The following is a 144,179-nucleotide window of genomic DNA, read 5'->3' on the forward strand; positions in this document are numbered from 1 at the left end:
CAGACCATCACTCAATGGCATCGCGGAGTAGAAGGGATTCCGGACCTCTCAACGGAATCCAAGTGGATATGATTCCAGACCATCACTCAACGAAATCGCGGAGTGGAAGGGATTCCGGACCTCTCAACAGAATCCAACTAAAATATAGCACCTACTAAATGTACTAGGTATAACTAATCCTCATCACCCTTAGAATGTGTATGGTCCCTCATTCGTGGATATACTAAGTAGGACCATCCATGTACCACTGCTACATCGTGCAGTAAATCCATCGCACTACCTACCACTACCTCAACCCTTATAAATTACAATGTAGTCACCTACACTATCAACTTCTTATAGCCACCAACTAATATGTCACACAAGCATATAAGTTCCACATAATCTTCTAATAGGGTTCTTGGATCTCATTGTCATAACCTTTATCATACATATCATTCACGTTATCAAGAAAATAAATAAACACATATATATCACAATATGACGTCTCATACACGTAAACTGATGTATATAATATATGGGATAACATACTAACCAATATAGGGCCACTAAGCCCTACATAGTCTCTAGAAATACTGATTTTACTATTCAAGATCAATTTGTAGCATATTTACAAAAAGTCAAGTCTCTGTCAAATGTGGGATCCACAACCCTATACAAGTCAATTTGGAGCATCTGTCCATAGATTTTCGATCCTTAACTTCCCAAGAGTCTCATTAATCTTATAGATCAATATCTTAAAATTTTGGAACGATCCAACGATCAGATCTCCACCAATTGCTAATTCAAGTGGTGGTCAACGTTTAGTTTTACAAACTTAGAAATCCAATTTGGGAAGATTCATGTGTCAGATTCCTGATCTGTTAGTTCCTAATGTCATCAAATATTACATAATATTTTGTATTAAGATTTGGAGCTGATCCAACGGTCAAATCGTCAATTCATATAATAACCAAATGGCGGCCGAGCAGGCGATCAACTACGAAACTATACTCAAACATCATACTTTAACTAAATGGATGTCAAATATGGAATTAGGGCATCATAATTTAGCCTAGAAAGGCTAGGTGGGGTCTCAGCCTACGCGCTGCCGCACACGGCGGCTGGCTATCCCGACTCGCCGGAAAATTCAACTAATTCTAAAAATTACCAAATTACACCAAAATGAAGAACTCGATGAGTGAAGTAAGTTTCATACTTGGGCCGAAGTCCAATTCGGCCAGAAAATGCCTGAAATTTCCCACGAACCGCCAAAACCCTGGAAAATGGTGTGCTTTGATTCGGTTTCTATACGAGCTCCGACACCTCTACCACAGCTTAGGCTTTGTTCCTAGGGTTGAGGGGAGTCTATTGGTGGTGGTCTTTGGTGGTGAGGGTTGCCAAAGTGGCAGATTGCCGCCGTGGTGTCTCCGAAACCCATGGTTCCGTTCTTCATGATACGGGGCCAAAACCCCGTCAATCTAAGGTGCAAAATGGAGAGTGAAGGCCGGTGAAGAGTTTCCAAGTGGTATCTCAGTGATACTTACTGGAAAAACTACTAAAAATCACTAGAAAACGTTGCCCAAAACCGGGTCAAAAAGGTGTTCGGGTTGGGTAGATCCCCCTCTCCCTCATTTCCCCTCCTTTCTTTATTTCCTCATTGGGCAGCCCTATCTCCTTTTCATCTTATCTATCCATCTCTTTTCTTTCTCCATCACAGCCATCCACGCGGCGCTTCTAGATTTTTTGGAGCCTTCCAAATTATGGTCAAATGACCATTTTACCCATATCTTGGTTTGTTTATATCTTTTTCGTTATAACTCCAGTTTACATTCCGTTTGCACTCACGTATTCGTATCAACGAGTACTATCCAAATATGTAAAGAAAAGTGGAAAAACATATACACATCAAAGATGTCCTCGAAAATTCCGTTTAGTCCATTAGGGGCGTTTTCGCCTTTTACTAAAAAAAATTAAGTGCCGCAAATATGAACGCTTCGAAATTAATAATATGAAATACATAATTTTAAATAGTGAAATCTGGGGATGGGATTTCACATAAACAACTATGGAACTGTAGAGTCAGGTGATCAAGGAGCATCTTTTAGTTTGTATAAACAGCTCTACTCCGAGTTCGGTTGACTACCTATTCAAGTCTCTATTAACAAGGGATATTTGAGTCCTTGTTGGAAGAGGTCACTTCATTCGCTTTCTTGGCAAAGTGAGGTGTTACCATGTTACATTGTTTGGCAATTGAAAGACGAACCTATTTTTCTCTCATGTTTCTAAATAATTACCACCACTTACTAATCAAAACTCTCTCGAGTTCTATTTTTCTCTACTCTTATTTTTACTTAAGCATTGGAAGCCCTTTGGCGGACAGCCCCATCTCTTTTTCAGGGTGTTCGTCAATTAGGCTAATGGTGTTTGTTCTCTCTTTTAGGTGGAATTTCGTCAAATTAGCCATGTAAAAAATTTGCATCCACATTTATGAAACAAACTTCTTTCTAGTTAGTCCCAACTAGCTTAATTATAACTTAGTTAGGAAAGAAGCATCCTCCATCTTCTTAATTACTTATTAGTAGTCTAAATGTTGACATAGACATCACGTGAGAGAAGAAATCCTTTATTACCTAGGTCTAATTGAAGTAATACTTAAAAGACTAATATGATACAACCATTTTATTTTTAGTTTTTATTTCTTGTTAAGGTCGAAGTGTGTGGGTGAAAGGAAAGGTGTGAGATGATGGTGGGAGGGAAAAATGTTAGGTTTAGTACACTGCATTTGTATGAGTTTCCTTGAAACAAATTGTATATTCCATTGTCTCTCTCTTTTCTCACACAAGCTAATTAGCTTTATCATAAGTTGTGAGCAATTTGTGAGTATGAGTGAGCATGGTTTGAAAGACACCTATACTTTGATAATGATGATGCTACAAGTCCATTTTGCCTTTTGCACATTCTGGTTATTCACTGCCATGTGCATGCATTATTTCACAATTTGGAATTTTTGCTGCTTATGGCTATGTTGTTTGTCTAGTCATTCTTGAATAGTTTGTGGGTTTTATTACGTGTGTTTCTTGTTGTATTTTTTTTTCTTCTAATATTCAAGTTGTCAAGATTAAGAGTTGGATGAATGACCGACTATTAATCACATTAATATTGTCTCAAATTGACCGTATATACAACCGGACTTTGAGTTTCATCGTAAAAGGCTTTGTGCATTATGATTGGAATCACTCATATATATTGTAATTTCAACAATGCTCCTCACGTGGAATGGCATTTTTATCCTTTCTTCCCTCAATGCCACGTTGAAAAATTCTTGTCACCACTTGAGTAATTGTTTATCAACAAATGGATCTCAAACAAACAACCAGTAATGCATAATGCATGGTTTTCTCTATTGAATTCGAATCAGTCTAATTGATTTGACTGACTCCAATCATGAGGATATATGTCTTCTCTCTGGATTTTATTATTGACCAGTATTGATTGAAGGGTAGTATTGCCAAAAGATTAGTTGTGCTGCTATGGCAAAACAGTTAGTAATGTTGTTAGCTAGCTGATGTGGTAGTTAGTTAGAATTGTTGCAGCTATTAGTTAGAGTTGTTGGTGCTAATAGCTTAGAGCGCAAGGCAACTAATGAGCTATATAGGTGTGTAAACTGTCATTGTAATTCACTAGGTGAAATATACTGAAATTCATAGCTTTCTTTCTCTCTCTACAACTGCATTCATTTCTTTTATTTTTATGCAATTCCTGAGTTCTTACAGTATTGTTATCATGGTATCACTTACCCGTTGATCTTTGGTGCCGATTTTGCTATGCAATTTTTCTTGATCAATCAAAGTTTTTTGCTGATTGAAGGTTCTTTGTTGATTGATCGAAGTTCTTGATTGTCGAGGTTCAAGATTGCAGTGTATATCAGGTTATTTGTTTCTGATTTTACTATGCACACCGACTGTTTGTTTTGATGCTTTAGTGAGAAAATGTCTGGATTTTTTGTTCAAGATTGAAAAGATGATAGCCATTTTATGAAAGATTGCAAGGCCAATAGCCAACTTGTTAAAATTTTGAGGATTGTTACTTTTCACTCGAAAAAGGTCGATAGCCAAAGAGTGGTTTATTGAGAAATTTGTCATTTTGTTCTTGATATTCAAGAACATAGTTTTCTATGATGAAAGAAGATCACATTAGTAAGGTTGTGTTCAAATGGCAGAATCTATTATAAGGATTGAAGGGTTACTTGGTATGCTCACAGTAAAGTTACAAGATGACAATTTTGTCAAGTGGAGTTTTCAGTTTCAGTCAGTTCTTAGAGGCTATGATCTTTTTTATTACTTCACTAGAGAAGCTTCATGCCCTCTAAGATTTGTGATCAATACAGAGACATGAGCTACAACAAAGGTCACTTCAGCTTACAAAGATTGGGTAAAGAAAGATTTGGCTTTGCTTAGTTTACTCATAACTACATTGTCTAATGATGTTATGGAGTATATTATTGATTTCAAGACTTCACATTAGGCTTGAACTTGTCTACAAGAAACATTTGCGTTTGTTTCCATGGTGAGAATCAATCAGTTGAAGAGCGAATTTCACACCATTCAGAAAGGTAGGGAATCAGTGGATAAATTTCTTCTAAGAGTTAAAGCTATTAAAGATCAACTTGTATCTGTTGGAGAAAATATTATTGAGAATGACTTTCTTATAGCTATTTTGTTTGGATTACCACCTGAGTTTAAGATGATAAAAATTGTAGTACTTGCTAAGGATTCAACTATATTATATAAAGATTTGAAGGCTCAACTTCTTGGAGGAAAAGCAAGTATTGAGTCAAGGATGAAATCTTTGAGCACATCTATGGCAGCAATGTATGTTTAAGGTGAATGATCTAGCTCCAATGGATTTCAAGGTGGTTACAATGGTTTTGAAACTGGAGAGAGCTCTAATTCACAAAGGTATCAAGGTGGTTATGAAGGGGAACAATCACATGGTTATCAATTTGGGTTTCAAGGATGATCTGGTTTCATAGAATCGAAACAAGTCTTTTCAAAAGAATAACTTCTCTGGAGGAAATATGAAGCATAATGAGAACAAGAACAACACTTCAAGACCTTTTTTGAACAACTTTGGTAACAAGAATTGTAATGGAACACAAGTGGCAATTTATCTGGAAATGGGAGGAGTCTTCAGTCACAGAATGTTAATTTCTCTAGAAGTGGTTTCAGAAGAGTAACAATTGGAATGACAATACAAATTACGAGTCTGTTATCTCACTTAAGTGTCAAATATGTTCTAGAAGAGGACACACTGCTGCCAATTGTTATCATAGGTCTGATACTGGTAACACAGGGTTCATTGTATGTCAAATTTGTGAAAAAATGAGGCATATTGCTCTTGAATGTTATCATCAAAATAAGTTCACTTACCAAGGTAGTCCACCACCATAATCTTTTACTGTAATGATTGCCCATCTCACATTGGACAAGGTGCACCACCGAATAATGGACATGGTTTTTCAAATGGTGATACATAGATCCTGAACACTAGTGTTGCACACCATAAGAGGACAAATGTCAATGCTCTATTTTAAGTCAATATCAGTGCTCTATCTCAAGTCAATCCTTAAAATGGAGATAAGAAAATAACTATTGAAAATGGTGAAGGTTTGGCAGTTAAGCATATTGATTCCTCATCCATTATTACTCCTTCAAATACTTTAATATTGCATAATGTCTTGCATGTGCCTCAAATAACTATGAATCTTCTTTATGTTAAGAAATTATGCAAAGATAATGGATGTTGGTTTATTTGTGATGATGCGGATTTCTTTATACAGGACAATGCAACAAGGGTGATTTTGTACCAACGAATGAGTGATGGTGGGGAACTCTTCAAGATTCCAGTGAATGTGTTAGCTAATTCTTTTGCTGCAAGTCTAAGTAAATGTGCTACCTTCTTGGGATAGAAAGTGAGAGCTACAATTTAGCATCAAAGGCTAGGACATCCATATGAGAAAGTCTTGGTTTCAATATTGACGAGTGATGATATTACAGTTAGCAAAGATTCATGTCAAACTATGTGTTCCTCTTGTATTAAAGGGAAAATGTGTAGGCAAGTGTTTCCTGTTAGACATGATAATGCTAGTTTTCTTTTTGAGAAAGTCCACTCTAATGTAAAGGGGCCATCTCCAACATAGTCTGTAGAAGGGTATAAATACTACATAACATTTGCAGATGAGTTTTCAATATTCATGTGGATATTTCATATGATAAATAAATCATATGTTTTTCCAATCTTTGTCAACTTCACTGCATTTGTCCTTAATCAGTTTAATGCTTCCATTAAATGTTTTCAATATGATGGTTGAGGTGAGTATATGAGTAAAGTGTTTAAGGAATTTTTAGCAAGAAAGGGTATTACACACGTGGTCTCATGCCCATATACTCCTCAGTAAAATGGAATTGCTAAAAGAAGACATCGACAGGTCATAGAAACTGCTATTACTTTATTGACAAAAACAAGCTTGGCACAGGTGTTTTGGTATCATGCTTGTTCTTATGCAGTGTTATTAATAAATAGAATGCCATCTAAATGCTTGGATTCAAAATCTCCTTATTAGCTTTTATTTGGTAAAATTCCAGAGATTCAAAATTTCAAAGTTTTTGGGACTCCAATTTATCCTTTTCTGAGGCCATACACTGTGAATAAGTTTCAAGCTACATCTTCAAAATGTGTTTTCCTTGGATATTCTTTGGGGGTATAAAGGAGCCATCTGTTATGATTTGCATAACAAAAGGTTGGTTATATCAAGACACGTAATTCACAATGAAGATGAATTTCCATATAGAAATGCGCCAATTCAAGATTCTAATGTCTCTGTGCAGTCACAAAATGCAAGAATTAATACTGTTGTGATTCAAATGCTAGTTCCTGCAATTCATGATTAGGTACCACCATCAAATAGTCTTTCAATTTAGGAGTTACAAACAAAATCCTTGTCAGGGAATTCTTCTCAACAACAATCTTCAAATATGCAACAAAGGTTTGATATTGGGGATCTGCCAGTTTCTAGTTCACCTCTCAGTGCTTTAAATATGCAACAATTATCTTCAGAATCAACTTCTCATCACCATCACTCTACTCCTACAACAAACAAATTACCTTTAATGCATGTCCATCACAGTTCTCAACTTGAGGTAATTCTTCCTTTCTTATCTCAGTTGAATGTAAATTCTGAAAATTATGTATCAGCTACAAATTCACTTCCTCATCATTCCATAGTTACAAGATTGAAATGTGGGACTATTGAGAGGCAAAATTATGCTGCATATCTGGCAACTTTTGTAGAATTGAAATCCTTACAAATCACTGAAGATGAGCCATTCTCTGGTGGTTATTCATTTGTCACTAAGATTACTGAAAACACAAAACCATCCAATTTTCGAAAAGCTGCAAGTGTATCACATTGGCAAAATGCTATGCAAGAAAAATATGACCCTCTCAGGGAACAAGGTACTTGGATATTGGTTCCACCTCCAACTGATAGGTTAATTGTTGGTAGTAAATGGGTGTATAAGGTGAAAAAGAATCCCGATGACAGTGTTTCCAGATACAAAGCTAGGTTGGTTACTTAAGGTTTTTCTCATGAGTATGGAATTGATTACTCTAATACTTTTAGTCATGTTGTTCGACATACAATAGTGAAGATTATTCTTGCAGTGGTTGCAATGAACCATTGGGAATTGAAACAATTAGACATTAAAAATGCATTCTTACATGAAGATTTGCAGGATGAGGTTTATATGAAACAACCTCAGGGTTTTATTGATTCTACATGTCCTGATCATGTTTGAAAACTCATCAAATCCTTATATAATCTCAAACGAGCACCAACGCCCTGGAACTCTAAATTTACAAGCTATTTGTGTGCTATGGGATTCTGTGCTTCTATGTATGATACAAGCTTGTTTATGAAGAAAAATGGGGTTGATATCATCATACTCCTTTTCTATGTTGATGATATCATTTTGACAGGTTCCAATTCTATAAAAGTACATCAAGTTATTCATGAATTATCTGAAATGTTTGACCTAGAGGATCTAGGTAAACTTACTTATTTTTTGGGTCTTCAAATTACATATCATCCAAGTGGTGACATCTTTGTTAAGCAGTCAAAGTATTTTAAAGACTTAATCCATAAAGCTGGTATGGATTCTTGCAAGCCTGCTTCAACACCATGTAAGCCACACAACTCATTGTTAGCGACAGAAGGAATTCCTTTCAGTGATTCTACATTTTATAGGAGTATAGTTGGATCCTTGCACTATTTGACCTTCACTAGGCTAGATATTGCATTTGCAATAAATTCAGCATGTCAATTTATGAAAACACGAACTGATATTCACCTTGGGGCTGTGAAACAAATATTGAGATATCTTTAAGAAACATTGAAGTATGGTATTGTGTATTCATCATATGCAAAACCAACTATTAATGATTTCTCATACTCAGATTGGGCCGCAGACTTAAATACTTGAAGATCTGTGACTGGACATATCGTTTTCCTTGGCAACAATCTTATATCTTGGCAATCAAAGAAACAAAGTTCGGTTTCCAGGAGTTTTACTGAAGCAAAATATGAAGCCTTAGCTCACACTATTGCTTATATAGCCTGGATTAGGTATATTTTGAAGGATTTGGAACTATTTTTGCCTACATCTCTAGTCATTCATTGTGACAATATATCTGCGATTGCATTAAGTGCAAATCCGGTGTTTCATTCTCTGATAAAGCACTTGGACACCGATTACCACTTTGTTTGAGAGAGAGTGCGGCAAGGTGACTTGGAAGTTAGTTACATTCCTGCTGAAGATCAATCTGCTGACATACTAACCAAGGGGTTACATGGTCCTTCATTTGTCAAGCATTGTTACAATCTTAAACTTGGCAACCCAAGTTAAGATTGAGGGGGGATATTGACCAGTATTGACTGAAAGGTAGTATTGTCAAAAGATTAGTAAGGTTGTTAGCTAGCTGATGTGGCTGTTAGTTAGAATTGTTGCAGCTATTAGTTAGAGTTGTTGGTGCTAATAGCTTAGAGCGCAAGGCAGCTATTGAGCTATGTAAGTGTGTAAACTGTCATTGTAATTCACTTGGTGAAATATATTGAAATTCATAGCTTTCTTTCTTTCTCTACAACTGTATTTCTTTCTTTCATTTTTCTACAATTGATGAGTTCTTACGATACTGTTATCAATAGTCACTACGATAATCCAATAGTAATATTTAGAAAAAATATTAAAACCAAACGGCATCAATTAAACGAGCTGATGATGCAAAATCAGGTTCGAACATTGCCCGTTAGTATCCTTGAGTTTAATGCCGAATGGTTAAGGAATTTAATCATTTATCTGTAGCTAGTGACCGAACTCAATAGCTTTATCCTCTTTCATTTACTCAAACATGATGAGCTCCGGTGAAGTCGAAAATTCTTGAGATTGAATGCGGTCGAGGCACCGTTTATTCTGCAGCATGAAGCCATTTTTGCTTCAGCCCACTGTCTATTCGAAGTGAAATCACCACCGAGTTATATGATCCTGTTAAAGTTCGGACACCTGACAACTTGTCACCTACGTACTAACCACCCCCCCCCCCCCCTTTTTTTTCTTCCTTTTCCTTTTTTTTTTTTTTTTTCCTCTCTCTTTCTTTTTTTTTTCTCTCTTTCTTTTTCCTTTTATATCTATGCATGCCATATAACTAATCCTCCCCCCCCTTTTCCTTTTTTTTTTTTTTTTTTTTTTTCTCTTTCTTTTTCCTTTTATATCTATGCATGCCATATAACTAATCTTTTGCATGCCATACCCTTTGGCCGAGAAAAAAGATCCCAATTCGGCGGGATTCATCTTGTTGCATACCATCTTCCAACTTTATTTGTTTTGTCTCACCAAACTTTATCAAATGCGTGGCCCTCCTTGTTCCGATCTCCAAGCTCATAAAAGTAATTTCACAAGATAATCACTACAATAATAGTTTTTAGAAAAAAATTTTAAAATCCAACCGTCTCAATTAAACAAATCTATAGTGCAAAACCGAGTTCAAACAACACTTGTAGAATAATCATTAAAAATATATAGATATTGACTTAATCCTATTAACTGACGTACAATTAATTAAGTGAAAGATCTATTATTTGAATCTAAGAAAAAAATCATCATTAGCGTCGAAAGTCGGTTATATAAGTGAAAGACATCGGTTTTTAGCATAATACTCTCTCAAACAAATCACAGCAAGCAAGCAAGCTAGTGAAACAAATTTAGAGAAAAACAACAATGGCGCCAGAATTGCCAAGGTATGTGGTGTTACAATCAAGGTACAACGCCAAATACTTGAGCTACGTAAAAGAAGATGAGCAGATCCATGGCTTTCTCAAATTCTCCGGAGAAGAGGTGGTGAGTCCGTACTCAAAGTTCCATGTGGAGATGGCAAAGAGTAGTGGAGCTACCAAGGGACTGGTACACATAAGATGCTGCTACAACAAGAAATACTGGGTCAGGAGGTCGCAAACCCATAATTGGATCGTCGCTGGCGCTGACGAACCCCTGGAGGATGAATCCAAATGGTCATGCACCTTGTTCGAGCCAGTCTATGTGGACGAACACGATCCTGCTCAAGGCGTCCGTTTTCGTCATGTCCAGCTCCGGAACTGTGCTTGCTTATGGCGCAATAGCCCGCCCTATGATTCCTGCTTAGTTGCAGCAAGTGGGACGTCCAACAGCGACTTATGCGATGCGTGCTTGATCGTTCTTTGGGACTCGCTGTTGGTATTGCCCAAACATATAGCCCTCAAGAGCAACAACGGGAGGTACCTCAGCGCACAGTGTATCGAGCGGCACCCTTACTTGCAGTTCAAATTCGATGACATTGGAGATCCCACGGTGGGGAATGAGGTCTTCCACATTGGGGATGGAATCGTTCCCATAAAATCCAATCACCATGGAAAATTCTGGAGGCGAAGCCCTAACTGGATATGGGCAGACTCAGAGCTTCATGATAATGAGAACAACAAGGACATGTTGTTTTGGCCTGTCAAGCTTGACGGTAAGTTCTTGGCTCTCCGCAACTTGGGTAACAACTTTTTTCTGCAAGAGTCTCACCACGGAAGGGAAATCTAACTGTCTCAACGCTGCCGTCCCCACCATTACCCAAGATGCACGCTTGGAACTGGAAGAAGTGGTTGTGTCGAGAAGCATCTACAATGTCAACTTTCACGTCTTGGATGCGAGGGTCTATAACTCAAGAGTCGTCACCATGGCCACCGGAGATGCCATTAACCGAACAAACGAACAAAACACCGTAGACATGAAGCTCTCGTACAAGGAGATTAGGAGCAGTACTTGGAACACAAGCGTGTCATTCAAGTCAGGCATCAAGACCACCGTGGAAACCGGGGTTCCTTTAATTGCACATGGACAAATCGAAGTGTCGGCCGAGTTTGGGCCAGAATTACAGGGGGGAATAACCAAGACATCGGAAAGTGAGGTGGAGACTGTGTGCGTGGTCATTGTGCCACCAATGACTACGGTGGAGGTGAATCTGGTAGCAACCATGGGTACGTGCAATGTCCCATTCTCCTACACTCAGCGCGACACATTTACTAATGGCGAACAGATTACCTACAGCATGGACGATGGGTTTTACACCGGTGTCAACCCCTACAACTTCAAATATGAGACCATATACAAGAAAGCCTGTGATGATCGATCTATATTATAAACAAATAAACACATACACACACACACACACACACACGCACACACACACACACATATATATATATATATATATATCAAGAATTACGTAGAACTCCAGTATATTTACCTAATTAAATAAAGAGGAGTTGATGAAATAAATAAATTTTATGGATCTTGTTGATTCATAACATGCACGTAGGTTTTGTAATTTGGCACGAAAATAAAGTGGTACTTTTGATGTATTATATTTTACTGTACATATTTTCTAATTTGTTTGAATGAAATAACGAGGTGAGTGCAATGTAAATATCATATGTATGACACTGCATTTGAAAGGATTTAAAAGAAATTAACTTGTGATTATGTGTCCATATATTGATGAAGTTGGGCGGGGGTGACAGAGAATTCAAACTTAATTTTGCAACTAATGGAGTTTATACATTATAAACCATGCATTTACAACAAAGGATCCATGGTTTCTCAGCTGATCTTGGGGTTGGGGAAGTTCTTCAAGCATCAGTTTTTGGTCGATTCCACGTTAAGCACCGTGGAAACATTGACAATACTCTGCCAAAATAAGGTAGATACGTAATTAAGGTTGGTTTGGAATTATTTCTCTAGGAGGGACTCGGGTTGGAATTATTTTTATTATGTATACATACAAATTTTTATTGAAATTCAAGATTTCTTTGAAAAAGTATTTGGAGATGTTTTTAAAGAAGGATCTGGTGTGTGTATATATATTTAGAAAAATTACAAACGTTTTTAAATTTTTTGTCACACTTGCACTCTTAATCACTTTTGGTTATCCAATAACACTGACAACACTTTCTTAAACAATCTCAACATGGGTTGGAATTATTTTTATTATGTATACATACAAATTTTTATTGAAATTCAAGGGTTTTTGAAAAAGTATTTGGAAATGTTTTTAAAGAAGCATCTAGTGTGTGTATATATATTTAGAAGACGCTTAAAAAAAATTGAAACGCTTTCATTTTTTGTCTAACATGCACTCATAATCGCTTTTGTTATCCAATAACACTTACAACACTCTCTATACCATCTCGACAAGATATTCCAAAGAGAGATACAATTATACAAACGTGTCTATCATGTATGTAATTATACAGTACTTTAGTATGAAATGGTTTTTGATGGGCTAAAATCAAAAGAAAACATGAATAAAATTGGTTGACCGAACAAAAACTGGAATACACTTAAAATTATGTACTAGTAAATATGACAACAATGTATTTCATAATTGACAATCTTTACAACCTTACTATTTCATATGAATTATATTTGTTTCTTATTAACAAATACAATGGTGTAAGATTATTTGTTCATATTTGAATCTAGTGCTCAATAATCACAACAAAAATTCTATGGTGCTCTACATTATAAGGCTTGAGCTTTTTATTTGTTAAATTTTGACTTTTATGCTTTTTATCAATGTTCTAACAGTTAAAAAATTCAGAATATCCAATACTTTGAAGCACTATAGAAATCCTGTGACCACAGTACCTTGGCATCACGACTTCATATATTGTGTTTCTCACATGCTTAGGCAATTCAATGTCAAGCCCAAAGAGGCATACATAAATAAAGTGGTACTTTGCACACCCAAATTTCGTCTTTCGGCATCCTTGTTTCTCTAGACACTTGATTTACTCTCACACATTTCTTTGGATATTCAAAATAATTTACTAAATTTCCAAAGATACCCTTCTTTTACCTTTTATGAATCTATCTCTATCTCTCCATATCGACACTACGTTTGTGTGAGTTTCCTTGAAACAAATTGAATATTCCATTGTATCTCTCTTTTCTCACACAAGCTTATTCCTTTTATCATAAGTTGTGAGCAGTTTGTGAGAGACATGAGTGAGCATAGTTTGAAGGACACCTGTAATTGGATGATGATGATGATGCTACTAGTCCATATTTTGCTTTCTGCACATTCTAGGTATTGACTGCAATGTGCATGCATTGTTTCACAATTTGGACTTTTTACTGCTTCTGGCTATCTTGGATAGTTTGTGGCTTTTATTTTGTGTGTCATTTCTTGTACATTTCTTTTATATTCAAGCTGTCAAGATTAAGGGATGGATCAATGACCAACTACTAATTACATTAATATTGTTTCAACTTGATTGCATAAAAACCGAACTTTGAATTTTATCATAAAAGGCCTCTGAGTATGCGTTGTAATTTCAACATTGCTCCTCACGTGGGACCACGCCTTTAGTTTGCCACATGTGCAACCGATTCCCCATCGATAACTTCTTTTTTAAGTAGCGGAAGATTAATTCGTCATCGAGCTAGGTCTTGTTCACAATTAGAATGGCTTGGGTTTGGAACGAGCGTTAGGTCTAGGTCAAAAGAAACTGCTACCATATGATGTCAAGATTTCAGAGTCAAGTCGGTGGTCCATTACTAATCACATTAATATTGTCGATTTAACCATTGGCATGGTCTAACAATATTATTGAGTTTTATTACAAAAAAGAGTGGAATCATTTAATAAATTGTAACATATTACGTCAAGTTTCTAGTGTGAAGTTATTCTTCAACACATCCTTCATACACTCTTCTTCACCCTTCCTTTTTCTGTGTATTTCCCCTCTATCACTAAAACAAAAAGTAAAAACCAAAAATGAAACCAAAATATAGTTATCAGCTCTAAAATTTTTCCCTTTAATACAATTCCTCATCCCAGTGTGACACATGATTGACATTCCATTTTTATAAGCTTGGTGATGACTGATGAGTATTTGAAAATTACGCATGCACTCATGTGCGGTGACTAAACAGTACACTACTCCCCTCCCTCTACCTCCCCCCCCCCCCCCCCTTCCCCCCAACCAAAAGAATAATAGTGGTTCGTGGTTGAACTAACGAGCTTTTTAGGGTTTTGAACGTCGCAACTTATCAAGCATGGAGAGTTAGAGACGACAGGGGCGGTTGTTTTTTGAAGGTGAAGTAGGTTGGTCAAGAAAACCACTTTATTAGACTCGCTTACCAATTGACCAACCAACCTTATAACTACGGAATATGATTCTCTCCCCTTCTATACCCATCCCCTTCCCTTCTCTTCTCTCACATATTATTTTTTGTCTTATTGTTTCTATAAAAAAAATCAATTAAAGATGTTGACGTAGTTTAACCGTAACCATTTAAATAGGAAGGGAGGGAAGGAAAGAGAGATTAGAAAATAAGGGAATCCTCCTCCTGTAACTACAGTAGGCACTGCCATGCCCCATGCCCTATTATGTTTAAAATTTAAATACGAATAAGGTTGACAAGTTATGAATGATTTGAGAGGTATACCACATAATTTGACCTTATTAAAAATTACCAAAGAGTGATCTTACTGGTTTTGGTTTAGAAGACTGGCCTTATTTTCACCCTAAGCATGTCCACCATTTTAAACTTTTAATTATAATGTTAGCATCGGTCTCAAAATTAATTAGCAATCACTAGTTGGGTCTAAGATCTTTTAAAGCCGATCATTCCAACTAATTTCGTATATTTAAAGTATACATTTTTAAATAAAAAAAATGTATAAAAATAGATCACCTATATAAAATAAGAAAAATTAATGAAAAAAACTTGAAAACTTTAAGTTTTAACGATAAGGACAAAATAAAGGGTAAAGTGAATAGTACCATTATTAACTTTTTAGAATAAAAATGTGATTTTTCGTTATGCGAAGTTTTTCGTTAAAGTTCCTTATAAAATAAAAAGAAAAGGCTTATATCATAACATTTTTTAATAGAGTATGATTCTCTCTCTCCTATTCTCATCTCTTTCCCTCCTCTCCTCTCACATATTATTTTTTATCTTATTGTTTTTATAAAAAAATCAATATAAAATGTTGATATGACTAATAAGAAAAAAAGGAAAGGGAAGAGAGATTAAAAGATGAGAGAATTCTCTTCATGAATGAATTCCCTGCATGGAGGGCAGGAAAGAACACGGATAAAGACTAAATTAGTCATAATTGGATAATGATTAAAAGTGTAAGGAGATTATCAAAGTAGCACGTGGAAGATTCCCTTGCTAATTTGCGTTCACACCACTTCAATAGGGAAAGATCCCATCCTAAACCCTTTCACACTAGACTTTCTTATTTAGTTTGGTGGCAGTTCAAGGTCATAATAGTTGGTTTCAGATCACGATCCGAAGTTATTAGTAACATAAAATGTTAAATTATACGTGATATGGTAATACTTTTTTATAACATTAACAAACATATTATATATGTCGTTTACATCAAGCTTTGATAGTTAATCCTAACCTTTACAATTTACTTTTTATAATCTAATTAATTGATGTCTTTTTAATTAAAGTTTATATTAATACTTATCATCTATCAGACAGATGATTGAAAAACCAAAGATTAGAAGCTCATTCCTATTAGCCATGTTGCCACAGTTAAAATTGACTTGAAACATAAGTATTAATGAGGACTACACATATCATAATGCGCATGAAATAAGATTAATTTTATTTTTATTATTTAAGAAAAAAATAAAACAAAGTTAGAATCAAACTTTTATTGTAGATGCCGTAAATAAATGACAAATAAACAAGTGTTTTACAAATTGTACTAAAATATCTCCCATTCTTATAACTAATAATGCTAAATGCATTGGCATCATAATTTGACCTACTTTTGTAAATAAATGGCATGCTATTATTTGTTATTAGTTGGAACCAACCCCAAAAGAGGAACAAAGTCCCAAAGATGATGATGGTAAAGAGGTCAAACTCCCACTACCAGCCACGTAGGACAACATGTCATCCAACGTGGCAACAAATTAGGTTTGACTCTCCTCTCTTAAAAGATTGATCTTTTTCCATTACCTTACTCTCTTCCCCCTCACCACCTTTTTAATAATTAATTTCCCTCAATCCTCATCCCTTCATGGTGTATATATAACACAAACAACAACTCTCCATTTGCTCTCTAATATTATTCTGTTCATACAAAAGAAAAACAAGACCAGATGGGAAATTGCATAAGGCATGAATCGTCTATGTGGGCAGGAGAGGACTGGGGGTGTCTAGCAAATGGAATGAACGGTGACAGTTATTGCGATGGTGATCAAGCGAACATAAAGATCATGAAGAGGAAGAAGAACCAGATTGAAGAAGCAAGCCAGAGGGATTCATGTTGTTCTACAACAACAACAACTAGTAACAGTAGTAAAATTAGAGCAGCAACAGAGGTGAAGATCAAGATCACAAAGAAGCAGTGGGAAGAGTTGTTGGGAAAGGTGGAGTTTAAGCAAACGTCAGTTGAGCAGGTTTTGGCTCAGTTGATTAGGGTTAGTGATGGCTATGAGACCCAGTTGCAAAGGTCTTGGAGGCCTGCTCTTCAAAGCATTCCTGAGGTCAATTAATTTTGCCTTTTGTATATGTTAATTATGTGGTTTTTGTTAATATACATGTTCCAAAGGGAATATCAAAGGTGGGATGTGGGGAAGAGTAATTAGTTTTCTTAACATATTTTGTTCAATATTAACGTACATACTCTAGAATTCAGAAAGAAAAGAAAAGCCCCAAATTTTTGTTTTGCCCCTCTCTCTATCTTGGTGATACAAGGAGGAGGGCAGCCCTAATCCCCTCATGGCTAGCTCTGCCTCAATTATGGAAAAATAACTTACATGCAACGAGTTCACTATTATTAAGATGTCTCGATCTAATAATGCAATGTTAAATGGAATAAAATTTACACATTGAACTATTGGATCGAAATGCCACAAACGACATTGAGCCCGTTCAATGCACTTCATTCTCCTCCATAGATATAGCTAGGATGCATTTCTAACCATTTCATTATAAGAAAGAGCCTCCTCTTAATTATAAAAGGGACCCAACAACTATCTTTGCTACAAGAGCAGGTGGCTGTGAGTAATTGTGACCATTTTAATATGGTAAAGTTCCTCAACAGATTGTTAGAGCAACTTCAACGTTGTAAAGGTCTCCTAGGGCAACTCACTATTGAATAGCCTCCAGTGAATAGTAACTGCCTTTTGCATCTCCATCCCTTAAACTAAATAGTCATGGCAATAAGCAATAAAATATTAGTATTTTTTATTTTGTAAAATAATACAAAGTAATTTTATTTGTAATTTCGGATAAGATTTTTAATCGTTCTTATTACGCCACGTGTCATTATCCGAAAAGACAATTTTTTGTGATAGATTTTGATAAGATATTTATCTAATGCCGTCGTGCCACGTGTCGTTACCTTTTCAAAACCGTGGAGGATAGATTTCCGATAAGATTTTTAACCAATCACGTCGTGCCACATGTCACAATTTGTTTACAATTTTTTAGGATAGATTTCGATCAGATTTTTAACGAATGACGACATGCCACGTGACATTATCTACGACTTAACACTACTACAAAATTATCTATTGTTGGCGGTCCAAAAACCGACAAGAAACATATATTACTGTCGAATATTATGCAAAATTCGACAGAAAATGGATGCAGTGGCGGATATAATAAGCGACAGATTTGCTAGCGTTAGGAAATGAATTTTCCGACAGAAAATACTCTAAAATCGACAGAACTTGTGTCGCATGCAAATAGAAACATCCTTCTTATAAAAAGGCTTGCTCTGAACCCAAATCTAAAGTCAAGAACCCACATTGGACTCTTCTATGCCAACAAAGGTACTTAGTGTCTAATCAAATTAATTTAAGGGAAAAACACCGAATAACCTCACTTATTGTGGTAAACAAATTCGCTCATCGATCTCAAATTTTATTTAGAGATCTTTTGATATAGGTGTCTCAGTTTTAAGATCAAACATCTATAGCTTTTAGTGATTTTATTAAACTTTTTTTTTGTCATAATTTTGATGCTATATGCACATTATATTGTAATAGATTTCCTATAATCTAGCCTTTTGATTACACTCTCATCTGTTAGAGATAATTGTAAAAAAAAAAAAAAGTTGGTTAGATTCAATTTATTTTCACAATAATGCTACAATTTAGCAATAATTATCTACGATTTAAGATATTTTCTTTCCAAAATAGTTTAAAATATTTTTAAATCCCCCAAAATCAAACATACCAAAATAAGTTTTTCTTTTGGTATGTTAAGAGAATAATATAAACATACCAATACACAATGTGTACAAAATAAAATGTACCAAAATAAAAATAATATACCAATATTAACAATATATATCAAATCAAATGTACCAAAATTGCAAGTACACGTACTAATTAATGATTTTTGTAAATTCAAACTTACCCGCAGATAATATATACGTAATGTATTATACCTAATAATAATTCGTTAACAACTATACTTAAAAAAACAGCGAAAAAAATATAATTTCATAAAAAAAATTGAAAAAATTACACAGAGCTTTTATTTAACATAAGATTTTTTTGGATCATTTTATGACCAAAATGCTCCTGAAGTTTGATGTATTTTCAACTTGGATCCACTATAAAACCAACCTTATGAATCCACAAAAATCCCATTTTATCCACTACCTCCATGCCTACTTCAATGGCATTGAGCCAACAACCAACAATGGCAAAAATGGCATTCTCAGATTCTTGTTTTTTAGTGAAAATTCCATATCCGGATTGGGATGATCAGTTCGTAAAGGTCAGTTTCAAAGATCAACTCTCATCTCCTCCAAAATGCCCCATGTTTTCGACTCTAAAACCGACATTTGTGCGTCACGCAATCATAAGTTTATTTAAAAATAAAACAAATTTTTGTTTCGTTTTTACTGTCACATCGCTTTGAGCCAAATGCACATCGTTTTATTTTTGGACTCAAAAACACATCTTATTTAGGGAGATGTCATCCGCACAACACTTTACCTTTCCTCGTCGAAGAGATATTGGATTTGGTACGACTCTAGATCACCCCTCACCGCATCTACTTTGATCAATGTGAGGAAGAAATTCCGTAAGACTTGTATGTTATCCGAACATTTAAGTTGGTTGTAAGAGTAAACATGCAAACACAATTGCAGTAGATTCAAAACTTCATAATGCATGCAATATAAGAAATTTGAAATCTCGCGACCCATTTTATTGTCTCACTCGACATATTTAGAGCCCAAAGTGACCAAAAAATAAAAAAATATATAGATACAGTTAACCCAAATATATATATATATATATATTCAAACGACTCGGTGAGAGCCCAAAGTGATGAAAGAGCACATCTTCGGATTCTTCCCCATCACGCCGCTCTCAGCCCGCCAAAAATAAAACATAAAACCCCAAAAAAGGAAATTTTATTTTGGAATCCCTCCAATTTTTCCAATTTCAAAACGCGCCCTATAAGTCACGGTCTTCCAGTCTCACCCATTTTCCATCTCCCTCCAATTTTCAATACCCAAAATCCATCTTCTCGATTTCTCTCCATGGCCGACTACGAGCCTCCGTCGTTCTCTCTCGGACTCGACCTAGGTTTTGATTCGCAGCTCCAACCAGCTGCCGCGAACCACTCCACACCCGCCGCAGCTCCAAACTCTTCGCGGGGTTCCAATGCCCATACACCCGTTGAGGTAGATGAGGAGTTCAAGCCTCAAATCACGGGCCCGGATCCAGATCCTGGGTCCCGACCCGGCCGACCGCTCAAGCGGCTCAAGAGAGGGGTGGCTGAGAAGCGGGAACCTACGCCGGCGACGCCGTGTCGTAATGTTGACGACGATATCGAAGATTTCTCGCCTGGGGAAGATTTTGTTCAAGGTAATGATAAAGATTTATCATTTTTGTTTGTTTAGGTTAGCTGGAAATGGGAAGAGAATAAATGTGTGATCTTTTATGCAGTATTTGATAAAATTGGGAAAGAAAATTGGGGAAATAATGTTAATTGTTTGCAGATGCTTAGGAGAATGAAGTAATTGTAAAGGAAATATTTTTTGTTTCATTTCACTATCAATTTCGAAGGAACAAACATGGAATGTAATTAGGAAGTTGTTAACTGGAAGAAAGTAGTATTTTTTGTTAGATTTGCAGATGTAATGTAACGGGTTTTTTTGATGTGGTGAGGGGCCTTTTTGCAAAACTTATGATTTTTGGTGATTTGGGAATTAGGGTTGTGCGCAGTATGAACTTTGAGATGGGAAAATGGTTAATTATGGTTGAAATTGAAATGCATTTTAGGGGTAGCGTCATAAATAGGGATTTTATTTGGTAAATTTGTAGTTTCTAGAAGTGGGTTTAGTTAAACCTGTGGGTTGGTAAATAGTGTTCATTGTAAGTTGTTTGTAAGCAGCACAAGCAAACACATTGAACAATCCCTTGCATAGTTGGTTAAGTTCTGTGTTTGGCAATGTAAGCTTGGGCTTTTTCTTTGGTTGTTTTATTGTTGTTGCTGCTGCTAGGCTGCTATAGGATTTGCTTCAGAAGATATAGGGTGCTTTGATTTTCATGTGGTGCTATTAGGAGTGTTTGTTTAGTAGCATAATAAGATATTTTGCCAGGAAGGTCCAACTTTGTGCATAATCTTTAATCCGATTCATATTGAGGTTTTGAGCTTTCTCTCTCATGTGTGTGTGTGTGTGGTGTATCTGCTTCATAAAAAATGTATTAAGGTTAACAATTGCTAAATTTATAGCAGATGTGCATCCGTCAACACAATACCATACTGTATCTAGTAGTTCAAAGGTCCCATTGCGTGGAAGTGGGGTTTTAACCTCTCAATCATCCTGCCATAGCATGGGAAGGAAAAGGAAACCAGTTTCAGATGTCTCAGCTTCTGTGAGTTTGGAGGAAAGCCACAAAGGATTCATGTTTCCGAAGTTAACTGCCAGTCCTCTTCGAAGGTTCCAATTAATTGATTCCGATTCTGATGACCCTTCACCCAGTGAAAGTGTGAGCAGGGTTAATTGTGATGTTGATGCATCCTCAAAGAAGCAAAAGTATAGTTCTGCCCATGCTGCAACTACTAGTGAAACAAAGAAGAAATCTTCTATGAGTATGCCTGTAGATGTGGATTTATGGAAAGATTTCTGTCCGATCAAGAAGTTTAGCATTCCAACACCTGCTTTAGATGAGGTATGTATGGAGTACCTGCGATCTGGAAAGGATAAGTCTGCTCAGAACTTTGAGAGGGTTTCATGTTTACATACCAATGAAAATTTTCATGAAACAATGCCTGGTGGCCAAGATTTTGAACAACTCTGGAATATGGCTGATCCCCTTCCACCCGCTCATCGTTACTTTTTTCATGATGATCCAAAGATTCGGAAATTAGTCTGCAATCGCTTGCCGAATTTTTTCCCACTCGTTAACATCAGAGGAAATCAGCAGAGTGGTGCATCAGTAATTGATTACATGTGAGCACTTCTTTTTCAGTTGTTTCTAGTTTTTTTTAACTTTCTTTTTAGTTATGTCATGATATGTTTGTCTTTGTCACTTCAGGGGTCAGTTTAGCAATGGAGATGCTTCAAAACAGAGAGTGAGTCAGAAGATTGACCTTGAAAAAAGCTCTAATAGGCAAAGAAATAAATCAAACGTACCAAGTGTTGAAGATGCTTCTGGAAGCTGGGTGAACCCAAAAGATGGTAAACTAGCACAGAAAGTTAGTGTCAATAAAAGCTCAAAAAAGGGGAGAATTAAGTCAGGAAAATCAAATGTTGGAACAGTCGAGCATGCTTCTGGAAACTGGGTGGAACCCAGAAGCTGCGTCAGTACAAAGCGGGTTCAAGCAAATGCTCAACCTTCTAGTCAATGGGATGCGTTTGGTGGAAGTGGGCAAGCTGCTGGTTATTGGTATACCGGCCCTGGTGGAAGGAAGGTATGTTAAACTGCATATTGCTGATTTGATTTTTATGGATCTTATGTTAATTTCAATTCACAGGTCATTGAGGTTCTAAAATTTGACGCTGGATTGTTAAAACATATGCAATTATGCATACAATCTTCCGAAGTAACACTGCTAAAGTCATACATTTTCTTAATGTTGCTTTACTGAAGAAGGTGAATGATATCAGTGGATGCTTTGGTTATCACATTTCCAGATTTGACGGGTATCATTAATTGCAAGTGTCAACGCATAATTTGGGTTTCCGCTTGAAGCTTTCTCATAGAACTAGGAAACCAGAATTTGATATTGCTGGTGAAATTTCATATGACCCTTATGTAGGCATTCTTATCCGCAGTCACGTGGATATAACTGGCTTGGCATTTTAGTTACAAACTGTCTGTTGCGTCTCTGACATTATTGATGTGTGCATCTCTCTTCCTTTATATATTGCTCTTGTTTATGTCGCCAGGTTTATCGTTGCAAAACTGGGCAGGAATTGAGTGGTTCGGCAGCCTACAGACAGTATAAGAAGGTACATATAAATCCGTCCATGCTTCTCCACGTTTCATTCTTCTCTTAATGCAGCTCACACATTTGTACATTTCATCGACAGGAAAGTGGACGTTCTGTGCAAGCCAAAAAACCAAAACCGAAACCAAGAAAGAAAAATGTTCCCAAGAAGAGGTGAGGCTGACAGTTAATGGCCATGCACCAAAAGTATTTCTGTACCATTTCTTGTCGATAATTTTACTATCCGGAATCTTCATAAACTCTTTGTGTGAACGTTTATTTCTTGAAATAAAAAAGAGATATTTGTGTTTTCATAACTTGGGATCTACATGTAGATTACATTCCTTTTTGCTATTAAGATAATACTTTTGAATCATTGCTCTTGCTCGAGAAATAATTAATTACAACAAATTAGTTTTATGATGGAACTCCAATTGTTAAGATTTTGCACTTAAGCCATTGAGATTAGTCTAGGTCGTGATAATGAATTGGAAAATCTTTAGGATTACACTAGGTCATGAGTATAATTCCCTCCATTTTGGTAAAAAATAAAATAAAATAAAATAAAATAAAATAAATAATAATAATTCTATTGCCGTAATTCCCTCCATTTTGAATCATTGCTCTTCGATCACCAGGTCCGCGGTTACATGTTCACTACGTACGAACCATTTCGGTGACTTAATCGATTGCCATGGGCTGCTGCAACTCAATATGACAAGCTGTCAAACACGGCAATAATTTACCTATCACATGTTGTATACCCCTCCCTCTCGCTTTCGTCACAAGATTAGTGATGTGATGGGAGGGAGAGGGGAACACAACACAGGATACATAAGTTCCTCATCTCAAACACAGTAACAATAGGTTTATATTCAAGCATCCTAAATCTTCCAATCATGAAGGTACAAGAAGTCTATTTGCTGCATGACAAATGCACATAACAAAGCAATTCATCGGGTACAAGGGAGACAATATTTCTGCTCTTGCTTTCGGAATACTTGCTTTCCCTAAAAAATAAAACCCACAAAAGTAAAAGGAAAACAGTCCCTGAAGAAAACCTCTTATACAACATTTGATGCTCTAAAACAAAAAGCACTCGCAAACACGGTCAGGACTCAGGACTAGCAAAAACCATGGATTATGTTACCAACAAAGTGTTCAAATGACTGCTTCAAGCGCTTGGGCAATATATGCTCCGTATTACCAACTTCATGAGACCTCATCAGTTTGCTCAAATGATAGAAGCCCTGGATCTGAATAAATGGTTGCATCTCCTGAAATGATTAGAGCAGCATGATTAGTTTCTAGAGATTGAAAACCAAATGGAACAGCAACAACACGGTAGGAATTAAGTGAATCGAGGAACCAGCAGCAAACTAGGGAAATGCGTAGAAGTTGCTGTAGTGCAAATGAAGGAACAAGTTACCCCAATCAAACAATCATAAATACTCCCCATATCATTTGTTTCTTATTTAACCCATCAAGCTGAGGATATATTAGATGCTACCACCAGGTTAGATACATTTTCAGAAAGGATTGATTTGGCCAAACAACTTATTGATCTTGCAGTCCTACATTTATAAGCTCTTCACATACCATGTTGACAAAATTAAGAACATTAAAATGAACATGGAGCATTATAATTGAAGTCAAGTCGGAAACTAGGAAGTGCAAGAGTATTACGAGTTCAATTCCTCATTCCTCCTCTTAATTTCTTTTGACGATAAGATTGGGTCAACATTCTTTGGCAACGAGTCTTGTTGTTGGTTTTTCTCCCTAAGCCACTGCTCCACTTTATTGCACTCATTAACAATCTGAAACATGAAAAGTCAATCGCAGAAGAAAATATAATAGTCACATTTATATGAGGCATAAGTAACTAACTGATTTCACTGCCATCCGGTAATCCCCAATGCACTTTAATAGATCTCTTGTAGCTTGCAATCTTGCTCCCTCTTGTTTATATCGGTTCTCAATTGGATCTACCAGCTAGAATTATCAAATAGACATCAACAATGGAGAAAGATAACCGGAATTAAATTCTCAAATTTCAAGAAGTGGAGAAAACCTTCTGAAGATCTTCCAGCTTTGAAGTATAAGCATTTTCTGTTTCATCTTCTCCATCATCATAAAGCCATTCCTCTGTCTGCTGCAGGCTCCTGGAGATGCCCTCCCTCTCTTGATCACTTGCAAAGCTTTGATATGTGTTGAGAAGCTATTCACATGCATGTCCTTATGTTAAAAAGCCAGCCTCTGGCAAAAAGTGGCAGCATGAACTAAAAGATCTACGAGAGTCTGACTAAGCTATGGTCAAACATGCTCAGGTATGGATAATGACACAAACAGAGATACGACAATAAGGGACTGATTTTTTGCCCAAAGATATATAGAACTGATTATCATCCCATGCTATAGAACAGTTCAAAATTGTTTGCTTAAAGAAAATATAGAGTAGTCACAAAGCTTAAAATCCTAATATTACTAGATGCAGTGTTCCTCATTGTGCATTTCATCACACCCACACCATGAAAACCAAATCTTTGAGTTAGTAATATTTACTCCCAGGCCACATGGGGATTAAAACTATTCCGGTATTAGAAGTAGAATGTCAGTGCTATGTCCTTATACTGCTTCAAAAAGGCATAAGTCAAACCACGGCAAAGTGTTTGAGCAGGCAAAGCCAAAGCAAACATGATGGAAAGATAATACAGGCTATACCTTATTTTGCATCTCATAGACGTAAGACTCCAACGCATTCTTTTTGTCTTTGGTTTGTTCCATAATTCTGTCCTGTTGAGCTAACTGGTGTTCTTTTTCTTGAGCTTCTGAAAGTTCAGCCTTGGTCATTCCACAATATATACTTTCACTAACAGGTATCTCTAGCCTCCTGGTGGCTTTTTTGTTTCTTTTAGCCTCACCCTGAAAATGTGGATATCTTTCAATAAGTTTACATCTGCTCCACAAACTTTAAACAACTGAATTTGACAGGAACTTTGCAAAACCAAAATAGTATGCATTGCATATTAAGTATAAACGACAAGATTACTGTAGATTAACTATAAGGGAATTATCGCATTTATTCAAAATTTGGATTTATCTCTAGTTTTTCCAGCATGAAATAAAGGAAATAAATAAGAACTAAATTATGAGGGAGTGCATTTCTGTAACTTATGAAGTTGGAAACAAACTTACACCAGTATGTGAAGAGTTGTGCTGCGTACTGCTTTCTTCAAATCCATCTGCAACTGCCCCAGTATAACCAGAAGCAGTTACACAATCAATGTCCATTGGTTCCATTTTTGAACCAGCAAGACCCCTTGTAGAAGAGTCATCTCTGTGATCTTCCATCACCTAAAGCCATTATAAGATTTATGCCACAAAACTTTCGACCAAAAAAAAAGTACCACAAAACTATGATCCTAGGAAACCAGTAAATGACAAAGTAGATATTGTCAGGAAATAAACAAGTTTTACTTACCATAGCTGATCCAACAGAGACAACACCGTGGAGATCTAACATAAATTTAACTTTAACCATTGTTCTTTCGCCATGGGAGCATTGGAAAGGGCCAATCTACATAAACAGCAGCCCTTATTGAGGAAGTAACATTAATCCAATTAAATAAAAGGTATTTTCATTGCAAGGTAAGCCAAAACAAAAGGATCTAAATGACATTTTCATTGAGCAGATAGTAAATCTTTTTAATTGGGTTTTGTTGACATCTCTCTCCCTTTAATGCCCACACATAAACATTTAATTGTTTGACATGTCAAATACTGGAGTCATCTCCCCCAAGTGTTCTATAAATTGTCTTACTAAAAAAATCATAGAAGATTTTACATCATCCTAAATTCTTATAGAGGCTTCAAAGATTAGACATTGAACTTAGTGCTCAGTGGTAACATGATTGCCCTTGATTTACCTTCACTTCTCTATGTGGTCATCCTTTCTACACATTTTTATCATGCATCCCCACCAATAAAATTCTTAGTGTCACATATTCCCCTCTCCCACCCCACTGGAAAAAATGGAATGAAGAGCATAGAATATTACCGTAAAACAACAAATGTCAGGAGAAGCGCCAGCAGGCACTTCACTGGGATTAGCATAGAATGCTTTCAAATGAAATAAACTGCTTCGTTGAAATGTCAATACTTCAACACTTGGAATGGGTTGGCCTTTTGGAAACAGGATGACACTTGTCCCTGTGCAAATTGGAGCTTCATCTATTAAAAGTGCTATCGAGAAAGGAATTGAGTCTGGAACCTGCATATAGATCCGGGAAAATCATTACTTTCATTGTGGGCAACTATCCAGATAGCAAAGACGTCTCACATATGTGTCTACATTTTACAATTAAAGCCACTAGTTTGTGCTTTGTCGGTAGGGGTTTTTGGAATGCACATCAATTCCAGAATGAGTAAGCAGTCGTTACCTTCAACCAATAAAAATCAATTATAAAGGAAACATTAATCCTTTTTTAAGGTGGTCCCTAAGCCTAGCATTGTCATACTCTCAAATTTCAGAAGAAAAAAAAAAAAGAACCGAAAGAAGGGAGGGAGGGGGAAGAAACTCATCTCTTGTTCTATACATGCATTGCATAGAACAGCATAGTATTACTGATGCATTGCATATGAACAAATATATCATGGTATTCTTAACTGAAAGTAAGCACTGTATTTGTGACCATGAATTGAAAGTTTCAAAATACAAACCTCATATTCTCCGCCTCGAAAAACAGGACTGAGCATTGCACATTGAAGAGCGCATCCACGTGCTACACACTCACTCGCATTCAGCGTCCGGCCGGGTTCTTTCCCGAACACAGAAGCTAATATTCTAGCAACCGCTGGAATCCTAGACCCTGACCCGACAAGCTCCACAGAATGAATCTTATCAGCAGTCAAATCTGCATCAGCTAGAGCTTTGCTACAAGGAACACCAATCCTCTCCAACAAATCTGAAGCCAGCATCTCAAAGTCCTCCCTTTGAATAAATCCCCTGACATCTTTTTCATCCATTAAGCACTCAATATTAAGAGGTGCCTCTGCATTCGCACTCAACACTTTCTTCAGCTTCTCACATGCTACCCGTAGCCTGATACTTGCCTTGACATTAGAGTACACATCAATTCTGTACTGCTCCTTGAACTGTGCAGCAAAATGATTAAACAAGACCTCATCGAAGTCTCTCCCTCCCAAGCTTCTGTCAAAAGTATGAGATAGTATCTTCATTTGCCCAGCCTCAAATGACGCAATAGAGACCTGTGTATCACAGTGACCAATGTCAATAAATGCCACATAAGTTGGACCGGAAGTTGAGAAATCTGTTTTGTAAATCCCATAACCAAGAGCAGTTGCAGTACAGTCATGCATCAATCTCAAAGGCTTCAACCCAGCAACTGTGGCAGCATCCAAATATGCACGTCTTTGCAAGTCTGTAAAGTACGATGGAATACCAATCACACAATCTGAAATGGGCATTTCCTGATTCTTCTCTATTAGATCTTTCAAATGTGCAAAAAGCATTGCTGTAACTTGAACCGGCGTAAATGTATGAGTCGCACCCAAGTACTTCAAATGAATCAAAATGCCACCATCTGGAGCTTCAGAAGTTTCAAAGGGCAAAATTCGAAGGTCACGTTGAACATCAGGCTCAGTAAATTTTCTACCAATCAGTCTCTTCACCTGAGACACCGTAGATTTCGGGTTCATCATTGCAGAGGCAGCACCAGCAGACCCCAGAAACCTCTGCTTCTCACCAAAACAAACCACAGCTGGGGTTTCACGTTTCGATTCATCATTCAACAAAACATCAACTTCCCGTTGCTTCACGACCGCAATTACACAATTCTCATTTCCAACATCAAACCCCACCACACTCATGTTTAACTAAATTTCGAAACGAAACTACCGACACCAATTAAGTTCCACAAAACCTGCAATTCAATCCCAACACTGCAAAGAAGAAAAAAGATCACAGAAATGTGAATTCAATTTACTTCAAACAAGCTTTCACTAACAAATGCTTAAACATTTTTATTAATAACTGCTGTTATAAGTTTATCAAATTCCTAAACCCAGCTAAATTTAGCCATCAGTACATTTCAAATTTCGAAATCTGAGGATCCAGGGACTCAAAATTCCATCAGGATATTTAATTTTCCTTCAATTTTCCCAGAAACCAAACAAAATTCAAACGTCAAATATTTCAAAAGCAAATTCGCAAAGTATTACCAAAATCTGCACAGAAATGATGAATTGAGCAGGCTGAGGAAGGTGATTGCAGTACCTGTTTGAGAAACGACGTTCCGGAAAGAAACAGAAGAAGATCACATGAAATTGGGTAATTTCAGAGAGAAGAAGAAACTATTAACAAAACTGCAGAAACTTAAGAACTAAGGAAAATGAAGCACGAAGAATTTGAGAGAGAGAAAGAATGTGAGCTGATTTCATATCAGTAAAGTTGTTACAACTGTTGATCTTCTAGCTATATATAAAAGCGAGGTAAACTTAATGACTAAGCAACCTTCTAACTAGCTCATGCTACAAGATTGTGACACATGTACACTCAAGATCATTACACCTGTTCATTTAGAGACTTACACCCAATACCCCCCTCAATCTCAACTGTGGTATCCCAGCTTGAGATTGGAACAATGCTGCAGAAATAAGGGACGATGAAGACCTTTGGTCAATACATCTGCCACTTGATCATTTGTAGAAATATACTCAACCAACAAATCTCCCTTTTGAACTCGTTCACGAACAAAGTGAAAATCTGTATCAAGATGTTTTATCCGAGTGTGAAAAACCGGATTAGAACACAAAGCAAGTGTCGAAACATTATCATAGTAGAGAAGTGGAGGAGATGGCAAGAAAACATGCAGATCCTTAGGAATCAAATGTATCCATGCTACATCAGCAGCAGCATTAGCCAATGCCTTATATTCTGCTTGTGTTGAACTTCTGGAAACACTCCTTTGTTTCTTTGATTGCCAAGAAATGGGATTGGGACCTAAGAATACCACAAAGCCAGTTGTTGATCTTTTAGTGTTTATATCTTATGCCCAATCAGCATCACTATAAGCAGTTAACTCCATAGAAGCAGCAGCAGAAAATGTGAGACCACAGTGCATAGTGCCTTGTAAATAACGCAAAATCCTTTTCACCAAGGAAAAATGCAAATCTGTTGGAGTGGACATGAACTAACAAGCATAATTAACTACAAAAGCTCTGTCAGGACATGTAAATGTAAGATATTGTAAGGCACCAACCAGACTACGAAATAAAGTAGGGTTAGAAAGGAGTGTTCCTTCATCTTTAAACAACTGAGTATGTGGCTTGCAAGGAGTGGAACATGGTTTGCATGAGTCTATGGATGCCTTGTGAAGTAGATCATTTACATACTTAGACTGAAGACCCAAGAAGTATGTCAATAATCCCATATCCTTCATATCAAATACCTCTCCTAGCTTATCAATCACTTCTTGCACTAACCCAGGTTGTGAACCAGTGATAATTATGTCGTCGACATAGAAGAGAAGAATCACAACTTCATTGTCTAGAGCTTTAACAAAAAAACTGGGATCGGATTCAGAAACAACAAATCCCAAATTAGGTAGATAGGTGGTAAATTTCGAGTTCCAGGCTGTAGGAGCTTGTTTAAGTCCATAGAGAGACTTAACAAGCTTACAAGCATACTGAGGATGATTAGGGTCCTGAAGCCCTTGTGGTTGCTTCATGAACACCTCTTCTTGAAGATCACCACGCAGAAACGCATTTTTGACATCTACTTGGCATAACTTCCACCTTTGTGACGCTGCAAGAGCAAGGACAAGTCTTATAGTTGTGTGTCTTACTACAGGGCTAAATGTATCAGCATAATCTAACCCATGTTCTTGACTGTAGCCTTGGGCCACTAAGCGAGCTTTATTTCTGGAAACCTTGCCATATTGATCCTTCTTAATCTTATAAACCCACTTACTTCCTATCACATTCCTATCAATTGGTGGTGGAACCAATTCTCATGTTCCCTGTTTTTGCAAAGCAGTGAACTCTTCTACCATAGCATTCCTCCAGTGATCATGAACAACTGCTGTTCTAAAAGCAGTAGGCTCAACAGAATCATGAATAGACAAAACAGCCGTGTAACCCTTGAACACAACATCAACAGATTCACTAGCATTTGTCTCAGAGAAATCAGCAGTAGATGCTCTATAGGAACTATAATCTTTCCTAGAGATGGCACCAGATTTAAGTCTAGTTGTCATAGGATGACTTGAAGATACAACAGGTATATCAGAATTAGCAGCAGCATTTGAATCATTATTTGGATCAAGTGAGAGAGTTAACTCTAATTGTGCAGGACTATGGACAGGCAACAAAGCATTTGATGTATGAGAGGAAGAAGAATTCCCCCCCGGGGGGGGGGGGGGGGGGGGGGGGGGGTGGTGGTGGTGGTGGTGAAGCTTGTACAAAGAACCACCACTTTGAAGATGCTGAATACTATTCCCTGATATTGAGTTGCCCGGAGAACTAATATGCGGGCAGCATATTACTTACAGAACCACCACTGTGATGAACACTGCCAGATGGTGTATCTGCCAATTAATCGAAGAATCATACAGCCACTTGAATGATCAGACCTATTAACTGAAGGTATTATAATTGGAACTAGTATAGGATGCTTGTCTAAAGGAGTATATAACTGCTGTGAAGAAGAATGTACAGAATTCTCCATAAATGGAAACACAGTTTCATCATGCACCACGTGTCAACAACTTCTTTTTCACTCTGTGATAACACACACTACCTTTGTTTCCCAAAGCATAACCCAAGAACGTACATTGATCAGTTCTAGCATCCAACTTACTACAAGTGTAGGGTCTAAAAAAGGGGTAAACTGCTGTGCCAAAAACTCTGAGACCTTTCAACTCTGGATGTACTCCAAACAACTTAAAAAATGGAGATTGCAATTGTAATCCCTCCAATTTTTCCAAATTCAAATCCCGCCCTATAAATCCCAGTCTTCCAGTCTCACCCATTTTTCATCTCCCTCCAATTTTCAATACCCAAAATCCATTTTCTCGATTTCTCTCCATGGCCGACTACGAGCCTCCGTCGTTCTCTCTCGGACTCCACCTTGGTTTCGATTCGCAGCTCCAACCAGCTGCCGCGAACCACTCCACACCCGCCGCAGCTCCAAACTCTTCGCGGGGTTCCAATGCCCATACACCCGTTGAGGTAGATGAGGAGTTCGAGCCTCAAATCACGGGCCCGGATCCAGATCCTGGGTCCCGACCCGGTCGACCGCTCAAGCGGCTCAAGAGAGGGGTGGCTGAGAAGCGGGAACCTACGCCGGCGTCGCCGTGTCGTAATGTTGACGACGATATCGAAGATTTCTCGTCTGGGGAAGATTTTGTTCAAGTTAATAACAAAGATTTATCATTTTTGTTTGTTCAGGGTTAGCTGGAAATGGGAAGAGAATAAATGTGTGATCTTTTATGCAGTATTTGATAAAATTGGGAAAGAAAATTGGGGAAATAATGTTAATTGTTTGCAGATGCTTAGGAAAATGAAGTTATTGTAAAGGAAATATTTTTTGTTTCATTTCGCTATCGATTTCGAAGGAACAAACATGGAATGTAATTAGGAAGTTGTAAACTCGAAGAAAGTAGTATTTTTTGTCAGATTTGCAGATGCATTGTAATGGGTTTTTTGATGTCGCGAGGGGCCTTTTTGCAGAACTTATGGTTTTTGGTGATTTGGGAATTAGGGTTCTGTGCAGTATGAAATTGAGATGGCAAAACGGTTAATTATGGTTGAAATTGAAATGCATTTTAAGGGTAGCGGCATAAATAGGGATTTTATTTGGTAAATTTGTAGTTTGGAGAAGTGGGTTTAGTTAAAGCTGTGGGTTGGTAAATAGTGTTCGTTGTAAGTTGTTTGTAAGCAGCACAAGCAAACACATTGAACAATCTTTGGCATGGCATGGTTGTAAAAGCTCAAAAAAGGGAAGAATGAAGTCAGGAAAATCAAATGTTGGAACAGTCGAGCATGCTTCTGGAAACTGGGTGGAACCCAGAAGCTGCGTCAGTACAAAGCGGGTTCAAGCAAATGCACAGCCTTCTAGTCAATGGGATGCGTTTGGTGGAAATGGGCAAGCTGCTGGTTAAAACATATGCAATTATGCTTACAATCTTCCAAAGTAGCACTGCTAAAGTCCTACGTTTTCTCATTGTTGCTTTACCGAAGAAGGTGAATGATATCGGTGGATGCTTTGGTTATCACATTTCCAGATTTGAAGGATATCATTAAATGCAAGTGTCAATGCAGAGATTTGGGTTTCCGCTTGAAGCTTCCTCATAGAACTAGGAAAACAGAATTTGATATTGCTGGTGAAATTTCATATGACACTTATGCAGGCATTCTTATCCGCAGTCACGTGGATATAACTGACTTGGCATGTTAGTTACAAACTGTCTGTTGCGTCTCTGACGTTATTGATGTGTGCATATCTGTTCCTTCATGTAATGCTCTTGTTTTTGTCGCCAGGTTTATCGTTGCAAAACTGGGCAGGAATTGAGTGGTTCGGCAGCCTACAGACAGTATAAGAAGGTACATATAAATCCGTCCATGCTTCTCCACGTTTCATTCTTCTCTTAATGCAGCTCACACATTTGTACATTTCATCGACAGGAAAGTGGACGTTCTGTGCAAGCCAAAAAACCAAAACCAAAAAAGAAAAATGTTCCCAAGAAGAGGTGAGGCTGACAGTTAATGGCCATGTACCAAAATTATTTCTGTACCATTTCTTGTCCATAATTTTACTATCCGAAATTTTTATAAACTCTGTGTGAACGCTTATTTCCTGAAATAAAAAAGAGATATTTGTGTTTTCATAACCTGGGATCTACATGTAGATTATGTCGGATATGTTTCGTTGAATTGCATTTAAGATTGTGACATAAGTACATATGATGATTTAGTATTTCAAACCAAAATAAGTCATCCATTGATACTTTGCAACATGATTATTAAATGTGGTAACATAACACTACGTTTCTTTCTGCAATTAAGATAATACATTTTGAATCATTGCTCTCCCTCAAGTAATGATTAATTACAACTAATTGGTTCTATGACGGAACTCCAATTGTTAAGATTTCGCAGTTAAGCCATTGAGATTAGTCTAGGTCGTGAGAATGAATTGGAAAATTGTTAGGATGACACTAGGTCACGAGTATGATTCCCTCCATTTTGGTATAATAATAAATAAAATTAAAATTAAAACAAAAAAAATAATTCTATTGCCCTAATGTTTAGGGAAATGTTTTTATATTAATTAACATAGATGTGTAGAAGAAGAAAAAGAATGAACCATTTCTGCTCATGGATTAGGCGCTTCCTAACCTACCGTTTCAGCTCAAAATGTGACAATTAGCATCTCCGATCACCAATTCCGCGGTTACATGCTCACTACGTACGAAACCGATTGCCATGGGCTGCTGCAACTCAATATGACAAGCTGTCAAACACGGCAATAACTTACCTATCACATGTTGTATACCCCTCCCTCTCACTTTCGTCACATGATTAGCGATGTGATGAGAGGGAGAGGGGAACACAACACGGGATACGTAAGTTCCTCTTCACAGACACAGTAACAATAGGTTTATATTCAAGCATCCTAAATCTTCCAATCATGAAGGTACAAGAAGTCTATTCGCTGCATAACAAATGCACATAACAAAGCAATTCATCGGGCACGAGAGAGACAATATTTCTGCTCTTGCCTTCGGAATACCTGCTTTCCCTAAAAAATAAAACCCACAAAACAAACAGGAAAACAGTCCCTGAAGAAAACCTCTTATACAACATTTGATGCTCTAAAACAAAAAGCACTCGCAAACACGGTCAGGACTCGGGACTCAGGACTAGTAAAAACCATGGATTATGTTAGCAACGAAGTGTTCAAATGACTGCTTCAAGCGCTTGGGCAATATATGCTCCGTATTACTAACTTCATGAGATCTCATTAGTTTGCTCAAGACAATATCATCGACATAGGTCTTCGGCAGAAGAACAAGCAAAAATCAGAGTCCGATATTGACTGTTATGTTCTTTTATACTGCTGCCCATCCATTCAAAGGCAAAACCGTGAATGCAACAGAAACAGTTGTCAGAACAAACAAGAAAGTAAGGCTTTAAATTTTTTTGTACGCATCCTGCATTGTTCCACTCATTAGTGATCAGAAAGTGTCATGTTGGTTAGAGCCCTTGTGGTCCTCGCGATTAGGAGCCCTGGATCTGAATACATGGTTGCATCTCCTGAAATGATTAGAGCAGCATGATTAGTTTCTAGAGATTGAAAACCAAATGTAACAGCAACAACACGGTAGGAATAAAGTGAATCGAGAAACCAGCAGCAAACTAGGGAAATGCGTAAAAGTTGCTGTAGTGCAAATGAAGGAACAAGTTACCCCAATCAAACAATCATAAATACTCCCCACATCATTTGTTTCTTATTTAATCCATCAAGGTGGGATATATTAGATGCTACCACCGGGTTAGATACATTTCAGAAAGGATTGCCTTGGCAAAACAACTTAATGATCTCGCAGTCCTACATTTAAAAGGTCTTTGCATACCATGTTGACAAAATTAAGAACATTAAAACGAACATGGAGCATCATAATTAAAGTCAAATTGGAAACTAGGAAGTGCAAGAGTATTACGAGTTCAATTCCTCATTCCTGCTCTTAATATCATTTGACCATAAGATTGGGTCAACATTCTTTGGCAACGAGTCTTGTTGTTGGTTTTTCTCCCTAAGCCACTGCTCCACTTTAGAGCACTCATTAACAACCTGAAACATGAAAAGTCAATTGCAGAAGAAAATATAATAGTCACATTTATATGAGGCATAAGTAACTAACTAATTGTCATACTGATTCTCTATCCATGGGTGGAAGTGAATTCACAGCCATCCGGTAATCCCCAATGCACTTTAATAGATCTCTTGTAGCTTGCAATCTTGCTTCCTCGTCTTTATATCGGTTCTCAATTGGATCTACCAGCTAGAGTTATCAAATAGACATCAAGAATGGAGAAAGATAACCGGAATTTAAATTCTCAAATTTCAAGAAGTGGAGAAAACCTTCTGAAGATCTTCCAGCTTTGAAGTATAAGCATTTTCTGTTTCATCTTCTCCATCATCATAAAGCCATTCCTCTGTCTGCTGCAGGCTCCTGGAGATGCCCTCCCTCTCTTGATCACTTGCAAAGCTTCGATATGTGTTGAGAAGCTATTCACATGCATCCTTATGTTAAAAAGCCAGCCTCTGGCAAAAAGTGGCAGCATGAACTAAAAGATCTACGAGAGTCTGACTCAGCTACAGTCAAACATGCTCAGGTATGGATAATGACACAAACAGAGATGCAACAATATGGGACTGATTTTTTACCCAAAGATATATAGAACAGATTATCATCCCATACTATAGAACAGTTCAAAATTGTTTGCTTAAAGAAAATATAGAGTAGTCACAAAGCTTAAATCCTAATATTACTAGATGCAGTGTTCCCCATTGTGCATTTCAGTCTTTATCACACCCACACCATGAAAACCAAATCTTTGAGTTGATAATATTTACTCCCAGGCCACATGGGGATTAAAACTATTCTGGTATTAGAAGTAGAATGTCAGTGCTATGTCCTTATACTGCTTCAAAAAGGCGTAAGTCAAACCATGGCAAAGCGTTTGAGCAGGCAAAGCCGAAGCAAATGTGATGGAAAGATAATACAGGCTATACCTTATTTCGCATCTCATAGACGTAAGACTCCAACGCATTCTTTTTGTCTTTGGTTTGTTCCATAATTCTGTCCTGTTGAGCTAACTGGAGTTCTTTTTCTTGAGCTTCTGAAAGTTCAGCATTTGTCATTCCACCATATATACTTTCACTAACAGGTATCTCTAGCCTCCTGGTGGCTTTATTGTTTCTTTTAGCCTCACCCTGAAAATGTGGATATCTTTCAATAAGTTTACATCTGCTCCACAAACTTTAAACATCTGAATTTGACAGGAACTTTGCAAAACCAAAATAGTATGCATTGCAGATTAAGTATAAACGACAAGATTACTGTAGATTAACTATAAGGGAATTATCGCATCTATTCAAAATTTGGATTTATCTCTAGTTTTTCTTTTTCCAGCATGAAATAAAGGAAATAAATAAGAACTAAATTATGAGGGAGTGCATTTCTGTAACTTATGAAGTTGGATACAAACTTACACCAGTATGTGAAGAGTTGTGCTGCATACTTCTTTCTTCAAATCCATCTGCAACTGCCTCAGTAGAACCAGAAGCAGTTACATAATCAGTGTCCATTGGTTCCATTTTTGAACCGGCAAGACCCCTTGTAGAAGAGTCATATCTGTGATCTTCCATCACCTAAAGCCAGTATAAGATTTATACCACCACAAAACTTTCGACCAAAACAAAAAGTACCACAAAACTATGATCCTAGGAAACCAGTAAATGACAAAGTCGATATTGTCAGGTAAAAAACAAGTTTTACTTACCATAGCTGATTCAACAGAGACAACACCGTGGAGATCTAACATAACTTTAACTTTAACCCTTGTTTTTTCGCCATGGGAGCATTGGAAAGGGCCAATCTACATAAACAGCAGCCCTTATTGAGGAAGTAACAGTAATCCAATTAAATAAAAGGTATTTTCATTGCAAGGTAAGCCAAAACAAAAGGATCTAAATGACATTTGCATGGAGCAGATAGTAAATCTTTTTAATTGGGTTTTGGTGACATCTCTCTCCCTCTAATTGCCCACACATAAACATTTAATTGTTTGACATGTCAAATACTGGAGTCGTCTCCCCCAACTGTTCTATAAATTGACTAACTACAAACAACAGAGAAGATTTTACATCATCCTAGATTCTTCTAGAGGCTTCAAAGATTAGACATTGAACTTAGTGCTCAGTGGTAACATGATTGCCCTTGATTTATCTTCACTTCTCTATATGGTCATCCTTTCTACACATTTTATCATGCATCCCCACCAATAAAGTTCTTAGTGTCACATAATTCCCTCTCCCACCCCACTGGAAAAAAGGGAATGAAGAGCATAGTATATTACCATAAAACAACAAATGTCAGGAGAAGCGCCAGCAGGCACTTCACTGGGATTAGCATAGAATGCTTTCAAATGAAACAAACTGCTTCGTCGAAATGTCAGTACTTTAGCACTTGGAATGGGTTGGCCTTTTGGAAACAGGATGCCACTTGTCCCTGTGCAAATTGGAGCTTCATCTATTAAGAGTGCTATTGAGAAAGGAATTGAGTCTTGAACCTGCATATAGATCCGGGAAAACCATTACATACATTGTGGGCAACTATCCAGATAGCAAAGACGTCTCACATATGTGTCTACATTTTACAATTAAAGCCACAAGTTTGTGCTTTGTTGTCGGTAGGGGTTTTTGGAATGCACATCAATTCCAGAATGAGTAAGCAGTTGATACCTTCAACCAATAAAAATCAATTATAATGCAAACATTAATCCTTTTTTAAGGCAGTCCCTAAGCCTAAGTTTTGTGAGAGGCATTGTCATACTCTCAAATTTCAAAAGAAAAAAAAAAAAGAACCGAAAGAAGGGAGGGAGGGGGAAGAAACTCATCTCTTGTTCTACACATGCATTGCATAGAACAGCATAGTATTACTGATGCATTGCATATGAACAAATATATCATGTTATTCTTAACTGAAAGTAAAGCACTGAATTTGTGACCATGAATTGAAAGTTTCAAAATACAAACCTCATATTCTCTGACTCGAAAAACAGGACTGAGCATTGCACATTGAAGAGCACATCCACGTGCTACACACTCACTCGCATTCAGCGTCCGGCCGGGTTCTTTCCCGAACACAGAAGCTAATATTCTAGCAACCGCTGGAATCCTAGACCCTGACCCGACAAGCTCCACAGAATGAATCTTATCAGCAGTCAAACCTGCATCAGCTAGAGCCTTGCTACAAGGAACACCAATCCTCTCCAACAAACCTGAAGCCAGCATCTCAAAGTCTTCCCTTTGAATAAATCCCCTGACATCTTTTTCATCCATTAAGCACTCAATATTAAGAGGTGCCTCCGCATTCGCACTCAACACTTTCTTCAGCTTCTCACATGCTGCCCGTAGCCTGATACTTGCCTTGACATTAGAGTACACATCAATTCTGTACTGCTCCTTGAACTGTGCAGCAAAATGATTAAACAAGACCTCATCGAAGTCTCTCCCTCCCAAGCTTCTGTCAAAAGTATGAGATAGTATCTTCATTTGCCCAGCCTCAAATGACGCAATAGAGACCTGTGTATCACAGTGACCAATGTCAATAAATGCCACATAAGTTGGACCGGAAGTTGAGAAATCTGTTTTGTAAATCCCATAACTAAGAGCAGTTGCAGTACAGTCATGCATCAATCTCAAAGGCTTCAACCCAGCAACTGTGGCAGCATCCAAATATGCACGTCTTTGCAAGTCTGTAAAGTACGATGGAATACCAATCACACAATCTGAAATGGGCATTTCCTGATTCTTCTCTATTAGATCTTTCAAATGTGCAAAAAGCATTGCTGTAACTTGAACCGGCGTAAATGTATGAGTCGCGCCCAAGTACTTCAAATGAATCAAAATGCTACCATCTGGAGCTTCAGAAGTTTCAAAGGGCAAAATTCGAAGGTCATGTTGAACATCAGGCTCAGTAAATTTTCTACCAATCAGTCTCTTCACCTGAGACACCGTAGATTTCGGGTTCATCATTGCAGAGGCAGCACCAGCAGACCCCAGAAACCTCTGCTTCTCACCAAAACAAACCACAGCTGGGGTTTCACGTTTCGATTCATCATTCAACAAAACATCAACTCCCCGTTGCTTCACCACGGCAATTACACAATTCTCATTTCCAACATCAAACCCCACCACACTCATGTTTAACGAAATTTCAAAACGAAACTACCGACACCAATTTAGTTCCACAAAACCTACAATTCAATCCCAACACTGCAAAGAAGAAAAAAAATACACAGAAATGTGAATTCAATTTACTTCAAACAAGCTTTCACTAACAAATGCTTAAACATTTTTATTAATAACTGCTGTTATACGTTTTCAAATTCCTAAACCCAGCTAAATTTAGCCATCAGTACATTTCAATTTCCGAAATCTGAGGATCCAGGGACTCAAAATTCCATCAGGATATTTAATTTTCCTTCAATTTTCCCAGAAACCAAACAAAATTCAAATGTCAAATATTTCAAAAGCAAATCCGCAAAGTAATACCAAAATCTGCACGGAAATGATGAATTGAGCAGGCTGAGGAAGGTGATTGCAGTACCTGTTTGAGAAACGACGTTCCGGAAAGAAACCGAAGAAGAACACCATGAAATTGGGTAATTTCAGAGAGAAGAAGAAACTTGGTAGAGAGAAAAACTCTGCCCTTTGCTCGCATTGCAGAATATACAACATCATATTTCTCCTTAATAAAATTATGCCATTTTACGGGGATCTGTTGGCAAATAATTATATTTTCAGAAATGTCTTTCTTTTTCTCGTATTTAAAAATTCCCTCTGTTAGATTTCGATTTTTTGGTTCTAGTCCTTGTTGTCACTACAAAAAGGTGTGTGCTATCATTTAATCTTCTTTAATTCATCCGATCCGATGAACGAAAATTAAAAAAGTGTGTGAGAAGTAAAAACATACCCCCAACAAAAAATCACATACATGCAATTACATGATAAGATCTTCTACAGTAATTTAAGTAAGTTTGATTTTAATATATAGGAATCAGACGTTTAGAATTTATTTGTATAACATTACTGTTACAATGTTAACTTTAAATTTTTTAACTAACATAAAATTGAAATTAAACTTAATTTTCAGCCAATTATGTAAAGCCAAAGAGCTCAAAGAACAGTAAACTAAGAGAGTAATGCCTTATAAATTTTCTTTTTGGTGCAACGTAGATACGATTCTTTTAACCGATCACGTCTTTAGGGACGCCCCAATTGTTTGTTTATACATTTATGAACAAGAATATATTTTTATTTGTTGAGAATTCAATGGTACCATAGCCATTTAATTTAATAAAAGTTGAGTATTATCTTAGAGCATTGATTAAGTTCAACGAATTATTTTGATCGTCACATACAATTTGTTTTAATAAAAGTCAAGGATTATCTTAGACAATTAATTAAATCTAATGAATTATGTTGACCGCTAGTTTACTTTATTTCTTTGATTAATATTTTTTTAGTAATGTTATTCATACCATGTTTTTATATTACATTTTTATACCATCTTAGATGACATCTAATGTTGGCAGCCACATTATTTGAAAAATTTGCAAAACCCAAGGAAAGCAAAGAGAAAGACTCCTCGTGTACCACAATGATCATTTAATTAACTAGTTTTTCTTAATTATTAGTTTATTAAATAATTAACTAAATTTAAAAAATATGATTAATTCAAATGATGTGGCTGTCCATATCAAATGCCACTATAAAAATATGATAGCGTCTCAGTCTTCTCCGTCTTCACCGTTAATCTACTTTAATACGTCATGCATGAAACGATCCGTACGTATTTTCTGTTACTCGAACCATGCATAAAGGTCGAGCGTGTTCCCCTTAACAAGTGTTTTGTATTCTCATGATGTACTTTTCCTCGATGCAGCATTGCAGATTACTAATTTTCTACTTAATCGCAGATGTGGATTCTTTGAAACCATGTAACAATTGAAGGTGCCGAGTTCTTGAATAAGAGGGCAATTTATACCTGTAGTCATGACTTGTATGTCCAAAACCTTCCAAAGTCACAAAGGCCTCGTGTTAGAAAAATTCACGAATGGTACACAGTCGTAGTTGTGAAGATTGTGGTACTAAGAAGTACAAATTCTTAGTAATCATCCATTCTTTAAATTACAATCTCCTCTTAATTATAACTAAATTAGATCAAAATGACGAGGGACTGTAGTTCAATTGATTAAGAGTAATAACTCTACACCTAAAGTCCTAGGTTCGACTCCCATGCCCCAACATTGATTGTATAAAATTAGTATTGAAATGTAAAAGTGATCCGAGCATACACAAGCATTTGGGCTAGGGCTAAATTTTGGGGTAGGAGAAAGTTCAAACTCTTAACATTTGGGGTATGAGGACATATGTTTTCTACAACTCTTTAATTACAAACCTCCCAACTTGAACATGAGCATTCATGATGCACAATATGTCAACCACTCTTTGATTCCTAAATTTGAATTTAACTCAAAGAGGCAAACAAAATTCCTTTTAAGTAGCAACTATAAGTTAAGTTGGATGCTAAAGTACATCAAAGTTTATATAGGTTCAAAGATTTTTGCCTATTTTTCTGGTCATCTATCTGAGAAAAATGGCTCGTGCGGACATGATAACTTTTGAGTGGTTGATGTTTGACCATTTAAAGTATAACATTTAACTTTCTCGTCCATCTTTGAAATGTTGATATGTGCGCCATTCTCTTGGTAAATGTCTTTTTTTATCTTTTTGACCTTGGCGTACGACTATATATACTTTTATTAATGTTTTAACGACATTTAGAAGGTGAACGTCACACTCCTCGTAACCTAGATGTTTTGTGCATGAACGGCCATATGGGTCTTTCCAAACTTTACAATAGGCGAGTCAATTGTCAAACTTTGTCTAGTTCTAAGATAAGTCATTTAAGTTGCTGCTTGTACATATACAGTCGTATGACACGATCGGACGCTCGATCAACTTCTAACCTGTTCTTGTGACGAGTTTTTTCGTTCTAGCTTTTCAACCTTTCATTTATATAGCTATCTTGTGGATTTTCTTACTTATAGCATCACATTAATCGGTACTGAGATGCATGATAATAGTCATTTTTTGTCTTATCCTTAATGTAACATTTATCGATTCAATATTGATTCGTGTGGCCACACCTAGTCACTAGCCTCTCTATGTGTATTCGAATAGACATTTTTTACCAAAATATATTTTAATTATGATTCACTAAATCCGTTTTGGGCCCTTACCACATTCTTACGATTTTGTTTCTGAGAACTCATGAGAACTTCTCAATGGGTCACCCATCTTAGAATTGCTCTCTCATGAACTCGCTTAACTTCTGAGTTCCGATGGAACTCGAAACCAATGAGCTCTCAAAAAGCCTCGTGCGCTAGGTAGAGATGAGAATATACAGTACGAGTGATAAGTGAACAAACTACATATTTGTGAAATGTGAAATAGTCCATTTATTTTTTCTTTGCATATTTATCTTAATTTATTTTCTTGATCAAATTCAAATTCAAATTCAAAACTTTATAAGAAAATGTGAGAATTAGAGAGGGATAAGAACATGCAACAACCCGCTTTTATCTTATGTGTCACCGCACCGTTTACATCTTACAATGTAACATATTGCCAAACCACACATTAATTAATTAATTAATTAATTAATTATATTAACTTCAGCATCGAAAGTGACATTTTCTCCGAACTCATACTTCTGTTCTCTGGTAAGCATCTTTTTTACCGTCCCCACCTCGTCCCTTCCGCCTGGCCCAAAACCCAAAACCTCAAAATTCCCAGATATCAACGACCAGTGAAGCTTTTGTTCTCAGTTCGACGACGTCGTTGCAACACTTGGAGAAGGTACTGCCACTTTCTTCCCCAATCTCTCTCAGTCCCTAGCTCAGCTTTGATTTTTTTGACTTGGGTTTTCAAAGCTCAAAACTTTTCCTTGGGTTTAATTGCAAATTAATTTTTAATCTCCATGTTTTATTTGGTATCAATAAAAATTTAAACTTTTAATTTGGTTTATCTATCTTCTGAGTTGCTGTTGTGTTGGAATTCAACAACACAAAAAAAAAAAAAAAAAAAACGGAGAAAAATGAATAAATACGAAAGTGTGGTTGTTTAGGTGAGTGGAGTGATTTGCTTTTATTGACTCCATTTATGAATAAGTTAACTATTAGCCTTTTGTTAAATAAAAAAATTAAATATAATTTTTATGAAATTTTTTGGGTTTTACAATATTATTGTGAAATTACATATTCCATATTACAATTCTATGGCCTGCTGTATTCAGCTTTGTGCTTGTATGCTGGAAGCTTGAAATTTGGAGGTGAAAAATAAGGATGGAAAAGCTTGTGTTGCCTGGATTTTAATTTGTTTGGTGCTTCAGGTGTGTATATTTTTTGTGTCTCAGTTTTGAGTTGAGTCACTTGTATAAATCAATGTCGATATAATTATGCATTTTGGTTACTAGCATATATTGTGGCTTATATTTGCGTTGGCCTATTTATTTTGTTGTCTTTCTGATGACATTTTGCGATTATGCTTGTTCATTGTAGTTGTTTGTTGATTCTAAAACAGTCGATTTCAGTAATTAGGAATCGGGTTTGTCTGAAAATCGTAATTGGTGAATGGTTTTGTTTGTTGCTTGACTTGGCGCACCGGAGGCTAGTTGCGGCTAGCCTGTTCTGTATAAGGGTATTACACACATAACTTATGAGGGACATTTGAATTTAAACCAAGCTATGAGAATTTTGAGAACTAGAGAAGTTGTTTATGACGGAATGTTGAGTTATACGATTAAACCCCAACTGTCTCTTATGCTGGTGAATGTAGAGTCCAGTCCAAAGCACTTGCTCGTAACATTTTCTTTCTCGTTCATGTAATTATTTCTGGTATGAATTGCAAAGTGGTGATTCTTTTGAATCTCAGTTTTCAGTTGTACGTCCTAACAAGTGGTCTCAGAGTCGGTTTCCTAGAGTTTCAGATTACTTCTTATTCACCATTTGGTGGAGAAGTATAAAGATAGACAAAACCAAAGGCAGACTGAAAACTAAGTGGTGAGTCAAACACACATTTGTATTGAGTGTCCTACCTCTGCTTGTCCAAAAAGCTGCAAAACTTAACTAGGAAAATAAATCAAATACGCATTCGTGAAAAAGGAGAGAAAGGGGTGGAGCTTCTCTTTGTTTTGGAAGAGTGGACCCAGCGGGAGTCCCACAAGCAGCTATTAGCGCCCTGTCGTAGAGCACGGCTCTAATAATTGTGTAGTCAAAAGAAGAAATCAACCCATGAAATTCAACTCATTATCCATGGTTTCCTTATAAAAGTTCCCTTACTCTTCGGTTTCCCATTCAGTTAGAATTTCTTATTGGGCTTAGTGTTACTTGCAAGTAATGCACAAGTACATACTATGTGGATTTTTCATTTATTATCCAGTATCTTTTGTAAACAGTTGTTTCCTTTTTGCTGAAGTTTACTATATCTTCAGAATCACGATCATGAAATTATGTGAATTTACAGATTGTGGTTAAGTTTTAGCTTCTATAGCTCAAGACTAATTATAGGTTGTGGTTAACGTTTTTGTTTCCGTTAATATTGTTTGATATGGTGAAATTTTAAGCTATTAGCAGCTGGCTTGTAGCTTGTGGAGGTTAGCTTAATTACTTCCTAAAGTTAACCATCCAGCTTAATAATTTTGAGGAGTCTGGAAGTATTGGTGCATATGAATATGATTTCAGTTTGAATCCAATATATCATTGACATGTAAATTTAAATATCATGTTTCATATCAATTTTCTCATTTAAACTCACTTTAAAGCCTTCCTCTTGCTGTAGGGTGGGGAACATTTCGGGGAAGAGGACGAGAGTTTGGTAAAAGTGCCTGAAGATGAGCCAATCGGATCAAGGGAACACCCCTGATGGCTCGTCAAGTATCCCTATGAAGCGAAAACGCGGCCGTCCACGGAAATATCCCAAACCAGATCTGGAAGAGAATGCTCATGTGAGAAACACTCCAAATCTGAACACGGGGGAAAATGCTGGTAATGGTGTTCCTTCTGCTCCTCCTGGGTTTTTAGGGAGGAATGGATACCAGCCCCATCGTCGAGCTCCCACTAATGGTGCAGCTGATGTCATGGTCGGAACAGTAGTTTCTGGTGTCATTGATGCAACATTTGATGGAGGATATCTACTTAGTGTTAGGGTTGGCAACTCTCCCACCACTTTGAGGGGTGTCATCTTCAAGCCTGGACGTTACGTTCCTGTTTCAGCAGAGAATGATGTGGCCCCAGATGTTCAAATGATTAGGCGAAATGTGATTCCAAATCCAGCTGAGATCTCTTATTTCCATGGTTCGAGCCCTCGTTCTAGAGATGCCATTCGATCTGTTAATCATGTAGCATCAAAACGCAAACATGTGGTTCCAGTGGCACCCCAAACTGCTAACCCACTACTGTCCAGAGGCAACTTGTTGCCTGTTATACTGCAACCTCGAAATTTATCTGAAGGGGTACCACTCACTGGTTTACCAAATTCTGTTGCACCGGGTGCTTCTCCGACTAATGGGTCCATACGCACCAACTGGGTGCCACTCACCAATGAAGTCGCAAACCAATCTTCAGATCTGGCAACTTCAAAAGTTAAGCAGGTTCCTTCAGTTCCTCCATCAAATGGGTCGATATCTACCAACCAGATTCCGACAGTTGGAAATCAATCGTTGGTCTTCGAAGGTGGACAAAATGAGAATGGTACTTGTAATCAACCATCGACAGAGATGCTGAAGGCAGAAGCCAAATCAACGAGACTCCCAAATATACCTTTTGAAAAATTGGTTACCGAGGTAGTTAAGAGGATTGATACACCCTCACAAGCCCCCGCACATTCAACTGAGGTAAACATTGAGTGTAGCAAGTCAACTGGCAGTGAGCTGGAGGACGATATGGATCAGCCTCTAGTAATCGAGCCTCTGCAAGCCATACAGCCTAAAGAACACTCTATGCCACTTTCAAAACCGCCGGAGGACGATGGAAATGGAAAAATGTCTGAGCTGTTGCAGGTAAAAGGACTCGTCTATGACACATATCCTTATGCAATAGTAGTTAACTTATTATCCGAACATATACACTGATTCTAAACATCTCAACAAGTTTCTTTCTTTTTTGTCTTCTTTTGGCTGTAAAATCAACAAGGTTTTGCAGGAAAGCATGAGGGAAAGCGAGTCAACCACAGATTCGAGAGTGAAGTCGGATGAACCAAGCCAAACTGCGCTCGGAGATGAAGAATCCGATCATTCAAGAAAACCTTCCGAGGCATGAAGTGTTTGCTTTTATGGTTGCCACCTTGTATGGATACTGTGTACATGCTATGGTCATGGACACCATTGCACGATGTGGTAATCAGACCAGTGTGTGGAAAGATTGTGTTTTTAAACGAAGGATGTTGGATAATAAGTACATAGAAGGGTTGTTTTCTTAAATTAGGAGCTGTGGAAGATATGTTTTTACCCATTTTATAGTTTATTTAAGAGTGATAATTTGTTTTGTGGTGTTCCGTATGAGATATTCTCGGGTTCTTTAACTGTTAGATCTTTGTTTTTGTGTTCCTAAATGAAGATTTAACGGTTAAAAAACTTGACGTGTCTCAATACTTTGAAGGCTAGAGAAAATTCCAGCTTCGAAAACACAAGGTAAAAATCCAGGCCAACCCGGCACGACCAATAATCCAGGACATGGTTGAAAGCTAAACAACTAAACAAGGGGACAAGTAAACCTGGGATTTCTGAATAGGAGTTTTAACGAAAAGCTTGCGGTGCTGTTCACTTTAATGAAAAACTACATTTTTACACTAAAAAGTCAAACTTGGTACTATTCACCTTACCCTTTATTTTGTCCTTAACATTCATTTTAACGAAAAACTTGGTATTGTTCACTTTAACGAAAAATCATATTCTGTTGTTCCTCTGTTTCCAATTGAAAGAATTCAGAACATTTGTTATGGAGGTTGGTCAAGTTTATATTATCCTTTGTCTGCTCTTACAATTTACATACTATGGAAAAGGATAGCTACTTAGTAGTATTTAGTTTTCTTTTCCTTTTAACAAACAATACGATATTTACAGATGTACTTTTTCAATCAGTTGTTGATCCACATAACAATACACAATGAGTCATAATTTTGTATTGACTCACTTTTCTTTGTATCCATGTGAGTCAAAAATGAAACCTCTAATTAGGTAAAGACCGATTGTTGTTAGACCAATTGACCATGTGCAATTATATGGTGGTACTGTACAGAAGTGAGCAATTATGAGACAAAGAATTAGATTCGTTAAATTGTGGAACTCGTATTTTCAACTGGTTTACAATTTCCATTACCAGGACCAATTAGATATGCAACAAAGTCCAACATGCTTACCAGTTTTTTGGCCGATCAACATGATATATAACGCAATTGAACTTGATTGTCCAACTTTTTTTACCATTTTTTGAAACTTTTTTGGGTATACCGATTAACTCTGTGACTAGTGACCGATTTCTCCATCCTGCTTGGCAATCCAACTCAGACAAACAAATTCACCTTCAAAATTTGGTGCCCTTTTGTTCCATGAGCCTAACCTAATTCTAACCAATAAACTAACCCTCAGATTATGGTACCCTGGTTTATATAACATATATATACACATCTAAAAAATGGGAAAAAATGAAGCAGATTTGACAAAAACAACATTGCATGCATGTATATATAAAAAACGGAAAAAAAATTCCAAGAGAGCTATGGATTACTTACAAATTAAATGTTGTATATGAAGTATGACATCAGGAATCGTAGTGTAAATCGATAATACTGTTCAAATGTAAATCTACAAATTACAACAACATAATTAAAGAACTGCAGCAGGTTGATCCATATTGTTCCAAAGGTCGTCCAAGTCTATCATGATGTCATCACCATCACAATCATAAAATTGGGTGTAGTCAAAGTTAAGAAGTGGATTTGGATCCTTATCGTTGGTTTGATGATTCTGATCAAGATTGGATGGACTAGCTGGAAGAAGCCTCGGTGGGATCGGCTACAAACTAGTCTGGCTGGTGGTCTTCTGTAACAAAATAGTGTGCCTGATCAGCGAAACCAGTCGTACCAGTCTGCGGCGGATCATATTGAGAGGAATCAGTACCACTACTCGGGTCTTGTGGGCTGGACTAGTAATATTGTGGCATGTCCGTCGAAGCATTATTCACAAAACCATTGTGCTGAAGGTGGTCTTCTTGTCTAGCCATGCCTAGTGAAGATGCCATAGTTGGGTCCGCAATAGAATTTGGTTGGGTAAGAGTCGAAAGACATGCTGCTTCTGCAATGAAATCAAATGGCCTCGCCATAGCCGTCATTGGTGTCATTGGTTCTTGTGTATCATGGTAGTGTTGCGGCAAGTGCATTTGTTGCTCTTGATTGTCTGGCATAGCTAGTGATGAAGAAGCCACAGTTCGTTCTTGTGTAACAAAGTAGCGTTGCTGCTCAGTGAGCCCAGTCGGCAAGTTTGTAACGTTCGCATGATCGATAGTAGTAGTTGTCTGCTCCTGCTGCAGTGGAATATCATATTGATTAATAACCTCATAGTACTGTGCTGGCTCATGATAGGAGTACTTTGGCTGATCCACATTAGTCACAGCAATACTACTACTAGTACTGGTTGCATTAATATTAGTCTGCTGCTGCTGCTGATTGTAGTGATCAATATTAACCTCAGAAGACATGGGAGCCACATAAGATTCATCAATATTCTCTGATAGCCTTTGAATCTTGTTTCTCTTGGATTGAACCACTCGAGTAGCCTCCTCGCGATTATGATCCCGATCATCCGCCTTTCTCTTTCTGTCATAATTCTTTCGAATCCGGCAGATTACATATTCATCATTATTCTGACGACTAGTTGAACTTGATTTAATGTGCCTGACCAGTTTAGGGTCAAGGCTAAACTCGTGCATAATCCAGCAACCGCTTTCTTGACGAAATTTAGTATTCCTGTATAATTGAAACCTTTTCAAGGAACCTATCGTCTTCCCAGTCTTAGGATCTTCGACTTTGGTCCCTGAGTTCTCGCCTTTCCATGTCCCAGACCCTATCGTGCGAGCTATGCAGGAGCCCGTACCCTTGGCGCTGGCCGGCTTCAGCTTGGTGAAGAAATAAAGGTCTTCATCCTTTTCTAAATTTTGTCCGCCATTGTTATTCCATATATCTCTCGCCTCCATGCTACCGTAAAGATCGATCTCAGGAATAGCATGCTCATCCCTAAACGGTGCACCACGAACCTGGCTATACAGATAATATTCCACCAACTCTTCGTCTCTTGGATGAAACTTGTAACCCACGGGAAAGTTATTAGAAGGTGCCATGCATAAGGTAGGTATATATAACTAGGTTTTCCTTGGACGTTCTTGACAAGATGAAATATATTTCTCGGGAGGGCTGCTGAGAGAGATGGCACGTACATAGTAGGGTTTAATATATTATGGAGGAGAAGAAAGTTTGGAAAAAGTTAATTTTCTTTTTTTTGAATTCATAAACACATAAATTGAAATAAAAATTTGAAATTTGGACAAAATTAATTTTCTTTTTTAGATTTATAAACACATAAATTTAAAATTACTGTGTGGAGCAAAAACTTTAAGACCTGTTTGGTAGTCTACTTAAATCCAACTTTTTAAACTCAAAAACAATTTTTAAGTTTTAGGTCTTAAAAATTTGTTTGGTATTATTATTTTAAAAAACTGAACTAAAAAAAATATAGTATATTCTCTAAAAAAACAAAAAGTGAGCTTTTAGAGTTTTTAAACTGAAACTCATTCATTTCTTTTCTTTCCCTCCTCCCTTCTCACTCCAAATCTCTCTCTCTCTTTTCTTCTTTTTCTCTCCTCCTTCTCTTTTTTTTTTTTTTTTTTTACCTTTTTCGTCTCTCCTCCAAGCCGCTCTCTTCATTCTCTTGGTTCTTCCTCACTCCTCTTCCTATCTATATCCTCCAATCCTCTCTCCTCTTTCTCCCTCTCTTGCAACTCTCTTTTTGGATCTCTTTGTCCAGTTCAAGTCATAAGATTTAAAACTTTTAAATCGCATACCAATCAAGTTTTTAAGTATTAAAGAAAATTGTTTTCACGAAATGTTCTTAAAAAATGTTTGTGAAATGATAAAAATTTTCGAGTAGGATACCAAATGAGTTTTTAGAAATTTAGGACGATGAGGGTTTTTGGGCGAATACGCAAGCTTCCGGGCCTTGTTGAGGCCCTCCCGGTCAAATGAAGCAGGATTCTTTGACATGTGTGATCGCATTCCCTCGACCACTTCCTTCCTCCTCACCCCCGTCTCCCTCCCTGCCTTCTCTAACAAACCCTCCGCGACCCCCACTTCAACTCCACGTACGTACACACCACACCAACGTCGCGCAGTCCATATTTTTTTGATCATCGTAAAAGATATAGAATAAAAACATGCATCAGCAGAGGGATGTGAAATTTCAAAATCAAACGAACAAATACATACATTCGTTGTTTGAATAATTTACAAATCACTCTATTGTCCAACATTGTTCAAATGGAAGCAAAAACCACGAACCCCCCTCCCTTTTCGTGCAAGAAAAGTTCACTAAATTTCGAAAAAAAAAAAAAACCAATGTAAGCTTCACTCCCTTTAGCAAACCCTTTTGCAAAAGTTCTCTCAACTTTAAGGTATAGAAAATAACACAATGAATGAATGCAGGTTGAAAGAATTTAAGGCCAAAATTTTCAAAATCTATAATATAAATATGGGAAAAAGGACCCCTGGCGGAGGTGATCAGTCGAAGAAACATTTTCACCAAAATATGGGGTTGAGGCAAACGAGATCATTAGATCCTGGGACTTCAATGGGACGATTAGAAGGGAAGGGAGGTCGCAAAAATGGGGTGCGACTTGGCATTGGGGAAAGGCTGCTGTCCTGTAGCCATGAACGGTGGAGGAACACAGAGCTGAAAAGCTTGGTTTGGTGCAGTTCCTGCATTAAAACCGAGAAACGAATCCATGATCATGACAGTTAAAGAATTCGCAAAACAAAATACTATAATTTTATTACTCAGTTTTCCTATTCTAAGAATTTAGATACTTGGGTTTTCCTTTCATTACATTTGGAGCATAAGGAAAACAACCAATAATTTAGTCAAATGGTCATCACGATGATTCTTTACTTCATCAAATTTTTGTTTCCTTCCTAGTTCAATGAAGGTTCATTGTGAACGTAATAACTAGCTCATACCTTGGTGCTTGGGAAACTGGACCTGATGTGGAGTCAACATAGGACGAGCAGACAGCGGTGAGATAGCCGTTGCACCCTGCACCAAATCCTTCAATAAAAAAGGAAGGCAGATTAAACAATTGTAAATAAAAGATACAAAACCATCATTAATTGTTACTAGTCATATTTTGTTGTCTTTCACTATCATTGTTATTTCATTTCAAAGAATGTTGGGACTCATGCCACTAGAATGTATCAACAACCAACAGGTATGTCTTAGTCAAATACAACTCAATGCCAGTCCTAAAAAGCATGGAGTTACCACTTCAAACTTGATTAACTAAAGAAATCATATCAAAAGACAGCTTTAATCATAGGAGTTTTCGTATGCCATAGTATCTTACTTGAGAAACTGGATGCACATATACAAGCTGCCCGAATCGTCCAACCATAACCTGAGGGTTAGTGAATCAGAAAAAGGGAGTAAAAAAATGTAACTGCTCAAAAGAAGTTGACATATAGATGGTAATAATATCCTTCAATTACTTACAGCTTGAGAATTGGGATGAACATAGGGGGGTGCAGCCTGAACAGGATACTGACCAGCATACCTAAGCGTCTGTGCCCTGCTCCCCACGTGTCCAACAATCTATAATCAGAAAAACAACCTAAGATTAATCCACACTAGTGCCACAACACATCTGTCCTATATTATGTATTCTATATTTCTATACTATTTATTTTAACAAGACATGTACCGTGCTTTAAACCTTTGTTATTTTAACAAAACACAAACATACATCTATGCATAGACTCATCAATCTCCTACTCACCAACAAGCATCAAATCCAAGCTCACCAACCGCTGGATCAAACAACTGCTGATATTCAAAACAATATTGTGTACTTATCTTTTCAAAATAAATATCAACTTGATCAAACAATTGGTGAGCGGATTTTCGTTTCCACTACTCAGTAAACTGGAGAACACACACAATTATATTGGTGGTAAGCTTCAAGTGAGTGAAGCTGAGCCTTTATATATGTATGCACATATGAACACAAGGTAACTTTGCCAATTGCAACTACTTACAAGGAAAGCTTACATTAGTATCATATAATAACCATATGAATTCGATAATGACTACAATACATACAGGTTGTGAAAACTGAGAGCCACTGCCACCATTTCCATTTGTGAAATTATTAATGGGGACCACCTTAACAGGTAGAGAGGTACGAGATGCAAAAGGATTTGATCCAACTCCTGGCTGAGCAGCAGCAACAGGTACCATGGGGGAGTTGTTTGGTACATAACCCATGCTTCCCACCGTTGGCAATGGGGGAGGGGTTGATGTCGTGGCCTTCGTAAACGATGGTGAGAATGTTTTTGCTCCTGGGTTGAGCTTAAATTCCTAAGAAAGAATGCCAAATAATATTAAACTTCTCGACTTGGTTATGTAAATAGCATACACATCATGAATTTCTAAAAACTTATTTACGTCACCCCATATATTAACTAGAGTAGTTGGACTTAGGATCGCCAGGCATTAAGGTTTCCATAGTATTAGGCCACAAAAACCATTATCTATGATAACACAACTACCAACAGAATTAACACAAGGTTCTTAGTGGCCCAACGTGTGGTGCATAAATTAGAAGCAAAACAGATGGTCAACCATTCTAAGTTAAGAATATGAAACAATTTCGTCCCAAAACATATAAACTGAACCAATATGAAATCAATTGATAATTCAAGATGAATTGAACATGGTTCACCCAGTGGTAGTTTTACCTTGGTACTTCTAGTAAATTCTGAACCCTGAGGAGGGACCATTTCAGTTGATGTTGCCACCAGATGGCGATATGAAACATCCACGGCCGGATTCAACGAAGTTGAGACACTTGAAGAAACAACACCAGATGAAATGTCTGCTGAAGTTGTCCTTTCACAACATTGATTTTCTGTATTAACAATTATGGTAGCAGGATCATGAGATACTCCGTGAGGTAATAACTTGGATGGGATCTTTGTATCATGAACTTTATCAGCCTGCATAAAAAATTTGCACTATTATCATATAACATGATTACAATGTGAGAACAATCTTGGCAGAGGTTATCTTTACATACACTTTCTTCCCTATAAAACTCTAGTTTCTGTTTGAAATCATCCTGTTTCACTGAGGACCCATCATCTTCAACCTGTCTGCCAAAAAATTGACCGGAGCCTGATGATTAAAAGAAAATAATAGCAGACAGTACGCAAAAGTAATTATTGTATGAGAATATGGTAGTGTTGAGCACATATAGCAATTAATGTATAATAGTATGATGGTGTTGGACACAGAGAGCAACCATGCCGGCAACCATGTTTCTGTGTCACAGATATAGAAGATTATCCAAATGGGATATGTATAGCTAAACTCCATGCCATAACAGCTGGTAGAGTTTTATCAGCACGTGAGCACTCCTGATACCAGTGTCAAGGCAGAGAGGTTTAGCACCCAAAGTGTCACTCCCCAAGTATGAAATAATATTAACAGAAATAAGAATAGAACCCATACCTCCCATTAACTGGGGCGCTAGGGGCTTCTTTAATCTGCATTGGAAAAAAAATAAAGTTGTAATAAAAACCTGAAAATGCTTTATACAACTTGCGTCCATAAAAAACACATACTCAGCATCATGGACCTATATAAGATATTCTAATGCCATTTCAACTCATGTACTTAGAGATTCTTTTTAAATGTGATACATTTTAACTCATGTTAGAATAGAAAAATATTTGTTGGTCCATCCTAACAATTTAAGTGTTTGAAAATAGTGGTAAAGCAAGCACACTGTTCATTATATACAGTCGTTGGTATGATTTGGTTGGTCTAATCAGCACAATGCCCATCATTGTGGAATTTTAAGTCACCTTACACAGTGCACAGAGAGCAAGCACCGCATGCAACTTAAGGTGAATTTGGGAGTAGCTCAAAGAGTACATGGATTATTATTTGGAAAACTTTTTCTAGTAGTCTCCAACATTAAGAATATCTTTAAGTTGCAATGAGAAAGTGTGTGAAGTTAGGAACATTATACTTGCAAACGACAAGGGCCCCCAACAGAAAAAAGTGTTAAGAAGGCGTGATCAGGGTTCAAATCCCTGCAATCACAACCTTCCAATCTGTGTTGAATTCTACCAGTGTGTTAAGAACCAAGGATTCTCTAGTGGTGAAGAAAAATTCAAACATGATTGGGAGCGCTAAAATATTAAAATAAAAAATTGGTCAATTGCCCACCATTTTTAACTTTTTACACAGAAATTGATTATATCCACTAACTATCACATCCCAACCCGGGCCCCGACCACGCCCTCACGGTTTTGTTTCTGGGAACTCACACAAGAACTTCCCAGTGGGTCACCCATCATGGGAGTTCCTAAGGAACCTAAAGCCAATGAGCTCCCAAAAGGCCTTGTGCTAAGTAGAGATGGGAATATACATATAAGGCTTACAGGATCTTCACCCCTAGCCCCTAGGCGATGTGAGATCTTACAATCCACCCCCCTCAGGGGCCCGACGTCCTTATCGGCACACTTTTGGCCAGGGATTGGCTTTGATACCAAATTGTCACATCCCGGGCTCGACTCCACCGTAGCATGATATTGTCCGCTTTGGGCCCCAACCACGCCCTCATGGTTTTGTTTCTGGGAACTCACACAAGAACTTCCCAGTGGGTCACCCATCATAGGATTGCTCTCGTGCGAACTCGCTTAACTTTGGAGTTCCTACGGAACCCGAAGCCAGTGAGCTCCCAAAAGGCCTCGTGCTAGGTAGAGATGGGAATATACATATAAGGCTTCCAGGATCCTCACCCTTGGGCGATGTGGGATCTTACACTAACTATTTATTATATTGATTGCTTCTTCAAATAAGTTTCTAAAAACAAAGAATCTGGTGCAATGATAGCCATAAGGGGGTGCTAAAATTCTTATGAGGGAAGCAGAAAGTAAATCATTTAATTTTATGCCAACCAGTTTTTAAACTCTACAGTTTAGCTTTTCTTTTTATCCTCATTGATGTTTACAAGATTTTGCCATTTTTATTAAAGCTATAAATCACTAGGAGAAAAAGAAAAGGGCTTTTGCAGGAAGGCTCACTGAAATGGTGAATAAGCATTCTGCTTTCATTTTTATGACGTGTCAACTGCCACAGATCAATTGAATTCATTTTATGCAATGTTGTTGCATATTTAGGTGTTCTTGATTGAATTTCATATCCAATTTCCATTTTAGTTTTTCCTTTCAAAGTGCTTTTTCTGCATATAATTAGAGTGCTAAAGTTGGCCACGTTTTTGCTCCCTTCAATAGATTATAGGATTTTTCCTTATTTTCTATAAAATGAAAAACAAGCTCGTAAAAGATATGGAATGGTAATATATGACTTAAGAAATAAACTAAGCTTATAAAGTATATAGATAGAACTATGCATATAGAAAATATTTACCTCTGATAAGTTTATCCCGTCAATTTTTCCATTTTTAACTTCCAGGGCATTTACCGCATGTTTCAGTGGAAATTTCCTCCCTTCATGCTCCTTTACAGCTCTCTTTGGGGCAACACCATGAGCAAGGCCATTTCCATTTTGCATTAGGCCCCTGCTTACATAGGTAATTATGAATACATAACTTTACACAAAATTGAATTTACAATAATAACTGAGGTACATATTTATATAACGGTATCCGTTCCAGCAGGTAAAACAAGCAATAGCACAAGCTATCTGCCAGTACAATCAGTTGCTATGCTGAAAAACTCTTGATATTTTCAGTTGAAACGAACTAACAAAAAACTTCTTTGATCCCCAAAACTTAGTGTCACAACTTAGTGCAGATAATTGTACATACAAGTTCAACACTCAGAAAATACCTAAAACTGTCCATTTTCTTCTTATTTGTGGCAGAATCAATTGGCTTCTTTACATCATTCTTTGAGCACACATCAGAAGAAACAGTATCCATAACAGCTTCAGTTTCGTCACCAGCTATATTTCCAGTAACACCATCAGCTGGAAGCAAAACTCCCTGAACGATGTACAAAGAGCCACATTTAACTAAGACAGATTGCTTAAGTTGATTCTGAAAAAAGAAAAAAAAAGAAAAAAGAAAAAAAAAGAGGAATGAAATGAATTACTTACCATAGCAACAACTTGGACAAGGTCACTGGAGCGAATCACAAGAGTCTCGATCAGTGCCCCATTTCCTACATTAGCATCACTCTTCCCCTTTTTGGTCATCCTTGCTTTCTTCAAAACAATACCTAAACAAGACAAAAACTGACTCAATAAATCTCGCTCAGAATCATGCGCCTTGAGTGCTTGTGTGTGAGAGAGAAGGATCATTGTAAGTTTATAACACACCAACCGTGTGTATTCAGAATTAAACTGCCGGATAGTCTAATTAAAGAGCACGAACGCGACATACTCAGCGGTTAGACAAAAGGATCCAGTCTTTCCAAATCCAATATAACAACTAAATCTCACAGCCAAAATTCCAATTTTTCTATCCGCCTGCGCATTCTCTATAATTCACCCTTGCTCCATGAAAATCAGAAGCGATCATGAACAAAACCCGCTATAAACCCGAGAAACCCAATAAAACAACCCAGATCAAATACCATCTTATCCTTTCCATCCCAAACACAACAGGATCACAATAACCACTCAAGAAAACGAAAACCCAGATACAATTCCTCACAATAACAAAAACCCAGAAACAGTTGAGCTTAATATTGAAAATCCCGAAACAGTTATAAAAAATTCACCATTTTCAAAAACGCATTGAAAGGAAAACAAAAACTCAATAGAAAAGAAACGCACCGTACTCAGTCTCCACAGAGGCAGTGTAGAAGATTCCAGAATACACAGAACCGTCCTTGACGTGGACATCAACTGGGAGGCCAATGATGCACATGGTGGCAAAGAGCAAGGCCTCACTCAGCGAAGAAGAAGAGGACGAAGAGACAGTCTCGTCGTCTGTGAAGTCTCTGTTTCTGCAACCCATTTTTCTATTTTCTCTGTCTTTTTCCGATCCAACCCAGGAAGTTCTGGCCTTCTCCGTGTCTGGTTGCAGTCAGATTTTGGAGGTTCGATAAAGAGGGGAAGGGGAAGAGATCTGATGAAGCTGCCGCCAGGGAATTCGAAATAGGAAAATCGCTTTCTTGTGCGCTAGTGTCTCTGTTTTGTAATGATACCAAATATTTAAGAAAGGGAATTATTAGTCACACATACAAAATTTCATTTTACATTCTAAATTTTCTATATTTGGAAAGAAAAATATATTTATGAATAATGTAGAATGAGATTTTTGAAGTGTCAATAACACTTCTCTTTAAGAAATTCCCTTCTTTTTCTTTTTTATCCCTCACTATCTATGCTCCCAACTTTTATGTTTTTTTTTTCAAATGTTTAATTTTTTTTAATTCTTTTTGGTGTTTCTCTTAATCTTTAATTTAAATTATATATTAATGAAACTCTCTTTATCAATTAAGAGAAGGTGAAAATATATTTTTATCTTCTATTATAAAAAAATAATTAAGGACAGTAACATAATTTCACAAAATAAAATTGTGTTTTATTTTTTATTTTAAATCATCACTTATAAGTGATTTTATTATCTCTAATTTAAAAAAATAAAAATAAAAAACAAACCTATCCACCTCTCTCCCCACTCTTAGACCTTCTTCAACCGAAGAATCCAGAGAGCTAGATGGTCGAAAATAGTTCAAAAACCATCTTCAACCAAGGATTAGGCCAGATGGCTCGTGACCTCTACGGAATCTGAAAGGGCCAAAGGGCAATCGACTTTAGTGATGAATTCCAACATAATCTTTGTAACGAAAAGCTGAGATGGTTGTTTACCAAAAAAAAAAAAAAAAAAAAAAAACTGAGATGGCTTGGAAAGAATCACACCCAACCAAAATTAGATAAAAACCTAAGATTCGGTCGCTAAAATCATACATCTTTTTATTTTTTATTGCTAAAATCACAGATCTAAATTCACGTAATATGTAAAACTCATATCCTCAGACGTCACAGAGTCATCGTCATCCAAGAGTCGAGTCCAACCACATAATAAACCAGTCTAATTTAATGTAAGGGTGATGGTGGAAATGGTGGCTGGGAATGATAACGACGAAGATGGTGGTGGCAGCCAAGGTTGGTAGGGGTGATGGTGGAAATGAGGATGGGTAGGTGTGCGATGATGGTGGTACAAATGGTGGAGCCAAAGGTGGTGATGCTGACGGGTAATTACGTCAATACAGATAATGCTATGGTGGAGTTTGGCTGGGCTTCCACATTAGTTTGCGAGAGTTTGACACTTGTATATAAAAATGACGCTGCATAAATTTAATACTTATACTACTACCGCTACACAAATGAGTTTATAACTGTAAGAGTCAAATTTTGTACGCATCAATTTATAAGTATCACATTCGAATTTCGCAGTCCAGTGTAACGCACGTGATTCTTATATGAGCTAAATATATTAATCACTCACTTTTTCCGGGCTGTAGAAGGCTGCGATGGCGTTTATAGAGGTGGCAGCAGTAAGGGTGTGAAAGTATGGAAATAGTGAAGGAAATAACATAGCAAATAAGCCTGACCATAAACAAACACGAATATCCGCTGCTCAATATATAAAACTGCAAATAACACACATAAAGTGCATCGTCTCCCGAGTCTCACTCGGGGCAATCAAGGGTGGGAAGGAGGAACACAAAAGAGAAAAAGAAAATAAACATTGAAACTTGACATGCACTCCACAACATCATACAACAGCCAACACTAAATCCGCAACCTAAGATGCACCGGAGCTCGATGATACCCCCACAGCTTTCAACATATGAGGCAGGCAGCTGCAAATCACTGCAACGGTGGAAGCAAATTCGCATCATGAACAAGCCTAATTCGATATCAAGTAACAGAACTGCATTTAAACGAGTGATGATAGTTACCTGCTGTTGCTGTTGATATGCACCGGGCTGCTGGTAGTTTCCATATCCAGCAGCATAGCCTCCGTAATACAGGGCAGGGTCTTGGGCAGGAGGAGGTGCATATGAATACGCATCGTATCCTTGCGGATATCCATAAAATCCAGCACCACCAGCGCCATTCCACTGTGCTTGATCTGGCTGGTTCTGAACCAATCCAATCAATCAACAGATGGTTAATACAAAGTATGTAGAACAGTAAAATGTCGAAAAACAATAAGGTCGCAAATAAAAACCTGTTTGCTTGTAGGACTGCGGCCCCATGAAAGCCGAATACTTTGTCCTCCTAATTGTGTTCCATTCAACGATCCCAATGCTTGCTCCGCACAAGACCTGAAGCAGTGTACATGCAGACGACAAACATGCATATGATAAGTATTTTACAAGGAAAGAAAGAGCAAGAGCATCAAGGAAACTTATATCAAGACTACCAATAGTGCTGAGCTGTTACCTGTTAGCAAATTGAACAAAACCACAACGCTTGCCTACTGGTATCTTCACATGAACAAGCTCACCAAACTGGCTAAAAACTTGCCTCAACATGTCATCATTCACACTGGGATCCAGACCCCCAACAAATATCTGCACTCGAAAGTTTCAGGAGTTACTATCATGTAGCAAGAAATGTACAATGCCAACATTAGAACAAACTACGCACTGTTGTATTATTTGGATCAGCTTCGCCTGGATTTCCTTGAGTACTTGGATATGAAGCTGCAAATAACAAACACATGAGCACTAATTTATGCGAGCTAGTATTAGTAGCACGGATAAAGTTTTCCACACATTCAAAGAACTGATGGTTCAGTTTACACCATGCTATTATGGTTCTAAAACTCAAAATCTAAAATTGAATCAGTTTGTCAAGTTGACATGTCAAACAGAACTGTGTGCAAACTTCCATGCAAATTTTCTATACATTAATAATACGCTCATTTGTCTAAAGGTCTATGTCCTCCTACTTCAAACAGGCAATGTTTAACGAAGCATTCCATTTAACTGTTATGGTTAGCATATTACATAATGCACCGACCAACTGACATTCACCTCCCAACACTACCAATTTGATTTTCTAACAAAAAAGGATTTTTATTTTCACAAGAAACAATGAACATCATAATTATCAAGAGGTCAAAGCAGAAAGGCAATTGGAATATCAAACATAATAAATTACATAAGTAGATACTAAAAAAATGAAGAAACAAAAAAACAATCTAAACACTCAATTGAACAGATTTCTCAAAATCTATTCAAAGAGTTAGACAGATCAAGTAGACTCCATCCCATAGAAGTCTAAATAAAAGAGTGCTTCATAAATCTATTCCTGATACAATATTGGAATCCCACTTTACCACAAATTACAAAGTGGCACTTCTACCTAAAACACAGCAAAGAGAGGCAGACGATAAGATGCAACCATATAAGCAGCTCACAAAAAATTAAAAGGGAGCTTCTATTGACACTCTGAAATAAAAGTCATTATGGACTCCTCCCTAGTGAAAAGAAATAAGTAGTGCAGTGTCTTTTCTGGAGTGCTAATAACTATTCCCAAATTTAATGGTGTTTTCATTAGACATGTGCACTAGTGCATCAGCTTCAACTAATAGTTTAAGCATTTCATGCAGATTTATAATCTGACTTAAGATGAGGGCTGAAATTTGGGAACACATTCTATCCTATCAAACATAGAGAACATTGTGGAACTGATCCACAAAGAAAAAACACACTGGTTCTTCAACACAAGCGAAGTATTATAAGAAGGATATATAAACTTCGGAAATGGAGTAAATGTAAACCCGACTGCCAAATGGAATAAATGTAAACCCGACTGCCAAATGGAATAAATGTAAAGCTGACTGGCAAATGGAATAAAAGTAAAGCTGACTGGTAAATGGAATAAATGTAAAGCTGACTGGTAATGGAATAAATGTAAAGCTGACTGGAAAGGTAATTCTTGAGTAGCATTAAATGCCACGAGAAAAGAAGTAAGAAGCTTCTGACATAAACAAAATAACTGACCTAAAATGAGGCCACGCAATAATGTGGAATCATTTCATCTGAAATCAGTTCCAGGCCCTCCAAAATGAGAGCCTCTCGGTGTCCTGCTTTAAGACAACATGAGTTTTACATAAGTTTTTGCATGTTTTAACATAATTAAATGTGCCCAAGTTTACAAAGGAAAGTACTCGAAGGAAATGACTAAGTCCCGCCAATCTTCAACTGACTAATTAAAACGACGGCAAATTTAGAACACTTGTGAGAATGTCACCTCAAGAATAGAAATTAAAAGCCCTAGTGCAACTTACCAAACCATAGTTAACATAAGGTGCAAGATATTCATAAAGTACAAGAACAAAACAAACATCTAAGAAAAGTATCAACTGCAATGAAGTTGCAAATTCAGCTGCAGAAATATTCATATGGCTATTACAAACCATTATGCAATACTAACTAGAATACATACCTTTCTGATATTGCTGTCCACCACTGGCTGGTTTCTTAGTAGCCGCAGGCCCAATCCGCATGGGCCTAGTAGAACAAAATTGGCCGTTCATCTCAGTCATGGCTCGCAATTGCTCACCTTCATCAGCAAACCTAACAAAACCATATCCCTTAGATCGCCCTGTGGTCCTATCAGTTACAACCTTCGCACCCTTGACAGAGTGGTAATTTTGTCTAAATGTTTCTTGAAGCATGTAATCAGTCACATCAGCAGCCAAATCCCCGACAAAAACTGTAAAATCTGGACCATCATCCTGTCGTCTCTCGCCAGCACCTAGGGTTGCCCAATTCAGTCTGAAATTCTGCTCCGTGTTAGGCATAAGAGTTCCATTGTATGTCTGCAAGATCTGCTCAGCTGCAGCGCGAGACCTGAACTCAATAAAACCATAACCTTCTGGCAGACCTGTTAACTTGTTGCGGATAACCTTTGCATTCACAGCCTACAAAAAACTCACAAAAACAAAAAATGAATACAACATAATGGGGTCCGCAAACAAAGCACATGTACCAGAATTTAATAGCAAATATCAATAGGCATCTCAAACCCTAGAGCAACAATTGGTTGAAATCTTGACCAAAGCAACTATAGTTTAATATTTTTATCGTAGTGTTTTACAAAAATAAAATTTTCAGAAAGTTTCGGTTTTTTATTTTACATATCACATCTAGAACCAAACCCTAAATTTCAAATTTGAAGTAGAACAACTTCAATCAAAACCAATCGACGTAAATTAATCGAAAGGAAATTCACATAAATTCAAACCCTAGATGTACCTACACACAGACACATACAAATAAATCCAAATAATCCTATGCGTGCGCGAGTATATACCTCTCCGGTGGGACCAAAGCAGCTGAGGATATAAGCCTCGTCCATCCACTGCAGCAAGTCACCGATCCAGAGGGAGCGGATCTCATCGGGGCCGGGATTCTGTGTGGTCGTGTACTGCTGAGGCGCCTGCTGGGGCCACCCAGCCTGCGCCGGAGGGGCTTGGCCCTGCTGCTGTGGCGGCATCATCATCCACTGCTGCGGCGGCTGCTGCTGGTACTGCTGCTGCGGATCGGACGGAATCTGTTGTGGTACCAATCCTCCTGATGGTTGCTGCATCATGGTGAAGAAAGGCGGGTGTTTACGTACGGCGATAAAGGCGTCCTCGTGGAGGAGGAGGGAGGACTGCGGCGCGGTTTGGGAAAACCGATAACCTGAATCCCGGATTGGGTCTGAGAAAGAAGGAGGGATATTTTTCGTGGTAGGGAGGGTTTATATAGACGGGATGTTGTGGTGCGACACGTGGCAAACGAATATTGGTTGGGTTGTGAATCCTACGGAACTGTGATAGATTGTTGACTATTGGGCCGGTGGGCCGGGCCTGGGCCTGAGCAGGACTCAAACCCTAATTTCTCTTAAACCCTGATTCCCCATACCTCACAGCAAATCAAACCAGACTATCTCTGTTCTTCAATGGAAGGAAGGTCAGCCTCCGAAAATCAAGGTACGCATCCCCATGCACGCAAAGCTTTTAACTTGCTGTTTGGTTGCCGAGAAAATTTGTGAAGTTATTTTCTTTGCTGTGTTTTCTTTTGAACTGCAGCTATGTTGTTTGAAGAAATGCCTAAACCTACAATTAAAGTAACCCACGAAGCTAAACTTAAGGAGCTACTGCATAATCTTAACTCTGTTGAAATCAAATTATGTTCTCATGCTACAAAAGAGTTCATTAAGTTGCTGAAAGGTGATAACGGAGGTGATTTGCTCCGTTATTATGTGAAGAATTCGGGTAAGTGCTCGGAGCTTCTCAGTGCTTGGAAGCTCCGGCGAGGGAAACCCGGAATGTTTTGTGTATTTAAACTAATTGCTGTTGTTTTGAGTCATCCTGATGGGATGTATATGCCGAATGATGTGGAGAGGATGGGTATTAGCCGGGCATTGGATAAGTTTGCACGGTCGATTATTGAAGAACAGTTGCAGGATGTGTATAAGGAGTTGAATAGTAAAGAAGCAAAACGCCAAAAGGCGGCGCTTTTGCTTTTGGCTTCCATTGTGAGGCGTGGGTCGGGGTTGGCTTCTGAGGTTGCAAAGAATTTCGATTTCAAACTCCAGGGTTTTTTTAAGATGGGTGAATTTAAAAAGAAGCAGGGTGAGAAAAGAATGAAGCTGTCGTTGAGGAAGTCGTTTGTGGGATTCGCAATGTCATTTTTGGAGGTGGGGACGCTGGGATTGCTGAGGTCGGTTATACGTCAGAAGGAAATGTACTCTGGTGTCCTTCGCGGGATTGGGAATGATGATGATGAAACTGTTATCTACGTTTTGTCCACGTTGAGGGACAGGATTCTTGTTGAAGAGTCATCAGTTTCCCCGAGTCTTCGGAGTGTTCTCTTTGGGAGTGTTACTTTGGAACAATTAGTTAACGTCTGTGCAAGGGAAAATGGTGGGCCTTCTGCGGAATTGGCATACAATGTTTTGGTTATGGTTTGTACCAATCCTAGTAATGGCTTGATGTCAGATTTGAAGAAACATCTGAAGGGTAATTCAAAGCGACTCGTGGATCTGATGAAGAAGCTTAAAGCAACTGAGATTGGCTACCACAGGGATCTTCTTTTGGCTATTGTTAGTGGAAGACCGTCTATTGGTGCAACATATATGGAAGAGTTCCCCTACAATCTTGAAGATTATTCATCACCTAACTGGTCAGATTTATTTATACCAGTGCATCATATTGTTTAATACTTAATTTTCAATGGTCCCCGTTTTCCTCTTTATTTGTGTGGAGATTGAAGCATTTGCAGGTTTTCTGTTGTTATTCTTGCAGCAAACTTGGTTTCTTCAGTGCGCAGCGGGCATGCCTTTGGTATCAATGACTCTCAGTCTCATAATCCAGCCATGTTTGACAATGTGGGTGTGCAGGATATCATGAAATGCTTGTATCCTCGTTCATTCAGCCGGTCTGCAATCAATAAGGGGCTGCTTCACTCTGATTTTCTAGTGAAGCATGGATCTTTAAGGCTTCTTTTAGAAGCACTGAAGTTGCTGGACTCGTTCCATGGTGTTTTAAACCATAGAGACCAAAGTTATTCTGATAATGAGAAGGTATACGTATTGGAGTCTTTCAAGCAAGAATTTCAAAATGAAGTTCGAAACTTGCTCCCTGATCATCAGGTTATGTTGACTCTACTTTCTTCTCTGAGTAGTCACTCCAAAAGTCAGCAGTTAAGCTTAAAGAGGACAGCTGAGTTGGAGAAGTTCCCCGAACATAACCCCAAACGCTTGAAAAAAGTGAAAACTGATGTGGGGAACAAGGACTCAGATATTGTTGTAGGTGGGTTAAATTTTGATCCAGATGTTGCTTCACCCGAGAACGGTGAAAGAGTTGCAGGTACATCCACTGTAGATGCATTGGATAATGACAAGGATGCTATAAATGTTATGGTAGAAATTTGGGGTTTGGGTCTTCAATCCACACATATTAATACATTAAAGGATGCAGAGATGTACTTCCACTGTAGGCTGCTCGATGCGCTCAAAACTTACCTTGTAAGTTTAACTTCATATTTCATTTTGTGCTCCCAAAACTTATCTTGTAAATTTAACTTTCTAAGTCTCATTTTCTTTGTATCTTTTATTGAGACCTTATGGGGCATGACAAACAGGGTTAGATACTTAAGCGAGGCATTTTTATTTAATCAACGTAGGGTTCGCTTTCTATTGCTTTTTTCTAACACGTGCCGATTTAGCATATTTGATTTAAAGTGAGGGGTGCAATTTTCTAGCACTATCAGGCATAATTCTTTTGGGAACACCAACACATCTATTGTGGGAACACCAATACATCTTTTGCATCTTGATGGTTTCATGCCAAGGCATGCTTTAATGGCCGGAGGGAAAACATACCCTGATACATTTAGTAACACAGGGTGCATCCTTCCTACTATTTGCCTCATCCTTTGGAATTTAATATATATGTGAATGTGTTTTTTTTTTCTGTTTTGCTAACAGTCTGAAAGTATGTGTTTCATAACCAAAAGAACTGTGATGTGCTGACTTGCAGATGGAATTAAAGGATCGATTTTGATTTCTACTTTCAATCCAAAAAGGCTCCTATGCAGTTGTTCTTACAATGTCCTTTTTATTCTTCTATTGCAGCGGATAATGCCCACTGGCTTGGAGGGATCATTTGAGTTTTTTTTTAATCTTCTAAGCAGCCCTTTAGCATCAGAAACAGATCTGCAGCGCTCTCTTTTGTCTTTGTTAACAGAATACGTTGGATTGTCTCCAAAGAGTAGAACTCCAATTAGGACTCCACCCCTCATGTATAAACATCTTTTGACATTCATGAACTTGCTAGTTTTTTCACAAATCAGTGACATAAGGGATCTGGCATATCATCTTGCACAAGCTGCTATGTTAAGTACTGGTGCTTTTGACAGAAATCAGCATGAAATTGCATCATGGTTCTTGTTTTTACCGGGTTTTGGCAGAAGAAAATCTTCTGTTGAAGCACTGGAGGTGGAAATATTACAAAGCTTGTGTCATGTTGTCATCTCATTCTTGTGTGATGCCGTTTCTACTACTGGGAATAATTTGTTCAAATACTGGGATGTTGTTAAGCGTTATACCTGCCCTTTGGAAACTAGTAAAGGTGATTGTGATTCATCTCATTTGTTTAGCATTCTTACGTTGTTCTTATTTTCTTTTGGGGAGGGACGTTGGTGTGGGGGTTCTTTGATCCTGTACTTTCCAAGTGAACTTGTCTCTGGTATGCTCAGTTAAGATGTGGCCTGAATTTTTTTTAAATCATAAAATCTTTAGTGGGCATTGAGATAATTGTAGTATAACAACTACAGTAGGATCTCTTCTTTTTTTTTTTTTTGTATTCTTTTTCTACAAGTTGCATAGGTGTCGTTCTTTATTTATAAATATATTAGATGTAAGAATAATTAGTTACTGGAGGCAGGATCTTTTACACAAATTTGATAGAACTGTTTGTTATACAATACATAGTTTATTATATTTCCTAATATGTATTTGTATTGTACAATAATTTAGGAAAATGTCTTCTGTTTTTTAAATGAAAGTAGTTGCTATGTATCCATTCCTCAACTGTATTACAGGCTATTTCTGCATGCTAATTTTCCCCTTTTATTTTTTTATTTTTTGCAGATATGACACCACATTTCAGTCCTCTTACCATATGTGTACTGCAGAAGTGTCTAAGGTTGCTTGATTCTGGATCTGGAACATTTACAATGCCTGAAAAGTCAATGATATCAACGTATGTATGCAGCACACTGAAATATCTCTTGCAAACTCAGGTACACGTCTGTTATTTCTTAGCTGGGATTGATTGCTATTTGAATGCAATCTAATGTGAAATTTAATTTTGATAGGTTGATGCAAGATTGCTTTCTTCCTTGATTTGCTCAGTCTTGGTTGAGAGACTTGGTGACTGTTCTATCGCTGACAATGCTAGGGATAAAATCTGTCAGTGGAGGCCTTTAAAGAATTTACTGCTCTTTTCACAGAGTGTATCTGATCAGAAAACTTGTGGCGTTCTTTCTATTCACAATAAGGCTATGACTGCTGATAGTTCCTTAGCAATTACACTTGAGGAAGTGAAAAGATTTGAAAATAGTAGGGATGCTGGTGACATAGCTGGAATAACCAAAGCCTTTTCTTTCTCCATTATCTCTACGAGTCCCGAGGGAATACTGGAAAAGTTTCCATCATTTATGACAGCTTGGAAATATCTTCTTGCCGTTCCTGTCTCTCTCTTATCATCAATATTTTTTCTGGAACAAACCCTTCTAGCCAGTGTTTCTAAGTTGTGGCCTGATATATTTATTCCTGGTCTGGAAAGGGCTCTGTCCGGTATTTGTTGCAGAGGTAGAAAAGATGATGCCTGTGGATCTCTTGACCCTGTTTCTTATGCACGAGGAATGATATGTAACCAAGATCTTGATACAAACGAAGCTGCTTCTGGTGCCTTTTCTTTCTATTTGGAGAAAGCACCATTCCATGTTTTATTCCCTGCCATTATGAGCATTGATGGTCATTCTTCATCAGACCTCTCAAAGATACAAGACTTGCTTGTAGCTAAACTATCTGAGTGCTCAATTGATTACCACCTTATTTCCCATTTGCGTCTTGTGCTATTTTGGCTTTATCAGATACGGTCATCTCATAGAGTTGGACATTTAGTCAACTTCCAACAACTGTCAGAGATTTGTTTAGTTCTAGTGGAGAAGTTGTTATCTCAACTGTTGGTGTTTACTGATTCTGATTCCTCTGAAAACTACTCAGTACTTCTGTCAAGCCAAGATGTTCAAGAAGTGGCTGAAATCATCATCTTTCATCCTGCAATGCTAACGTTGTTATCTTGTCCTTTGGGATGCAGTGAAGACTTACCAAAGAGTAGCCTAGCGGACAATGTAAATGCTTTGATTAGCTTATCAAGGCAGAGTATTCATAGATTAGATTGTCATGCCTTGGATATATTGGCAAAAACTTGTGACTACTTGTTTACTTTATGCAATGACGGCCAATTTACGGCAGAAGTTGCAATAGGTGCTGGTAAACAATTTGTGAAAGCATTTAACATCTTGCAAAGAAATCTATTTCATGAAGTCAGGGGCAAATTTGATCAATGCATTAGTACTAAGGATTTTATGCCTTTCCTCCCAACATTTTATGCTTTACATGTTTTGATTCGTTTTATATCCCCCTTTGAGCTTCTTGAATTGGTGCATTGGATGTTTAGTCGAGCTGACATGGATGACATCGAGAAATCTGCTATTTCTTTTGGATCTTGCATTGCTGGTGGTGCTTTCAGAAATCTGTCTACCTTCTTGCAGCAGCCAAATACAAAGAGAAAATCGTATGATATATTTTGGAAAATGGAAGAGAACAAATTCAACAGTGACATTATTGAGGAAATCTATCTTAAAATATGCAAGTTTTCCTTGCATTTTAAAACAGAAGTTGTGGATATATGCTTGCTGGAAGCTATAAATGCTGTATGCAGACAGAAATACAATCAACAATGCAATCTTCATCCATTACATATAATATTGTCGAGAGTTATAGCAACCACCCCTGTAGAAATTGTTTCCCATTGCATTTGCAGAACCAGCAAGATGAAAGCTAGATTATTGTCTCTTCTTACTGATATGAGTTCCCTGCATTTGTCTAACTTTGGGCACTTATTTTCGGGTTTTGTGAACAAAGACAGAGATTTTCAACATGAAGGCAATGTGATGGAAGAGCCTTGTGTCTCTTCTCTTTCAGATGAGGACTGTATCATGCTTCTGCCTGCTGCTTTGTCATACTTGAATTCAGTTTCCTTGAAATTTGGAAGGTTGTCTTTTGAGCATTTTAGATATATACCAACTTTTTATTCAAGGATTATTTTGAATGGTTTCCTTCAGTGGAAGAGTTTTGTGTCTAGAGATGTGTTTCAGGAAGAATTTGGAGAGTTTTTGCCATCATCTGCTCAAGAACTTCTCAGTCTGATTGATGATAGTCTTCTTGGAAACACAATTTGTATGTTGCGTTATCACTTCGGTTTGAAAGAAGATGCAATGAAAATGAAGAACCGGTTCAAGCTTTTTAATTCAATTTTCCCACCTTCTGTGTCACAGGAGGAGCTGGTAGGTTGTGATATTGGTGGATTGGCTTCTCAATCACTAAATGAATCATTAAACCTTGTAAATAAAATTTTTGCAAAGATATCTTTTGGTAAGGTTTTATTATTCCCAAATGGTTGTCGGTCAAATGAAGCAGGCAGTGACGTGAAAGACAATCCTTTGGACATTGCATCTAACAAACTGGATTCTTCAAGAATGCAGTTTATGAACATATTGGTGGGTATCTGGCAATGGATTGTTAAAATAGTCCCTTCAGTTGCTGATAGTTCTCAAAAGGAAACAAGCACAGGTACTTCCTTGTGGAGATGCTTTGAAGCTCTCATATTGATGAACATTCTTGAACTGACCAGAGAGATGTCTGATGGTCTTATTCAATTACAATCTATCCCTTTCCTAGAGCAATTGACAAAATCAGCACTTCTATATAGGTTTGAAGATCCAACAACTTTGAAATCCATCCGAGATCTCCTAAGTGTGCTGTCAGAGGGAAAATTTTCACGTGTTCCCTACCTTCAGCTTCTACTTGCCCATTCTCAATTTGCGCCAACAGTTCGCTCAGAATACAGATCATCTGAGGGTTTCATTTTTGGTGCATTTTCCAGGCCTATGCCTGGCATTCTAAGGTCGCTTGTTGTCCCTTCCACTAGCCAAAGTGTAATTGATCACAAGTGCAATCTGGAAACAGCGGATCTGTATGCAAGACAGTTGGAGGTTGTCAAGTTACTACAGATGCTCTTTCCAATCAAGGAACATCAACATGGTTTTGACTTTGGTAAAGATATATACATAAATCTAAAAGAACTGCATTTACTGCTTCTGTCTTCTTATGGTGCAACACTTAGTGAAATTGATGTGGAGATATACAACTTGATACGCACAATTGAGTGTCTTGATGGTTCAAAGCCTGCCAATGTTGCTGGAATGGATCACATGTGGGGCAGTGCCGTGTTAAAGATAGAAAAAGAACGGACTCTGGAAAGGAATATGTCTGATGATGTCTTCACTGATACTGAAGCAGTAAAAGAACGCCGTAGAAGTCAATTTAGAGAAAATCTTGTTGTTGACCCCAAAATCTGTGCATCCACTGTGCTATACTTTCCGTATGATAGAGTGGCATCTGAAGAACTACTATGCTTGAACAAGTTTCAAACAGATAATTTTGATGATGGTCGTTTGGTAAGTCTCTTTACTTGTGAAATAATGATGAATATAATTTTGTTTGAGCTGAGACTTTGGATATGTGCTTATTGTGATAGTTCTCATCCAATTTCGACATTTTATGCAGTTGCATTCTCCTGATGCTGAATATATACAACAATATAATCCTATTTTCATCTTGCGCTTCTGTATTCATAGCCTCGCAGAGGGTTATATTGAACCCTTGGAGTTTGCTGGTTTAGGCTTGCTAGCTATTGCATTTATGAGTATGTCATCACCTGACAACAGAATAAGAAGGTTGGGTTATGACACTCTTGGAAGATTTAAGAACACATTGGAGGTAATGCTGTTTTCTAAATTGTTTCTGGCTCTGTAAATGCTTTCTGTGCATGCGGGCGTGTCATAAATTGTGTGTGTGTAATAGAAGTGAAATACATATCTTTTATGCTTGTGCACTTTCCTAATTTCTCATATATTTAGTGTTAACCATAGAAAATATAATGTTAGTTACAACAATATTAGTCCGCTTAAATACTGGAAAGTCATATTTTAGCACAGTAGCACTCGAGTCTTTCTGTAATCAAAGAGCTTTTAATTACTGTTTCTTAGCTAGAATTCTCAATCTTCTAGAATTTCTACATGTTGAAGTACTATATATTATTGCATGCAGAGTATAGTGGTATGTCGATATTTATGACTGATGATCCATTTATAAAAAAATTAATGTTACTTTGGTTATGATATTCCTCTCGGCATATTTTGTTTAAGCTGTTTGTTAATCAAAGTTCAACTACCCTTCACAGAGATGTCAAAAGAGGAAGGGTGTCAAGCAAATTCAACTTCTGTTGACTTATATGCAAAATGCTATAGAAGAACCATGGCAGAGAATCCCTTCTGTACATTCTATTTTTGCTGCAGAGACATCCCTCATTTTATTAGATCCTTCACATGAGCATTATGCAGCCTTAACGACGCTTTTGATGAGATCGTCCAGGCTGAATGTCAAGGTATGAGTTCCAAGAACTTGGTACATTAGTTTTTCTTTTCACATTCAGATCTGTACTTACATGAGTCATTTATAAACATTTCGGGTTTCTTAATTTCTTTCTTTTTTTAAATTGCAGAATATACTTTTCTTTAGCAATTTTTTTTGGAGTTCCTCTAGCAATTTCAAAGCAGAAAGGTTGTGGATACTTCGCTTAGTATATGCAGGGCTGAATTTTGATGAGGATGCTCAAATTTATATGAACAACTCGGTTCTTGAGGCTCTGATGAGTTTCTATGTCTCTCCAATTTCGGATGATGAATCCAAGGAACTAATTCTTCAGGTAACTTTTCTTTTAAGAAAACAATTAATTCTTCAGGGAACTTGTAAGCTCACTGTAATTTCTGGTGTTTGCTTCTGTCCATACTTTTGCATTGAGTTTCTTTGTTTCATAAGTGAAACCATTTCTTTCCTAAAAAATAAAAAGTGCTCTTGTTTTGACATTGTTGGCAGAAAAGAAATCAAAAGAAGCTTTCTTTTCAGTATCTTGTCATCATCCCTAAGTGGTTTTTTTTTCCTCAAAAATCTAAATTGAAATGAAGAAGTTGTCATCATCTGAAAATGTTCTTTTGTTTGTTTCTCAAGAGCTAGTGCATTAAAGTTGGATGTGAACAATTTGGATTTACAACATAACTTTCTGACTTGTGTTGACGCAAAATTTGGATTGATTTCCCAAGGGACAAAAATGAGGATTCACTTGCCTTGGGTTGCAGTTGTTCAAATGTTTGTTTAAGGTCTCAAGAGGATACTCGATAATGTATCTTGAAATGTCATAATTTTCCCTCTTGAATTTTATTTTATTTGTATTTTACTTCTACTTTTTTTATTTTATTTTATATGTAACATGTCAGATGGCTTTTAAAGTTGCTTTCGCATGGCATAACTGTGTGGTCCGTTTCAGCACAGAATGGGGCTCAAGTGTGCCACACAGGCAAGTAATGGAAAACTTCATTGAAGGCTGACCGAAGGCTAAAATTGCCAATCTGTGCAAACAGTAGGGTGTACATTGTAATGTTGTGATACTTGGGTACCAAAGTGAAACAAAGCCCATAGTATAGGAGATAAAATGTAATTAGGTTTGACATATGGTTTTAATACACATGTGGACAAGAATACGTGGGTACAAACATAATAGAATCGAATAATGGGTTCAATCAGCTAATCAAATACATGGACAAGGGCATTGTTGATTGAAACTACATGCTCTATTTACGTTAAAAACTATTTGCCTTTGAATGAATGTTGTCGCTGTAACAAACAAGCTAGGCCTGGTAGATTGAGGTGTCTATAAACTGACAATAAGGGATTCTAAAGACATGAGTTAGATTTCAGTTTGCGATTTTTTTTTGGTGATGCAGCTGTATCTTATGCTCTAATTTTGAAAACTTGAGTCTTCTTAGTGTGATACAGTTGCTTTTGACTTATTTTTATGCAGGTAGTCAAGAAGGCAGTTAAATTACACAAGATGGCTCGTCATCTGGTTGAAAAATGTGGTCTTTTTTCGTGGTTATCATCTGTTCTCTCAGTATTGGGCGAACGGCATTTAAGAGATGGAAAAAGTTTGTTATTGTTGCAGTTGGGTGTGGTATCAGAGGTATTTACTGAAATTGTTTGCTTCTTTCTTTGAGATTCTATATTCCCTTCCCCTGAAGTTTTTCTGTTAATGTCAATGCATAATAATTGGGGTGTCTGGTGTGATGTCAATTGAAATCTGCCATCTGTACTGTGAACCGTGAAGTGTCATAATAGCAATGTTCACATGTCCATGTAATGTTATGTTGGTTAGCTTTGCTTAACAGTCTTAGTTGATATTTTCACTAGCATCCTCTAACTACACTTGTGAAAAACTTCTCCCTTGTGCTGTTTATTTATTTTTTTGGTGGAGTGTTACATATCCAAAAATAAAAATAAAAATTCGAAGGAGCAGGCAATCATATAGATCACCTCCTATATATTGTCATGGCATTCTAAAGAATGAGATATTTTAATAGGTTAGTATATTTACTATTTGTTAATTATTAACCTCCCAGTGAGTTCCAAAGAATAATGTAAGTGTATCTTTTACTCCTTGCTTACTTCCCATGTTCTTGGTTTTCAGGTCGTCAATGATGTTATTTCTTTGAGAAAAATCAGTGAGTGGTTGCAACAATATGCCCTTGAGCAGCTTATGGAACTTGCATCTCATCTCTTCAAATTTCTTGTCAGTGATATGACACTGATGAAGGATAACGTTGCTGCTGTCAATCCAATTCTGGGAACAATAATATTCACACTCAAGATCTCCCAGAAGAGAAGGATGTATCAGCCACATTTTGTTCTATCGGTTGAGGGTTTGTATAACATATATAAGGCTGTTAAGATATGTGATAATGCAAGATCTTGTGGTACAGTAGAGCTTGCTCTTAGAGCTATACTTATGAGTGCACCTCCAGCGGACATATTTTGTTTGGTATTCTCTCTCTCTCTCTCGCTCCCATACACTATACAATATTAGTCTTCACCATATTGTTTAAACCAAAAAAGCTGAAAACTTGCTATAATTATTTTTCAGAGCCATGAAAAGATTTCAAGTTTTATTGTGTGGGCAGTTTCTGCTGCTTTGGAAGCAGACTCTGCAAAGATGCTTCAGCCTAAAGAATCTCACCTATGTTTAACTAGTATTCCAGAGGAAGAGCTGTACGAGAATTCTTTGATATCAAAACTTCTACGTTGGCTCACTGCTTCTGTAATTCTTGGGAAGCTTGATTGGAAATCCAATGATTTGGACCCTGAGGTTTCAAAGAGGTTAAATTTAAAAACTCTTCAGACTTTAATGGAGCTTGTTGAAAGTGCATCTGGAAGAAAGAGCAAAAGCAGATATGGTTGTGAGGAGATTTTAGCATCTGCAATTCTTTTTCTCCAACAGCTTGCAGGCACAAATAACCAAATGCTACCATCAGTTGCAGCTGCTCTTAGTCTTTTGCTCTATGATGGCTCGGTTTTCACAGGTATCATGTTTTCATTAGATTAGTTATGCATTTGGAATGTTACAGTTGAGTGTTTGAGTGGCAACATACATTGTTGGATTAAAAACTGGTCGACTTCCTGTATTTGGGGTAGCCCAGGCTTATTGTTAATTTAGAAACTCAATGGTATTTAAGCAGGGAATAATAATGAATGAGAATGCTCAACTGATCCTACGGCATGCTCTCCCTGGATACACTTTCAGGCAAAGTGCCTAAAAGCTGGGTTGGACCAGCTTTCTCAAAACAAATTCGTGGGCCTTTAGCTTTGGGCCAAATTCTTTTTGCTGAACAATTTTGGAGCAAAAACATTTCCCCGAAACCAAATCTTCTCTCAAAAACTGTACCAAACCAGACTTAAGTTGGCCCTTGTATAGTCATTATGGATATGTCTGCTGGTGAGACATTTGGTTGATTTTGTGAGAGAGCCACCACTTTTTCCGGATGTCTCAGGTCAAGGACATGTGTCCTTTCAGCTATTTTTCAGATGTTAAGTAAGAACAATTGAAAGCACATAGATGAACTTCTAGTGATGTAGACTTACTTTGTAGTTTTATGTGTATTTGGTCATGAACAAACTCATTGAGTGGTTGCGGAGGTATGGTGTGTATTTTATATGGCTTTGTTCTAGGTTGTTATAGAAACAGAAAGAATGAAAGTGGTGTGCTGCTTTGGATCGGGACACGTTACATAGGATAGTAAAGATGATTTGATCTTGCAGAATCATTTTCTCAACTGGTGTTTACAATGCACTCACAATCAAATGCATTTGCATGTTTATGCTCTTTCTCTGACAGCCTTTTTATATTCTGGTTCAGGGTTCTTGTGTAAAAATGGAAGTGTTGTGAAATCATTGTGGTCGAAGATAGGTTGCCCTGCTGAAGCAAATTTCTCTTGGAGATGGTAATATATACCGTTCTCCACCCTCTTTTTTTCCTTTCCTATTAATATTTCATAATGTTTTATTGAGATCACTGGTGTTGGGAATTTGATCAAGTTTGATTGCATTTGCTAGTTTTTAAACTTCTCCAGGATACGGGTATAAGTTATCTTTTTGTTTACCAGGACAGGGCTTCCGTGTTGGGAAACCGTATATGATGAAAAAATATTACTAAGCTGACACCGTCAGTTTGATAAAATTTGTTTAAAAATCTATCTGATATTTGATGTTTTGTTGACCAACTCAACTGCTGTGTGCATTATTTATGTCGTAGTACCCTGTTCGACATCTAACTTGTGGTGGCTATGAAATTTGTATAGGGCATTTTACCAGCCATGGAAGGATCTTATGCAGGAACAAACTGGTTCTCAAAAGATGGAGGAACTCCATGCTTGTCACTCTCTTTTGGATATAGTTTCAAATGTGCTAGGCAAACGACCATCAGAATTGCTAGTCTCGTCAACATATGATGTAGATAGGTTTGGTGCATTTGAATGGGAAAGAAGTATTATGCAGACTGAGTAATGCTAAGAAAAGCATCCTAGATCCCAGGATTTACTTGCTGAGGCTCCCTCTTGTTTTGCTCGGCATCTGCCTCCTCCAAGTACTCTCAAGCTGAATGCTGATGGTGCCAGATAATGGCGAGAATCGTTGTGTCGGAGCTGGAAGATTGATCAGAGATTGTGATGTCCTGTAGTTGGTTTAGTGGTTATATTCTTAATGAAGGGAATCACCAAACATGCTATTTGCAGTATGGTAGCTTTGTTGTGACATTAGGGATGGCTTTGTTTAAAGTCTTGGTGCACACATCACATGTTGAGGTTGTCAGCATGAATTCCATACGTGATTACTTTTGACTTAGGCTCTGTTTGGTTCACGAAATTGAAGGGAAAGCGAAATAAATCCCATGTTTTTTTCCAAAGGGATCTGAATGTATTCTTCCCTTGAAGTTATGGTTAAGGTATGAGATTTTTATTATAAAATTTTTTGAAACAAGGATTTTACAACGATCATAATCATAACGGTGACATATTGATCAAATGTTGACGACATTATTCATTTAATGTTGATGTTGTATCAATTAAAAATTTTAAAATGTGATTTTAGCGATTGGAATTTGTCTTTTCATCATTTTAAGCCAATTCCCCATTTTTATTTGAAAATTTAACTAAAACAATCATTTTATTTATATAAAGGAAGAAGGCAAAAAGGTTAAGTTTTTATATACTCAAATTATTCTTCTCCCATTAGGCGTTCAAAATTTTAAAAAAAAATCACCAAAAAAAAAAAAAAAAAAAAAGGTTCACATAGTGGGTTGGGCGTGATTAATTTAATAAAAATAATAATACCAAAAATAAGTAAAACAGTAAAAGAGTCAATTGACACATGTATAGACGTGTGACAAGAGAGTAGTAAAGTGTTAATTGGAGGTTTGATACCATACCTAAAAATTCATAATTAGTCAAGTCCTTAAACTTATAACAATGTGTAGTAAAAATCTTGTTGGATAGCTTCGTTTAATATTCTATCCCATTTTGCCTCTTTAAATCTTTTATTTTAGATGAAATTTTAAATTGTGTTACTGAAAAGAACCATTGCTAAACAATCCAACACAATCTAAGAATCATTGCTCCACATGCAATCCCCGTTATGACAAATTTAGTAATCAATACTCATGAATTTTCAGTTTAGAGAGCAATTATACCAATTAACCCTTTTACAAATTCCAAGTGTGGAACAAATTGAAATCAAATATTGACACCATATAGATCAAATATTAAGGAAATTATCTATATATAAAGTCGGAGGCTCAATTTGGTGTCACCGGTTTTGACAAAAAAATTGGACCAAACTGCTTCTCGGCCAAAAAAAATTCAAAACCTACCTAAAATAATATATCAAATCATGCAAGGGTAAGTTGGTAATTTGGTCATCATAAAATATAATATAAATATAAATGGGAAGAGAGAAAATAATAAAAAAATGAAAAGGAAAAGAGAAACGAATAAACAAATGACAAAGTTAATGGTGCCCACGTGATGAGGAAGAAAAATATAATAAAAAATAAGAAAAATCATGAATGTTGTGTTCAAAATATCTTAAGAGACCCGTAGAGCCGGTGATTATAAAAACGAAATAAAAAAATATTGAAGCAATTCACGCATATAAATACATTTAAAATGTTTAAGTCGCGCGTAGTGCGCTGTGATTCAAAAAATGCATTTTGCACGCAATTGTTTATTAAATATTATTTCTCAAATTTTAGACACTTAAGAGGTGTGTAGTGCCAATTATGAAAAAAGTCTCTCGCACATGTATAATAATGTGATTCAATTAGTTGTCAAATGATCATTTTTTTTTTAACAAACGATGTTATCTACACTAAAGGGAGGGAGTGGGCTTAGCCTCACTATGGACTAGAAATCAATTGTTTATTAAATATTTTTTTTTCTAATCTTAATGTAAATTCAATAAAATGTAGATAAAAATTAAAAGACCACTTTTATTAATATAGATTCAGCTGTTTTGATTAGTTAAAAGACAGCTTTTATTAAAGGTATTTATTATTCATTTCCATCTACATTAATAAATACATTTAAAACATGTAAATCGCGTGTAGCACATCATGATTCAAAAAATACCTTCAAGGCTAGTATATATACTAAAAGAGAAAACGTGATACTGTTACATCTACAGTATTCTTCCGTTTTTACCCTTAAGTTGCTCTTCAAGTGTAGTTTTTTGTGTGTATTACACAGTAATATGACAGTTTTGACCCTGGTGCCCAGTAGAAATCTCTCGACTTCTTCCTCAGAAACTGGTAGAAAACTCGGCTCCTTTGCTACGGGATTGACCATTTCGATCATGCTTCTTTCGCACCGCTTCGTGATCTCTTGATTCTCTTCCATCCCTGCTTCGTGATCTCTTCCATCTCTGCTTCGCGATCTCCTCGCCGCCTCATCCTGCACTCTATTTTTCTAGCCTTGCACAGGTAATTAAGCCTCACTTTTCTTAAGAAGCCAAATATTTGATTTTTCGCTGTGGTTTGTAACTTTAATCACAAATTTAAATCCTCTCCTCATGGTGACTACTTCATCTCTTACCTTGCTCACAGTCACCGCAATAATTCTCAAACCCTCAAAACGACAAATCAGTATGATAGAACAAGGTTTAAAATCCTATAATCCTAATCCAGGTCTGCTGTTTGTTCAAGTCGACAACAACTACAGAAGTATGCTCTCTGCTAATACCTTCTAATTCACGCTTTATTTTATTTTTTTAGGTATGAGTAAATTTTTTCATGGATTTATGTATTCCTGTGAATTCGAACTCAAGTCGGAATTACAGATTAGTAGAAACAAATTTGATGAATTTTTTATATGCGTGTTTGTCTTGGTTCTGTTCTTTAGCTTCAAGTAAATAGAAACAAATTTGATGAATTTTTTATTTGCGTGTTTGGCTTGGTTATGTTCTTTAGCGTCAAGCAAATAAGTGGGGTGAGCCTTGGGGCACCCAAGTCCAGCGAGTCGACTAATTCCAAGCCAAGCCCCAGCCGCCGCAGCTCCTTCCAACGGTACCGTTTTCCCAAATACTCTTCACTTAGGTAAGCAATAAGACTTTTGGTTCAGTTTTTATTATGCTCAATTTTGTATATGAACGTAAAAGAATTTAAATTGATTTAGGGTTACTGATATGTGGTTAGATTTCCACGACTGTGGCTACTGCTGTGTGGTTACTAATGAATATTACAGACTTTGTGATCCAGGTAAATGTTCAAATTGTAGTTATTACAGTCGTGGTTACTGATATTAATCAAATGGTTTTAATTAGATTTGGGGTTACTGATGTGTGGTTACTTATGTATAGAAAGCAAATTGTTTTCTCACAGATGATATTCATTATGGTAAAATAAACTCAGGTTGGTTGAATAAATCACTCATGGAGTTTATTTTCTGAACTAAAAGACGAGTTTATTATATATTTGCTGGATGATTATTAATGGGTTTTCATGGCATTGGTGTTCAAAAGAATTGGATATTTGTTGACATTCCTTTCTAAATATTGTACTCTTTAGTGCAGAGCATATGCTGTGTTATGCGAGCGAAAAGTACCCTTTGGAGGATAGTTACTCCAAGTACTTCACCGAGGTACTTTCTGTCACAATTCACAGCTACTCATGGACTTTTTGAATTTCTTTCTCCAGTAGCACTTAATCAAACTAAAATGGGGAATGGATTGTTATGTTTCTATTCTCCTCCACCTTCTGTTTATGATTGTCAAACATTGTGGAAAGTAGTGGAAGTTAAAATGATACAAAAGAAAATATCAAAGACTTCGCTACGAAATTATTGCTAGCATACAAGCAAAGAACGGAGTCGAAACATGTTATTTGGTATAGAAAAGCCTTATATAACAGTGCAGACTTATTTCTAGCTTTAAGATAATTCTTAAGTCCTAAGTTGCATCTTCTTTGGGAATTCTAGCAGGTATTTTTATGTCACATCCTGGCCCGGGCCCCCACCACATCCCGGGCTCGACTCTGCCGTAGCACGATATTATCTGTTTTGGGCCCCCACCACGCCCTTACGGTTTTGTTTCTGGGAACTCACGTGAGAACTTCCCAGTGAGTCACCCATCATGGGATTGCTCTCGCGCGTTACTCACTTAACTTCGGAGTTCCGATGGAACCCGAAGCCATTGAATTCCCAGGATGAGTGACCCACTAGGAAGTTCTTGTGTGAGTTCCCAGAAACAAAACCGTGAGGGCGTGGTCGGGACCCAAAGTGGACAATATCGTGCTACAGTGGAGTTGAGCCCGGGATGTGACAGTTTGGTATCAGAGCCAATCCCTGGCCGAAAGTGTGTTGACGAGGACGTCGGGCCCCTAAGTAGGATGGATTGTAAGATCCCACATTGCCCAGGGGAGTGAATCCTGTAAGCCTTATATGTATATTCTTATCTCTACCTTGCACGAGGCTTTTTGGGAACTCACTGGCTTCGGGTTCCGTCGGAACTCCGAAGTTAAGCGAGTTTGGGCGAGAGCATTCACAGGATGGGTGACCCACTGGGAAGTTCTCGTGTGAGTTCCCATAAACAAAACCGTGAGGGCGTGGCCGGGGTCCAAAACGGACAATATCTTTGATGTATGATTGAGTATATCTGCTTTCGATAGGTTTCAGTTTTTTCGTGTTCTTAAGTTTATGTCTTTGAAAGAACCTTAATTTTGTGATTAACTTAAATTTTTGCATTTTGATGAAGCTGAGCAAATTAGCGCATGGAAGAGAGTATTTACGTGAAGACGATGTTGGAGGCTGTCTAGAAAGAGCATTTTTCAGGTCATTATTTGAGGATGTAATATACGTATATAAACACTACTTTGGCACATATATCGAGGATAAGAGGGATGAACATCTACTGGTATTGCCAACTAAAGCTGCTACTTTTTGAAGATCCAGCGTTCCAAGTAAAACAAAACAAAATTGAGAGTGATGCGAAAGTGATCGATGTGTATCCTTTGTTACATCAAAATTTTCATGATTATGAGAAATATACCTAAGACCAAGAAACATTCTTCAAGGATTATGGGGAAGCTCATGCTAAAGTCAGCAACCAAATTTGATCCTCCAGAGGTTTGCTAACCTTCAATGTTTCCTATGTTGATTATGTTGTGGATTAACAATCCCCCGTGAATAATGCATGTTAATTGGATTTTATTATATTTTTAATGATTCTATAAAAAATTTCATTTGAATTTGTGGGTTTTGGAGAATTCTTCATTAATTTTTTGGGGTTTTTTTTAAGTGATTTTATGTGAAATTTAGTAATTTTTGAGGTTTTGCAGAATTCTTCTATTAAATATGGGACATCAGCAGGTCAGAGCAAGTAATCTTTGAAAGAGATGATTTCTGTTCAATTATTATTGTAAAGATTAAGTTTTTGTTCCTTCACATAATTAGAATTTGTGTTTGTACTTTTTGTGTTGTTGAAATGAATTGTAATTGTTACCTCAAGAGGTTGTTAATCATTTGAAATGAATTGTTAATTGGTTTTTGTTATACGAATTTGACGTGCAATTTGTTGATGGATGATAGGTATAAATGAATCTTTGTAGAAAAAAAGTGCAGCGCTAGGAAGTGGGGGGCTAGACGCCTTGCCTCTTCAACTCGCCTCTTCCTATTCCGTTTGTTTTTGCTGCTGCCTATTTGCAGGTAAGCCTTCAATTTTCATATAAAGTTTGCATTCTTCTTGGTTTCTAATTTTTGGGTTTTTTTTTTCTTTCTCAATTTTACCAGAGTTGCTTACTCTTGGTAATATTTGGAATTGTGTGCTTAATATGTTTTACCACTAATTGGAGCATCTTAATTTGACAAAGTACTTTTATATACAGTTTGGATTCTGCTCTCACAATCCTACTTTGTATACAAATTATGTTTCCATCAATATTTTCCTCTATATTTCAAGATTTAGGTTTGATCCAATACTAGCAATTTTTTTTTTTTTTCCTTTGAAGTATTAGTGGGGTTTAACGTTATTTATGATTTTTGTTAGCTACTAATAATGAGTTCAGTTTAAGTTTGCAATTTTATATGAGCATATTGTTTAAAATTGTTAGTATTTCCATGGAAGACTAGTGTGATCGAGGGTTCTCCCAATATGAGATAGGTTGCTGCTATAGTAAGAACTCCAGCTGAGCCAATTGCGTAATTATGACTTGAGGTAGAGAATGAGATAGCAAATAGATGGAAATTCTCCACTTAATGGCTGTTGCTTCTAGCTCTGGCACTCATAATCTCGGGTAGGATTCTTAATTGCTAGCCCTGCCTTTGGCCCAAACTTTTTTCGTTCTTAATGATTTCTACTTGTTAAATCTATGAACACGACAATCTAGATTGCGAAGTGCTCAAAATCTCGGGTAGGATTCTTACTTGCTGGCCCTGCCCTTGGCTCAAACTCTTTTTGTTCTTAATGATTTCTACTTGTTAAATCTATGAACACGACATTCTAGATTGCATGTTAGGGACTAAGTTAAGTTAAAAACAGAATTCTCTTAACATACTACATAAGAAAGAGTAATAGGTTGAGTTCTAACATTGAACCAACTTGAGCATCTTCATCCAGAAATAAAATGAATTTGAATGAAACATAACATGTTTGCATGATTATTTGGTGGTGGATAGCAATTCCCCTTACTCGTTTTCTTAACTTGTGAACTACAATCCATTTTTATTATTTAAAATTCGCTTCTGTCCTGTTTCTGTTCGATTTAATTAAAATAGCAAATCAACTCCAAAAATTCTAAAAGTTTGTGTGAATGTACTTCTGTATGTCGAGTGTCTTCATATAAAATTTCATTGAATTTAGATAAGTGTAAGTCGGTCAAATAATTATTTTTCGGTGGCTGGTCAGTGGAGACATCAACTCAGTTTTTGTGACATGTTAAGTAATTAGATAAAACAGTTTTCTGCGGGATAGATCCTTATTTTCATATGTCACAATTGACAAATCTTAGTGTTGATAAGGAAAATTAATAGGGCATTTGTGTGCTGTTTTGTGGTGTGCTTTTAATTTTTATCAGTAATCAAATACCAGGGCTTTTCATCAGGTATAAATGACATGGATGAACACGAAGTAAGAGCTTTGGAACTAATTCAACTTTAACACCTAAGCATAATTGTAGGAGTCTTGATGACACGTTTTGTAATTGCCACCTTCCTGGTTCTCGGTGAGGGATATTATGGGTTTTGTTGCTTTTGAATAAACAAATTTCTGTAAAACAACAAAAAGTGCCAATAAGATGCTGTTAGTGAGGACATTCATCAACTGGCTAGTGGCTAGGCCATGCACTGGAATATCCTGGAAGCATGTGTTTAGGGAGGCGAACTTCCTATTACGGACGATGGCTCCTACAGTCAAAGAATACGTACTATTACGAATGCCGCGCGTCATGCTTACCTCTTTAATTGTATGAGCTTGAGTACGATAGGGATTAAAAAAAAGACACAGTGCCAATAAGAGTACGTGTTCTTTGATTCTTGCCGTGATATTTTAGCTAGCTAGTAGCTAGAGATGATCAACATTAGAACCCAAGAAAAAAAAAACAACGATGTGTTATGAAATCTATAGAGTTATTATATGCAAATTCAAACCATATTTATGTTGAGATTAGAATAACGGGATAATTTCTCAATTCTCCTGCCTTGATTTAAAATTTTTATTTTTTTATTCTCAAAGCATTTTATAGAGCTCAGTAGCCACACGCATAAATTGAAGATAATTGAGATTCCACTATAAAACCAATTGGTAATTTGAGTTTCATCCTATTATAAGCCCTTGCAAGGTTTCATCTTTCATTGATGTGAGATTCTTTTACCTTCATATCCACACATGCCTCCTTGTGTCGTGTGTAGTGAATTTTCAAGCTAAACACGTGTAAATACGAATAGGGTAACATGGAGTACATAACATGAAGAAAATTGAGGTTTCACATTAAAATCAATTGGCAATATAGAGAGTTCCAACTACTATAAGCACATGCAAGCAAGGTCTCTCTTTTCCTTGATGTGGAGAAGACTCTCAACACGCACTCTCACATGCCAGGTGTGGCAATGGCATATTTTCAAGCCTAACATGTGGACAACATAAATCGTGTAATGTGGAGCGCGTGTGGCAGTGTGGCGAATTTTTAAGCCTACCACGTGAACATCACAAATTAAGGAAATGTGGAGCGCATGTAGCAGTTGAGTTTCACACGTGGGACAAGCTCGCTCTAATACTATGAAGAAAGTTGGGGTTCCACCATAAAAGCAATTAGTAATATGAGAAGTACTCCATCATTTTATAAGCCCTTGCTCCTTTCATCGATGTACGAGTCTTTTACCTTCACATCCATATTTAAATATCAAGATTTCATAGTCATTTATGTTGACTTTAACTAAAGGATCCAATCAACCAAGTTGTTAAACTACATGAACATCAAGTGTGTGTGTGCATGTACGTGCGCGTGTGTGTGTGTGTATAGCATACATGCATCCTGATAGGTTTCTGCACTAAATGCAAAAACCTGCATGAATCCTAGCGACATGCAAATGTACGTGTGCACTGACCAGAATTCGCTGCCATGCTTCTTGTTATGGTGGCGTCTTCTCTTCTCTTGTACATAGTGCTTGTATGTTCATGATTCACAATGAGACTGATCCTTCTTAATGAACACCAAGGTTATAAACCGAGAAGAGGGACCAATCCACACCATTGATTTTGGTAACTGCCTCATCCCATTACCATGGCAGTTACCATCAGTTTTCGAATTGCAAACCAACTGCCTTATGGTTTGATTAATGACATGTGGTTCATATCATTTTCCCTCCTTTATGTATTCAGTTTGTCCGGATACAAACCCTTTATAAGTTCAAGTGAGTTATAGCTCATTTATAAGTTAACTTGCTATCTAAGTTTTGATGAACTCACTAGAATTCAAATGTGATGAAATCACATGAATTCCAACAATTTATACCTTGACATCCGATTAGAAGCCGAAAAATCCACCAATTTCCCAAAGGAGATCGACATGTTTTCATCATGTGCAATTTTACCTGTTAAATCCATTCCCTGCAGTAAGTCACCCGTTTGGCGAGGATTTAGATATGTATAGGTATTTGCGCATGGGGACGGATATGGGGAAACTCAAATGTGCTAGGCAAACGACCATCAGAATTGCCAGTCTCGTCAACATACGATGTAGATAGGTTTGGTGCGTTTGAATGGGAAAGTATTATGGAGACTGACTATTGCTAAGAAAAGCACACTAGATCCCAGGATTTACTTGCTGAGGATCCCTCTTGTCTTGCTCGGCATCCGCGTCCTCCAAGTACTCTTAATCTGAAAGCTGATGGTGCCAGATAAGGACGAGAATCGTTGTGTCGGAGTGGATTTGGACATTTTGACTCTTAGTGGTTATATTCCTAATGAAGGGATTCACCGAACATGATATTTGTAGTAAGGTGGCTTTGTTGTGACATCAGGGATAGCTTTGTTTAAAGTCTTTGTGCCCACCACATGTTGAGGTGGTCCTCGACATGAATTCTATGCGTGATTACTTTTGACTTGGGCAAGTTCACGAAATTGAAGGGAAAGAATAAATCCTATGTCTTTTCCAGGGGGCATGAATGTATTCTTCCCTTGAAGTTATTGTTAAGGTACGAGAGGTTTATAATAAAATTTTCTGAAACGAGGATTTTTCAATGATGAGAATCATAATGGCAACATATTGATCAAATGTTGATGACATTATTCACCAAATGTTGATGTTGTATCGATTAAAATTTTTTAAAAGTGATTTTAGCAACTGGATTTTGTCTTTTCATCATTTTAAGCCAATACCCCATTTTTATTTGAAAAATTAACTAAAATGATTATTAAATATAATATATAAAATATATACATATACATATACATACATATATATACATATACATACATACATATATATATATATGTGTGTGTGTGTGTGTGTGTTCAAAAGAGAACTATTAGACCCATTGTAACATCCCACATCGTTCAGGGGAGTGATCCTTAAATGTATATTCTCATCTCTACCTAGCATGAGGCCTTTTGGGAGCTCACTGGCTTCGGGTTCCGTAGGAACTCCGAAGTTAAGTGAGAAGGGGGCTAGAACAATTCCATGATGGGTGACTCACTGGGAAGTTGCTCGTGAGTTCCCAAAAACAAAATCGTGAGGGAATGGTAAGCCCAAAGTGGACAATATCGTGCTACGGTGGTGGAGCGGGCCCGGGAAGTGATCTGCCTCGGGCCAGGATGTGACAATTTGGGGTTGCTCTAGCCCTCTTCTCGCTTAACTTCGGAGTTCCTATGGAACCCGAAGCCAGTGAGCTCCCAAAAAGCCTCGTGCTAGGTAGAGATGAGAATATACATTTAAGAATCACTCCTCTGGGCGATGTGGGATGTTACACCCATTCCATTGTTATATTTCCCCACTCACGTTATAATCTCACCTACCTTAAAAACTTAAAATGCTCCACCTACTATTATTCCCAAAATAATCTTTAAATATACATACATATAAAATTTAAACAACATATAATTTTCATAAGTATCTCAAATATGGTGTTTCAACTAGCTCTCGTGCCACGGTGCTACAGATTCAATCCAAGCGTTCTAAAACGCACATGTCAATGAAAAAGCTAAAAAGGAAAGGATTGTTTGATTTGCTAAAAGATTTTCGTAGGTGAGTTTTATGTTTCCCAACATATGTTGGCCAAATTCAAATAAGTAATTAAAAAATAAGAATATGTTGATCAAATGCTTTTTGCTGATGAAGTCACAAGTATGCGAATTCAATTAGAAAATCGAGGTTGAAAACGAAAACTTCGACAGTATACGATGCGGCAAATTCAAATGACCAACATACAGAATTATTTTTTTACTTCTTCAATGGAAACATAGTCTTCTATCTTTTCCATAGAAGCATCATCTTCTACTTCTTCAATGGAAAAGTCATCTTCTAAATCCATTGTTTCTTTGTTTTGCTTTCTCTAATTGAAAGGAGATGGAAAGATGAGTTACGGTTTAACATAGACTGAGTGTGCAACCCAACCCCCTTTTTTTAATGCAAAAGAGGATAATTAATGTCCTTATCAATCATTTTACAAATGGACAAATTTGTAATTAAAAAATTCAATAAAAGGTGAGTGGGAAGATAAGACATTGGCATACGAATAACATCACTCGTTCAAAATTAGTTTTAATAATACTCAAATTATCCTTTGGAGTTCAAAATTTTAAAAAAAATCAGAAAAAAAAAAATCATATAGTGGGACTGGGTGTGATTAATTTTAATAAAAACAATAAAAAAGCCAATTGCCACATGTGTAGGTAGACCTGACATTTATGTCATGTTTTTCGTGTTCATGTCATTTTCATGACATACCTAATATCTTATCGGATCGTGTCGTGTAACACCTGTTAAACTAAATGGGTAATATGACCCACCCGAAATTGACCCGTTAATATTATCTGGTAATATGATCTGACTCGTTATCCGTTAAAGAAAATATATTTTAAATCAATAAATAATACAAATCTAAAAAATGAAATTTCGTGAGTAGAATAAAGTATAAATGACAATCGATGGTTAACTTTAAATCTAAGGTTTATGGATTATAGTGTCAGATTTTGAAGTTGACCACCTCACAAAAGTTGTAAGGCTTGTCATTACGACTGATTGTAACTTTTTTTTTTTTTTTTTTTTACATTTTTCACACTCCGACAATAATTATTATTAATTTTGCACTCAAATAAAAAACAGTATTCATAAGATTTAAAGGATTTAAAAAATTTATGCGACCATGTAACCTTCGTGTAAAGGATGCAATCACGAACATTTATATATGCTTTCACATTTCTCAAACTTGTACATTAATGATTATGAATTTCATTTATTTTGAACTCCCATTCATGAGGGTTTATATGGTTTTAAAAATTTAAACGACGATATACCAATCCTTAGAGAGTAGATAATGTGATCACGAGTGTTCATGTAATTTTTTTTTTTTTTCACATTTTTCGCACTTGTAAATTAATTATTATAATTTTTTAATGTGTTTGGTGTTTTTAAATTACTTTTTTTTAATGTGTTTTATAACTTTTTTAATCTCACTCCTTGCGTATAGTATACTATAAAATAAGTAAATAAATAAAACTTAAAATTTTTAAATTTATATACAATAATACATATTCAATATTCAATATATACATATACACTATGACTATTGTATTTAATAGTAAGTTTCTTTAGTAGTTTAAAAATTAAAATCATCAAAATAACTTTTTTCTTAACGTGTCGAAACGGGTTACTCGCGTGTCACCCTCATGTAAACCTGTTGAAGACCTGTTATTAAAAAGTACTTATCATGTGACCCAATAGCTACCCGATTAGTTATTGTGTTGACCTGAAACTCGTTATCTTTGTGTAGTTTACGTGTCGTGTTAATGAGTCATATAAGAAATTGTTAGGTCTACCCATAGGCGTGTGACAAGAGGATAGTAAAGTGTTAATTAGAGGTTTGATACCACAACTAAAAATTCATTAGTATTTGTCCTTATACTTATAACAATGTGTAGTAAAAATCTTGTTGGATAGCTTCATTTAATATTCTGTCCCATTTTTGCCTCTATAAATCTTTTATTTTGGATGAAATTTTAAATTGTGTTACTAAAATTAACCATTGCTCTACAATCCAACACAATACAAGAATCATTGCTCCACATGCAGTCCCCGTTGTGACAAATTTAGTAATCCATACTCATGGATTTTCAGTTTAGAGAACAAAGCTCCAATTAAGCCATATATAGTCTAGGACCATTACACCAATTAACCCTTTTACAAATTCCAAGTGTTGAACTAATTGAAATCAAATATTGACAATATATAGAACAAATATTAAGGACATATTAGCTAAATATTAACAACATATTGATCAAATACTAGAAAATAATCAAGTTCTTGCATCTATACTTACTAATATATAATGTTAGCAGCCCCTTTAGGGTCACGTGTTTCACCAAAAACAATGGGACACAAAAACAAAAAAAATTCAAAAAAGAATGCATAAAATAATGCAGGATAATTTTGTCAAATGCTTGCATGCATATTGAGACCATACAGGATCGATCATAGAAGCAAAAATAATACAAAGTTTTAGGCCATATTTTTGGGCTAGATTATTGCAAGCCATACAAAAGAAACACCCTAAAATTGGTAAGGCCGTGAAATCGGGCACAAAAAAAAAAAAATTAAATTTATGGGTGCGGGCTGAAAAAAAAAATCAAGCCAAAAAATGGCTTTGGGCCAAGAACAAAAGGCAGCCTAACAAAGGATTGCTGGCTGCTGTCCAGAATAAGGACCTGCTGCAAAGGCTGCATGTTAGGCTCGGGTCATGGTTGCAAAGCAACCCAAATGGCTGCAAGTGGCAGCGAGCCCAACAGCAGCAGGCTGCCGAGTCACGTGTGGGCTAAAGGCAGAAGCCCAACAAAGCTGGCTTCTTTCATGCTTCATGGTCGTTTCAAATATCTTCCTTTATTTTAAGCGTACCTAATTGGCAGAAAACAACAAAAGCCTTTGAATTTGTAGAAGATCCTTCTCAGCAAGCCAAAATGTATCCAATGCGTTGTATCACGTTTAACAAAGAGAAATTAAATTGAATCAATAGCATGTAGATCAATTCAAGAAAATAATAAATTAATCATAAAAAATGATTAAAACGTAATACTCCCTTGATTAAAGATCAAGCTCTCTTTAACGTAATGTCAAGAGTATGGCTGGGCATGGGCCGGGCCGAGCCCAATTTTGAAGGGACCGGACCGGACCTGGGTTCAAAGGAAATTGGCCGGGTCCACGAGTCTTTTTTTTTTGGTTTGAAAAAAAAAAAAAATTGTACAGATTGAAACTGCACAGATTTGAATTTTGCACAGATTGCAAACTGCACAGATTTGCACAGATTGCAACTGCACAGAGTCACAGACTGCATTTATGCAGATTTTGCACAAATTCACCATTATTCACATCCAATCTAAATACAAAGTCCAACATCCAAGTTCATAGATTAACAATACATCCACAATAACAATATTACATCGTCCAACATCTAAAAATCAAATCAATATACAAAATATCCGAAAGTCCATGACATCCAAATTCCAAGAATCAAATAATCCAAAAGAAGATAAACATGACATCCGCAATAAATTCAAATTAACATCCAAAACCACATCCAACGCCCAAGTTCCAACAACAATCCTTATTGAATCTGTAAGCAAAAATAGAATATATACACGACATTTTTAACGTCCAACATCATATTATCCTCATTCAAATTGAATCATTGAAATTTAAAGTTTATTCATTTGAGTTTAAAATATTACCGCAATTCCTTTTCCTTTATTCGTTCGAGTTGTTTGAGGAGCTTCAATTTCAGGAACACTTGGTGAGATGGTTGAACTTGTAGATATAGTATTTGCTCTTTTTCTTTTATATTCTACAACAAAGAACAAACGTTAATTGTAAAAAAAATAATATAAAGTTATAAACCAAACTATACAAAACAAAATAATTACCTTCTTCACACTCATGATAAAATTCAAGCTCTGCGGGACTTGCTTCATACTCAATGTTGCCAATTGGTTCACTTCTTAACCAGTTTTGGAGGCACATTAATGACTCCACTGTTTGAGGAAGGAGACATGATCTACAAGGGTCAATTACTCTCTTTCCTCCACTAAATGCACTCTCACTGGCAACTGTTGACACTTGAATTGGCAAGATATCTTTCGCTATCAAAGAAACTGTGGGATATGTGCTCCTCCCTTTCAACTTCCACCATTCAAAACGTCAAATTGTGAACCATATGGTACTTTCTCTACAGTGTCAAGGAGATACCTATCCACCTCATATGCAAGCGCAATATCCTTGGTGTCTTCTAGTTCCTTCTCCCAATCATCCATGATTTGACTAAATATCATTGGATTTTCTGTTGGCACACTAGAAGATGATTGTTTTACCCTTGAAGAAGAAGTGTCAAGAACTAAATCTTCTGTAACCTTTTGTTGTGTTTGTGGACTGAAAACTTGGTAAGCATATTCATCACACATCGCCTTCAACAATGTCTTCACTTGATTACTTTTCTGTTGAATCTCTTCTTCAGGAAGTTGCAATTGCCTTCTACACAAGTGTATGTAGTGCCTCAATTTGAACCTTGGGTCTAAGATAAGGGCAACTACAAATATTTGATTAAGGGACTTAATTGAACCAAAATACTTTTGATATTTGGCTCTCATGTTGAATGCCATATCACGTAGCACCAACTCTACACTTCTTCCAGTTTGCATATATTCAAGCAAAAAAAGCTTTTCCATCTCGTTTTCCACAGCAATGACATCATGAACAGCTGTATTATATGTGAGATACTTACTTGCACTAACTTTCAAAGTTATAAGATAGAAGACTTTCAAAAATTCCACAAACACTTCTGCACCATCCCAATCTTCCTCCTTAGGTGGTCCAACCCTCCCTTTACTCGCCACTTCTTCTCCTTTATCATTAAGCACATTTTCATTGAAATAGGTGGAGTATATATTGCCTTCATCATCTTCGGACATCCTTTCAAATGCTTTTTTAAACTTCAAGCAAGATTCTAGCATCATGTATGTGCTATTCCACCTAGTAGGCACATCCATAACAACTAGACCCCTACTATCCAACTTCTCATTCTCCACACATTTCTTGAAATAACTAAACCTTCGAGGACTTGATCTCACAAACTGCACAACATTTCTAAGAGCATCCACACTTGTATCTAATCTTTTCAACCCATGTTTCACTACCAAGTTGATAATATGAGCTAAGCACCTCACATGCATAAACTTGCCATTCATAATCATTTTACTATTAGGCCATTTCTGCATTTTACGAACAACATACTCAATTGCCACCTTATTAGCCGATGCATTGTCAACTGAGATACACATCACCTTTTCAATCTCCCACTCAACCAAACATTGCTCAATCAGCTTCCCTATTTCTTTGCCTTTATGACTTGAAATCAAACAAAAGTTTAGAATCCTTTTGTGCATATTCCATTCATCATCCACAAAATGAGCAGTTAGCACCATGTAGTTCAAATTTTGCACACTTGTCCATGTATCAGTAGTCAAGCTTACTCTATGCTTGTGTATCTCCTTTTTTAACTGATCTTTCTTGGTATCATACATACTGAATAAATTCCTCATAATAGTTCTCCGAGATGGAACATGCAATTTAGGCTGAACTTTGCATATCATCCGCCTAAACCCCTCACTCTCCACACAACTGAAAGCTACCTCGTCGATCACAATATACTCAACAATACCTTCCACTACCTCTTCTTGGCTCCACGCTTTAGCAACAAGCATGTTTTTAACATCCCCAGAAGGTCCAGAACTGCTTAGAACCTTTTGCAACTCATCAGTTGGTTTATATGACTTGCAATGTTTATTGATATGTTTAATGTAAGTATAGTTCCACCCCCACTAGTATCACATGCAAAAAGGGAGTAACAATGGTTACACTTAGCCCTTAATACTTGTACCTTTGCCATCTCTTTCTTTCCATCCTTTTCTACTTCTTATATTTCCGAGACGGTAACCTTAGTGAAATGATCCCAAACCCAAGATCTCTCAGAAGAAGATCTCTCTAGTGAAGCTAATATAGTTGGTTGTTTTGTCTTTGGAATAGGTGGTGCTTTTCTTTTTCTAGAGGAGGAGGGTTTTTGGGGAGGCATTGATGATTTTGACTGTGTGGGTTGTGCTTGTGTTGGTTGTGGAGGACATGGTGATGTAGCCGTAGATGATGCTACATTAGTACTAGGGGTACTTTGACTTTGAGATTGAGACATTATGTAAAAATCGGTAAAAATTAAATAATGGAACTATATTCACTAATCATATAAAGATATTTCGAAATATGCACACCAATTTCATGAAATTACCAGAAAATATTAATCATCTCAAGAATCCATTAACTTATTCTTTCAAATTCAGGAATGTGTTGTATACATATAAAAGGATATGAGAAAGTTTATTAATTATACATGTTGCAGTTGGTAGAGATTTAGAATAGAGATGCTGAACTTGTAAGGGAGGTTAGCTCCACAGCTGGAATCTGGCGCCGCTCTTTTCCAGACAGCTGCAGGAGAGAAACGATACATACAAATTGTATGAGTTACTATAGAGTCTAGACCATCTGGGAAATTTACAATAAAACAGTATGATAAATGATATTTAGGAAATAGAGGTATTATTAACAGAAATGCTAGTAGCAGCTTCACAAATTAAATAATGACAAGATTGTAGGAGTACCAAATTAACAGATTGGAAATTTAGAAAACCTAAAGTATTCCTCGAATACCAATAGATAAAGCAACTCAATTTTCTTCACGGCATTTTCAGATTTAAAGATCATTTTTTGAATCAAAGAGGACAAACGAAATTTTGTAATTTTTCTTACACAGAATAGCGTTTTATACGGTGGATGAAGCTTGGACATTGAAAGAGGAATGATTTATCAGATATGGGAATAACTTTCATTGTCCACATTCTCATTCACCATATGTGTATGGGATCAAGTGAATGAAATATTCCCTGATGCTACAATGATTAGCCAGCAAAGGACATCCGGAAAAATTATAGAAAAATTGTCTCTATGCTGCCCCTCATTTCTTCTTCTTCCTCATTCCAGATCAAGTAATGTTAAAAAACTTCATCAAAGTTGAAATCAAAACTTTAACATTGGTATTAAGAGTCTGTTGTACTTTTATGCAAAAGTAAGAACACAAGAATTAAAGTGGCTCGACGTAAAGCCTACAAGAAATTAACCTAATTCCAGACATAAATACGTTGAAAGCCAAATTTCAAGCCCAATATCTCCTTTGCACACCTTCCTTTTGTCCCTCTTCTTTCTTTCCCTTTTTTTTCTTTTCCCCCTAGTGCGACAACAATCAAAGCAGAATTTGATATACAAATGAGGGGCCAAGGGTAAAGCCAAATACTAATGCATATGCAGAACACGACTCCGTGCTCTAACAGACCAACCAAATGGGTTGAGACTACATATTGTAAAACTCAGAGTAGGGCTCGAACGTTCCATGAAAAATGATTGTGATGCTGATGCAAACTAACATTTTGACCAATTTTTGCAGCCAACTCAACTCAAAAGGAAGAAGAAATGTATTGACTCACACTATCTACTAATCTAGTATCTAATTTCCTTAAGAACTTAGAAGTTAGAAGGCATCCAAGCTTGCCAAATTACTGCAAAATTATCAATTCAATCATCAATCTACTGCAAACTTAACTCTAGTAACCTAGTTCGAAAACCCTAAAATCCCAAATTCCAATTTAAAAACCCTAAAATCGCTACACCTAAAATTCAAAATTTCAAATTAATAACAAAACCCTAATTCAAAATTACCTAAATTTTAGAGGGATGATGGCTGGTACCAGTGTCCTCGACGACGATGATAGGGTTGCTATTGAAGAAGAGAGATTAGAGAATCAACGACAGGGGTGATGGCCTGGCCCCTGGGTTCTCTGGGATGTTGTCGAGGAGGATGATGGGTGGTGCCGTTGTGTTCACCGAGGAGAATCGACGGATGGTGAGGGGGATGACGATTGGAGTCGAGAGAACTGTCGAGGAGGGACTGAGACTGAGAGTCTGAGAGAGAGAGACTGAGACTGAGACTGAGAATGAGAGACGAGATGAGAGAGAGATAGAGAACTTAGGGTAAAACTAAAACTAACTGTTCAGATTAGATATGGTAGCTTATTCATCAATCTGGTCCGTCCATTTTAATTACAAACAGACCCGTCTGGGTACCCGCGGTTCCTTTACTCCAGGAACTGGCCCGAACCGAAAATCACAAAGGCTCGCATAGGCCCGCCCAGTTTCTCTTTTTTTAAAAGTAGGAATCGGCCCGTACCCGCCCCGACCCACGGTTCCTGTACCTGTTTGCCCACCCCTAGTCAAGAGTACGCTGATAACGTGTTGTAGGCATAATTTACTGAACAATTATGGAGGCCAGAAAGAGAGATGTGTAATTGTGAGGTGTGTTCTATTCAACCCCATTGTGTCTTTATTTATAGTAGTAGGGAAGGTTAAATCCTTACCTTTTAGGATTACAACTCTAATAGGATATTAACTACTAAAGGGAATATTCAAAGATATCCCTAGATGTACTATGATTTACACAATCATTTTCCTAATCTAATAAGACTGCAACATAAACAAATTTGTTGAGTCACAAAATAGTTGGTTTGGACAAAATAAACCAATCCATATGTATCAAAATTAGGCTTATATAAGGAACAATATCTCAACATTGTTAATTGATCTCAACCATTAGTCATAAAATCCAAAAGAAATCACAAACTTTGTGAGTGCATGATACATATCCAAATTTAAATTATGGAAACATGAAATCCAAAATATGTAACTCCTTAATTCTAAAAGATTCTTTATAATAGATTTTAGGGAGCTTTAATGAAACACTCATGGTATTGTTTACTTTTAACGTTAATGACATTTTTACTCTAAAAAGTCAATCATGATACTATTTGTTTATAACACCTTTTTGTCATTTTGATTAAAACTTAAAGTTTTCAATCCCCTTTTCATTAGTTTTCCTTAGATTTTATTAGGAAATGAAATGAGTTAATTCAAATCAAATACAAAACGGGTAATTTAATTGCAATATTAATCTAGCTTAAATTCCCATAATAGTTGTATTGTGATGCACAACCCAAATTCAAGGAGAATACTAATTTCCCTTTTAAGAAAACGTATTAAAATAATTTCTCTTTATATGGGCAATATCAATAATTATGAAAATACTTTTAATCTCACAATAAAACAATTAGTGGAATATATTTTAAATTTAGAATCTCCTCCAATTTAGATGATAATTACCAATTAGTTTTAAAATCAATTCCACAAGGAAATCTACATACACCACCAAAATAAATTAGTCGACATTAAATTAAATTGATTAGGAGATTGCTAACATAATTAGAAAATTGCAACATATCTAATGCAATTCTTCCCTTCAATAAAATATCATTAGGATTACTGATATTAAGAATAAGAGTAAGCGGAAGCATGAAATCCCAGAAACTAACAGCAAAAATCCATATTAATTCGTAGGAATTTTGTATTCGAAAACAATTATAATTCATGTAATTTATACAAAGCAAAATTGATACAAAGTTAAATCAAATTAAATGTTACCCAAGTTGTCACCTAATAACAAGTCATTCTTATCGGAAAGTGCCGAGAGGGCCAAAACCGTAAGGAAAAATTCGAGCTTCGAATAATAGGTTGTAAAGTAGTGCTCGAAAATTATATAACTAAAACCCCAAATTAAAAAAATTATTTTTACCAAAATATAAATAAATAAGAATTTATATCATTTAATTAACACCAATTTTATATATGTTATTAACCACGAAGAATCATTGCACACCAACACAAACTTGCGGAAGCATCAAAACCAATTTTCATGAGATGGAACAATAGAAGGCATCCAACCAAAACGAGAAGCAAATTTTCTTTAGTATGTGAATCATCTTCAATAAACAAATTTGCTTAGGCTTTTTAGCCAAAATGGTCCTTGAGATTTGCATAATACATAATTTTGGTCCTTAATATTGAAAATCAATAGAAATGGTACTTGAGATTGTCCACCATCCATCATTTTGTTCCTTCCGTTAAAAACTCTTTGGGCAATTTTCAAAACTTCGTAACTCAATTGTTTCTTAACCAAATTCGACCCATAATATATCAGAATAAAGAGAGGAAAGTTTAGAACAAGAGTATACCTATTTAGAAGCCCAATGGTTTCCAGAGATGGCCGGAAAATATCTTGAAAGGTAACTGCTATGTGGGAAAACTAGAAAACTCGCCAGAAACTATGTAAACTTTAAACGTTGATAACTTCTTCAATACTCAACAAAATTGAGTGATTCAAAAACTAAAATCATAATTCTCAATGAGACAAAGAGAATGGTGTCTTTCGAGATGGCTAATTCACAGTGGTTTGGCCGAAAAACGGCTCGAAATTGGCTAACTCGAGACCTAGATAGCCACTTTCGAGCCGTTTTCTGGCCAAACCATGGAGAGCTAGCCATCTAAAAGGTACCATTCTCTTAATCTCGTCGAGAAGTATGATTTTTGTTTTTTAATCACTCGATTTCGTTGAGTATTGAAGAAGTTATGAATGTTTAAAATTTACCCAGTTTCCAGCGAGCTTTCCAGTTTTCCCGCAGACCAGTCACCTTTCAGGCTATTTTCTGGCTATCTTCGACAACCATTGGGCTCCCAAATAGGTATAATCTTGGTCTACACTTTCCTATCTTCATTTTGATATTTTATGGCTCGAATTTGGTTAAGAAACAATTGAGTTACGAAGCTTTGAAAATTGCCCAAATATTTTTTAAAGGAAGGACCAAAATGATGGATGGTGGACAATCTCAGGGCCATTTCTATTGATTTTCAATCTCAGGGACCAAAGTTATGTGTTATGCAAATCTCAGGGACCATTTTGGCTAAAAAGCCATTTGCTTATACCTTTATATTGGGCCCTAAGCTTGTTGTGCGGCTTTGATACCACATGTAAGATATCTCTGAAATCATAAGAACAACAACAAGACATTAGAATCACGGATTTGATAAATCAAAATTATAATAAATCAATTACAATTTACAATTTACTTATCTTTGGAATACGGAAGACATGGCTCTTGCGGATGACAAATGAGTTTTCTACTTTCAACAAGCAGAAGTGTTCCATCAATAATAGGGTTTGCTAGGAATGGAACGGGTGTTTTGTGAAAGCAGGGACACCCTTAATATAGTGATTAATGTTCCTCCAATTTCGCCTATTATAGTAATTGGAGGAATACACCAAATCACCATTTAATCTTAATATTGTCCCACCAAGGCATGTACAATATGTCTTACTTAATTATGGTTTCGATTAGTCAACCAAGTATATCTTGGTTCCATGATTCTTACTAACCAATATTGAATCATGTTAAAAGTCAAATATCTTGAAGATCAAGTTAGTTGCCTTTCAAGTGATTCGATTCATAATAATTGACAACTCAACATAAGTCTTACAGTTAGACCTTGGATTCAAGAAATCGGATAGTTCCCAGAATTGATTTGAGCTCAAATCGCAGCTTAATCACTCACAGGTTAGTTGCACAGACTTCATGCCTAGTTTAGACGATGAAACTTGGCTTTGATACCATGTTAGTGTATGGATGTTTTTAATGGTAATCTGGAAAACCAGAAAAATGGCAGAGAGAATTTTAGAGAATGATGATGGAAATGATTGCAATATTCTCTCTGCAGTTTTTCTGGTTTTTCTAGATTACCATGAAGCTTTCATAGAAGCTTATCGAGAACATCCATTCACTAACAATATATGCTTATTCTGATCACCAATCTGGGAGGAAAAAAGAAGAGGTCAACTTCTTTATCTAAATTCGGGATTCAAACTGATAGGCTAATGAAGGCCAAACTATGGTTTTTCTTTCATATCCCTTTGCAATGATAAACTTTTTAAGCACACACAGTACCATAGCACGCTGCAGATCAGGAAAATGAAGAAACCTTGATATTATCTCTAGTCATCCAAATGGGTTGTGTTTCTTATGTTGTCACAGCAGAAAAAGTATGACCGAGTAAATTAAGCGTTCCAATACAGCCATGTACATTTTACCAGACTAATAACTTCAACAATCCAAGGAAAACTACTAGGCCAAATATTCAAATGGGATTTCAAAATAGCTAAAGAAAACAAACCTCTATGATCCAAAGCGGAAGAGTTACACCCCCTTTTCTGCTGCAAAAAGAGTTGACATTTGAGTGAAAAGACAAGGCAAAATGCAACTTCAAACCTGAGTCAGAAATCAGTTTGAAGAGCTCTTCATATAGAGACCAATCATATGCAAGAGGAGATAAACGCTCTACGATTCCCCACCAACTTGAATGCTTTTAGAGAGACAGTAAACGCCTTGATTCTAAAACAACAATAAATCGAGCAACATATAAGGAGTTTCTGTCACACTTGAAAGGAAACTAAATTTAAAAAAAAAAAAAAAAAAGATCTTTTAGTAGATGTAGGAAAATGAACAGTTCGAATGGTTGTTATCATGTTACGACAATCAACGGTTAAATTTCGATCTATGAAAGTTGTAAAACTTGTTATTACGAGCATATATATATATATAATTTTTTTTTTCACACTTGTATTAATTAATATTTATGTGATACTTAAAAGACAAATGCGTTTTTATGTTTTTAAGTAATATTTATATGACAATGTGGTATATATATATATAATAATTTAGTATTATATTTTTCATTTGATTATTTATTGGTTTAAAATATATTTTCTTTAATGGGTAACGGGTCAAGTCATATTACCTGTTCATTTTAACAGGTTCTGCACATTACGTTCCGTTAAGATATCAGATATGACACGAAAACGACACGAACATAGGAAACATGACATGAATGCCAGGTATACTCTGAATGCCGGTTTCATTTCAATATGTGTAATTGAACATTGTTGAAAATGTTGGCTTGATGTGAATTACTGTCGTATTACTGTTTGCAGATTTTGGAAAATGTTATATTTTTATGAGGTTCTGCCAATTTCGGTCGACTTTAAGTATGTTTTTTACCGTTAATTTTTTTTTTTTTTTTTTTTTTCGTCCAACTAAGACGAACATGAGGGGACCATGCTAACAACTGAAGACAACCAAGGTGATACTGATACTCGTGGTCAACGATCAGATCAAGGTTGCATGTGATGAGCAACATTGTGCAACAGCTATGTTGGAGCAGCATAGTGGCAAGGCCCACGACATTGGTGTCGATGTTCAGAGCCATTGCCCTATGCGGTGAGAGTCTTGAAGAGTAGTGTCGGATGAGATGAAGAAGGTGGTGCGGCATGAGTTGTCGGTTGGTATAGAAATTCACAACTTTTATTTGTTTTTTCAATAAAGTATACAAATATTAATAAAAATATAATTATTTTAATATTATTTAAACAGTTCCATATTTGTAGACAATTTATGATATTGAGAACATGGATGACAAGCAAGTCACCTACATGGACAAAGTCTTCACAGCCTAGTACAAATAATGGAGGAGCGCCCTCCACAAACATTATCAGCTATATGATGATCTGGAGACCTCTGGAAGAAGATTGCCTTGGGGAGTTGGTGGAGCGTCTGGAAGATTGGGAGTGCCGATGCAAGCATTTTCAAGAGCCGAAGTATTTGGTAAGTATATTAATAATATTTTAATAATAATTTATTAATTTTCTAATTATTTTTTATATTTTTTAATATTTTCTTTCAAAGTGACTCACTAATACATATATTTTGTGTCTAATAAAAGAGAGCTAAGGCAAACGAGATCAACCGGTAGAAAAAGAAACTTCTTCACTGGTCTGGTTTGAGGCCCTTCTCCTATAGATGGGAGGAGTATGTAAATGGGTGGGAGAGTGTGCTAAAAATCACAATGAGCTAGCAATAATGTGGTTCAAATTTGTTTTTGGTGAGAATCGAACTTAAGACCTCTCATTTACAAGTAAAGAGAAATAACATTAGACCGTAGTACTAAGTAACTTAAGCCCAAATGATTGAAATATACTAAATCAAAGGACACGAGAATATTTTTCGTATGTTTATAAATTAATAAAAGATTATGATTACTGATATATATAAGTAGTGACACAATATTTTGTGCTCACATTTTACGAGGCACAAAAACACTTCTTTAAAGACACAGATGTGCTTTTTTCTTTAGAAGGCACATTGTGTTCATTGACATTTAAAAGCACAAATACATATATGTGCTCAATGAAATCGAAAAAGCACAAATCAATTGTGTTCTTAGACCAATTTTTTTTTCTTGTAGTGTTTCTTTGTTTACTTTACTTTTTTCGTGGCTAAATTATTTGTGCTTACAGAAACAATGAATACTGTTTATGATTAGTTGCAAAATTCACTTTCTTCCTAGAAACAACTAGATACCGCTTTATGGTTACAGACGTTTATGGACGTGTTTGATCCCTACAGGTGAAAACAGTTGCTTTTTGATAAAACAGGGACTCTGACAGTTGGGAAACCCATAGCAGTCAATGCTGTGCTCTTTTCCAATTACTCAATGGAAGAGTTATGTGCTGTGTCTATTGCCACAGAGGTTGGTGCTTATGTTTCAAATTTGTACATGAAAAGTTTAATTTGCGTACAAAAGTTTGAGTGTTTGTAGAGTTAAGTTACAGATGAGACAACTCATTGTTATCATGCTATCGTAAATTATTTTGTTAATCATGCTAACAAGCCTCTATTTGAGAAATATATAAGCAAATGGTGAAGACCCAACAGAAAAATCAGTGGTGGAGCATCCTGAGAGGCTGCTAAAGACGTTTGGATCAACTAAACATGTGCTGGAGACTATTGACTTTGAGGTGCACACAGGAGGTAGCATTGTTCGGGCAGGATTTCTGGGTCTGGTTCCTCGCACAGCTCCACGAGGAAATGGCACCTTCTTACTTGTTGGGCAAGATCTTGCTGCTGGGTGTACTACAAGATGAGTTTTCAGTTAGTTTGAAAGGTGCCTTTGTGGGGTCTTTGGTGTAGGCCTTGAGGCTCACAATCAAAACTAACAAGGATCTGAGCATGCCACTATTATCTTTGTATAACAGATTGTTGAATGGAAATGATATAAGTTTGTTACTTGCATCCCAAGTTAGTTAGACTTCTTGTTTCTCAAAGGATTGTCACATATGGGTTAAGTATGCATTAAGTTCTTTTCTTGACTTGTAAACAATGACTTTTAATCCATAGTTTTGTATGTCCAAAATGAAGGGCGTTCAGGGCCCTTCCAACCATTTCCTTGATCACAGTTTGCTTTAATGAAAACAACTATATTAACTTAACCAGATTCGAATACAAATGAAATTCTTAAGTAGAAAACAGTTGAAAGTGACTTAAATACACGAAGGAAAGTGCGTTAAATAACAGACTTACTACATATAAGTATAAACAAAAGAGATTCGGGCAAGATTTAACCTTGTCGAGCAAGGTTGAACTTCTTGTAGCCACTTCTGTTTTGAGTTTACAAGGACTTGTATGCAGTGAGAGGTAAATAAATAGGTTTTACTAGAGGGAATCGATACTACAACACTAAGGGAAGGTAGCAGAGCTTCTAAACTTGACAAAAGATAGCTTTCTATGAAGGGACTATAGTTAAAACAGGCTGGTTCTGGACAAAATTCAGCTTTCTGGGTACGAACTAGCTTGAGATTAGAGTTTGTATGTCTTTTGATTGGTTGGTTGAGTGTCCTTGTCTCTGTTGCTTCTCTCAGCTTTTATAGACGATTCGGCCCGACTGTCTCTGGTGCTTTAATCATAGGCATGTGTCCTATGTCCTTGCTAAAAATGGCTTACATTCATCTTGAGCCTATCGACTGGGCTCGAGGAAATTCTCATATGCTTTCGCGTCCTTGGGCCTTATTATTATAAAGCCCAATGTTAAATATAAATCCAAACAAGCGTTAGTGGAAGAGTTGGTGACAAAACGGTTTTGGTTAGGAACAAGAGGCTCATGCGGGAAAACAACGTCCAGGTTGGTCCTGAGGTTGACAAGTATGTTTCAGAACATGAGAATCTGGCTCGAACGTGTGTGTTGGTTTCCATTGATGGAAAAATTGCTGGGTCTTTTGCTGTAACTAATCCAGTGAAGCCAGCGGCTGCGCGAGTCATCTTTTATCTTCACTCGATGAACATTACAAGCATCGTGGTTACAGGTACGGTTATATAATACAGGGCCTGGTGTGAATGAATTACAATTACCCAGCTCCATAAGTAATTTATTCTGGTTATGAACGCAGATTGAGGATTACTAAATTATATTTCAAACGACATATCTAGAGTAAACTAATGTCCTATAGAAATCTTAAACTCAGTTTTCTATATCAAGTTTATTTCTGACTTGATATGTGAGTACAATCTATCAAACGTAGCATTTTCTGACTTTTAAACTGGATTGGAGGCAGATGAAAGGAATGGGGGTGGAAATGGTGGGAGATGGGATCAATGACTCTCCGGCTTTGGTTGCAGCAGATGTTGGCATGGCAATTTGTGCTGACACCGACGTAGCTATAGAAGCCGCTGATATAGTTCTCATGAAGAGCAACTTGGAAGATGTAGTTACAGCCATTGGTCTCTCTAAGAAAGACCATGTCTCAAATTCAATTGAATTATGTCTGGGCCCTGGGCTACAATATCCTCAGCATGCCAGTGGTGGCTGGAGTTTTGTTCCCCTTCATCTCTAAGCGTGGTATGTTCTTCTCTCTTGTTGCAGTCATATATATACTGTGTATATACAGAGGAGAAAAGCCGTTTCCTACTGTTGAAAATGTTGCCGATGATACACTGCTTGTGTTATATCTATATGATGATTATGGCTAATTACTTAACTGCAGGCGCATTAGCAACATCTCATACCAATTTCAGCACAGATCAGTCTGTGTTTCTTGCTTTCAAAGTTCACATAACTAGTGACCCTCAAAACATCTTGACCGCCAACTGGTCGTCTGCCTCCAATTCCGACATTTGCAACTGTGTTAGCGTTACTTGCGGTGCTGGCCACCAGAGTCGCGGCCTTAAATCTCTCGTACATGGGTCTTGCCGGAGTTATTCCTCTGCATCTAGGTAACCTCTCATTTCTTGTTGAGTTGGCCCTGAAGAATAATAGTTTTCATGGTCCACTACGCCAAGAACTGTCTGGTTTGCGCCGGTTGAAGGGGATTAAATTTGGTTCATCTCTATGTATGTTCTTCTCCCTTGTTGCAATCATATAAGAAGCCCTTGCATATTCAGAGCGTCTCCAACGGCAACTCTGCATGACAGTGTACGTACATAGCTGAAATAGTTTTCAACCTCTGGTTGTTGCTTTCCTTCTTCGTTATTGCAGCAATGAATTTGTACATGCGATCATGATTAATAATTTAGAAGCATAAGACCCTGATTCTTGGACCGAATTTCTGCATATCATCTTTCCCTTGTTCGGTTCAGAAAAATTAATTAGCGAAGTTTAGATGATTTTCGAATCCGAAGAGTGTTCAACTAGAGCTTGATTGTATGTAAAAGTCGTCGAAAACATTTCAACCGGAAGATTTAGTCCTTTAAACACTTTAAAACACTAATTTCATCTCTGCTTATATATTTGAAGCAATTATATCAAATTTTTAGTCAATTTAAGGCACATGACATCCTTTAGAGGAAATACCCTTTTTTTCTCACTCATATGCCCTTAACATTACCTCTAGGTTGCAAATCTGTCTGCCAATTTAACTCCATGCGTTATTTTTTTTTAGAAAGACAAGTCCTTAAACTCTTGAAAGTGACAGTCTACCCTCTAAAGTGTATTACATACATTTTATATGATTTAAATTGACGGAAATTTGAAAAAGATTAGCTTCAAATGTAAAAGTATGGATGAAAGTGGCAATTTATAATGAGTTTGATGATTTATTTTATTTGAAGCAATTATACCAATTCTTTCGTCAATTTAAGACACACGACACCCTTTAGAGGAAATACTGTCTTTTTCCTACTCACATGCCCTTAACATTACCTCTAGGTTTTCACACGATTAATATTCATGTACTAAATTAACACATTACTCGTAATTTTAATGGTACTCTATTTGAACGGTTATGGGGCTTGGGTTAAGCCCAGTTAGACATAATAATTTGGTATCGACTTTTTCATTAAAGTGAGTTGAAATTGTCATTCTATTTTTTTTCTTTTCACTTTTTATTAAAATTGAAAATTGTAAACTTCTTTGCTAACTGCTTCCTTGAGTTTTCAAAATTTAGCCTTTAGTTTTTAGTTTTCATTATTTTGAAAACTGAAAGTAGTTACAAAACAAGTTTTTAGTTTTCAAAAAATAAAAGCTTAAAAATAGAAACTGAAAACGAAATGGTTATCAAACGACTATTTAATTATCAAGAAAATAAGAAACTTTAATTTACCTTTTAAGTGCATTGTAGAGAATGAGGATTGTATCCGGATTCTCTTTGTGAGGATCCCGAAGATCTTCCAATCACATCAATTCATCGTATATCGTGTGATCATAAATAATTGTAAATCTTTTTATTTAAAATTAAATATAAATAGTACCTAATGAAAACTGAACACACAATGTATGATGAACAGATGTGATTAGAGGATCCGAAGAGGATCTTTGTTTCATTGTAGAGATCACAATTCTTGTTTGTTTTGATGGACTGTGAACTGAAGACTACAATTCCACATTTGGGCATCTCCAGCTGCGCGCACAAAATGGATAGAACTCGTCGGCTAGCAGCGCAAATGACCAATATCACCACCACAGACCAAAACATCCTTACCACTGATTGCTCACTTGCAAGTTGCAACTGGGTTGGTGTTACTTACGGTGTACGCCACCTTCAAGTTGTGGCCTTGAATCTCTCTTACATCGGTCTCATTGCAGTCACCATTCCTCCTCACCTAGCTAAGCTATCAGCAAAAAATGAAGGCTGATTTGTAGCTATGCCTCTTTAAACTTGATTTTAATCGCATTTTATCCTTGTAACTTAAAAGTCACAACTTTACTTTCTAGAATTCAAAATTTGTTCCACTTTGACTTGTGAAATTTCTCTTCTCTCTGACACTCATAGGTGAAATATATGTGGGACCCAACATCCAATAAGATTATGCTTCATATGCAATAAATTTGGTTATGAATCTTTGGTATGCGTTACCATTTAATAATAAAAAAATATTAAGTTTAAAAGGAATTGATGAAATGAAAAAAAAAAAAAAAAAAAATTGATTAGCCTGGTGCACCCAAATCAAATTCACATAAGAAATTAATAGATCGAAGGCAATGTGGAACGAATTTTGAGGTTTATAGAGACAACTTTTGAGTTTCAGGGAATAAAATGACGAATTTTAAGTTATAAGAAGCAAAATGAGATCAAAATCGAACTCGAGGGGCATAGCTAAAAATAAACCAAAAATGAATGGTGTGTGTTTGATATGTAAAAAATCCAAAAAAAAAATCTTCGTTCGACTAGTCTAGGCCCCTCACTTTGACATAGAAGCCGGACTTAGACTATTCCTCCCCACCTAACTAAGCTATCAGGAAAAAAAAAGAGTGGTGTGCGTTTGATATGTAAAAAATCCAAATCACAAGTCTTAATTCGACCAGTCGAAGTCTCCTCACTTCGACATAGATGCCGGACTTATGGCTGGTTTGGTATTGGTGTGCTTTGAAAAAAAACTGCTTTTATTGTGCTGTGAGAATAAGCAGCTGTGAAATAAAGCAGCAGAGTGTTTGGTAAACTCTTTTGTAAAAGTGCTTTTGAAAAAAACAAAGCAGTATTATAGTGTTTGGTAAACTTTTATGTAAAACAGATGTGAAAAAAAGCCGGTTTTTCAAAGCTGGGTTTTGCAGCTTCTTGTTTTTGGCTTTTTTTCACCCAAAACTGTGAAAAAAAAGCTGAAGCTGAATGTTTACCAAACACAAAAACAGCTTCCACCTTTTTTTTATACCAATTTTTTTCAGAATTACCTCAATACCAAACCAGGCCTTAGACTATTCCCCCTCACCTAGCTAAGCTATCAGCAAAAAATGAACGGTGTTTTTTTTGATGTGAAGGGTGAAAGGTGCATTAAATGAATGGTGTGTGTTTGATATGTAAAAAATCCAAATAAAAAATCTTCGTTCGACTAGTCTAGGCCCCTCACTTTGACATAGAAGCCGGACTTAGACTATTCCTCCCCACCTAACTAAGCTATCAGGAAAAAAAAGAGTGGTGTGTGTTTGATATGTAAAAAATCCAAATCACAAGTCTTAATTCGACCAGTCGAAGTCTCCTCACTTCGACATAGATGCCGGACTTACGGCTGGTTTGGTATTGTTGTGCTTTGAAAAAAATCTGCTTTTATTGTGCTGTGAGAATAAGCAGCTGTGAAACAAAGCAGCAGAGTGTTTGGTAAACTCTTTTGTAAAAGTGCTTTTGAAAAAACCAAAGCAGTATTATAGTGTTTGGTAAACTTTTATGTAAAACAGATGTGAAAAAAAGCCGGTTTTTCAAAGCTGAGTTTTGCAGCTTCTTGTTTTTGGCTTTTTTTCACCCAAAACTGTGAAAAAAAGCTGAAGCTGAATGTTTACCAAACACAAAAACAGCTCCCACGTTTTTTTTATACCAGCTTTTTTCAGAATTACCTCAGTACCAAACCAGGCCCCTCACCTAGCTAAGCTATCAGCAAAAAATGAACGGTGTGTTTTTCATGTGAAGGGTGAAGGGTGCATTAAATGAATGGTGTGTGTTTGATATGTAAAAAATCCAAATAAAAAATCTTCGTTCGACTAGTCTAGGCCCCTCACTTTGACATAGAAGCCAGACTTAAACTATTCCTCCCCACCTAACTAAGCTATCAGGAAAAAAAAAGAGTGGTGTGTGTTTGATATGTAAAAAATCCAAATCACAAGTCTTAATTCGACCAGTCGAAGTCTCCTCACTTCGACATAGATGCCGGACTTAGACTATTCCCCCTCACCTAGCTAAGCTATCAGCAAAAAATGAACGGTGTGTTTTTGATGTGAAGGGTGAAAGGTGCATTAAATGAATGGTGTGTGTTTGATATGTAAAAAATCCAAATAAAAAGTCTTCGTTCCACTAGTCTAGGCCCCTCACTTTGACATAGAAGCCGGACTTAGACGATTCCTCCCCACCTAACTAAGCTATCAGGAAAAAAAGAGTGGTGTGTGTTTGACATGTAAAAAAATCCAAATCACAAGTCTTAATTCGACCAGTCGAAGTCTCCTCACTTCGACATAGATGCCGGACTTAGACTATTCCCCCTCACCTAGCTAAGCTATCAGCAAAAAATGAACGGTGTGTTTTTGATGTGAAGAGTGAAAGGTGCATTAAATGAATGGTGTTTTCTATCGAATAAAAGACGAAAGGCGAAAGGTGAAAGCTAATACAATTAAGGAGAGTATATATACACACTGCGTACATACGGAGGAGAGAAGTCATTTCCTACTATCAAAATGTTGTCGATGATACACTGCTTGTGTTATATCTATATGATGATTATGCCTAATTACTTTACTGCAGGTGCATTAGCAATAGCTCATACCAATTTCAGCACAGATCAGTCTGCGCTTCTTGCTCTCAAAGCTCACATCACTAGTGACCCTCAAAACATCTTGACCGCCAACTGGTCCTCTGCCTCCAATTCCGACATTTGCAACTGGGTTGGCATTACCTGCAGCATTCGCCACCACAGAGTCACGGCCTTAAATCTATCCTACATGGGTCTTGCCGGGGTAATTCCTCCGCATCTAGGCAACCTCTCATTTCTCGTTGAGTTGGACCTTAAGAATAATAGTTTTCATGGTCCCCTACCCCAAGAACTGTCTCGTTTGCGCCGGTTGAAGGTGATTAACTTTGGATACAACAGCTTCATCGGAACCATTCCTTCATGGTTTGGGTCCTTCGCTAAACTTCAAACCTTCAAATTGCACGGTAATGGCTTCTTTGGTTTCATACCTGCTACTATCTTCAACTTATCTGCACTCGAAACAATTAACCTGAGCAGAAACCAACTATCAGGTACGTACGTACCACCATTACCAACTACGGCCTAGGAATATAAATTAATGTTGCTTGCTTCATCATTACATTTTAACATCTATATATATATATGTAAGTATGTATAAGATGTATAACAATCATCTCGTTTGTATAAATTAATGTTGCTTGCTTCATCATTACATTTTAACATCTATATATATATATAAGTATGTATAAGATGTATAACAATCATCTCGTTTGTTTTGTTTTTTTACCCTTCTTTTTGTTGGCATGCATGAACATATTTAACAGGTAGCATACCCAGAGAAATAGGCAACTTAACAATGTTGAAGGGCATATACCTTGACTACAACAAGTTCGAAGGTATACTATATGACTTAGGTTTTATTACATCTATATATACGTGACCCTTCTTAGCGGGGATCTTCTCCACTTCACAATGGTCGTTATAATATTATCTTACTTTTGCTACAGTATAACAGGATTCTTACTAAGAAGTTACTCGGAGTATACATGATTTTAACAAAATATATGGGTTGATTTTATAGAACTTCCGAACGAGATGGGCAATTTAGGTCAGTTGGAGCTTTTGTTTGTGCAGAACAATGCCCTAAAAGGCTCTGCTCTTGTACCCGTCCTCAACATATCTTCTTTGACCACATTAACTCTGAACGGAAACAACATGAGTGGCAGTCTTCCGGACAATATGTGTGAGCATCTTTCGAGTATTCAACGATTAACTTTGACTCGAAACCAGCTTGACGGTCTGATTCCCTCCAAACTGTGGCAATGCAAAGAGCTTCGTGAATTCTCATTAGGGGTTAACAATTTCAGTGGAAGCATACCCAAATGTCTTGGAAATTTGACCTACTTAAGCAAGATTTTTCTTGAAGACAATAACTTAGAAGGTAATTAATTTGAGGGCGTTTTACAATCATTTGGTTTTCAGTTTTTAGTTAAACTAAAGTTACAAAGTTAATGCAAACGTGCTGAAATTGTGACAGGTACAATACCGGATGAGATTGGTGATCTTCTACGGTTAGAGATTTTGGCACTGGAGAATAATAATCTCAATGGCGTCATCCCCTCCAAACTCTTCAATCTCTCCATGATAAGAGAAATGGGGTTTTCCTTTAATCAGCTATCAGGTGGCCTCCCAACAAACATAGGTCTTAATGTTCCAAACCTAGAAATCCTTTATGTAGCCAGAAATAATCTTGTGGCCGGACTACTCCCTAACCTCTCCAATGCTTCCAAGCTCAGGGGGCTAGACATGAGTGTAAACTCATTTACCGGGTTTCTTCCTATCACACTATGTTCCTTGAAAAACCTCGAGTCTCTTATCTTGTACTCGAATCATTTGACAATTGATGCTTCTACTCCACAAGCAGCAAGCACTCTCTCTTGCTTGTTTAATCTTAGAAATTTGACAGGATTATACATGGGAGATAATCCACTAAACACCACAATTCCAGCTTTTCGTGGGAATATCTCTACATCACTCCTAACTGTTGATTTAAGCATTTCCAACATCAGGGATAACATTCCTGTTGATATTGGCAACTTGAGCAGCTTGATAACATTAGACTTGGGAAACAATCAGTTGAGTGGAGCAATTCCAACTTCAATACAAAGGCTACAAAATCTCCAAGGTTTGTATTTGAATGATAACATATTGCAAGGACATATCCCTTATGAACTCTGTCAACTAAACAACCTAGTCGATTTACGTTTGGGTGGTAATCGGCTCTCTGGTTCTATTCCTTCTTGCTTGGGTATTTTGTCAGGAGCTCTAAGACATTTGTCGTTACAGTCCAATTTGTTAACTTCTAAAATACCATCTTCCTTGTGGGAACTCAAGTATATATTGAAGCTAAAGTTGTCATCCAATTCTCTAGTTGGACCACTCTCAGAAGACATCGGAAAGTTGAAACATGTGGTGGATATGGATTTATCAAATAACCATTTCTCGGGAAACATTCCCCGTAGCCTTGGAGGTCTTCAGAATATGATTAATTTCTCCTTGGCAAACAATAAACTTGAAGGCCCTATTCCCAGTTCATTTGAAACCATGCTAAGCCTAGAATTCTTGGATTTGTCCAAAAACAGTCTATCTGGAGAGATCCCAAAGTCATTGGAAGCACTCTTGTATCTCAAGCATCTGAATTTGTCTTTCAACAAACTCCAAGGAGAAATTCCAACAGGCGGGCCTTTCGGAAACTTCTCTGCTGATTCATTTGTATCAAACGGTGCACTCTGCGGTGCTTCCCGACTCCATGTTCCACTGTGCAAAAATAGAACAAAAGTTAAGTCAAATTGGAGGAAAGCTAAATATATCATCTCAGGGGTCATATCAGTAATACTCCTAGCGGCTGCTGCATTGATTCTAATACTACGCAAGAAAAGGAATGTTGAAGTTGTTAGAGAAACTGCCTCGCTACATCAAGTTCTTTGGAGAAGAGTTTCGCGCCTAGAACTTGTAAAGGCAACAAATGGATTTCATGAGAGTAACTTACTAGGCACAGGGGGTTTTGGCTCAGTATACAGAGGAACACTTTCAGACGGGATAGATATTGCTGTCAAGGTTTTCAATTTACAGATACAAGGGGCATTCAAGAGTTTTGATAAGGAATGTGAAATGCTAAGCAATATCCGTCATCGGAATCTTATTAAAATCATAAGTTGCTGCGATGAACTTGATTTCAAAGCCCTGATACTTCAATTGATGCCTAATGGAAGCCTCGAAAAGTGGTTGTATTCTCCAAACCGCTCCATGACTATCTTGCAGAGGTTAGACATAATGAAAGATGTTGCATTGGCACTAGAATATCTTCATCATGGTTACTCGATACCTATCGTTCATTGTGATGTGAAACCAAGCAATATTCTACTAGATGATGATATGGTTGCACATGTTGCTGATTTTGGCATTGCAAGACTCATCGACGGTGGAGATTCAATGACAGAAACCATGACCCTAGCCACAGTTGGATATATGGCTCCAGGTGATGTATTTTCTCAATTTTGTATATGTTGGTCTTATTAGGAGTTGTAATTTTCTTTTTATCATATATAACTAAATTCATATACAAATTTTGCAGAGTTTGGGATGGAAGGAAGCGTTTCGACAAGAGGGGATGTGTATAGTTTTGGTATTGTACTCATGGAGACATTCACAAAAAGGAAGCCAACAGACGAGATGTTTGTTGGGGAAATGGATTTAAAGCAATGGATTGCAGATTCATTATTTCTGGATGCTGCAATAGGTGAAGTTGTGGATGCCGATATACTTGGGGCGGAGGAAGATGGTGATTTCGTGAGCAGGAGGGATTGCTTATCATCTGTTATGAGATTAGCTTTAGCTTGCTCTGCAGCATTGCCTGGAGAGAGGATTAACATGAAAGATGCCGCAATCACACTCACCAAAATCAAGACTAAGTACTTGAAGGACTGTGGAGGAGTGAACTCTTAGTTCTTTTTGTTCACTATATTTTCAGATCCATTTTCTTATTGTTGTTTTCAATCTGCAAAGACTACATTATTTACTCATAGTGACGGATATGAGAATATGACGATATTCCTAAAATTGAAATGCCGTACCTGGATTTGTCAATGCAATGAGATTAGTAATACCAAAATTGCAATTCCAATTATTCTTCCCATATTTGGTAGTATATCATTTAGTTTCTACGGCCAACCAAATCCATTTCCAAAATTTACACTTCCAGCTCAAGAACGCCTGTCATGGGAACACAAAGTTATTTCAGTCAACATATCAGGAAGTTACAAACTTCTACACATGCCCTTGACAAAAAATTATAGGGCAGTGAGGTTGCTCCTCTAGGTAGTTCAATAAACTTACTGGTAATTTGGGTTTTTTGGCTGCTTTACCAATTTGTGCTCATCTTTTTAACAAAAGGAACGAAGTTACTCCAATTTTCAGCCCTAAAGATCATATCATTCATTCTGAAATACGTAAATGATCTTACTGCTTCGGCCTGGTTATGGCAACAGTTAGCATGTATTTGCAATAAACCAAACTGCAGGAGAAAAGCAAACGCGTGAATACACAGGATAGAATGGGCAAAAGAAAAAGTGGTTAACCATTAAACGTTATTAGAAGCCAGGCAAAAGAAAAAGTGGTTAACCATTAAACGCTATTAGAAGCCATGTGTTTCTAGTTATATGACATTTGCAATATCCAATATATGTCTAACAGAAATAAATGGTACCTGAAATTTGCTCTTGTTATTGAACAAAGGATGAATTTACCCTGTCAAATTGTTCATCGGTATTTCTCCCGATCAAATTTACCCTTTTCTTTGAAACACTCCATATCTGGTGCAAATTGAATCATGTTAGATTACATTGGAATTGTATAATATTTTAAATATACAATAAACAAAGCATAAGGCCAGACATTTTATAGAAGAAAGCCATCAGCAAGGCACCACTACCACCACCCAGCAGTGTAATTGGACACACCCTGCCAATCCAAAGTAGTAAGATACTGATATACGGTATAGTGATGCAATTCTATATTTGTTTTCTATTAATATCAAAATTGTATTTCAAATTTCAATAAAACAGAATATGATTATTGATGAACTTGTCATATGTTTCTCCTTTATTATCTGGGCAAGACAACCCAATTAAAACTAAAGATTTACCTCATAATGAATTATAAAATACTAAAAGAAACCTAAAAAACTGATCAATAATACTCAATATCTGTAATACTAAAAAAGCTCATATTGGCCCGTTCCAAGCCCATGTTGAACCTAGAGACCCTGCACGACCTGCCGTGCCAAGCACAGCTGCATGGGTTAGTCCTACCTAACTTAAAAGCTTGAATTATACAAAAAAATATCTAAAGTCTAAAATAAGTGCCAACAAAGCAACAGCCTAAGGAAGCATTATTTATCAATAGGCCACGTACCTGTTGGAGTAATCCTTCTGGACTACAAAGATAGGATGCCGGGTTATCACCATCTATCATTTCTAAGCAGCTGCAATAAGATATTTAGTATGTGAACTATACATTTGAAATCAAGCGCATGTCTAAGAAACCCTAATTATCAGGTTGGACAATGAACAAAATTCCAGTCAGAAGCTTAAAACTTAGAATCTTACGGAACATGCAAAACAGCTCCATGACTAGACAAAAGTGAAGCAACAGGATCATAACTATCTCTAACAGTAGTGTTGCAGTATCTTGCTGTAAGTTCAACAGGGTGTGTTATCGATTTGTACCACCAATATATTCCACAAATTTTAGCCGCCAATATAATTGAAGTTTGCCTGTTTTCTTGATATTTCTTCAGATGCCTTTGCAAGAATATCATCTGCATGATGGAGCAACCTACCACTGTACCATTCCTACAACGAGTGAAGCCACTGTCAGATCTCCAAAGCTCCACAGTGTTTTCCAATAAGTTTAATCATGTTATGCCAAGTATTGCATGATAAAGAACCGTAATATAATTTAATTTTCCACTTATACTCCATAATTGTCCTTAGTTTACTATCCAGTACATCCTATGATGATTTTTTTCTCTCTAGAAGACAAGCATCAATGCATTTTCATTCTTAATCAAATTGAATTAACTTAGTGCAGTTTCTTAAAAACCCGTTCCCCTGTCATGACTTCATATGAAATCATTAAAACATATCTACTTTTTAATCATGTTGTGTAAGAGTAGTTAAGACTTAAGTAGCAAACAGTCTGCAAGTACAACCCCTCGAAGCAAATAGAGTTAGTTATAACAAAAGTTCCAGTAAAGATTGAAAATATATATTGCAGGCCCATGTTGTTTACATGCACCTACACAGAAATGTTGCATGGCTAAAGAAACACAACTTCAATTCAGCATTTGCATTTTATTCTAAGTGGTAGTTCGAGGATGAAATGTGCATGAATAGAACAATAAAAGCAATTATGTCATGCAAGGTACACAAGGCTTTAGCTATGCAGGAAATTTTTCATGGGAAATAATTAAGCAAGCTGCTTTCATCAGTTTCATACAAGGAAAAAACATCCATAATCAGAAAGAAAGCTTTCCTCTCCCTCTCCAAAGAAAGGAACTTCAGATTGGAGACTGTTGTAACAACCAGCCTTTTGTGGTCCCATCTCTTCCCACTAAAGTTTTCCTTCCTTGCGTGTAGCCATTTTTAGGTCACCCATCCTAAAAGGAACAAGGTTGTAAATAGTAAAAATTCAATAGCAACCAAATTTCCATCAGAGGAACGAAGGATTTTTAACATACATGTACTTGTCATAGCACTGGAATTCACCGATTCCAGGAAACTTCCATCTGGAGAATGAACTCTGGGAAGGTAGAGTAGAAATTAGTATGATAAAATATGATAAAGTCATCAAAATGAAGAAAGACATTAAATAAAAAATATTTATCCCTCTTACAATCACCCAAAGGATGTGCAGGATATCTGTGTGAGTAATGTAACAATGTTGCACAAGAAATCATTGGACTGGCTTCATACTCGTAGTTCTAGTGTAACTGTAACATACTTAAGTTCACCAGGAGGACAAAGACCAACACTAATTTCTTCTATTACAGTTCCGATTAAGAATTCAAATTTCTTAGCAAAACTTGACATGAAATCTTCATAACATTGGAGGGCAGTCTGTCCGCAAAAGAGAGAAACATGGTCAATTCCCAGTGTAAGATAATCATCATTGGAAAATCCATTTTTGTCCCAATAATATATATGCTTATTCTGATCACCAATCTGGGAGTAAAAAAAAGAAGAGGTCAACTTCTTTATCTAGATTCAAGATTCAAACTGATAGGTGTGTAATGAAGGGCAAACTATAGTTTTTCTTTCACATCCCTTTGCATTGATAAACTTTTTAAGCATATCAAAGCTAAAATCCAGTATGCTAATGGGGAACACAGTACCATAGCACGTTGCAGAGCATGAAACTGAAGAAACATTGATATTATCTCTAGTCATCCAAATGGGTTATGTTTCTTAAAGTATGACCGGGTAAATTAAACATTCCAATACAGCCATGTGCATTGTACCAGACTAATAACTTCAAATGGGATTTCAAAATGTCAAAGAAGAAAAACCTCTATGATCTAGAGTGGAAGAGTTACACCCCCTTTTCCGCTAGAAGAAGAGTTAACGTTTGAGTGAAAAGACAAGGCAACATGCAACTTCAAACCTAACCTGAGTCAGAAATCATTTTGTAAAGCGCTTCATATAAAGACCAATCATATGCAAGAGGAGAGAAACACTCTACGATAACTGCAATTCCGTGGACACATGCCGACTTGAGTGCTTTTAGAGCTACAATTAAGGCCTTGATTCTGAAACAACAGTAAATCGAGCAACATATAAGGAGTTTCTGTCTCACTTGAAAGGAAAGTAAATTAAAATAAATAAATTTAGAAACATTTTGAAACGTACTTTTACATAACTTGAATTCGGAAGAGGTCAAAATAGTTAACTGCAACCTTGTAGCTAATCACACTCCGTCATTTAAAAGAGTATAACAATTAAATTAAGAATGAAAATGCATCATAGTCTCATTAACAGAAAGTCATAATAAAACTTACTTCCTAATCCATGGAAGCCCCGTACCATCAATGCAGAAGGCATCAATAGGCATCATCACATATATGGGAATTCTCTTATCTCAGGAAGATGGCAATATCGAGGACCTCGAATTCTCTCGTGCATCCATACTGCAAGCAACAAATCATCTAATTATCACACAGACACATTTATACGATCCCATTGAACATTCAAAAGCAATAAACTAGCTCAGAAACTTCTCGTCAAATCGATTATAAGAATTCGCGTCTAAATTTTATTGTTTGGAATTTATCAGGAACCCAACTGAACGTAGTCAAATATTCACCTTAAACTCTACAGAAGCTCAAAAAATTTATAAATCTTCCCGCATTTTCTCGGGAACCAAACAGACTGTGCAACTCAAAAGAAAACGGAAAAAAATCGTAAATGTGTGAGATAAACCTGAGAATACTGTTTCAGGCAAGGGATGGGCTATAGCGAGTGAAGAGGCCTTTTTTAAAGACGGGAAGGTTCGAAACGTTTCGGAGGAGGTTTCGACGGTCAGGCTTGTCGTCGAAATTGACTTCTCTGAAGCAGAAGAAGCTCCTCCTCGCTGTTGTGCATTTATAGACGACTGCCATTGTCCGCCATTGCCATCGATCATAGAGAATCTCTCAGCGATAGAGAGAGCAAATCCCAGTGTCTGTAATTTTCATTTGCAACTGAAATGTACCGTCTGACTCTGTTGTGGTACTTTTGGGTATCTGATTAATTTTGTGGTTCATCGGCATACTTATTTCTACTTTTCACATATTACTTATTAATTTATGTCATTTAACTATTTCAATTGATCGACAGCTAGGAAATAATAGAGATGTGTAAAAGGTAAAAATAGGTGTATGGATATCACCACTCAAAAGTTATCTTTGTATGTATTTTTTATTTATCAAAAGATATTTGCATTAGGATAATATTAGGTAACTAAATTTTTAAACCGAATTTGCAAATGTGCTACCAATAAAAAATAAACATTTTGATTTGATTCCTAATTTTCAAGTATTGAGTTATGAATCAACTATTCCTTCAGATTCCATGCTTGTTAGTAAACACGCAAAAAGTCGAGAATTGTGTGAAAGCTTGAGTTGGTTCTCCCTCGTAAACCTAATGGAAGGCTGCTCCCATTGCTTCTTCTGATATTCGTTGGTATAAGCTTAATGTTGATGGTTCAAGATTAGTGCGTGTGGAGTTCTCTGCCAATTTGGGAAAGGAGATTTTATTGACAGAGGTGTTTGCTATCACTTTGTTTTAACAAAATCTGGTTCATAGCTATTATCCTCTTGATACTTGATATAATTGTGAGCAGATGCAAAACATTGATGAGTCAATTGGTTAGATGTGAGCTGAGCTGAAGCATGAAGCTTGTTTTCAGGGAGCGGAATTATGTTGCTCATCAGTTGCCAAATTGGAGTTTTAATATGGATCTTGGCAGCTTTGTCTTTGATAACCCCCCCCTCCCCCAAAATGCGGCTTGCCTGGATTGGATCAACTCTCCTAGATGGTTTTCTTTGCATTGCTAAGCTGCGTTTTGCTTGTACAAATGTTTTACATTAGGTTATTCAAATGTCTTCATTTGAATGGAACCAAGATTAAAATGGAATGACACCAAAATACAATTGAAAAGTAGAGAGTTGGAAGATAAAACTAGAACAACTGATCGATTTCCTTCTTATAAGAACAAGCAAAGTGCAAAAATTTGAAATTTGATCGATTTCCTTCTCTCATTACTTCTTACTCTTAGTAATCACACACAAAAAAAATAAAATAAAAATAAAACCACTCCCTCATCAGACACAAAGACATAAGTTAAATTCTCAATTTGTATGTAGTCATGAACAACTCATTATGTAAACCCATTATGTAAATCTAACACCCTTGTATATGTAATCTCAACCTAAGACGTTTGACCCTTCCCCAACTTTCTTAGTAGCTAAAAGAAACCTTTCAGATGCCTTTTTGTAGTTAAGCTTTTATACCAAAACCAGACTTTTTCTGGTGTAACAAGTAATGTCACCTAACGATTCCCATCCGATGAAATTCATAAAAGAGTGCAAAAGAAAATTGAGCATTTGTTACCCCTAAAAGTGCCTTCATATAGCTGCTGGATTGTTCTCAGTACTTTTCTTGTATCCGAGAAATGCAAGGACAAAAAAGGCGGTGTATGTAACCACATCAAACAGACCATAAGCAAGAACAGCTGCCAACCCAACTTTTGCAAGTTTTGAACTCATTTCAACGGAATTTGCCTGACAAAAAATGTCGAATTATGAAGAGGAAAATCCAATTTATACGACTAGGAGGTTCATATTCTTACATATACAACAAATTAACAATTCACTTAAAAAGAGAAGTAATATCAGCAAAAATGTTGGAGATTTGTATATTCATATGAAAGCAAAGGGAAACACTAGAAAAAGTAGGGCATAAGCAGCCTATTAACAAAATTCTGGAGATTAACAACCCAAGGGCTGCATAGAGCTCTCACAACGAACTCTTTGATATTCCAAACTGATTTCTTGGTACAACTTACACTTTCTATACACACGAATTCCTTCTATACTTGGTCAATCACCTATTCCTAAACATTCGGTTTGACATGAAAATCGTCTCTATGCATACATTTATGGTTAAGTTCTCACCCATTATTCATACAATATATCACCAATGTGTTAAGCTTTATGGAAATACAACATCGGAGACCATGAAAACTTGTAAATGCAACTGAATGAACACTTGAGTGAAACTGAGACTCAATAGTGGGTTTTGTGGAGAAATGCAATGCAAGGAGCTGCAGGAGAAGGATTAAGTTGCCAAATTCTTGGGGAGGAATCTGCTTTTGTGTCTGTTTTTTTCAATTGTTCTTGTTTTGAAAATCCATATGGTTATGGACCATCTAATTCACCATTTGGGCCTGAATACTAAAAAGCATTCCAAAATTTTGATCACCACACCAAGCCCTTCCTCAAATTCAATTACGCATTGTAGTTTATCGGCATATTACTTTTTTCACATAAAGTATGTGATTAACTTGAGATATTATTGCATCAGAGAAGCTAGAATAAATAGATTAGAGCCCTAATCGTAGCAAATGTAAAGGCATTTGCAGCGCACCAAGAAAAGTAGGAAAATGTTTTTTTACACCCTCAGATATTACCATGTATTAATTTTCTTTAGATTTATTTATTCCGTCCTATAGAGCTTGAGCAAAGCAAACAAAATATTGTTGATTCGTATGATTAATAGACAAATGGAACGGGATGCATATTAGAATGGGTGATGTTTGATATAGATTCTTTAACTATGCATTTTGATATTGTTAAGTTCAAGCTTGTTCCCTTTGGAAGGTTACTTTGTTACTCACGTGGTGGTTTCGTTTGCTACCAAGCATGGTGGCCTGGATTTTTTTATAGTATTCTTACAGCTGATGCAAACTTTGTCATTCGGCTTTAATAAATTTTCATCTTTTCGACAAAACAAAAAAAAAATTCCAACTTTGCGACAAAAAAACAAAAAACAAAAAATTAAATCAAAACAAATTAAGGAGTAAATAAATACTGATAATAAACGAATATTTATCATTCATTAGAAAATGATAGAAAGTACACCAATGAGTAATCAGTACAGGGCAAAAAAAAGAATTAAGTCCTAATTAATAAAATTATATATGTATATTTTCTTGAGGACAGGAAATGAAGTGTATTGATTTAGAGAGCCAAAGCAACCCAAATAGACAGCCTGCTAAAAACAACCCGAACGGCATTCAAACCCAAAGCAGACGATTCATCGCTTGATGGACCCTGGGCAGCACTATCCGGTGACAGACTTGCCGGCGCCGGAATTGTTGGGCTACTGCTTGATGGGAAAATTCCTGGGGATCATGCCGGTGTTGTAGAACTCGAAGGAATGCCCATTGGTAACGATGGGGTCGCTGCAATCTCAGGACCTTCTGTAACTTGCGAAACACCGACTGGACTTTTCTTAGGAGCGCTCATCAGAGTTTTGGCCGGAATGGCAACCATGGGTGTAGGGGGCGCCAGTGATTGAGCCGATGGAGACACACTCTTGGTGTTATGACCCGATTCGATGGTGATCATCTTGATCATATTGGAGAGGATGAAATTGCAATTGAAAGTTAGCTTTTAAAGATAAAATGTAATTGGGTGGGACTTAGTAGTATTTTAGTTAGTTGAGGGGATATTTTAATACGTTTCTGTTTTGTATTGTTGATATGGCACTCACATGTGTGGTCAGCTAGCAAGTTGTTATAACCTCTCAGTAGTGGAGGCAATGGTCATGAATGAAAAGAACAGAATTCCTCTTTCTCTCTCTATCTTTCTGTATCCTCCCCTACTCAGGTTAAGGTCGAACCTAGAATTCGAGTGTTAACATTGGTATCATCCAATTTTTCCTGGTTCCCTTCCTATGTGTATGACCTGCCGCACCGCTGCTACTCGCACGACACCCATGGATGCTCGTGTTTCAGCTTTAGAGGTATTTCTCACTGCTATCCACTCCACCATCGTTGAGGCGGTGAACTCTTCTATTCAGATTGCCGTCTCCGACGTCCTAGAGGCTAAATTGCCTATCCATCTAGGTAATTGCCTTCCGATGTATTTTGAGTAGTTTCGTAGGGAACTTTCGTTTCGTCGGGAGGGTGAAAGCTCTTCAGCTTAAATTCTACCTGATCCACTCCCACCGCGTGAGCTCAACCCAATTCAACTACCACGCAGCCCAAACTGGACTGGTGGTGGTCAAATTCCATGTCAATCTTGGCCTTCTCGAGTGAATTTCCCTCAATTCATTGACGGTGCTGATCCATTGCCTTGGATATATAAGGTGGACCAATTTTTTCAGTTTTATAACATACCTGAGACTCATCGAGTTCTCACAGCCTCCTTCCATCTGGATGGCGAGGCTTTGCAATGGTTTAAATGGATGGATTGCATCAACACCACTACACGATATGATGAATTTACCAGAGCCTTTTGTCGAGAGTTTGGCCCATCGGAGTTTAACAACAGTGCTGAATCACTATTTAAACTTCGGCAAACGAGTACCCTTCGTGATTATATCGTTGAGTTTAGGCGTTTGGCTAATAGAACTACCGATCTAGGTCCGATATTGCTTAAGATTTGTTTCTTGGGTGGTTTTAAGCGTAAATTAAAATTTAATGTGAAATTACTTAAACCAGCAACTGTGCATGATGCCATAGCCATTGCTGTGCAATTGGACACTAAGATTACTGAATTGAAATCCAACTCTCCTGGACCAGTTGTGACCATTAAACCTCAAACTATAGGGGTTAACCCTCATATTGTGCCTAGGGCAGGTACCTTGCCTATTAAGAAACTAAGTCTAGCTAAGATTCAACTGAAAATGAAGCGAGGAGAATGTTGGTTTTGTTCAGATAAGTGGGTAAAGGGGCACAAATGTGGTCTTAAGCAGTTGCTTATGATTGAGGACCTAGAGCCAAGGTTATTGGAGGAGTTTGTTGAGGACGTTAAACCTGAGTTGCAATCCATGGAATTAAGTGAGTGTGCATTTTATGGGATTAATGCAAGGCATAATGTTCACACTATGAAGGTCAATGGTACAACAAATGGCCAAACCATTCGAATATTGCTCGATTCGGGTAGCTTTCATAATTTCCTAGATTCCAAACTCTTGAAACAATGGGGGTAGCAGGCTCATGCCACTCAATCATTCCAAGTTATGATAACTAATCTTCCTCTCTTTCTTTGGGGGGTTATGATTGCAAAGTGGATCTTTACTCCCTTTCACTAGGTAGCTGTGAAGTTGTTTTGGGTGTTCACTGGCTTTCTACAGTTAGTCTTGCCTTGTGGGACTTCCAATTGTTCACCATGGAGTTTACTAAGAATCAAAAGAAGTATAAGCTGTCCCATAGCCCTTATGCTGAACCATTTATACAGGAAGTTTCACTCCATCATGTTGATAAGGACCTATGCAAATCCCATCTGGGTTTATTTATGTACTTCATAGAAGATCAACCAGAATACTCAAATGCATTAACTCCAGTTCAGCTACAGGATCTGCAACATCTTACTGCAGCATTTGAGGAACTGTTTATGCAACCTTCTTAACTTCCTTCTTTAAGATTGCATGACCATGACATTCCACTAGTACCTGGGGCTAAACCTCCCAATATTTGACCATATCACTATGGTCCATTGCATAAGACTGAGATAGAGAAGGCTGTTCAAGAATTTCTCTATGCAGGATTCATTAGACCAAGTCACAACCTTTTTTTCCTTCCCTGTGCTTCTAGTTAAAAAGAAGGAAGGAACCTGGAGGATGTGCATTGACTATAGAAAGCTCAATGCTTTAACAGTCAAGGATAAATACCCCAGTCCTTTGATTGATGACTTACTGGATAAGTTACATTGTGCTACCTACTTTTCAAAGTTAGATATGAGGTCTGGTTATCCCCAGATTTTAATGAACCCTAAAGACATAGCTAAGACAACCTTTAGAACTCATGAAGGCCATTATGAGTTCTTAGTGATGCATTTTGGCCTCACTAATGCCCTAGCAACCTCTCAAATCCTTATGAACGATCTGTTTAAACCTTACCTTAGGAAATTTATGCTAGTCTTCTTCAATGATGTGTTAATCTATAGCAAAACTTGGGAGGACAACTTAGTGCACCTCAAGACTGTTTTTGAAATTCTGCATCACAATCAACTCTATCTCAAAAATTCCAAATGTTCTCTAGGGCAAAAGAGCGTTGAATATATGTGCCACTTAGTCACTAGTGCAGGAGTAGAGGCTAATCCAGCTAAGTTATAGGTAATAAAGAAGTGGCATATACCTAAAATAGTCAAGTAACTGAGGGGTTTCTTGGGGTTGACTGGTTATTACAGGAAGTTCATTCCTAGGTACAGTGGGATCTATCAACCATTGTATCAACTCACTAAGAAAGATGGTTTTCACTGGAACAAAGAGGCTACTGCAACTTTTGAGCAACTTAAAGCTACCATGGCTTCTCCACAGGTGTTAGCTTTACCAGATTTCACCAAAACCTTTGGAATTTAGTGTGATGCTTCAAGTTGTGGAATTGGTGCAATGCTACAACAAGGCAAACGACCCATAACATTCATTAGCCAAGTGTTAGGCCCAAGAAACCAAGCTTTGTCAGCATATGAGAGGGAACTGATTGCAATAGTTTATGCAGTTAAAAAGTGGCAGAATTACCTGCAAGGAAGGCATTTTGTAATCAAGACTGACCATCACAGTCTCAAATACTTTTTGAATCAAAGGGCTACTACTTCTTTTCAACAGAAATGGGTTTCTAAACTATTAGGGTTTGATTATGAGATTCATTACAAATCTGGATAGGACAATGTTGTGACAAATGCCTTATCTAGGGTACATGGGGAATCTGTTAAAGATGATTTTGGAACTCTTTCCTTGTTAGAGTGCTTTTCCATTTTGTATCCCTATAGAGGTTGGTTGGATGAACTTAGAAGGTACAATGAACATGATGCATGGGTGATAAAGAAAACTAAGGAAGTGTTTAACCAATTGCACTCCAACATTGACAGCTCATCACTTGCCAAATTCTCCTTCATGAATGGGTTATTGAGCTATAAGGGACGAATTGTTTTAAGCCATTTTTCTGAGTGGAGACATAGACTCTTGGAGGAATTCCATTTAACTTTTACTAGTGGTCATCAAGGTGTTACCAAGAATTATCACAGATTGAAGAAACAGTTATATTGGCAAGGCATGAAGAGAGATGTCAAGCAATTCATTGCTAACTACCATATTTGTCAACAATACAAGTACGAAACCACTTCTCCTGCAGGACTATTGAAGCCATTATCTATTCCTAATAGGGTATGGACTGATATCAGTATGGATTTTATAATGGGGTTGCCGTTTTGCAAGGGCAAATCTATGACCATGGTGGTTGTTAACAGGTTGTCCAAATACCCCAATTTTGTAGCCTTCTCTCATTCCTACTCTACTACTAGTGTTGCTCAATCATTTGTTGATAACATCTTCAAACTCCATGGCATGCCTCAGTCTATAGTGAGTGACAGTGACCCATTTTCATAAGTGCCTTTTGGACAAAGTTGTTCAAACTACATAATTCTAAATTGTGTATGAGCTTAGGGTATCACACACAAAGTGATGGGAAAACTGAGGTGTGAAACAGGTGCTTGGAGACATACCTTCAATGCTTTGTATGTGGGTAACCTAAGACTTAGGTTAAATGGCTTGCTTGGGCTGAATGGTGTTTCGACACTTCCTATCACACAGCCTAAAAAATGACCCCTTTTGAACTGGTTTATGGGTATCATTCTCACCATTTAGCAGCATATGAATTGGAAACCACAAAATTGGATTCAGTTGAGCAAAGTTTGATTGAAAGAGATAATGTGTTGTCTGTTTTAAGGGCCAATCTAGAATTAGCTCAATATCGAATGAAGGTACAAGCTGATAAGAAATGCAGTGAAAGATAGTTTGGAGTGTGGAGTATTGTCTACTTAAAGCTAGTTCCATATCAGTTATAGTCATTAGCACCTCACAGTTATCACAAGTTGCAGCCTAGGTACTTTGGCCCATATACAGTGTTGGAGAAAATTGTTACCTACAAGAAGTAAAATTCATCTAATGTTTCATGTGAGTTGCCTCAAGAAGCAGCTAGGTTTTGATGTTGTAGTGCAACCTATGCTTCCCCACACATTGGAGGATGGTCTTGCACATCATGTTTCTGAGAGTGTCTTAGCTCGGAGGATTTACAAGTAGGAAAATTCAACTGGGGTTCAGGTGCTAGTGCAATAGGTTGGCAAAGATGCAACTGAAGCTACTTGGGAGGATTTTGACTATTTTTAGTTAAGATTTCTAGATTTTAACCTTTAAACCCTATGGACAAGGTTCTTGAAGGGGAAGGCATTGTTATGACCCGATTCGATGGTGATCACCTTGATCACATTCGAGAGGACGAAATTGCAATTGAAAAGTAGCATTTAAAGATAAAATGTAATTAGGTGGGACTTAGTAGTATTTTAGTTATTGAGGGGATATTTTAATATGTTTCTGTTTTGTATTGATGATATGGCACTCACATGTGTGGTAAGCTAGCAAGTTGTTATAACCTCTCAATGATAGAAGCAACGGTCATGAATGAAAAGAATTGAATTCCTCTTTCTCTCTTAATCTTTCTCTATCTCTCTGTATCCTCCCCTACTCAAGTCAAGGTCGAACCCAGAATTCAGGTGTTAACACTTAGACTGGCTCTTTGTTGGAGAAATCGATGTGGGAGGGGATGCTGGAGAGACGGTGGGTGGGGTCGTGGCATGCAACTGAATGTCCTAAGGATGAGTTTACGAGGCATCCTTCATATTCTCTAGCATGGAAGCATTTGGATAATTTTTATCCAAAGTTTGTGTCAGAAATTCGAAATGTCTAATTTGGGTTGGCTAGTAATGAATTTAATCCTTTTGGGAAAATGAGGCATGACCATAGCACATGGCCTGTGGTGCTTTCTGTTTACAATTTGCCTCCCTGGATGTGTATAAAGCAACCAAATTTGTTGTTGTCTCTGTTAATACTAGGACCGCGCAATCCTAGTAAAGAGATTGATGTGTACATGAGTCCATTGATTGATGAGTTGAATGAGTTGTGGAAGGTGGGCACTCCCACTTATGATGCATATTCCAACCAAAATTTTACGATGAAGGCTGCCGTCTTATGGACCATAAGTGATTTTCTGGCTTTTAGAATGTTGTCAGGATAGAGTACACATGGCTATAAAGCCTGTCCACATTGCATGCATGATACATAATCTATTTACTTGCCGGCGAGTCGTAAGATTTGTTATTTGGGGCATCGACACTTTCTTGTAGATAATCATAGGTTTGGCAAGCCACAACTTTTAATGGTTGGCAAGAGCATCGAAGTGCACCAAGGTAGTTAACTGGTTTACAATGTCTTGAAGAACTTTCTACATTGAGATTTACTTTTGGAAAACCAAACAAAAATGCTTTAGTTGGGCAATGCAGAAGAAGAACTTCGAGCAGTAGAAGTAGTAACAGTCAGTGGAAGAAGAAATCTATTTTTTATGAACTACCTTATTGGAGGCATCTGTTGAGTTAGACACAATCTTGATGTTATGCATATCGAGAAGAATATATGTGACAATGTGGTGGGAACATTGCTAGATATAGAAAAGTCTAAAGATGGATTGGTTGCACGTGCAGATCTTAAAGTCTTGAATATAAGACATAGTCAACACCTACATAGAGAAAGAAATAGAACATTTCGACCTCCAGCATTGTTCACGTTGAAAAGAGAAGAAAAAAATACATTTTGCAAAGTGTTGTCTATGATTCGGGTCCCCGATGGATATTCATCAAATTTGTCGCGATGTGTGCATGTGAATGAATGAAAAATACATGGGTTGAAAAGTCACGATTGCCATGTTTTAATGCAGCAGTTACTCCCACTTGTAATATGTTCGGTTTTGCCTAAATCTGTTACTATGGTGTTATTAGAGTTGAGTGTAATTTTCAGACAGTTGTGTAGTAAGAACGAATTAGAGGAAGGATTCAAGCAATAGAATTGAAGAATTTCCTTGACATTATGTCAACTTGAGAAAATATTCCCTCCTGCATTTTTTGATATAATGGTGCACCTCCCAGTTCACTTTGAAGCAACTCTTGCATGGTCTGTTTAATATAGATGGATGTATCCAATTAAACGGTAATTAACAAATTTTTATAATTCTTTTTACAGTTGTAGTCATAACTTTAATTAATAATTATAATAATTTGTGTTCATTTTATAATTGTAGGTATTTGCAAACATTGAAGCGCTATGTTCGTAATAAGGGTCATCCTAAAGGTTATATTGTTGACGCATATTTGGTGGATGAGTGCTTGTCCTTTTGTTCCATGTATCTTAGCAATGTCGAATCTCGTCGCACTCGTAGAGGCTGAAATGAAGATGGTATTGGACATGGAGTATCTGGTGGGTTATCAATTTTTGACTCCAAACTCCAAAGGATGTTATATTGGTTTACGAGAAAACGTGGAGCTCGATTTAAAGGTTCTTGATCAGTGAGATAGATACATTCTAAATAATTGTGATGAAGTTAACCCATTTAGAAGGTAAGAACGTTTGGTCATACGTGAGGAATTCTTGAATACTAAACATCGTCAAGAAAGGTTAACTATGCAGCAAATCAAGGAGCTAAGCAAGAAAGAATTTCTAGAATGGTTCAAGCAACATGTGAGTTGATATAACAATCACATTATTTATTTATTTTTATTTTTTTTACATTTTAATTATGACATGTTTATAATTATCCTGTCAACTTTTATCTTCATACTTATTACAAGTGAATTCAAAATGGCATGCTAATGACACGTTGATATCTCAAGACTTGCATTGGCTAGCTAATTATCCTAGTACGGTTGTGAGTAGATATAAAAGTCACATTGTTCATGGGTTCAGATTTCTTATAAAATCTATGGATGATAAGCATAAGAATCAAAATTGTGGTGCCTTTGTACCTGCAAATGTCCCTGGTGCAATTGGGCAAGTGAATTGTTATGGCAAAGTTGTAGATATGTTCGAGGTTAAATATTATGGTCCTACGAAGGCAGGAGATAGGGATTGAGATGTGATGTTATTTAAGTGCGAATGGGTTAATAGTGAAAGTCCACGAGGAATGAAGACCAATTAATATGAATTTACTATGGTGAACTTAAATCGATTGGGATTTAAAGAGGATCCTTTCATATTAGCATCACAAGCATTACGAGTATTTTACGTGGAGGACGCAATTGAAAAAGATTGGCATGTAGTTGTTCGAATGCAACTGAGGGATTTGTTTAACGTATTAGAGGATAGTGATGCAATTGACGATTATGCCATACCTAATTTGGATGATCGGATACTTGACAATGAAAATTTCCATACAAGAGTTAGCATGGAAGAGACTCCGTTTCATGAATCATTACTGTTGCCTACCATGTTTGTTAATTATGCCAATGCTGACAACGAGCTAACAAATGAGGACACGAAATAAATATATTAATTATTTTATGTATTATATGTATTAATTAGACTATGTTTCAATTCGTGTGTGATGATATTTTTATCATAAAATTATATTTTTGTTTTTCTTATCGCGTATTTTATATAAGTTAAATTTTATTTATTAAAATATTAAAACGTTACATGGGATAACACAAAAAAAAAATAAAAAAAAATAGAGCTAGTTATTTTTTTTCTTTGGGTTAAACTTTTGTTTTTTTAAAGCTAGTTTCATGTTGCTTTTAGCCGACAACATTGGTCATCGATGTCAGATAATTTGAAATATTTAGGTGGGAATTTTCCCGCTTGTTTTGCACGCATAAATGGATTGGGAAGAAGAATGTTAGTCAGTCAGTCAGGTGTGTCAGATATAGTGTCAATGCTAACTGACGCTAGCTTCATTTAATTCGATGCCGCAAAATGTTAGGTGGGTGGTGTCGATTGTAGCTGACGGGACAGTGAATAGGGAAGAGAGGTGGGAAGAGGAATGTTAGTCAATGATGGTGTCGGTTGTAGCCGATAGGACAGTGACATGGGAAAAGGAATGTCAGTCAGTTAGGTTTGTCAGGTGTAGTGTCGATTTTTAGCGATGCCAGGTTCATTTAATTCGACGTCATGTATATTCTCCATCGGTGTTAACTGACGCAAGCTTTTCATCCATATTTAAACCCTTTCTTCCCCATTTCATCCGTGCATCCATTTTCCTCCGCGTTTAATTCCTTCTTCCCCTTGCATCCCTTTCTTCCCCCATTTCAGTTTTCTCTTTCTCCTTCTCCTTCTAGTAGCTTTTGCCGTGGATGAACATATCGAAGCTCAACATTTAAATTATTATTATTATCATCTTTAGTTTGTGTTTTGTATTTTAACTAATATTATGCTTAAATCGAAAATTGATTTTTGTTTCTTGATTTTTAATTGTTTGTTCTGTATTAATAAGGAACATCTCAATGGAGAACTCGAGGACCCGCAATTCCCAAATGGACAGAACAGCCTTGTTCATTTGATTTGTCTAGCAAATGCATTAGTGAAAATTCTAGATCTTTTTCAAAACATGTAGCGTCAGAGGTTAGAGATCCCAAAAATCTTCCATTGATGAGAGATTGGCACTTGATTAAGGAACAAGACAAGGAAGTGTTCTGGAATAGAATAAAGGTGTATGTGTATATATATATTACTTGAAAATAGTAGAATAAGTCAATGACTATAATAATAATTAATTAGCTTGAATTTTTTCTTATGAAATTAGGGAAGTGTTATTTTTTAAGAAGAAGATATACTGAAAATGCCTCTGATCCGCCACATGATACTTTAGATTGCGAAGCATGCGCATAAAGAATATAGAAATATATTAAAAAAACAATATTATACTAAAAGAGCAACTGAGGAGTACTACAACCCCCCTCCAAATGTGGATTATGCACAGTGGGCAGAGTTGGTTACATACTGGGATAAAGAAAGAACAAAGGTAAACCTTTTATGATTTATTTTGTAATACCTTTAAATTTGTCTAATAAATTCTCTTATTTTTCAGGAGATTTCCGGAAAAAAATAAGCATAATTGGGAAATGAAAACAATGAACCATACAATTGGTTCAAAAACGTTTGCAAGAGTGTGGGAAGAATATGTATGGGTTGTACATTTTTAATAAATGTAGTTAATTTTAAATTTAGTATATATTGTTTGAAATCTTATTTTTAATGTGAAGTATGCTTAAAATTGTTTGGTTTTTCATTGACATATAATAAAGCAGAAGACGCATGAGAAGGATGCAGACCCTGTTTCTTTTTTTCGTCATTGTCATACACGAAAAGATAGAACTTGGATTGATGAAACATCTCAGCGCACGTGGGTAATTGATTTTTTTCGTGTTAGTGTTTCATTGTTATTAACTTTTAATATCTATCATTTTATTTTTCTATTTTATGATTGTTGATTTTTTATTTTTAAATATTCTATTGCAAGGCAACCATGGAGAGCAATATTCAATCTCTAATTGAGTCTGGCCAAGAAGACAATGATGAACTTAGAACAAAAGTTTATATTGAGACTATAGGTCCTGAAGGTAGGAATAAGGTCTAAGGTTTCGGTCATAGGGTGACTCTTGATATGGTGTCGTATGCATCTTCGTCAGCTTCTACTTTTAATTCCTCCAAGAGATCATCCAGAAGTTTCGTAGCACTGCTGATGACTAAAAACAATGAATTGAGAAGGAGGGATGAAGCTAATGCTAAACGGTTGGCGAAGGTAGAGGCTAAGGTTCAACAATCAGAAAACATGCAGCAGCAGTTGTTCAATCAACATCATCAGTTTATAATGATGTTGATGCAACAATTTCAGCAACGACCACCGCACACCCCGGAACCCAACAGTCAGGCCAAAGTCAGCATCCTCCTCTTGCATATCCATGCCCACCGAGAACCTAATAGTCAAGCCAAAGTCAGCCTTCTCTTCTTACATATACGTGCCCACCAGGAACCTAACAGTCGGGCCAGAGTTTACCTCTTCCTGCATATCCGTGTATAAACCAGAATCAGCAACCTCCTTTATATCCTGTATATCCAACGCCTATGCCACCCATGTCATACATGCAGCAACCACCATATCAAATGCCAGCAAATCAACCAAAGATGCCTTTTCCTAATGACTCACATATTTCTACAAGTGTTCCCAATGGTGGATTTTCCCCGAGTGTTCCAACTGGTGGGTATTCTGGATTGCTCGCAGGTGCTGCATTTGATGCGGACTTGACGAGGCTTTCAAATCACAAGGAGGATCTCAAGAAGGATTTGGGGCACATTTAGGATCTGGTTCTATTGAGTAGTTTATTTGGTTCGCTTTCTTGGCGAATATGTATGACACTTTGGCCATCATATGTAGTTCATACCTCTTTTTTTTGTATGTTATATTTGTAATGTCGGATTTAGTGCTTGTTATGGCGGATTTATAATGTTTGTTATGGCTAATGATTTTTTGTACATTATATGTGTAATGGTGGATAATTGTTAGTGTTTGGTACTATTGTTATTGTTAATAGTTATTATTAATGTTTGTTTGGCCTATACATTAAATATGGTGTGAATTATTTTCTTGTAAACTTTTTTTTAATTATTATTAATTAAAAACAGAGACAGATTTTTTTATTTTTTTAATTATTAATGGTTTGTGGTGTCGCTTATGGGTGTCAATATAGTTGTTATTTTATTTATTGAATTGTTAGGTGGTGTCGGTTAGGGCCGACAGTTGTTTATTTTATTTATTAAATGGATAGGTGGTGTCGGTTAGGGTCTACAGTATAGTTGTTTATTTTATTATTAAATAGTTAGGTGGTGTCAGTTAGGGCCGACACTACTATCCTTTGTTATGGAAAAGAACTTACATGGAACTTGGGGGCGAAGGTGGCGATATCCCAAATCAATCACACAATATTATGTGAGTAAAGAGAAGACACTTTTTGGTATAGAGTAATGCTAGGGGTACCAAAGTAAATCCCAAAGTTTTGGTTCTCCACTTACTTCATTTGTTTATGTCTAGGCTCATTTTAAGCAAGGTTTATTTATGTCATAGAACAACAGAGTTATGCATTAGCCAATGCAGTAAGTTTCGCCATTCTTTGGTTGTTGGGTACAACAGTTGGAATTTCTTAAGACAATGGTCAACAGAAACTGTAGGATTGTGTATTATTGCAACCCAATGAAGTTTTGGATAAAGATTTAGGGTTTTGGAGTTTGGAGGGTGCATTTAGGAGATGTATATATTTGGTCTAATACTTCCCTTAGTTTTCATTACTGTCTGTAATTCTCCCCTTCTAGCGGTTCTCTCATTTCGTTAAATTAGTATCTGATCACTCGTTACCAATTTTAATTGACTGAAATCTTATTAGTTTTCAGATTTTGATAGAAGTCTCTAACATTAATTTATTAATGAATTGACATGTGAGTTACATTATTTTTTTTTTAAATGAAAAATAGTAATTTATTAAGGGTTTTACTACTCGCCGCACCTTTATTAAACTCATTATTAATTTTAAATTCAAAACATTTCCAAAATTAAAAAAAAAATAGAATAAGTTTGTACCCATTAATTTTTTCATAAAAAGATTTTCAATTTTTTTAACCTTAAATGTACCCATTTGTATAATTTTTTTTTAAATTTTTTTAATCTTAAATGTACCATTTTAAATATACCATTTTATTATATGTAAAATGTACTTTTAAAAAAAATATAAAATGTACCTTTTTTTAATTTATTTTTTTATAAAATCCATTCAATTTAATCCAAATTTTTAAACTTATATGGGTACATTCTTTTTCGTTGATTTGAAAATGTATCCATGTCAATTTAATCGAAGAAATTTACTTAAGCCTAATATCTTTGTTTTTTTGTGGTGATACATGTTTTGGTACAATGTTTTTTTGGGTTAATTTTGATGAATATACCCATATATATATATATATATATATTATATTGGAGAGTATAATTTATCTTTTAATATTTTTAATCCCACAAATTATCAATTTAATTTAAAATGTCATTAATATAAGCAACTACAAATTTCAATTTTGAATTTAAAAAATATAATAACCTACATAGAAATACATTATTACATTAATGTAAAGGACTTCGATAAAAAAATAAAAACCAACAAGATTTAAGTCAAAGAAAATTAATAGTTAAGGACCTCATCCAAAGTCTCCATTTATATTATCTTGCAAGTTGTAATTATAATTGTATTGTAGTAGTGAGGAAAAGAAGTTGGGGCACTGAGGTTGATCTATCTAAGGTTTAGAGATTTGGAGAGAAAAGTGGCAATAAGCAAAAGACTAGCTAGGAGGAAATTGATTAGAAGAGAGAAACTAACAAGGAATTGAGAGTCTTTGTCAAGAGGAATTATGCGGTACTTTGACCGGACCACCCCTTGATTTTGAGGCCCACACTTATCCTACTGTGGTCCCACTCTCTCTCATTCACCCCAATCCGAGTTCTTTCACACAAGAATCTCTCCTCCATCAAGGGCAAAGAACAAACAACGCCAGCTGTGTAAAGAGAAACAAAATTCTTTATTAGTCGTTGATCTTGCTGATGACCAAACTGTATATGGTCATTTGTCCATCAGGCGGATGGTCCTATATATTTTGGTCATTCTCTGCCCGAATCTCCATTATGAGAGTCTTGTAATCCATGACCCTTTTCAATCGAGTTTCATTTCGTTTCTATTGTAGTTAGCTTGATTGTATTGGGTTGGGTCTTCGGGTTGCCTTCCACCAATATGAATAATAGAAAATTAAATAAAAAAATAAAAAATTTAGTAGCATAATTGTGCTCCTATTGTTGAACAACTTTCCAAGTTTGATCATCCTAATATAGGTGTGCCCATTGCCAATAATTCTTTCACTCTGTTGCCGACTATCCCTTGCTTATGGTTGTGCTCATGTAGGTTTTCAAGGTTGGAGGTGGCGTCTAGTGAGGTATTATTCGGATGGACTGAAATTCGCTTGGATGGACTGTAAAGCTGATGGTGGAAACTTCTCGGTTTCTTGTTTGTTGTGCAGGTCTATGGGCCTTACTATTTTCATGGGCTCTTTTTCTATTTGTATTTAGTCTCAGACCCTTGTTTTGGTTGTTAATAGGTGTTTGTTGGGCCTTGTTTTGCTTGTAAATTTATGGTGGTTGTTTAATAATAATAATAAAATTTAAAAAAAAAAAAAAAAAAAAAAAAAAAAAAAAGGACTCTCATATGGGGTGGGCACCATGTTAAATTTGAATATGGTTGAAGTCCCCGGAAATGGATCATCTCCAGATCCATTATGTGGGAATCCTAGAGATCCTCATATCTCAGTCGTTCATCATGTATCGTACGATCATAAATTATTTGACTGGAGAGAGGATCCGTGATGAGACTCTAAAACACTCTGCAGCTTCCAATGTTGCAGGTCACATTACTTTTTCTTTTGTTTGTCAATGGGAAATCAACGGTTGTGCAAGCTTTTTCAGATTTTTTTTGCTTTTTACTGTTTAAATCAATGGTTGTCAAATTAACAATAACTTTTTAGTCTTTTGGTCCCTATATTTAAGGACTATACTATAAGACCATCTCCAACTCTTAGGTTAAAACCTAAAATTTTTAATGCAAAAGATTTAGGTTTTAACCTGAAACAGTTTTTTTGCTCCACCATTCTAGGTTAAATTTTTAGTCCGAGATTATTAAAGAATGAATTTAGGATAATTTTTTTTCTTGAAGTAAGTTTTTTAAAAAACAAAATTATGTAGATTATCCTAACTTAATTTTATGAACATTTTAACATAAAAATATTTAGATTCCAATAAATATTAAAAAATCACTAAATTCACACCATGAAACTCGTGGAATAATGTAAAAGAATATGAAACACATGAAAGATTTTTTTTTTTTATTATTTAGTCGTTGGATTTATATATTTGGACTGTTATATTATTTTTTAACCGTTGGATTTGATCATATTAGATTTCAGTCTTTGGATTCAATTAATTTATAAATATAAAACTATAAAAAAATACACATATATGGTCGGCCAAACTACTAACCCAAAGGAAATTCTGAGCTAAATTTGCCTCAAAAATGAAGTTTTGGGTTAAAACTAATATTTGGCCCAAGGGTTGGGGCATGTTGGGGTAGGTTTAGAACCTAAAATTTGAATTTTACTCCAAGGGTTGAAGTAGGGCTAAGAACACTCCCATTGGAGCTAATTTTATTTTAGGTACATGAATATTCCTTAAAGTCCCTAAATAAATCATCAAAAGTGGTAGTTGGAGTCCCTAATTTTCTTTTGAGTAAATTGTAGCAATGGTCTCTTAACTCTAACTCAATTGGAGCAATGGTCCCTCAACTAAAAATCTATTACAATTGGTCCCTCAACTCATCAAACCGTGCAGTTGTGGTCTCTCAACTAAAAATTCATTACCATTGGTCCTTCAACTTTAATGCAACTGGAGAAATGGTTCCTCAAATTTAATTCAATTGTAGCAATGGTCCTTCCAACATAACTCATTTTGACAAAATTCTAATAAAGTTGACGAAAATGACCATAGCTACACATTTTGATAAGTTAAGAGACCCCAATTGTAGCAATGTCCAACATGACTTATTTTGATAAAATTTTGATGAAGTTGACGAAAAAGACCATAGCTACACACTTGATGAGTTGAGGAACCAATAGTAATGAATTTTTAATTGAAAGACCATTATTCCAATTTGATTAAAGTTGAGGGACTATTACTACAATTTACTCTTTTCGTTTTTTAGGTACATGAATATCAAAGATGCTCTAAGTTATTAAAAGTGCATTGTCATTATTATTCCAATTCCAAATGCATGTGAGCAATTTTCAAGTTGCATTCTTTCAGGCTCGCTACCGCATCAGATTCCACGGGCGAATCAAAGTATTTGCCTTAAAAAAAAATTTCTTTGATTTATGAGGGATAAAGATAAACCACCGTAATTTTCCCGAGAATCTGATAGTTTTCCTGGAAACCCAGTTGGAGAAAAGGCACGACTTCTGCATGACGATCACCTACTGGTTGGTGCTGATCAGCGGAGTTTTTGCTTATACTGGAGGCGCGGGCATTGTATTGCTCCTCTCTCTTGCTGGATATATCAGTCTCAAAGCCTTTGAGGTGCGACCTTAAATCATTTGACTCCGGAGAGGATCCGTGATGGGACTCTAAAATACTAAAACACCCTGCAGCTTCCAATGTTACGGGTCACATTACTTTTTATTTTGTTTGTCAATAGGAAATCAACGGTTGTGCAAGCTTTTGAGATTTTTTTTTTTTTTTGCTTTTTACTGTTTAAATCAATGGTTGTCGAATTAACAATAACTTTTCTTTTGCTTTTTACTTTTTAATCAATAGTCATGTGTCCATCAGGCGGATGGTCTTATATATGTTGGTCATTCTCTGCCCCGAACCTCCATTGTGAGTGTCACATCCCGGCCCGGGGCGGATCACTTCTCGGGCCCGCTCCACGACCGTATCACGATATTGTCCGCTTTAGGCTTACCATTCCCTCACAGTTTTGTTTTTGGGAACTAACGAGCAACTTCCCAGTGGGTCACCCATCATGGGATTGCTCTAGCCCCCTTCTCGCTTAACTTCGGAGTTCCCACGGAACCCGAAGCCAGTGAGCTCCCAAAAAGCCTCGTGTTAGGTAGGGATGGGAATATACATTTAAGGATCACTCCCCTGGGCGATGTGGAATGTTACAATCCACCCCCCTTAGGGGCCCGACGTCCTCGTCGGCACACCACGACCAGGGTTAGGCTCTGATACCAAATGTCACATCCCGGCCCGGGGCGGATCACTTCCCGGGCCCGCTCCACCACCGTAGCACGATATTGTCCGCTTTGGGCTTACCATTCCCTCACGGTTTTGTTTTTGGGAACTCACGAGCAACTTCCCAGTGGGTCACCCATCATGGGATTGCTATAACCCCCTTCTCGCTTAACTTCGGAGTTCCGCTCCACCACTGTAGCACGATATTGTCCGCTTTGGGCTTACCATTCCCTCACGGTTATGTTTTTGGGAACTCACGAGCAACTTCCCAGTGGGTCACCCATCATGGGTTGCTCTAGCCCCCTTCTCGCTTAACTTCGGAGTTCCCACGGAACCCAAAGCCAATGAGCTCCCAAAAGGCCTCGTGCTAGGTAGGGATGGGAATATACATTTAAAGATCACTCCCCTGGGCGATATGGGATGTTACAATCCACCCCCCTTAGGGGCCCGACGTCCTCGTCGGCACACCACGACCAGGGTTAGGCTCTGATACCAATTTGTCACATCCCGGCCCGGGCGGGACCACTTCCCGGGCCCGACTCCACCGTCGCACGATATTGTCCGCTTTGGGCCCCGACCACGCCCTCACGGTTTTGTTTCTGGGAACTCACACGAGAACTTCCCAGTGGGTCACCCATCATGGGAGTGCTCTCGCGCACTACTCGCTTAACTTCGAAGTTCCGAGGAAACCCGAAGCCAGTGAGCTCCCAAAAGGCCTCGTGCTAGGTAGGGATAGGAATATACATTTAAGGATCACTCCCCTGGGCGATGTGGGATGTTACAGTGAGAGTCTTGTAATCCATGACCCTTTTCAATCGAGTTTCATTTCGTTTCTATTGTAGTTAGCTTGATTGTATTGGGTTGGGTCTTCGGGTTGCCTTCCACCAATACGAATAATAAAAAATAAAACATTTAGTAGCATAATTGTACTCCTGTTGTTGAACAACTTTCCAAGTTTGATCATCCTAATACAGGTGTCCCCATTGCCAATAATTTGTAAGGTTTAAACCATGTGCAATGGTGCGGGTTAATATTTAATTTTTAGCCAAGAAAATTGAGGTTCTAATCTATAAATAACTTTTCTTCTCCATTGCTTTTGACTTAATATTTTAGCCGAGATTATTAAAGAATAATTTTAGCCTATTTTTTTTTCGGTAACTTTTTTAAAAATAAAATTAATGTAGATTATCCTAATTTATTTTTGTAAACATTTTAATTCCAATAAATAATGAAAAATCACCAAACCCACCTAATGAAAAATAAAAGTCATGGAACAACATGAAAAACACTAAACCTACATAATATGCTTCAATCTTCTAACAATTACTAATACAAACAATAAATAAAAATTAATAAAGGATAATAAAAAAAATTATAACAATTACTAATGCTAATAATATTCATCATCATTTGGTTGACTTAGTCCTTGACTTGGTGGTGGATTTTGTGGCGGACTCAACTAACAAACGTTAGATGGATCAATTGAACATCACCATCCTCAAAAATATTCCTTGCGGCATTCCTTTTTATAATATTTGCTTGCTTCTCATAGAAGAACTTCTTTCTATTGGGAGTGTATTTGTTGGGTCCTCCCTCATTACATCAAATTCAAACCTTTCTTGCGCTAAATAGTCTCTTGCATCCTTCTTTTTCCGCTTGCTTGTCAAAGAGTAAGCGCATTTGAACATTTCTTCCTTGATCTCCCCTTGGCCTTCAATTAATTTTTCAACTCCGGAACAAAGCTTGGCACCAATCACATCTTAGATCTTTCCTTATCTCTTTGCTTCCTTTTGCTTATCTCGTCTCGATGGCCATGAAATAGTAGGAGATGGGGTCACCGATTCATCAGCAGCGTTGCCAACATTAACGCTTGAGCCTTCACGAGCAAATAATTTTACCCATCATTGGTCCGCATCGGTTTGTCACCTCATACAACCTTTGAGGATGTCCCAAGGATGATGCAATTTAAAAAGTTTGGTTTTCGGGCATAGTTCTTGTCTTGTAAATCACCATTGCTTTCTCACCTTATGCAAGCAATAAATAAAGATCAAGCAGTTGTAAAATAAGATTGTGTACATGAAAAATAAACTATGAAGGTAGATACTTACCACTTCTTTGGTGCTCATTCTACTAGCCATGCCAACTACGGCTCACCTCAAGCTTCCCATCCACAAAATGCACGTTTTTTTTTTTTTTAATCTTCCACCAATCGTGAACACCACCACCTTCACTTCAGTTAGTATTGGAGTCGAAATTGATAGCACACAAGACCTTTTTATTTTGATGTGTGCCGACAACACCATCTTCTCACAAATAGAAACTCATGCCAAGCACAAAACAACATCTTTATTATTTGACCAATTAGGCTCGAAAAATTTGGAAATAGGAAGAAATAGTTTTGGAAGTGGGAAGAAAGAAACAAATGGAATAACTGTATGAGAAAAGTGAATTTAACATAAATACATAAGTATATATAGAATTTTCGGGTAAATTTTGATTTAAATAAAATTTTAATTGTCTTAGCCTTAAATTTCATTTTAAATTTAATTTTGGGCCGTTAAATCTATTTTTTTAGAATTAGATTAGATCATATTGAATCTCACCGTTGAATTTGATGTTTTATAATTTAAAATGCTTGGTCTTAGGGGATTAACCCGAAAACAAACCCTGGTGGAAGGAGAAACAAAAACAAACCCTCCAAGAGCGTTTCCGTTTTAAAAAATCTGAAAAATCCCAGTTTTTCGATCAGATTATTCTTAAAGGGACACCTCATCATTAGATATTTTTATGTTTTCACAGCTGTAATTTGGTTGTAACTAATCTCTGTTATTAGATGCTAATCTAGTGGTCATTAGTCACTAAGTTTATTTAGCAAAGTGTATATATACTCAGTTGTAATTTCTTCTTCATTAAGAAAACAGAAATACAGAAAGTATTCTTTCTATCTTGGTATCATTCGCCTCTCTGCTTCACCGCTTTTCGATCCTCCTTTCTTTGCGGTTCGTTCTTCTTGATCTCGAGCTTCTTCTTCTCAACAATGGCGACGGCATCATCGTCGCCTTCTCCTCCTGAAATTGTTCCTCCAAATCCTGCATCGTCTGACTTCGTCGCCCCCAATTTCTCTGCGATGAACCCTAATTTTTCTCATTCGTCGATTGCATCAATCACTATCCAGAATATTAGTTGTATGGTGCCTACGAAGCTGAAGCGTGATAATTACTTAGTTTGGAAGGCTCTATTTGCTCCAATCTTCAGGCGCTACAAGCTCACCGGTATTGTTGACGGTTCCGAGCTCCCTCCTCCACCTTGTCTTCTTGATCAGCATGGTTGTCTTACTGGAAACCCTAATCCTGCCTATGAAGCTTGGTATGAGAAGGATCAAAATATTCTGATTTGGCTTAACTCTACTCTCTCTGAAGAAATCATTCCTTTTACTGTTGGTGTAACTTCGTCTCACGATCTTTGGATTAATCTTGAAAATCGATTTGGGGGCGTCTCTGCTGCTCATATTCACCAACTCCGCTCTCGTCTCCATGCCATCCACAAAGGTGATTCTTCGATTTCTGAGTATCTGCAGCGCATCAAAGGTATTTCTGATGCTCTAATGGCGGCTGGTTCTCCAGTCTCTGATCAGGATCTTATTGCTGTCACTCTCAATGGTTTATCTGATGACTATGAGTCGTTTATTGACTCTATTATGTTGCGCATCTCTTCTACTACTTTGGATGAACTGCATGGTTTGTTAATAAACAAAGAATTATTCATGAATCGCAAAAAGAAAGGTGCTGTCTCTTCCGCTCAAGAACCTTTTCAGGCCTTTGTCGCTCAGTCTCAGGGTCCTCTTTTGCCTACACCACCATACTCTCCTTTTCCTCAAGCCTATGCTGCACATTTCAATGCTCCTCCCAGGTTTCAGCACAATCGTGGTAATGGCAAAGGGGTTTCTCAGCGCCACAATCGTGGTAACTACTCCAAGAACTTTTCTCAATTTCGTGGTAATGTTCATAATTCAGGCAATGGCTCTGGTTCTTTTCGTCATAATTCTGGTGGAAATCGCTATAACTCTGGTGGTTTCAATCGCACTCCTCACAACAACTCTGGTTCTTATTTTGGGGGTAAAACGTCTTGTCAAATCTGTCATTCTCTTGAGCATGAAGCTATTGATTGCTATGAACGCATGAATCATGCGTATGCTGGCAAAATACCCCCTGCCAAATTGGCTGCTATGTGTGTTCACACGAATTCTAAATCTTCTTCTCCGTGGCTCATTGATTCTGGAGCTACATCTCATATCACTAATGATATTGCTGCTCTTCATTCTCCTGTTCCCTACTCCGGCGAAGAGAAGGTTTACATTGGTGATGGACAAGGTATGTCCATTCATCATTCTGGTACTTCTTTGATTAAAACACCGTCTGCTACATTTCGATTGAACAATGTCCTTCATGTTCCCAAGATGAAATTCAATCTTCTCTCTGCCTATCAGTTTTTAAAAGATAATTGTTGTGCATTGACCCTTGATTCTGATGGTTCTACAATCAAGGATCGCTCTACGGGGAGGATGCTTTTTCAAGGACCGGTCCATGAAGGTTTCTATCCTCTTCAAGGCATTCCCTCCACTTCTGCTCCATCAGCTTTTCTTAGCACTAAAGCTTCTCTTCAGACATGGCATAGAAGGCTTGGCCATCCATCTACAGCAATGTTTAGAAAGATTTTAAATAAAGCTCACCTTGCTCATAGTGGTAGCAATTCTGTTAGCTTCTTTTGTCCTGATTGTGCTATTGGTAAAAATCACAAATTACCTTTTTCTTCCAGTACTAGTCGTGTTTCTGCCAGTCTTGAATTGATTCATTGTGATGTTTGGGGTCCAGCTCCAGTTGTTTCTGTCAGTGGTTCCAAGTATTATGTTCTCTTTGTTGATGAGTTCACTAAATACACATGGCTGTTTCCTTTGAAGGCAAAATCTGAAGTGTTCTCTGTCTTTGTCAATTTCAAGGCTTATGTTGAAAACTTGGTTGGCAATCGAATAAAAATTTTCCGATCTGATTCTGGAGGTGAATTTACTGGTTCTGCTTTTAATTCTTTTCTTGCTGCTCATGGTATTTGTCATCAATATAGCTGTCCCCACACTCCCGAGCAAAATGGGTGTGTTGAACGTAAACATCGACATCTCACAGAAACTGCTCGCACTCTTCTAGTTGCTTCACGTGTACCTCACCAATACTGGGTCGAAGCCTTCAGCACAGCCTTGTATCTTATTAATCGGTTACCCTTATCCAATCTGGTCACCTCTCCTTGGGAACTACTCTTCAAAAGAGCTCCAGATTATTCCAAGCTGAAAATTTTTGGTTGTAGCTGTTATCCCTGGCTTAAACCATATGCTTCTTCCAAACTTGATGGCAAGAGTACCCAGTGTGTCTTTCTCGGCTATAGTTTGCAACACAAGGGTTACAGGTGCTTGGACATTCAATCTCATCGGGTGTACATATCAAGACATGTTCTGTTTCATGAGGATCACTTTCCTTTCAACAGCACTTCTCCGTCACAGGGCCCTGTCTCATTGGGATCTGACTCCAATTCTTCTTCATCATTCACTCTTCCCTTTCCTTATTGGGATAAGTCTCACTCCTCAACCTTCGACAACACTGCTCCCTTATCTAATGCAGCTCCGTCTTCCCTACAATCCTCTCCTCCTATTTCTCCTTCCTCACCAGTACCTGCTGCATCTCCAGTATCTGTTGCATCTCCAGTACCTGCTGCATCTCCAGTACCTATTGCATCCTCAATCCCTGTTCCATCCTCCATCCCTGTTGCTTCTTCTCCTCCTCTTATTCCCACAAGCACACATCCTATGCTCACTCGGTCCAAAGCTGGGATCTTTAAACCCAAGATTTTAGCTGCTACCAAGCACCCTATTGACACCAGCACCTTTGTCCCTACTACTTATGCTCAGGCTTCCAAATATGAGCATTGGAGACAAGCAATGTCTGCAGAGTATCAAGCATTGCAAAGCACTGGTACATGGACTTTAGTTCCTTCCTCTCCCAATCAGAATATTGTTGGGTGTAAATGGGTGTTCCGGATTAAGCGAAAACCTGATGGTACCATTGACAGGTACAAGGCTCGTCTTGTAGCTAAGGGGTTTCACCAGCAAGAAGGGGTTGATTTTCAGGAGACATTTAGTCCGGTTGCAAAGCCAGTTACAATTCGAATTTTGCTCACACTTGCTGTTCAACACAACTGGTTTCTAAATCAACTAGATATCAGTAATGCCTTTCTGCATGGCAATCTGAAGGAAGCAGTTTTTATGCAGCAACCCCCTGGATTTATTGCTCCATCACAGTCATCCTTTGTCTGCAAACTTACCAAGTCTCTCTATGGTTTAAAACAGGCTCCCAGAGCCTGGTATGACAAACTGTTT

At 36.9% G+C, this 144,179-nt stretch overlaps 12 protein-coding genes and 1 pseudogene across 18 annotated transcripts; 8 read left to right on the forward strand and 5 right to left on the reverse strand.

Annotated features, from left to right (window-relative positions):
• The first annotated feature begins 10,313 nt into the window (after positions 1–10,313).
• LOC137714492 (uncharacterized) lies at positions 10,314–11,156 on the forward strand. The gene has a single exon (XM_068453692.1). It carries the CDS (start codon positions 10,314–10,316, stop codon positions 11,154–11,156), a length of 843 nt encoding a protein of 280 aa, XP_068309793.1.
• A 136-nt stretch (positions 11,157–11,292) lies between these two features.
• On the forward strand, positions 11,293–11,757 carry LOC137714493 (uncharacterized). The gene has a single exon (XM_068453693.1). It carries the CDS (start codon positions 11,293–11,295, stop codon positions 11,755–11,757), a length of 465 nt encoding a protein of 154 aa, XP_068309794.1.
• A 4,993-nt stretch (positions 11,758–16,750) lies between these two features.
• On the forward strand, positions 16,751–17,146 carry LOC137714494 (uncharacterized). Its single transcript, XM_068453694.1, has one exon. It carries the CDS (start codon positions 16,751–16,753, stop codon positions 17,144–17,146), a length of 396 nt encoding a protein of 131 aa, XP_068309795.1.
• Positions 17,147–20,048: 2,902 nt separating this feature from the next.
• LOC137715688 (uncharacterized) lies at positions 20,049–23,572 on the forward strand. Its single transcript, XM_068455021.1, has 5 exons — positions 20,049–20,485; positions 21,360–22,077; positions 22,163–22,538; positions 23,017–23,079; positions 23,161–23,572. Exons 1-5 carry the CDS (start codon positions 20,158–20,160, stop codon positions 23,233–23,235), a joined length of 1,560 nt encoding a protein of 519 aa, XP_068311122.1. The 5' UTR covers positions 20,049–20,157; the 3' UTR covers positions 23,236–23,572.
• A 385-nt stretch (positions 23,573–23,957) lies between these two features.
• Positions 23,958–40,596, reverse strand: LOC137715689 (heat shock 70 kDa protein 16-like). Of its 4 annotated transcripts, none has more exons than XM_068455024.1 (10): positions 40,478–40,596; positions 38,902–40,143; positions 38,223–38,435; positions 37,647–37,742; positions 37,357–37,515; positions 36,877–37,077; positions 36,223–36,369; positions 36,014–36,142; positions 35,801–35,931; positions 23,958–24,334 (listed from the first exon to the last, which is right to left on the reverse strand). In XM_068455024.1, exons 2-10 carry the CDS (start codon positions 40,069–40,071, stop codon positions 24,292–24,294), a joined length of 2,289 nt encoding a protein of 762 aa, XP_068311125.1. In that variant the 5' UTR covers positions 40,072–40,143; positions 40,478–40,596; the 3' UTR covers positions 23,958–24,291. The 4 variants fall into 4 exon arrangements, with proteins under 4 accessions (XP_068311125.1, XP_068311126.1, XP_068311124.1 ...); XM_068455025.1 differs by lacking the exons at positions 35,801–35,931; positions 36,014–36,142; positions 36,223–36,369; ... (4 more) ...; positions 38,902–40,143; positions 40,478–40,596 and adding exons at positions 24,744–24,874; positions 24,945–25,049; positions 25,129–25,275; ... (4 more) ...; positions 27,777–29,018; positions 29,353–29,691; XM_068455023.1 differs by lacking the exon at positions 23,958–24,334 and adding an exon at positions 34,534–35,393.
• Positions 40,597–43,636: 3,040 nt separating this feature from the next.
• LOC137715607 (protein METABOLIC NETWORK MODULATOR 1-like) lies at positions 43,637–47,470 on the forward strand. Of its 3 annotated transcripts, none has more exons than XM_068454948.1 (4): positions 43,637–43,794; positions 44,231–44,326; positions 45,775–46,993; positions 47,127–47,470. In XM_068454948.1, exons 3-4 carry the CDS (start codon positions 45,827–45,829, stop codon positions 47,250–47,252), a joined length of 1,293 nt encoding a protein of 430 aa, XP_068311049.1. In that variant the 5' UTR covers positions 43,637–43,794; positions 44,231–44,326; positions 45,775–45,826; the 3' UTR covers positions 47,253–47,470. The 3 variants fall into 3 exon arrangements, with proteins under 3 accessions (XP_068311049.1, XP_068311051.1, XP_068311050.1); XM_068454950.1 differs by having other exon boundaries at positions 47,136–47,470; XM_068454949.1 differs by lacking the exon at positions 44,231–44,326.
• A 1,666-nt stretch (positions 47,471–49,136) lies between these two features.
• Positions 49,137–50,327, reverse strand: LOC137714495 (NAC domain-containing protein 83-like). Its single transcript, XM_068453695.1, has one exon. It carries the CDS (start codon positions 50,325–50,327, stop codon positions 49,137–49,139), a length of 1,191 nt encoding a protein of 396 aa, XP_068309796.1.
• Positions 50,328–51,435: 1,108 nt separating this feature from the next.
• LOC137715796 (uncharacterized) lies at positions 51,436–58,430 on the reverse strand. Of its 2 annotated transcripts, none has more exons than XM_068455145.1 (12): positions 58,061–58,430; positions 57,380–57,501; positions 57,112–57,266; positions 56,690–56,840; positions 54,761–54,795; positions 54,327–54,402; positions 53,989–54,246; positions 53,414–53,608; positions 52,745–52,843; positions 52,599–52,649; positions 52,216–52,303; positions 51,436–51,957 (listed from the first exon to the last, which is right to left on the reverse strand). In XM_068455145.1, the coding sequence occupies exons 1-12, from the start codon at positions 58,242–58,244 to the stop codon at positions 51,839–51,841; spliced, it is 1,533 nt and encodes a 510-aa protein (XP_068311246.1). In that variant the 5' UTR covers positions 58,245–58,430; the 3' UTR covers positions 51,436–51,838. The 2 variants fall into 2 exon arrangements, with proteins under 2 accessions (XP_068311246.1, XP_068311245.1); XM_068455144.1 differs by having other exon boundaries at positions 53,351–53,608; positions 58,061–58,429.
• Positions 58,431–59,849: 1,419 nt separating this feature from the next.
• LOC137716312 (polyadenylate-binding protein RBP45C-like) lies at positions 59,850–63,961 on the reverse strand. Its single transcript, XM_068455751.1, has 7 exons — positions 63,569–63,961; positions 62,699–63,176; positions 60,893–60,948; positions 60,686–60,816; positions 60,471–60,567; positions 60,199–60,381; positions 59,850–60,109 (listed from the first exon to the last, which is right to left on the reverse strand). Exons 1-7 carry the CDS (start codon positions 63,845–63,847, stop codon positions 60,107–60,109), a joined length of 1,227 nt encoding a protein of 408 aa, XP_068311852.1. The 5' UTR covers positions 63,848–63,961; the 3' UTR covers positions 59,850–60,106.
• A 231-nt stretch (positions 63,962–64,192) lies between these two features.
• LOC137714496 (uncharacterized) lies at positions 64,193–77,298 on the forward strand. Its single transcript, XM_068453697.1, has 14 exons — positions 64,193–64,229; positions 64,329–65,424; positions 65,524–66,268; positions 66,878–67,373; positions 67,895–68,046; positions 68,122–71,637; positions 71,669–71,875; positions 72,339–72,542; positions 72,660–72,863; positions 74,016–74,174; positions 74,679–75,029; positions 75,132–75,574; positions 76,282–76,485; positions 76,843–77,298. The coding sequence occupies exons 1-14, from the start codon at positions 64,199–64,201 to the stop codon at positions 77,045–77,047; spliced, it is 8,013 nt and encodes a 2,670-aa protein (XP_068309798.1). The 5' UTR covers positions 64,193–64,198; the 3' UTR covers positions 77,048–77,298.
• A 31,931-nt stretch (positions 77,299–109,229) lies between these two features.
• Positions 109,230–113,257, forward strand: LOC137714121 (probable LRR receptor-like serine/threonine-protein kinase At3g47570). The gene is made up of 5 exons (XM_068453406.1): positions 109,230–109,803; positions 110,077–110,148; positions 110,334–110,693; positions 110,790–112,790; positions 112,887–113,257. Exons 1-5 carry the CDS (start codon positions 109,239–109,241, stop codon positions 113,255–113,257), a joined length of 3,369 nt encoding a protein of 1,122 aa, XP_068309507.1. The 5' UTR covers positions 109,230–109,238.
• A 415-nt stretch (positions 113,258–113,672) lies between these two features.
• Positions 113,673–117,984, reverse strand: LOC137714876 (inactive beta-amylase 4, chloroplastic-like; annotated as a pseudogene).
• A 3,864-nt stretch (positions 117,985–121,848) lies between these two features.
• Positions 121,849–125,463, forward strand: LOC137714497 (uncharacterized). Its single transcript, XM_068453698.1, has 5 exons — positions 121,849–121,978; positions 122,276–123,016; positions 123,169–123,466; positions 124,266–124,395; positions 124,741–125,463. Exons 1-5 carry the CDS (start codon positions 121,849–121,851, stop codon positions 125,461–125,463), a joined length of 2,022 nt encoding a protein of 673 aa, XP_068309799.1.
• The last annotated feature ends 18,716 nt before the right edge of the window (positions 125,464–144,179 follow it).

Source organism: Pyrus communis, chromosome 14 (assembly GCF_963583255.1).
Source record: "Pyrus communis chromosome 14, drPyrComm1.1, whole genome shotgun sequence".
NCBI classification, from domain to species: Eukaryota; Viridiplantae; Streptophyta; class Magnoliopsida; order Rosales; family Rosaceae; genus Pyrus; species Pyrus communis.

Coding starts and splice junctions, on each gene's coding strand:
- LOC137714492 (XM_068453692.1), top strand. CDS start 10,314: ATGGCGCCAGAATTGCCAAGGTATGTGGTGTTACAATCAAGGTACAAC.
- LOC137714493 (XM_068453693.1), top strand. CDS start 11,293: ATGGCCACCGGAGATGCCATTAACCGAACAAACGAACAAAACACCGTA.
- LOC137714494 (XM_068453694.1), top strand. CDS start 16,751: ATGGGAAATTGCATAAGGCATGAATCGTCTATGTGGGCAGGAGAGGAC.
- LOC137715688 (XM_068455021.1), top strand. CDS start 20,158: ATGGCCGACTACGAGCCTCCGTCGTTCTCTCTCGGACTCGACCTAGGT. Junction 22,539..23,016: donor CCGGCCCTGGTGGAAGGAAG/GTATGTTAAACT, acceptor TTATGTCGCCAG/GTTTATCGTTGCAAAACTGG. Junction 23,080..23,160: donor CCTACAGACAGTATAAGAAG/GTACATATAAAT, acceptor TTTCATCGACAG/GAAAGTGGACGTTCTGTGCA.
- LOC137715689 (XM_068455023.1), bottom strand. CDS start 40,071: ATGAGTGTGGTGGGGTTTGATGTTGGAAATGAGAATTGTGTAATTGCC. Junction 36,370..36,876: donor TCTATGAGATGCGAAATAAG/GTATAGCCTGTA, acceptor GCATGTGAATAG/CTTCTCAACACATATCGAAG. Junction 35,394..35,800: donor AGGAATGAGGAATTGAACTC/GTAATACTCTTG, acceptor TAATCATTTCAG/GAGATGCAACCATGTATTCA.
- LOC137715607 (XM_068454948.1), top strand. CDS start 45,827: ATGAGCCAATCGGATCAAGGGAACACCCCTGATGGCTCGTCAAGTATC. Junction 46,994..47,126: donor AAATGTCTGAGCTGTTGCAG/GTAAAAGGACTC, acceptor AAAATCAACAAG/GTTTTGCAGGAAAGCATGAG.
- LOC137714495 (XM_068453695.1), bottom strand. CDS start 50,327: ATGGCACCTTCTAATAACTTTCCCGTGGGTTACAAGTTTCATCCAAGA.
- LOC137715796 (XM_068455144.1), bottom strand. CDS start 58,244: ATGGGTTGCAGAAACAGAGACTTCACAGACGACGAGACTGTCTCTTCG. Junction 56,841..57,111: donor AAGAAAATGGACAGTTTTAG/GTATTTTCTGAG, acceptor CTATGTAAGCAG/GGGCCTAATGCAAAATGGAA. Junction 52,304..52,598: donor ATGTGCATCCAGTTTCTCAA/GTAAGATACTAT, acceptor TTTTTATTGAAG/GATTTGGTGCAGGGTGCAAC.
- LOC137716312 (XM_068455751.1), bottom strand. CDS start 63,847: ATGATGCAGCAACCATCAGGAGGATTGGTACCACAACAGATTCCGTCC. Junction 60,949..62,698: donor TGGACAGCAATATCAGAAAG/GTATGTATTCTA, acceptor TGTTATTTGCAG/CTTCATATCCAAGTACTCAA. Junction 60,568..60,685: donor TTTGTTCAATTTGCTAACAG/GTAACAGCTCAG, acceptor ACACTGCTTCAG/GTCTTGTGCGGAGCAAGCAT.
- LOC137714496 (XM_068453697.1), top strand. CDS start 64,199: ATGGAAGGAAGGTCAGCCTCCGAAAATCAAG. Junction 65,425..65,523: donor GATTATTCATCACCTAACTG/GTCAGATTTATT, acceptor AAGCATTTGCAG/GTTTTCTGTTGTTATTCTTG. Junction 72,543..72,659: donor CGTCCAGGCTGAATGTCAAG/GTATGAGTTCCA, acceptor TTTAAATTGCAG/AATATACTTTTCTTTAGCAA.
- LOC137714121 (XM_068453406.1), top strand. CDS start 109,239: ATGTTGTCGATGATACACTGCTTGTGTTATATCTATATGATGATTATG. Junction 110,149..110,333: donor TGACTACAACAAGTTCGAAG/GTATACTATATG, acceptor TTGATTTTATAG/AACTTCCGAACGAGATGGGC. Junction 112,791..112,886: donor AGTTGGATATATGGCTCCAG/GTGATGTATTTT, acceptor CAAATTTTGCAG/AGTTTGGGATGGAAGGAAGC.
- LOC137714497 (XM_068453698.1), top strand. CDS start 121,849: ATGGATGCTCGTGTTTCAGCTTTAGAGGTATTTCTCACTGCTATCCAC. Junction 123,467..124,265: donor ACTGCAGCATTTGAGGAACT/GTTTATGCAACC, acceptor TGGTTATTACAG/GAAGTTCATTCCTAGGTACA. Junction 124,396..124,740: donor CTACCATGGCTTCTCCACAG/GTGTTAGCTTTA, acceptor AAATCTGGATAG/GACAATGTTGTGACAAATGC.